Below are 143,279 nucleotides of genomic sequence, written 5' to 3'. Positions count from 1 at the left end.
GGATCATAATGGCTTCACAAAGAGCTTAGCTTGTTGTTTATCTTGTGAGTCTTGTATATGTGCGCAGTGCCAAAAGCGAAGGGCAGAGGATCGGCTGCGTACTCAGACTGCGCCGGATTCCAGGACGGACCGGTCCTCGGTCTAGTTCAGACCCACGACAGACCCAGGGCCAGATCCTGGTCAGGGCCGTCCCAGACTCAGGTCACTATCTGGGTAGGAGCGGGGTGGATGGTGGAGTTGGGATGAGGTGGGGTGTGAACGCAAGCCCTCACTGCCCGGAACCCCCAAGCTTCCTTATTATTATCACTTGACCCTGGTGTAGCTCTGATTCCCCCCTACCCCCCATTCCCCCAGGGGCTGCTGGGAAAGTATCTCTTTTATTTGAAAAATAAAAAATAAAGAAGAAAAAATAAAGAAAAAGAATAGATAAAAAAGAACAGAAACAAAAGAAAAAATTAAAGACAACAGCTTATTTAAGTGCTGACAGCCTTTTTAACCAACTACACAAAAATATGTACAGTACAAAAGAGAGTAAAGAAGTAAGAACCTTATTGTACAGATACATGTGACCAGCAGTCCTGAGAGCCAGTGACCACGCAATGAGGAGATATTCAACAACTCTGTACTATAACATTTTCTGTAATGATATGAAACTGATGAAAGAGACTATGATAATAAAATCCTTGATCATTATTTAAAAAATATATGTTTTGTGTCATCAGTAGCCTTTAAGGCATCCAATGTAGACTTTGACCACAAAAGTGCACTAGTGGGAGAAATCCATGACTGTATTGCTTGATCAGTAACTGAATATAAATCATAAAGCTGTTGCAATTATTATTATTTTATGTTTATTTTATTGTTTTCATTTTTCTATCTTGGTAGACTTTATGTGGGAGAATGTACTTATTCTGAAGGCTTCACATAATATTGGTGTTATATAAAGGAATAAACCAAGTAGGCCTATACATTCAGCTTACTACATCCCAGCCACTAGACTAGCGAACCCTCTGTTACATAGTTGGGTAATTGTTGTGATCATGATTCCTACTCTGTGTGGATGACCTACTCTAATGTCCTTAGCTCAAGAATATTAATTTCATCTGTTTTTATGAAAAGTTAATCATGACTAAAAACTTCCATACAGATTATATATTATGTTTTTTTTTTTTATTGTCAAAGGGGCGATGTCCTACTGCTGCCCTGTTTTGTGTGTCTCCTCGTTTACTAATGAACGATGGTACACAAGGAATGCGAGATGCTGTAGGTCCACTTGAACGTACTGTGCAGCCTACTATTGCCTTCCGACCAATCATCGGAGCGGCGGTGGTTCAGAGGGCGAGGAGCGTGTCTGCGTCCATGTAAAGATCACATGTTGAGTTGCCAAGGAGATGGCTTAAGCTGAGCTCCCATGCTGCCTCCCTAAGATTCTGCAATTTATAAAGGCTAGAGACTCCGTATGACCAACGGGGACGAAGACCACTAGGCCTACACTACAAAAAAACAATACAAAGAGTAACTTTTATCTCACCATTACGCACATCTCACCAGTCTCCTTCTGCATCTTGACTTCGTTTCCTGGAAATCATTTAAGGGCCAACCACCCATCTCAACTTTTACGGTAAGGTCGACTTGCAAGTTCTTACATAGCTTCTACGATTATTCGGCTTGTGTTGTTAGAATAGCCTTCATGTTATGCCTTCCCCGCCGCCGTCCCTTGTTGGAATGTTATTTACTTAGCCGTAGAGTACTAGTCTGACGTAGGCTACTTCACTAAACCCTGGGGACGGGATGAGAGGTCAGTGTCCTAACATGTATTGAAACTTCGTCGTTTGGGGTAGGCTAATGATAAATCTTTGTTGCAAAACAACGCAGATAAATGAGTTTACGATGTCGCAGACGTTACAGTGTTGCACAAAGAAGTTCCCCACCTAAGAACACACAAGTTGTGTTTAACAAGTGTAATCGAGCGGGGGCAACAGCGTATACGGACCCTAAATGCTTTGAGAACAATGTATATTTAGACCAGAGAGATTAGTTGGTGTTCTGCTGCCGCGGAGCTGTGTCCATATTCGGCGCTCTTACTTTCTAGGAGGTTACGAGGATTCTCTCAGGCTTCATAACCAGTGGTATGGTAACCTTTGTGGTAGGGCACGACCTCTGCCTTTCTTGGCAACTTGTCCTCTTGGTTCGGAGGTCCTTGGTGGCGTGGATCTTAAGTTTTGGCCTGTGAACGCAATGATACATTTGAAAAAATTGATAGTTTGTGCGTTTTAATAACGACACATGATCTGTATCCTCTGATGTTGTCCAGGTGCTTTGAAAACATCACATCAGCAGAAACACACGTGCCAATAGATGCATGCCTCTAGGAATCGATGTGAAACAACATTAATGCTGTCGTTTTAAGGTCTATGACCTGACCTTAATATCTTCCTGCATTTGAATGAAATCCAAATTAACCCTTTATAAATAGTTTGTTTATAATTCACTAAAATTATTCATTGAATTACATTTTGAATATTCCATTTCCACTTAAATGAACACATTTAATGATTCTACTTTATACTGTAGGCCTATGTACATTCTTTTTAATCTGGAGTTAGTGAGTTCAATTGGGAATATGCTAACTAATGGTGGAGTGCTGGGAGCTCAGGCAGGCCTTGAAAAGTCCCAGATTAAAAGTCATGGGTATGGCGCAGGTTGGTGTTGAGGTTACGCTCAGGGTCATCAGTTAACTTGATTAACTCAGTTTAGTGATTTTAGCATTGTAGGCTACATCAAATATCAATCACCCAGTGTTTGTAGAGAGAAAACATATTGTAAACGAACAGCAAAGGTTTACAGGAAAGCATGGAGTTCATGTTCATAGAAAGAGAGGACCATGTGAAACGTTGGCAAAATGTGTGTGTGTGTGTTGCGTCAAAGCCACAGGTGAACAGATGGTAGCAGAGTAGGGTGGTTCCCCTCCCATCAGCCATGTGGGGCTTTAAACTGAGCTAAATACCAGGAAGAGGTGGGGATAGCCAAGAGAACGAGGAAGAGACAGAGAGAGAAAAGAGGGACAAAGACCTGCTAGATAAAAGGCAGCGGCTGGGAGAGCGAGGGACAAGAGAGAGATGCACCGACATAAAGAGTTCACCAAGGAAGAGGAGAGAAAGGGAGAGAGAGTGAAGGATGGGGGAGGGGGAGGAGAGTGATGACCTGTCAGGCTTGATTAGACCTATCTCTGTGGGGGGTTAGTGTCCGGGAGCGACGTGCCCCTGAGCAGACACAGGAGGGTAGAAGCCTCTCTCACAGTCCATCTCTGACTCATTACATAGAGAGAATGGTTGTCTCCACTCTTCCACGTAATTTGGTTTTATTCACTCCAAATTCCTGCTTTTGCGGTGTTCAGCTCTGCTACTCATAAGGAAAAGGACTATTCTCCTAGTCAGAGAACCATGTGGAACCTTTCAGGTTTAACCAGCTGATATTAAAATATGGTTGTGCTAAGAGGGAGGGGGTTAGCTAAAACTATAAAGCAGAGGATTCTGGGTAGTGACAATGGAGGGGACTCAAATAAGGGCCCAGGAACAGAGTGACAGGGCTGGGGTGTCCTTCAAAGTCCACGCAAGACACCTTTGGTGCTGTAGGTAGTCCCATGCCCAAAGTTTCCTAATCCTGATTAATACCCACACTACACTTTAAATAGAAAGTAATCCACAGCAATCATGGGTCAGGTTACACAGTGGTTTAGTCCCCTTGCCGTCAGCCAAATGTAATGTAATGTAAACACAGATGCTCACACAATACACTCACCAATACACACACATCCTAACACACATATGCATCCGTGTTTGTGGAGTTGATCTTGTAACATACATTCTAAGGTTATTCTTCTAAGGTACACTTTCCTGACTTTCAGTGGGAAGTCAGAGACTGAAGAACTCTGAACACTATTTTAGACATATCTTGTTTGTTTGTTTATTTGTATGAATTTCCATGCCAAAAGAAAAGGTTTACCATAGGTTTTGGGTAATTGGTCAAGGGTGTCTCATTTATAACCTGGAAAAACACAAAGATGAAATGTTTAAACTACATGTATGTCATCATGAAATGTTGAAACTTTATCCATTGCTCCCCTCGTACAGCTCAGCTCAGCCATCTATCTATCTATCTATCTATCTATCTATCTCTTTATCTATCTCTTTACTTACCGGTACTCCTCTATTACAGTAAACTAAATATCTTTGGCATTTGGACAAAACAAGACATTTAAAGACATAATCTTGGACTTTGGGAAACACTGACATTTTACACTATTTTCGGACATCGATCAAGCAACTAATTGATTAATCAAGAAAATAATCAACAGATTAATCAATTATGAAAACAATTGTTAGTTGTAGCCTTACTGTTGCCATTGAATAAATAAGAACCTTCGAGAGGCTCTCCATATAAATACATTTTGTTTCTTTTTTAATGTCAAAGTTCAAGCTGTCTCTTGTACTAATGTGCTGAAAATGAATCTAATTGTAGTTCAACTATACCTTTGGATTGCAGATGGCAGCAAGATGGTGAACATGCAATGGATGCCTCTTTGACAAGAGTACTCGATAGCCTATTCCTGTGATCTCTTTATGCCAAAGCAAGACACACACACACACACATCCAAATATGATCACATCACACATGAATGGCTCCATTATGGGCGACTCCCAAACCGGATCTGCGGGCACAGCACACAACAAACCTGGGACCAATCACGGGGCGTTGGAGTGGGACGACATCACAGATGACACCACCACGCCCACCCACACCGAGCCCTCGCGCTGCTCGGCACAGATGAAGCGCATCCAGCACTACCAGGAGGAGCTGAGGAAGAAGCGGGAAGAGGAAGGACGTCAGCGGCAGGCCCAGACAACGACGACGACAACCAGCATCAACTCCTCGCTGCGGCTCAAGAAGCTCTCCCAGGACCCTTGTCCCAAGGTGGGCATCGACAACCCCACGTTTGAGCCAACTGAGTCGGACAGGAAGGAGTCAGTGCCAGCCTTTGACGGTGGAGATGCTGGACTCGGTGAGTGGATGCTGGAAGGGTTCATCATAGCTAGAGGAATGGAGCCAATGTTCTTCTCATGTTGAAAGGGTCCAGTGGTTCTCAACAGTTCTTTGTGTCTTCAGCATGTCTTTGCATTCATCATGTAGCACATGAGGTCGTCACAGTAGGGTCTTCTAGGGACTATTCAGAACGGTACAGAAGTTTTGTCTGGTATTTCAGACAATCTTTGGCTTTTTACAGTATAGAACCTACAGAGAACCTCTATACTTATATGTAGGAGACTAGCACTTGCCTCTAGTGTGACACTGCCAATGTGTCCCACATCTGGTCTGTATGTGAGACGGAGAATGCATTACCATTGTTAAGTTCACTGGTTCAGTGCCTTGGCTGTTTAGTAGCCTCTCAAATGAATGAATGAATAAATACACCATAAAGTTATACAATATCCACAAGCTATGCACTTAATGGCTGCAGAAAGAGGCTTGATTCTAGATGATTCTAGATGTGGTTTATGTGTAGGGTGCCTGTCCCTAAAGGGTTATAGTGTGACCGAAGCCAAGGAGGTTGGAGAGCTGGGAGGTGTAAACCTCTAGCTCTCTGTATCCTCAATAGACTGTAAATTCCCATGCCCGGATACTGAAGATTAAAGCTCATTAAGAGTGGCACTGGCATGAAGCAAGTTCCAGAAGCATGTTGTACGTAAGGGAACACTTCATCCTGAATCGAGATCACAGTCACATTCAAGCAGAGCACAGGAGATGATGTTGATTTGTATTATCAGTCTAACTGAAAAAAATATGTATAGTATAGCATAGTATAGTATAGTATAGTATAGTATAGTTGTAAAACATTTTGAAGATTCAGTTCTAGGGCTTCTGCCTAACTGTTACAGTTGCATATTGTATGGCCTCTATCATTTCATACTGTATATATCGCATTGTGCTAAACTGAGCTTAACACAGAATTACAATGGATAATCTGAGCAGGAGACCTAAGTTTGCTTGGTACTTACCACTTCCTGAGTAGATGAGTAGGCCTACATGTCCGTACTGGACATCAGGAATAGTGGTTCCGGCATAATATGTTTCTATGTAGCATGAAAATCTCTTGGACATGGTGTGTCTTTGGGCAGTTAAAAACAAGTTTATCTTGAAGAGCAATTTTCTGCAGTGCTTTCAGCTGGGAGAGAAAGAGATCTGTTTGTGTGGTTTGGAACGCTGTCAGTATTATGAGCAGGTCACAAGGAATGCATTCTTTTTTGTCCTGGAAGAACACAGAGAGAGAGAGAGAGAGAGAGAGAGAGAGAGAGATGACCACAAAGAGCGAAGAGAGAAATAATTGTTTACAGGAAGCAGTTGGAAGGCAATCACTCAGTAGTCTGGAATGAGTTTTTGTGATTCTGTCATGAATAGTGCCTGAAACTTAAAGATGATTTAAAGATGCTCAAAACCAAAACAGTGTAGTATGTGCATATTTCAAACAGCTGTATGATATGATCTCTAAATATGTACCCTGTCATTGTGTATAGCCTCATGCTATGTATAGATTGGACATGTGTATGGTTTGGAATGTGCTCTCTTGTCTCCTAACATAAAGCAAACATTTTCTTGAAAGTATTTCTTTTAACACGGAACAAAATGAAGCACTTATTAGACAGACAGTTTTGAAATATAGATTAAACTTTATTTTTGGTGTACAACAGTTGTGTGATACATAAATATTATAAATATGATTAAATATTAATATAATATTATAAAGACAATATTGCTAATAAAGGATAAACCCCTCCACCCTTGGGGATGCTACATTCACCCATTCAATCTCTTTTCTTGTCTGTCTGACTCCCTCCCTGCCTGTCTGCCCTCCTACCACTCTGACCGTCTGCCTGTCTCTCCCATTCTCTACGTTGCTGTGGTCCCCGCTCTCAGAAGACTACCCTCGTGATAATAGTCATCTGTCAGGTAAGCTGATATGTCTCTTTTTATGTGTCATTAGTGTCCTGGCGCCCCCCTTCCCTCCTCTTCCTCCTCCTCCAAAGGTAATTAATCACCTTCAGTCTCACCTCATTACCGCGTATGACCCCCGTGTCACACTCAATTAAACATCCGATTAACAAATGGCCTGTCTGAGGACGAGCGGAGTGTCCAGAGCTCTGTATGCCACATCAGTTTGAGGTGGACGACAGTACCAGGAATTCATTTATTATGATACCAGAGGTGCGTTCAAATTTGCAAACATAGGCAAACGTTTGCAAACAGTTTTCCGTTAACCTTAAGTTTTCAGCGAACGTTTACGAACAATCGCAAACAGTCTGAGGAGGTAGTTCTCCGCGAAGGCGAAGGGTTTGACGAAGGCAACAATGCAATTACCGTTACAATGGAATGTTAACACCAAATCGTTCAAATTTAACCGTTCAGAAAAAACATGTTCACCACAAATGTTCGCCATTGTTTGCTGAATTTGAACGCACCTCAAGTGTAACCAGTACAGCCACACCGGAGTCGAGCACATGGGGAGAGTGAAATCACATGGGAAGAGTGAATTCATTCTCCATGACTGATTTGTCTTTAAGTGCTGTGGCATTGAAGCACTTTAGATCTGTGCAAAGGTGTCAATATGTGGGTGTTTGTTTGTTTGTTTGCTCAAAAAGCAGAAGTTCCCTGAGGGGCAATATATTACACAGCTACCAGTTAAAATGCTTAAAAAATGCATTGAAAATGCTTAACACAAAACACAACACAGATCACAGAAAGTGACAGAGTATCACACACACTCACTCACTCACCCGCACACACACACTAGACTGGTGCCACTGTGTTTAAGTAGAATGTGTCACTACCGTACCAGACCCTTGCGGACACCTTTATACACAACATCTGTGTGTGTGTGTGTGTGTGTGTGTGTGTGTGTGTGTGTGTGTACCAGAGCTGGATGACCTGCTGGTGTCCCTGGAGCAGGTGCACCACTGCCTGGGCACGGACCAGCAGAGCCAGGAGGACTTGCAGCTAGTGGTGGAGCTGCTGCGGACCTCCGACTTCCAGACGGCCTTCCAGCTGCACTGCGCCATCGCCTTGGGCATGCAGCGCGTCTGCCCCCCCTTCCCCCTCACCGCCCAGGCACAGAGGCTCTGCCAGGAGGTAGGCACACCACGCACACACACACACACATGCACACACACACACACACACACACACACACACACACACACACACACATGCACACACGGCACACCAGCCAGCATGGAGCATGGCTAATGTCAGCTGGCTTGGCACTGTATTAACCTGACCATGCTTCATTTTATCCCTAGACCTCCTTGCATTGCAGATACTGTACTTGAGTATACGGTTGAATACGTACGTAAGTACTATGTATATGAATTTACATAGTACTTAAACTCTCAGAGGTGTATGTTATTACAATGTATTAATATGCTGTTTCTCACACATTTTACATTTTACATATTGCAATTTATATATTACATTTTATTGCACTATACCTAGTTGTGTTCCACTGTAATAAGTCCAGTGTCATGCAATGTAAATGGTGTGGGTATCAAATAATGAGGCTAATGCGTTACTTCAGTTGTAAGAAAGAAAACGTGTCGCTTGTATAACTCGTATATACTTGTAAAAATGACTGTCTGGTTATTATAGCCACACCCTGTATAGTTTGGCCTTATTAACAATAGCTTTTGGGTATGGCTATTGGTATACTGAGGTCTGTACTGGCACCAGTGGATATATGGGGAGGCTTAATGACACAGCAATACAGCCAGCTCATAGTCATAATACCGCTTAAGCTGTTGAGTAAGATTGATTCGAGTAGGGTGTGTGAGTGAGATGTCTTAGACCGGTGATAAGGAATTTAGCAGCTGTGATGTCTAAAGTAGATTATGCATTGTCATATCTGTGTGTGTGTCTAAAATGAATCCAGTAGAACAGTAGGGAACAGTAGGGAAAGGTAAGAGTGTAAGGGAGACAAACTGGTTCCCTTGTACATTGTGAGGTTCCTGAGACATCTGAAAGTGAGTGTGGAGAAGGAGTCTGTCCTCGTTGTGCTTGACAGTGCAGAGCAGAGTGTGTAGGGGGGAAGGAGATTGTGGGCCGGGGGGGGGGGGGGGGGGGGTGAAACACACACACACACACAAACACACACACATACATACACATACACCTGTGTACAGCTCCCAAGTGGTTAACAAGACAGAAATTGTTTGAGCGTCAGTGTGTCTAAACTATGTGGCTATGGCCTCCTGTACTCTGATTGGCTGGCACGACCGGTAATCCCCTTCCGACCTAAGGGTGAACGTGGCAGCAAGAGGGGAGGGGAGGAGAGAGAGAGAGAGAGAGAGATTGAGAGAGAGAGAAAGAGAGAGAGAGAGAAAGAGGGAAAAGAGAGAGGGAGAGTGATTGGCTGACTGACTGTGTATCTTATGTCATCTCGTACCTGTGACAGAGAAAGAGAAAGATCATCAGATTTGTCAGCATGACATCTTGATTTGAAATTACACATAGAAAAATATCTCATTATTTTAAGGTATATAAGTAAGTATAAGTATATTTAAGTATATATACTCTTTTGATCCTGTGAGGGAAATTTGGTCTCTGCATTTATCCCAATCCGTGAATTAGTGAAACACACACCGCACACAGTGAACACACAGTGAGGTGAAGCATACACTAACTTGGAGCAGTGAGCTGTCTGCTACAGCGGCGCTCAGGGAGCAGTGAGGGGTTAGGTGCCTTGCTCAAGGGCACTTCAGCCGTGGGTTTGGGCATGGGAGAGCAGTGCTCAACCACTTGCCTCACCCACATTTTTTCTACTGGGTCGGGGATCGAACCGGCAACCCTTCAGACAAGCCCGAAGCCCTAACCAGTAGGCCACGGCTACCCAGGTGATGAATGCTATGTGTGTTGGCATATAGGGAAAGTGTGTGAATTTTTGTATTTGTGTAGAGTACAGACTATTTTGCCCTAGACTTTTTTACAGTGGGTACTTGACATTTACATTCGATGGCATTTGTCAGAATCTATTCAGAACTTTTGATTTGATGTGTTGAGAAAGTGAACATGTTTTTCTCCTCTAATATATGATGTTTTAAATATTTGTGAATCATCATATTAAGACATTTCAGAAGTTAAAACATTCTTTAAAAAATAAGAATACCATGAAAAATATCAGTTAAGCTTTTGCGTGCTGGTCACTGTTAACTTAATAATATCAGTACTACAGTGTTTCGTGTTGTCTATCAGGCACTAAACTCCTTTAAAACACCACAACCACTCTGGGCCATGTAACTGATATCATGTGACACTTGTATTGTCACACACGTCACACACACACCTGTTAACTTAAGTTAATTAGAATCCCAGCTAAAGCTCCAAGTTGCAGGGGACAACTCAAGTGTAGCTCAATCCTTGGCTGCACTCTCAAAAAGTCCTTTGAGATGACCCTGGTCACCTCTGTGCATACCAGCATCACCCAGGTGCTAACTGGGCTGTCCTGGATAGACATCCGGATGTATGAGTCTTGCGAAGCTACATAATATATATATAAAATATGGCTGTACTTTTAGTTGCAAAAGTCTTTAAATCACTATCAAAAGTCTTTAAATCACTATGTTTTTTTAACTATTGAAAGATAAATGTTGCCCTCTGAAAAGGAGTAAGTTCTTTTCTAGATTTTGTGCACAAGCTTTAAAGGGTTCTCACTTCCAGTTGAATATTTATTTTGTGAAAACGTTGTGTTGTCTGAGATGCTGTTTAGAACCTTCAGGGTCCTTTTGGGGGGGGGGGGGGGGGGCTGTGGTGCAAGAGGTGTCAGGGTGCGCAGATGTGCGTTCAAATGTGGCAAACAGTGGTGATCGTTCGTGGTGAACATGTTTTCTTTGAACAGTTAAATTTGAACGATTTGGTGATAACATTCCATTGTAACGGTAATTGCATTATTACCTTCATCAAGATCACGTCCTTCATTAAGTTCCACTGTATGTTCGTGGAGAACTACCTTCGCAGACTGTTTGCAAACGTTCGCACATGTTTGCGAATTTGAACGCACATCAGCTACGTCCAAGTGCCCAGAGTTCTGGGTTCGAATGCAGCCTGATCTCTCTCTCCCACTTGCCTGTCACCATATATAAAAAAGAAAGAAAATAAATTTTTTGTTATGTTGCAACTGAATTTTCGAAACTTTCCTTATTTCCATCCTCCTCTTCACCTTGTTCTCTCTTCAGGTGGAGAGTGCCATCCAGTCCAGCCGGCACAAGGAGGGCCTGGAACTCAAAGCACTACTCACCTCTCCCCACGTCCAGGTAGGCAAGAAGTGTCAGCCTGGGGGTAAGACTTTCACGCACAAGTGCACTAAGACAACATAGGCATACAGACTAATAAACACACACAAATAAACAGACAAATCCAGACTCCAGACACAGATACAATTGGGCGACACATGGACACCTATTAACAAAGACACGCATTGAGACACACACCAGCTACTGTACTTAGACAAATCAGTCAGAGACACACACACACACACCTGCTGTGAATACACACAAACTTCGCACAAACTTCGCCACATACCAAACTGCCAATGAGCATAGAACTAGGTGAACTCACTTAGACTACGAAAATAGACCACTTACTCGGAATCTCAATGCCACTTTGACATACAAAGACTCATACAAGCTCATTTGACTTGCTAAGACCACACACACACAATAAGGTCCTATTTTTGAGGTCCCACAAAGTCCCAACAACACAAGGGAATGAAATCGGATCACAAGGTCAGACCAATACAGGCAAAGAAAATCTGTGCACGTAGACCTCTGCACCAGCTCTAAGAAAAAGCGATTCGCATGTAAGTGACAGCGTCCAGTCACAACAAAGAGCCATATCCAGCAAAGGCTCCCAGATCGCCTCAGACACAAGCGGGCGGGAGTGATTGAGCGAGTGAGTGAGCGGGCAGGCGGGTGGATTCTGGGCAGGGTTGCGTGCCATGGGTCAGGCAGACAAGAGAGAGAGGGAGAGAGGACAGGGCAGGGTGCCCACGACGAGGATTAGCCCTGATCGCGCCCCAGCCGTCTGTGCTCACGCCCCCGCGGGCATGGTGCCAGGGTCTTGGCTTGGGGAGAAGCGCCACAAGGGTGTGTTTCCCCAAGAGAGAGAGTTATTGTGTGTGTGTGTGTGTGTGTGTGCGTGTGTCTGTGTGTGTGTGTGTGTCTGTGTCTGTGTCTGTGTCTGTCTGTGTGTGTGTGTGTGTGTGTGTGTGTGTGTGTGTGTGTGTGTGTGTGTGTGTGTGTGTGTGTGTTTGTGTGTGTGTGCAGGCACGTGTGTCTCTGTCTGTGTGCTTGTTTCTTTATAGATGTGTGTGTGTTTTTTGTGTCTGTGGGGCCCCTTAGGCGACATCTACATGTGGGGTGTATGTCTGCCCACCTGTGTGGTATTTACAGACCAACAAACAACAGATTCATTGGTGAAACAGTGTGGAAAATGTGGACTGGTAAGACTAAAGGCTATGTGGCGTGCACTGTGTGAGGCTGAGGAACTGAGGAAGTGGAAGAGAGGATGAAAGACATGGAGAGACAGAAAGAGAAGAGAGATAAGGGGAAGATAAAGAGTCAGGATGTTGAGAGATGTGAAGTTCATTGTGTCAACATCAACATCACCATGTGGAGTCAGTGTTTCCCACAGAATTAAATTATATTTGTGGTGGTATATTTGCAGAATTAACTTGAATGCAACAGTTTTTAACAAATTAGCGCAGCGTGGTTATGATGCTAACCAGATTTAAGCACAATTTAGTACAACCTGGAAAATCATTGTGTGGTGGTCAATGTTGATATTGTGGTGGGCCGCCACAAATAAGTCAATGTATGGGAAACACTGGGAGTGATTACTAAGTGGTCATACTCATAGCTTTGTCTCCATAATTGTGTATGGAAGGCATCGGTATCCGAACACACTGTCTGTGTCTGTTGGTTGAAGGGTGTGCCTGTATGCATCTGTTTATGTATCTGTATTTATACATGCGTCTGTGTTGAAGTTGGTGAAGCATTGTGTGTGTGTGTGTGTGTGTATGTTGGTTGTTGGGTGTCGTGTCCATGTGTGGTGAGCTCTCTCTCTGGCACACCCCTGTGATGGCTATTGTGGCGGTGAGTGGGATGCTGGGAGATTAGCGCTGAGATTGCCAGTCCGTTCAGGGCTTAGCCCTAGCACAGGTTCCTGCTCTCTCTCTCTCCCTCCCTCTCTCCCTCTCTCTCTTCCCAGCCTCTGGCTTTAGCATGTGTGGGGAGCCTAATTCAGACTGACACCCATTAATCGTAGAGAGCGCTGAGCTTGTCACGTCAGATGAGCCAGAGGAAACAGCTGCTGGACAGCAATGCTTGCTAACGGCTAACAAGCAGAAGGCAGTTGACACAAGACTAGATGAGATGATGAGAGACATCTTGCTGTGGGCTGTGTGGAAGAGGGGCAAGCAGGAAACGGGGAAAATGTCTGTTTAGCAGATAGTTACGTTTTGTATGTGTATGTGTAAACCTGTATGGAAGAAATAGGTTAGAATTAGCATTACATTCCTTGTAGACCTGCTAGCATTAACAGACATCTACAAGGTTTATAAGGAATGAGGGATCATATTATCAAAAATATGAATAATATCACTGAAACAATCCAAATTTGGGAAGAATAAAATCAACTTAATGTCCCTTTAATCCTAATAATTGAAATACTAATGTAAATGATTACCTCAAAATGAGATGGTCCCGGTCAGCATAGATGTATATAAGTATAAGTATATACTTCTTTGATCCCGTGAGGGAAATTTGGTCTCTGCATTTAACCCAATCAGTAAATTAGTGAAACACAAACAGCACACAGTGTACACACAGTGAGGTGAAGCACACACTAATCCCGGTGCAGTGAGCTGCCTGCTACAACGGCGGCGCTCGGGGAGCAGTGAGGGGTTAGGTGCCTTGCTCAAGGGCACTTCAGCCGCAGCCCACTGGTCGGGGCTCGAACCGGCAACCCTCCGGTTAAAAGTCCAGAGTGCTAACCAGTGGGCCACGGCTCACTGTATTCACGCAACTGTTCTGATTCGATATTCTAAAACATCAACAGGTGTACTGGCCATCTAAACCAGAAATACTCAGCCATAGTGTTTACCGTTTATTTCACTCGTGTCTGGTAACACCCAATAGACATGTTCAAGAGGTTTAAACATTTATTTTTGCCGGAGGGGGTCTTCACATGTGGTTGCAGTTTGAGTAGGAAATTTCTCCGTATTTATTCTGTGGTCCATTTCTGCCAGCCATAGTTTCACTACTGCTCAGTCTGAGCTGCTATTATGAAAAGGCAACACTAATTAGAACTGCCCCCTCACAACTGGGGGTTCAGGATTCAGTGCCCCTGAATGACCCCTCATTAGCGTTCCCTGAACACCATGTCTGCTTTGGCTGTTTTCATGTCTATGGTCAACACTAGAGATGACACAACTTGACAAGCCCCACAGACACACATACACACACACACACACTTACACATACACACACATGCTATGACATTGGGCCTTGCTTCATCTTTTCCATTTGTATACTGAAGTGACAGGCTTTGGGTGATCTGCAGATGCTTCAGTCTGAAGGCTTGTTTCTTTTCCTTTGGTTAATACTGGCCCTCTCCTTACCTCTCCTCTCCTCTGCTTCCTCTCAATGTTCTTGTGTCATATCTCTCTTTTCTCCCTCTCCATCCCTTCATTTTTCTGACTCTGTACCATTCCATCTCCCCTCTTTCCAATCTCCCATTCCCCATCTCCCTCTCTCTCCCCCACTCCATCTCTCTCTTTCTCCTCCATCCTTCTCTGTCTCACCCTTTCTCCGATAGGCTCTGATGGAGGCCCATGACGGTGTGGCAGAGCAGGAACTGGACCCTGAGCCCAGTGAAATGGCCCTCTCTCAGTATGGAGACACAGTCAAACTCGTACGGCTGCAGAAGACTCGGGACATACCCCTGGTAGGATTTACTAAACACTAAACAAAGACTCTCTCACACACACACACACACACACACACACACACACACACACACACACACACACACTCACACATACTGTACACATACTGTACACACAGATCTATACATTTTAAAGCAACGCCATGTAAGTTTTGCTCTCGGGGTCCCCCTACAGTTGGGGAACAGTATTGTCTTCTACTACTGTCGTAAAATCTGTCAAGGTTACACCATACACGTGCATTTGTTGACAAGCCGATACCCCCGAACTCTGCAAAAGGAGTTCTCACGTCTTGGGCAGACTGCCTGCGTTGCGTGTGAAATGTCTTCATCACAGGTACAGAGGCATTTATTTCAGCATGTCATAACGCCAAAAGCTCGCGTAGCTTACGTTTGCAGGCCAGCATCATTAAAGTAGCCTATTGGCTACTGGTGGTGGGGAAAGTGAGGTAAAGCAGTCGAATTTTGTAGTTCTTTTTGTGCTCGGGTTACTACCAGAACCCCGAAGTTCCGTAGTGCCAGTAAAAGCGATACAGACCCCGTCAGGCTATGGCAGACATGTCATTCAACCCATTGTAAGTCGATGTACCATCACAAGGGTCTTGGAAATATATTATGAAGGTTGAAAAACTCCATGGTGTTGCTTTAATTATGTATGTGTGTACAATGCATCTTAGTAGTAGTAGGGTCTTAATTGTTAAGAGCATGTTAGTGTTAAGCTATTTAAAGACCACAAAAGACCACCTGTGAATCCAGGATCTGTGAAGATTAACCTACAATGTGTGTGTGTGTGTGTGTTTGCACGTGTCTGTGTGTGTGTGTGTGTGTGTGTGTGTGTGTGTGTGTGTGTGTTTGTGTGTGTGTGTGTGTGTGTGTGTGTGTGTGTGTGTGTGTGTGTGTGTGTGTGTGTGCGTGTATGTTTTGTGTCGTGTGTGTGTGTGTGCATGTGATATGTGCATGGTGTGTGTGTGTGTGTGTGTGTGCGTGTGTGTGTGTGTGTGTGTTATGTGCATGGTGTCTGTGTGTGTGTGTGTGTGTGTGTGTGTGTGTGTGTGTGTTAGGGAGCAACAGTGCGAAATGAGCAGCAGCGTGTGGTGGTGAGCCGTGTGGTGAAGGGGGGAGCAGCGGAGCGCAGCGGGCTGTTGAGGGAAGAGGACGAGATCCTGGAGATCAACGGCATCCCTGTCAGGGGCAAGAACATCAGCGAAGTACAGGAGATGATGGTAAGACATACACAATCACACACACGCACACACACAAATAAACAAACACTCACACACACTTAAACACACACATACACAAATAAACAAACACTCACACACATATAAACACACACATACACAAATAGACAAACACTCACACACACTTCAACACACATATACAAAAATAAAGAAACACATACATACACAAATAAACAAACACACACATATACCCAATGAACAACACACACCTAAACACATAAGCCACGTTTACATGGACTTTTTTTTTGTTTACATCTGTCTGTTTACGTGGGGTACGTTCTATTCCGATTAGGTGCTCTCAAGCGCTTTAGAATCTTTGATCGGAATAGCCGTTGTTGCCTAGCCTGGAAAATCCAGACCCTGATAATCTAGAAAGATTAAGGGTCTGGCAAAGAACAATGTAATGGCCCAACTCGAGGGGCGGCAACAAGCATGCATTTAAAAATCTCACTGCACGCAATTGGATAACACTAGACCATGTTTACTCTGAATTATTTCGGACTTCGACGCAGTCGGATAACACTACGACCAATGTGTACTGTCCTCCAACGTTGCAGGCGCTGTCTTCATCAGTTTAGCTGGTTCCCCGGAATGTTGGGGTAAAAGTAACGTGCATCATTGCTCTTTGCCAGAGTGTCTCACAGAGACAATTCCATTGTGCTCTCGCTAGAACTCCAGGGTAGCTGTTGCCTACTTTTCCTTGAGAAGATACAGCAGGCAATCCAATTTACTGTATACATGGCTGTTCAATCGTAATAGGAACGGTGTACACCACCTCTTTCATTCCTATTAAAATGTCTGATTGGATCAGGCATTTGTATTCCGATTTAGGTGTTTTTATGAGAATTTTTATTCCGATTGAGGTGTTATTCCGTTTCAAATCAGATTACAGTTTTTTTTCAACTGCTCACACACTAAATCTTTGCTTGTAACACAATTTTTTAAACATGTCTTCCAAAAGCCATAACCCCATACCAAATCTGCAAAACCATACACTGATTCTCAGTGTTTGACTCATAAAACACATTTTGCAAAATACCACACACAATTTTCTACCTAACACACAAAAATCTAACAGGAAGTAACTTGATATCGTTTTTCAACACAACCTATCAAAATGGCACACTAAATCACCAGTGCTTGACTCTCTCTCTTCACATGTGTAAACACTCATTACTTTAATGAACACTATCCAATCATTGCCTTAGTATAGGCCTATGAATAGATACACTACACTCTCTATATAGGTATAGACCCTATCAATCTGCTCCCAGAAGATTTCCGGTTGAAATGTTGAAATGAACCAATGCAGATACTTTGATAGGAAAATTACAGTAATCGGACTTTAGCTTATGTTCTACAAAAAGTCGACTTTATGTAAAACTTTTTTTATTCTATTTTTGTTTGTCCCCAAGTTACCATTAGCTCAATACATTGTTCTGTGCCTCCAGAAATGCCTTAGGAATGCTTAGGAATGTTTGTTTCTGCAGTTGAAAGGGCCTATAGGCCTATGAATACATTCTGGTGCACCAATGGCTGCCGTGGTGGGTGCTACACATTGGTGGTGGTTACTAGTGAGGTCCCCCCTTCCATGTGACGTGGTTTGAGTATCAAGAAAAGCGCTATAAAATAATGTGTGTGTTAAAAATGTGTGTGAACAGTTGTAAAAAACCTGTAAAAGTGTCCATGTAAACGTGGCTATAGATACATGTGCACTGCACACTGCTAATTTGTTTCTCTCTCTCTCTCTCTGTCCCCCCTTCTCTCCCTCCCTTCATTCTTCTCTCTCTGTGCAGTTGGCAATGAATGGCACACTTACCTTACTGCTCATCCCCAACTCCTGCGAGAACCCTACAAACCGGCAAAGTGTGGTGAGTTTATCTGTTTGTTTATGTGTCTGTTTCTGTTTGTGTGTGTGGATGGAAAATTAGGTAAAATCACTAGTCATATGCATCATTCAAGAGGTGTGTACAATGTGTGTGTGTGTGTGTGTGTGTGTGTGTGTGTGTGTGTGTGTGTGTGTCTGTGTATCTCTCTCTCTCTGTGTGTGTGTGTGTGTGCACGCTTACACATACGGTATGCATGCCTTTGCCATTATGTCCTTGCTGCTGATGTGGCTGACTTTCAGAATAGCACCCTGACCCCCCCGGCCATCTCTCCTCCTCCCTCAGATGCACGTGAAGGCCTACTTTGATTACGACCCCTCGGAGGACCCCTACTTGCCGTGCCGAGAGCTGGGCCTGTCCTTCCAGCGGGGGGACATCCTGCACATCATCAGCCAGGATGACCCCAACTGGTGGCAGGCCTACAGGGACGGTGAAGTGGACAACCAGCCCCTCGCAGGCCTCGTCCCTGGTAAGAGGCACCAAACACTGGGGGACTGGGTGGGAGAACACTGGGGCACTGGACATAGTAGAGCACACACACACACATTTTCATCTGGGACCCGTCCAGCACTAGCCCAGTTTCCTGACTCACTACATCATTTCACTTCGTGAAGAGAGTCTGGCATCTTTGTCTTTTTTTGATCAGCCGTGAATTCCTTTTTGTTTAATTTGCTACATCCATTCTCTCTTTCTCCCTCTCTCTCCCTCCCTCCCCCCTTTCTCTTTCTCTCTCACTTTAACAGGAAAGACCTTCCAGCAACAGAGGGAAACTCTGAAGAAGATAATTACAGATAAGAACCCAGAAAATGCAGGTAATAACACAGTCCCACAGGCATACGGACACAGCCCCATATATAGCTTTATGTGTACAAATATACACATACATATAAATATACATTTACAAATATATAAATCATCTCTTCTTTTTTTGGTTAACTTTGTTTTTTTTCTGAAAAAACAGAAAATAAGACATATGCCATTATTTTATGAAGGTGACAATATATTGTTGTAATATTCTGTGTACTCCCTTAGTCCTAACTGTAAAAAATGACCTTTAGTAAAACCTGAAAATAAATTGGCCTAATTCAATTTCAAACGGCAAATCTATTTTGCTTCAAGACATGACCTGTTATTCATTGCAAAAAAATATCTGTGGCCACTCAAGGAAAAGTCATACAATACCAAGTTGAAAAAATGAGTTTTGTCCTCCGTTAAACATAGTGGCTAATCATTTTTGATCCTCAAGACAACACAAGAAACTTAGCTTGCAGTTAGAATAGGGTTAAAACAGAGTTGACTCTTGCTGTGGAGGTGTATGTGCTTGTCTCTCTAATCTCCATCGCTCTGCTCTCAGGAAAGATCTGGTGTGCCAAGAACAAGGGCAAGAAACCTAGAAAGAGGAGTGTGCGCAAACTTGACAGAAGCACAGGTGAGCAACACAGAAGCACACACACACACACACACACACACACACACACACACACATACACACACACACACATACACACACACACACACATACACACACACACACACACACACACACACACATACACACACACACACACACACACATTCAAACCCAGCAAATCCATATCCGTGGATTGTTGAAGGACACTCACAAAGGTCAGTTGAGATCAGATATCCTAGGTTTAACTCACAGGTTTGTGTGCGTGTGTTGTGACTTCGTAGGCTTATGTACTGTTGTCCGTGTGTGTCTATGTGTGTGTGTCTGTGTCTGTGAGTGTGTCTGTGTCTGTGTGGAGTTAATTCCTAAATCTCCCATTTTCCTAGACACCCTGGTCACGGTAGCCACGAGTCTGGGCGCGCTCAGTAGGGAGCTAAGCACGTCACAGTGTCTGTGAGATTGGAGTCCACCTTAACCAGAGTCCCACTGTCCCCATACTGCTGCTGCTGTTTGGGTTCTTAAACCCTCCAGAGCCTTTACTGTCCTCCCACAGTTAGTTATACATGTGTGTAATTGTGCCATTGCTCGTCAGGATATTAATAGTAATAGTGATAGTGCAATGATGTGTCACAAGATGTCCCCAACACTAACACAGTCCAATGGTACTTTTCCACTATGGGGTAAAACCCTGGTGTCTGGGACTTTTTATATTCCATGATTGAGGCTGGACCGGGGCCTCAGATCGGCCCTAGGGTAGAGCAGGGCCGAATCAGGGCTGAACCGAGGACTTTTGGAATGGAATACGACGCAACAATAATACCGGAGAAATTTAAAAAATAGACCGGTAGCATTTGTTTAGGGTTGCCTAGCAACATAAGTGGCTAGAAACTAAACGACTCTCTTACTTGTCTCTCTTTCCTCCTCTCTCTCGTCACTCTCAAGGGTCTCAAGGTGGGCTTTGGTCTGTAGTCTCCCCAAGGTGACGTAATGCAATGCATTGTGGGGGAAAGGACAATCATTGCAAACCGCTGTAAAATAGTACATACTTTTTCGTATTATATTCCGTTTTGTGATGCCCAACAATATCAAATACAATGGATAACAGTTTAAATGTTTATTACCAACAAGCAAATTGCGCAAATTCGTTGGAAAATTAACCCTGCAACACGGCCTTTAAGATGTATGTCTTATCTATATCTAGAGAGTATAACCGTCAAGTCTACAAGAATGTTAAGGAATTTTGATCATGCATTACAAAATCTAATTGATTTAATGCAGCAGTTTTTTTACTCTTTTTTACATTTATTGCTACTTTCTACAGCTGTTACTCTCCATCTGAACAAAGCAAGAGGATGAGCGCAAAGTTTTCATAAAAAAGCTTATTAGCTTCATATGTATTAGTTTACTATGCTTATTTAAATATTTATCTATTTACATGTTTATTTACATATTTATTCATTATTGTTATGCAATGCAAACGGACACTGTAAACCCTCCCAGTGGTCTTACCTTACCTCACTGTCTAATTCAGACAGTGATGAGTGTGCAAGAATTAGGAAAGTACCCTAGGAACTGAGTACATTTTGTTCAAGTTGTTTGTAAAGATCCAGTCACACCACCCTTCCACTTACCTCTCTCTTCACCTCAGAGCACCACAATGAAGAGATTTTAACCTACGAGGAGATGGCTCTGTTCCACCAACCGGCCAATCGCAAGCGACCCATTGCTCTGATAGGCCCGCCCAACAAGCGACAGGACGAACTGAAGAGGAGGCTATTGGCAGCTGAGCCGAATCGGTTTGCCAGTGCTGTGCCACGTAAGACACACACACACACATAGCACACACACACAGCACACACAAACACACATAACACACACACACACACACCACACAGACACAGTGTTAGATATATAGATATATATATAGATAGATAGATAGATCTTTATTGTCATTGTATGCGATACAACGGAATTCTGTTGGAGCCATCCGAAGCATAGAGTAAGATAAAAAAAATATATATATACACACACACACACATACACCAGCACATTCTCACCCAAGCACATCTCGCACATACACATTAATCTTGCACATACACATTCATTCCATGTTCACACAGCAGTTATTGCACAGAGTCTGATTGCACTGACGGGGTAAGGGGTGTGTGTATGTGTTTATGATTGTATATGGGGATGTGTGTATGATTTCTGTAATATGTTCACGCCGTGAAGTGCCCTTAAGCAAGCCACCTAACCCCTCACTGCTCCCCGAGTGCCGCTGTAGCAGGCTGCTCACTGCTCCGGGTTAGTGTGTGCTTCACCTCACTGTGTGTACACTGTGTGTTTCACTAATTCACGGATTGGGATAAGTGCAGAGACCAAATTTCCCTCACGGGATCAAAAGAGTATATATACTTATACTTAGAGAGGAACACTCAGGCCATGCACTTCATGTAGTACTATAAGCAACACTAAGAGTTTGCCTCTTGAATGAACTTTTGCTCCCAATGCTACACTCTCTATAAGGCTTATTGACACACAGGTGCAACAGACTGTTAGGCCTTCCTGCACAAACATAAAGAGATCTTTAGTCAAGAAACAGAGAGAATGTTAAAGTACTCTTGGCATTTAAATCATGGCGTTCATCCCCCTTCACCCCTCCTCATCCTCAGACACCACCAGACAGCCCCGCCCTCATGAAGTAAATGGGCGCGAGTACCACTTTGTGACGCGGCTGAACTTCGAGACGGATATGTCTACCGGAAAGTTTTTGGAGTCGGGTGAGTTTGAGAAGAACCTCTACGGAACCACTACCGACTCTGTCCGACAGGTTATCAACTCGGGACGCATCTGCCTGCTCTGTCTGCAGACCAGGGTAAGCGCGTATGTGTGTGTGTGTGTGTGTGTGTGTGTGTGTGTGTGTGTGTATGTGTGTGTGTGTATGTGTGTGTGTGTGTGTGTATGTGTGTGTGTGCGCGCGCGTGCGCATGGGTGTGTGTGTGTGTGCGTGTGTGTGGTTTTTTTTCCACACATGTTAATGAAAAGGTTTAATATTATCTGGATTCACCCCAACATTTCTTGTGTGTGTGTGTGTGTGTGTGTGTGTGTGTGTGTGTGTGTGTGTGTGTGTAAGCATGTGTGTGAGCCATGAACCAATCTTTGTTCATGTCTTTGTGTTGTTGAAGGTCAGTTTAAGTGGAGATGCCCATTAATTTCACCAAGTGTCTTTGTTAGCACACATTCCGCTGTTTCCAGCCTCTTGTAGTTCAGTGCATGCTGTACTCTGTCATTATCACGGCTTGTGTGCTCTGGCAGAGACTTGTGTAGGGGTTAACGGGTTTAAATTTTGAGTGAGCTGAGATGACCCTGTTACACAAACACCTTCTCCACAAATAGCAAAAGACTCGAGAAAGTGTTGTCTATACCAGGAGAACTATATCCTTTCCCAGAACCTGATAGCAGGATTTTTTTTTTTGCAATTTGAAGAATTATGTGAATTATCATAACAGGATGACTGTGGCTTTGTAAATGAATGGTAGGTCTGACAACCTCAAGAGCAGTTGTGAGATCAGGATTAGTTGTGTTTATTATCAGTGTTCAATGAACATCTACTTTTTATTCTCAGTTGGTTTATAGTTTCAGTTTCATTGGTCACAAGAGTGTGCTCTTGTCTTTGTTTTCTTTGCAATAGTTTGTATTGTAGCACTGTTATCACAAATGTTGCTTTCCCTGTTCTCATTCCTCCTCTCCTCCGCTTTCTTTCCCCTGTAGTCCCTGCGAGTGCTGCGCTCCTCCAACCTGAAGCCCTACATAATCTTCATGGCACCTCCCTCCCTGGAGAGATTGCGCACCCTGCTGTCCAAAGATGGAAGCACACCCAAGGTAAGTGTAGAAATGTGCAATGACTCAAGTCATTATCTTTGTGCAGATATGCTTGATGTGGCTCTAACTCCCAAGACAAAACAATGTGGCTCTAACTAGCTAAGACAATGAGGAATTGAAACTGAAGTGGATGTTTGGAAGACTGCTTGTATACATTTCATTCACAGTTTTATACAGTATACAGTATCTAATTGAGGATAACTCATTTGACATCTTTACCACATATTGCTTGCCCATTCACTACAAGGGGACTATCACCTTGTCTGGCTGTCAGCATAGGTCTCCATGTCCTCTTTCCTCTTCCCCTCTCCAGGTGGAGGAACTGAAGGATGTGGTGGACCAGGCCCAGGAGATGGAGCAGAACTTTGGCCACCTATTTGATGCTGTCGTCATTAACGATGACCAGGATAGAGCCTATCAGGATCTGAAGCGCCTCATAGACAAACTGGACGTGGAGCCCCAGTGGGTGCCCTCCTCGTGGCTCTGCTGAGGAGCCTACAACGCCTTCAGCACTGGCAGTGCTGCCCCAGTTCAGTCAACTGACCTGGGAACAGACAACTAGTGGCTCTGGGTAGCTGTAAAAGACCTGAACTGTTAAATCATTTAGACCTGGAGAGATTAGCGAATAATATGATTCCAGGTCAGTTGTGGTGCTGCAGTGGGGACAGGAAGTGGAGTGAGGACTAATTTCCCATCAGCTTCTGTCAAAAGGGGAGGGATTTTCTGCCCAGGGTAAGGAAGAATGGTCCATTGGTAGATTGCAAGCAAATGGTTGCCATAGAGATTCCCATTTAGTACGAAGGTCAAAACAGTAGACTGTTAAGTCTGCCTTTTAACAGAAAGGGATCTTAGGAGGGTATTTACAGTTTTTTTCAACTGTTTACACACTAAATCTTTGCTTGTCACACAATTTTCTAAACATGTCTTTCAAACATCATAACCCCACACCAAATCTGCAAAGCCATACACTAATTCTCAGTGTTTGACTAAGTTTTCAATTGACTAAAACACATTTTGCAAAACACCACACACAATTTTCTACCTAACACACAAAAATCGAACAGGAAGTAACTTGATTTTGTTTTTCAAACACAACCCATCAAAATGCCACACTAAATCACCAGTGCTTCACTCTTTCTCCTCACATGTGTAAACACTCTTTACTTTACTGAACACCATCCAATCATTGCCTTAGTATAGGCATATGAATATATATACTCTCTATATAGGTATAGACCCTTTCAATCTGCTCCTAGAGGATTTCCGGAGAGGATTATTCAGAACCAATGCAGATACTTTGAAAGGACAGTTACAGTAATCAGAGTTTAGCTTGCAGTAATGTTCTACAAAAAGTTGACTTTATGTAAAATTTGTCTTTTTACTCTATTTTTGTTTGTCCCCATGTTACCATTAGCTCAATACATTTTTCTGTGCCTCCAGAAACACACACACACACACACACACTTATCTTTGGAAAAAGCAAATCAATTTGATAGTAATCAGTCATTTCCGTCTTAGGCAAAATCAGTATTTTCAAAACTTGCTTTTTTTCTTGTTAGCTGTAAAATACTGTATTCGCAACAGCAAATTATTTGGGGAAAATCACTATTTTTGGTTTTGAAAGTAATTGTGGTGAATAATTACTTAATATTAACTTAGACTGGCAAACATCAGGAACACTCAGGAATCAGGTTTGTTCTGTTACAAGCAGAGAGGGTAAAAAATTGTCTATGGTCTATGTAGGCCATGGCCTCTGCTGGATCAACCTCTCTCTTCTCCAGTACTCCATCTTCTAGTTCTAGTTCTTCTGATTCTTCTCTTTTGTATGGGTTAAACAAAGAAAGAATTGGCGGCAAAACAAGCCCACGTGATTGGTTCTCCAGATGGCATCAGACACACCTACTTCGCACCTATGCATTCTTATCTGAATCAGCATGAGGAGAAATATCCTATACATCAGAAATATCACTTATAGAATGTTCCAAACATTCTTACAATTAAATCATTACAATCCTTGTACTGAGACTATTACAATGATATCAAACATGAATACATTCACATTTCATGACATGGATACAGTATAGCACGGTAACATCCTTTGTCTTGTGGATCTGATAGCCCTGGGAACCAGTACATTAGCATTTCATTGGGGGAGGGGAGGGTATCTGTTTAATGCCAAGAGGGGCCACATGGCTAACTAAACCAGTCTTGAAACTCCAAAATAATTCCCATCAGTTTCAATATTGCTTGCATTTTTACTGTGTATTTCAACTTCTCTTTGTAGACACCGTAACTTTCACTCTTGTATGGAAATACATATAGAAAGCCTAAGACAGAAGAGCTTTAGGTTTTGAGCTACAGTGTGTACATGATGTATCCAAAATGTCATATTATGAAAAAAGTGTTTGTAATGTGAGGCGAATGTTTGGTTTAAAGATGTGTTCGCGACATTTTGATTGTTGTGTGTCATTTTGCTGGAGATTTAAGGCATTTTGCCTTGTGAGCAATTATGGGTTTTGTGTGTGGAGTTTTGAAAAATAGAGACAGTTTTGAAAACGTGTGTAAACAGTTGTAAAAAACTGTAATGGAATGGACACCTTCTCTTTTGGTTTATAATGTGTTTTTTGTTTCTTTTTGCTGTTAATTTGTAATTGACAGATCAATGTGTAAATTTATAAACTTCCTTAGGAGACATATTTCTACTATACCATGTGTAATATGTATATAATACCTGTAAATGTTTTGTGGATCACTTACTAAACATCAATAATTACAAACATCCTGTTTATATTAGTCAACATATTTATATTTATGACCTCTTTAGAAGGTACATATTCAAGTAAAGCAATAATTCAAAAACACTGTTTTGGGGACCTGAAATCATTGGGACACAATTTTTGCTCCTTTGTCTTTGACACAAATTTTGCAAACCCATCTCTTTAGCAGTTGTGTTTTTATCATAGATTTTTTTCTTTTGTGATCAGTATTCCTTCTTATTTGTATCTCTGTGCTTTTAAAAGGCTTTACGAACAAAACATGCAAAGGAGATTGCGAAAAATGTCTGGTTTTACATTTTTCATATTCTGTGTCATTTATTAACTTCACCTACGTACATATTGTTAATCAGTATCTGAATGTATTTCAATTCTAAGTTCTTGTCATCATTATTCAAATGAAATTCCATTCCCAAAAAGTATTAAAAACTGTCAATAAAAAACATGCTTGAACTGGACCAGAAACAATTTTTTTAGAGAAACAATTTTGTCAAATCTTAACATTGTAAGAATGAAAATAAACACAGAAGCTGAGAGAGGAGGGACGCGCTCATTGGTGATCATATCCTGGTGTAAAATGGCCAACATTCCACAGTGCTATGTGAGAGCTGTGTGTCAGTGCAATGCTAACAGAGTGCAGATCATTTACACCTTACATTAACATGCAATCTGGATAATCCTATTTGCATAAAGAGAAGTTCTCTCATTTCATCGTACAATAGACCAGAGTGCCCAAAAGCCAGGGATGTGTCTGATCATTTTTTGCATCGAAAAGTACATGTGAGATCCTCTGCAGGACTGAGAGTGAGACCCTATAGATGTAAGACATAATAACATGATTCAGGTTTCAGTCACAAAGTTACTGATAAAAGTGGGATCCTTATAATAATGCAATTCAGTGTCTGTATCTCAAAGACAGAAATGTAGCTTTGCTTCCAGAACCCTAAGGGAATGGGTTTCAACCCGGATAGGACTGATATGGAGTACAGTGCCATTGTATAGACTTTCACAGTGTAGAGGAGATAGGGGGCATCCGTGGCCTTCTGGTTAGAGAACAGACTTGTGACCGAAGGGTGGCCGATTCGATCCCTGACTGGTAGAAAAAATGTGGGTGAGGGGAGTGATTGAACAGCGCTCTCCCACATCCACGGATGAGGTGTCCTTGAGGAAGGCACCTAACCCCCAACTGCTCCCCGGGCGCCAGGATTAAGGCTGCCCACTGTTCCGGGTGTGTGCTCTTAGTGTGCTCACTGCTCTGAGGGTGTGTGTGTGTGTGTTTGAATGTATACTGTGTGTGTGGGTGTGTTGTACACTACACCCAGATGGGTAAAATGCAGAGAACAAATTCCTTGTATATGCAAGTATACTTGGCCAATAAACCTGATTTACTGGTACATTTATATTTTTCTTAGGAAGTTCTGAAGGGGAGGGAGCTTCTAGTGTGTTTTGTTTGGTCTTTGTTTCAAATATGATGTAAATTGCTTGGACAAGAAATATAAACAAATGCAACATCATCCAGCATTGAATACCAGCATTAAAACATTAACCACATAGTTCTCAGTAAAAATTTCAAGCTTTCGTAGGAAGCAGTCACAATAACTGTGTGATGTACTGACAAAGACCTACAGAAGCTAGAATATAGTTTTTTCTTTCTGCCGGATTACAAGCATCTCTGAACTGACCACATTTCAGCCCTCTAGGTCACTTGATATCCCTTAGAAACACAACTGAGCCCTAGCACCAGGTCTTGTGAAGCTGTGTGCAAAAGTTGATCAATATAGAATGAAAATATGAGTGCTTTAGACTATTATTTGCCAAGGTATGCCCATGCGTTTTGTAAAAAGCCTATGGATACTCCCCATAGGACTTTTTGTTATCCAAAATGCATACTGACAATCAAATGCTTACTGCACATGAACCCCTTTGTGTAGAAGCATAATCCTGGTCTCAAATGAAAGGTAACTTGAGGTTTCTTGTGGACTATTTAGATTGTATGTCAGGTGTTCTGATATAGACTGACTACACAAAATATGGAATAATTACAAAAAAGTCTCTATTTTTGTATTTACTTTGTTGGTTCAATGAGTGTGTATAAGATAGACTATACATCTGTACAACTAATATTGGATAATACAACATGTAGATTCAATTTCTATGGATTCTTGTAAATTTCAGTACCCAATATGATGCATCTACTTATTGTGCTGCAGCTACACTGCAGCCAGAAGTCAGGGTATCACCAAAAGCGGAGGAGGGGCAGGGGGGCATTTTGGATCAAATTTAATTGAGACATAATAAAATTAATCTGAGAATGTAAAGCACTATACAGATTGTACATGAAAAAAGTTGTCATTTTTGGATTCCCAAGAGTCAAAGCTTTGAAATGGTGTATAACATTACTATGCTACATTGCAATATGGTGCATACAATTGATTTAGAATGTTGGGGGAGGTGGGTAACTGTCCCGCCGGCAGGACACTTTAATATGACAACACAAGGTAAACTTTGCATCAAGGAAAACACTTTCCAACAAAATGGACCTAATGACTTAAAGCAGACTAGGCTGACACATGGCCTGTGATCGGTATAGGATCAAACGACGAATGTGGAATGGAAGGCAGGTGACGAGAGAAGAGAACATTTGTTATCTAAATGCACACCTGCAGACAGCTTGGTGGAGGAGTTTGTCCCAACATTTTTCAATGGTGAAGTTGATATTTGCATCTGTTCAGTTTTTACATTATTATTTTTTTAAATATACTCCCTTTAATTCCAATTATGCCATATATGTTATGAAATAGGCACAACCATCATACTCTGGTACAGTTGTTAATACTTGATATTAGTTATTACCTATGATGATCGACTGCCTAATACACGTACAAAACTGTAGCAACCACACAACAGTGCAGTGTTACATGGAACAGAAGAATGAACAGTAATCTGTTGTCTGATCCCAGTTTTATTGTCAATATCTCTTTTCACAGGGAATGGGGGTGGAGACACTCCAGATACCATGGCAGGGTGAGAGGTCAAACATCAACTGTTGTCCAATCATGGACCCGAGAGAACCGACGGACAAGTGATTTGAACCAATGGCCTGCCGTTCTAACAGTACTACATCAATTACACCACTTTACTACACAGTGAAATAACATGCAATGTTGTCTGTGTTTGTAGCAGTAGCCGAAATGGTGAGCCCAGCAATATAAAGTAGACACAAGTATTTGCATGGAATGTTTCTACCCTGGTAGTTCCCGTCTGAACCATTCCCTTTAACCATTTAACACAGGTATATTTATACAGATATTTGAGAACGACAAATGTAGTATGCTTTCTTGGATAGGTCTCAATAGGTGGGAGTGCTGTAGGTAGCAACGGCAAGTGCTACTGTGACCAACATGGAAACTCAGTTCATCCCACTCCACTCCACTCCCCCAAAATGCACACTGTAAACAATACAGCAAAACAATTAAAGAAAACAAACATCACAGACTTGAATTTACACACAACATGAAAAGAGAAAATACTTTTTCTCATTTTTGATTCTTTTTGTTTTTTTACACAACACGTTCTCTGTTTGGCCTCGGAGGCACAGAAATAAATAAGACCACAGGACTTAAGCTTAAGCCCTGTCAGGAAGTGAGGATGACTGTGGAGGCAAAACAACAGAGGGCTACTCAAAGAGCATGTCCTCATCGGCCTCGTCGGTCAGCATGTTAGAAGGCTCTGCGACGGGCCCCAGCTTTGCTAGCCGTGCGGCGATCTCCTTCTCCGTTCTCTCGCGCTGCTGCTTCTTCTTCTCCTGGATCTTTTTCAGCCTGATGACCAAACCGGAACAGGCCAGAGCAGTTGAGCACAGAATGACTCACACACAAAAACACCATTCCTGAATAGTTCCTTAAAAAATGACACAATAATGACTTCTGTCTTTGAGTCATCTACATATGATGTACACCAAGTCACCAAAAAAAGCTACCATGAAGCACAACTGAGGCATAGGAACACAATGGTATTGTCATTGTGTTGAATGTAGGACACAGTAACTACACAGGAAAGTCCCGGAAAAGGAAGTCTGTAACAAAAACTTGGCCACCGCCTACACAAGAGGATGTAGCGATCATCAGCACTGTGACATGCCCCCTCACCTGTAGAACTCCTCTCGTTCCCTCTCATCCAGCTCAGTGACGATGTAGGTCAGGGTGCGCTCAATCCTGGGAATGATCACTGTGGGTAGGCAGACAGACAGGAAATTGTGGGACATGTCTGGACCGAGCACTAGAAACACACAGGTGTGTTTTCTGTCACAGTATTACATAACATTCTACAACAGTTATAAAGTTGTTGTCAGCTACATTGATTAATGACTGCAAGCAGTAAGTGCAGATTGTGTACTGATTGATGGGAGGGAGTTTTACCATGCTCAATGGCATTGACACGGCGGTTGGTGATCTTAATGGCTTCATCCAGTGTGACAAATGATGTCTGTGGACAAAGAAATCTTCACATGTTAACAGCCACTCACAATGGAGTACCGAAGCCATGATGTAGCGTTGTTAAGGCTGTAATTTCACTGGATCTAAACTAATTAATCTAACCAGAGTGGTGACCAAAGTGGTGGCTTTCTTAATCTATTTAAATAATTTCACAATGTTTCCAAGACGTTAGTATATATTTTTTACACTGTAGGAATCACATACTACAACATATATTCGTACCAAATCAAATTCATACCGATCAAATTTGTGACTACAGAGTTTTATTTTAGCATGGGTTTCCTCCGTAAAAGAGACCTGCATATACAGTAATTTCACAGCATGCAGTTAAAATCCTTAAATTCAGGGATGTCAGGGCTCGAGATTAATGGTTGCCCTTGGCTACCAAATTCTTACAAGTGGCAACCAGATTTGGTTGGCTTTGGCAACCAAAACCTCATGCGTGGTTGCCAAGCTGGCAACCACCTTTAACGACTTTTGAAAGTTAACGTTGAGCCCTGACGGACGTGTCATGGCTTTATTTCTGAGGCAAAAAACGTCACTCCAAACAGCCGTCAGCATTTGATAAGACGTGAAATATCCACTGGGATTTTGTTTCTACTATTACACCTGACAGGAAATCTGTGTTATGTGGTTGTCAGGTAAAACACTTGGCTATAGCCTACATTTATAAACCATTTATGAGGTAGAAACGATGCCACATGTCTAAATGCAATATTGTCGATGCCACTTCAGAAGTTTGTTTAGATCCAGTGACACTGCAATCATGGAAACGGAACATCACACTTCGGTACTCTATTACCTGGAATTACCTGATTTACTAAACAGTGATGGGACAGGAAATGTATTGTGAGAGATAGGCACCCTCTACCTGCAGGGAGGCCAACTCTACAAGCAGCTCCACAGCTTTGGCATAGTTCCTCTTCAGACGAGACAGCTGCTCTCCTCCCCTGGCCAGACCGGTCAGCTCATAGCCTGGGATACAAGTGAGACGATGAGGTTGATAGAGTCTACACTCTACAAAGTGAATTAGTTGGTTTGCTGAACTAAAAAATATCAAGTTTTGTTGTATTCAAACCAGCAGACCTAGTATGGGTCTTTCTTTAAAGGATAATCCTAATGGCACCTGTCATTTGTAAGTATTACAATAAAGCACAATTTGATGATCCACAATCAGTGGATATCTTGTTATGATCTTGTAGTCTTTGTGAGAGATTAAACCCCTTACTGTCTCCTCCTTCCTGGTAATGCTCAAACACTGGGAGGGTTACACCTGAGAAAAGAAATGGATAGTACTTTAACACACAACAGTTACGAGTTAGTTAAGGAGATGGGTCTTTGGATTATTTTGAAGAATGTCATTCTGTTAAATTATTTGCTGGAGGGACTAGCACGTCTTCAAGCTGGACACCTCCAAACCACATTGTTTCTGTCACAGTTATTATGTGGGTGATGTGATTTCAAAACCAACCGGCAACATTGTCCTTCTTTGCTCGAACCTTCACCTGGGCTTTATTGACATTCTGAATGACTGTAGTGCTGTGGAGACAGTGGATCTCATGAGCATATTAGAGAAACGCACTGTCAAAGACATTTTCTTATTTAGGGGTCTGCTCCTTACCTGAAATCCCCAGCAGCAAATTTGGCCTCTGCTAAGGAGAAGGCAGCCTCTCTCATGACCTCTCCCATCAAAGTCTTAGTCTTAAGAGAAAGAAAATTAAATTACAATTAAATGTATTACGCATGGAGGTGCAGATGCCATTTAAGAGAGAAAAACAACTGTTTACAAATTAACTTAAGCTCCACCTGCTTCTCTGACTAAAAACACATATACAAAAAAACACTGCCTTAAAATACAGGGTTAATTGTCACGATTGTAGGATTTAATAATATAGAGGTCATAGATAGATATATAGATAGACAGATAGATAGATACTCATTGATCCCCTAAGGGAAATTCAAGAACTCATTTCAGTCTGCTTCCAAATGAGGGGCCAGTTAGAGCACATTCTCTGGCAGTTTTGTAGTAGTGCAGTGCACATTTGCAGTTTTCTGTTATGTTACCTCAATAATTTTCCTAAGGATCTGTCTAAAGCGCATGGCGAGGGCATCGGCCTTTTTCTTGAGCAGGTTCCTGCCGGTTTGGGCTCCTTTCAGTCGGGCCTTCATGATGGTCTGAGCCCTGTAAATCAGAGAAAGATGTCATAACAACAGTGCACGCGTTTGAACAACTACCACGTACCATGCCAGTTCTATTACCATTAGTCTATACAGAATAAATGTTGTCTGCGTCATTCATCATTTGGTCACATGTAATGTCACAGAGGATCGTAGCCTGGTAGTCTAGGAACGACTTGACAGTAGCATATTACACATGCAGATAGGCACAGCCAAAAACTCACATGACTAAAACGTCTTCCGTTTTTCGAAGAGACTTTAGGCCAGATGATATTTATGTACACTGACTGTCTCGTATTAGTATGATGACTAACTGATGACTGAATTAAAACAACACAAACCATACCATACAATTATTCGGTTATTTTCGATATATTCAAGTGACACATTGCGACTGATTGACAAGCTAGCAAATGATTTACTGTGTCTTTATGGAAACTAACAAGTCCTTTACAGTGAACATGTGCTTTACTTGCTATTTGCAGTACAGTGTATAAAGACAATCGCCATACTTTTACATTTACAATGTAATATGATTAACGCGAATGAAAAATAACACTAGTTAACCTTGCATCAAACTAGCAGGCTAACGTTAATGTAGTCAACGATACTTACATTCTCGATGGGAAAACATCGATACGGTCTTTACTCGACATCTTTTCTTCGGATTACCTACAGTAAACTAATCCGATGGGCTCCAAAAGTATGATATCCTGATATTCAGAGATACTATATCGCAGATTGATATTATTTGAAATGCTCTTTCTCTGTCGTGATCCTCAGTCAAGCAGTAGGGCAAATAAGATCAGCTGATACCTAGTCATGTGACACAAACCCGTGGGTTCCCTGACAGCAGGATGTGAATGTATCTGGAAGAAGTTAATTCACAGCACACATTTTTTTTATCTGCCTGTGTATGATACAAAATCAACAAATTTGTTTTGTATACCAAAGACGTCCTGGCAAGGAGAGGAGCATTTTGAATGCCGTAGGCATACTAAGCCTTGTGTAATATGTCTGATATTATTATTTAAAATACTTTTCCTCATTTGACTATTCCACACAAATGTATAATATAAGAAGATATGAGCATCTTCGTGTCAATGATGAAAAGAATGGCAGAGCCCATTTACCCCTAGGACACCTATCAGAAACATTTCTTTGGTTTATGGATTGCAGATTGCATCAGCGGATGGAGTTAGATGATGGACTCAGGTCATGTGGTATGGAATTGCTTCCGGGTGAACTCTAATGTGGTTCGGTGTGGATTGGTGACTTGGATAAATTTGAGCAAAGTTGAAACCAATTACTGCATTTCAGTGGATACACATCACAGGAACAATCCACCGAATTAAAAAGACTTCCTTGTTTAGTAACTATAAAGTAAAGGTGAGTTCATCGGTAGAAAACTTAATACAAAACACAGCATTCTGTCGACGAATGAAAGGTGCGAGGCTAACACTAGCTAACGTTAGTCTGCATGTGCCGCATGACAGTGGGAAGTAATATAGTGAAGCAGATGGTCCGAAAATCCGAAGTAAATTGTACACGATCTGTATGAATTACCAGTGAGGTTGGACCTTACTGTTTGTAAACATATTGTTGAGATGATATTAGGGATCATACACTTTGTAGATATAATAGTTTGTGAATTATCTGAAAGCTAGCTAGCATACTTGGGTGGAGTGGCTAATATGTTACTCCACCAAGCTGTACTTAGCTGAAAGGCTAGCTGGGCAGCTATTTTTACATTGATAAACGTCACTTAATTGTGTGGGGAAACTGTCGGATATATAGTAATTCTCATAACAGGGGTCATTGGTTGCGTCTTGGGCTGTATTGTTATGAGTTGCATCAGCGGATTGACTTAGAAGATGGACTCATTAGTCAATAGGGGTCATAGGTTGTTTTGGGCTATTAACTACATACATGTCTATGTCGCTTGTGTCTCCATGCAGCGATGCCGGGGCTTAGTTGCAGGTTTTACCAGCACCGGTTCCCTGAGGTGGAGGATGTCGTGATGGTGAACGTGCGTTCCATCGCTGAGATGGGTGCCTATGTCAGCTTACTAGAGTACAACAATATTGAGGGCATGATTCTGCTCAGTGAACTGTCCCGTCGACGTATCCGTTCCATCAACAAACTCATCCGCATCGGTCGCAATGAGTGCGTGGTGGTCATCCGAGTGGACAAGGAGAAAGGTGAGCTCACTTCTTTCACCTAAGGCTGTGGACTGTTTGACGTGGTTAGTAGTCTCTAAGTGATGTTTTCCTGTCTTAAGGCTACATTGACTTGTCCAAGAGAAGAGTGTCACCAGAGGAAGCAATCAAGTGTGAGGACAAGTTTACCAAATCTAAGACAGTAAGTCAAGCAGTCAATGTACCAGTTCATGTTGTCCATCCAACTCGAGCATGGTTTTCTGTTTGGCTGAGCATGGTGTAATCAAAATATTTCCTTAGAACATCCTTGTAGTTCAGAAAAGATGTAGATGAACCTCTAAGTTCAAACTCATGATTGGTGCCTCAGCATTCCATCAGATACACCTACACACATCAGATTCATAACTTTTTGTGACACATGACATAGGAATAAATTGATACATTACTGGTATATGTTGCATGAATTACATACAACAATCAGTTTGTGTTGCATGCATGTGTTATTATTCCTTTGAAAGATGTAGTGAATAACAGGATGTGGTACTGCTTTGTTAGTGCAACACTAAGTGCTACTCGCATAGAATAGAATAACAGGTCAAGCCAGGTCAAGGGAGGGAGAAGAGGGGTAGTTGGGATGGGGAAGAAGGTAGTGGGAAGCACTGGATAAAGCATGTCCAGCTGTTAGTAGTGCCAAGAGAGGTGGTACTCTCATAAGAGATGGGTCTTCGGGACATTTCTGAAAATAGTGGGATGCCCCTCCTCTGGTAGGAACTGGTAGCACCTGGTAGCACATTCCAGGATGTGGTATACAGGTTTAGACAAACTTGATCTAACCTTAGCTCTCAGCTCAGTCCAATTGTATTGGATATGAGTAAATGACAAATCCCAAAATGAAATCATGATGTACTAGGCCAAAGGATTGTGAGTTTGTAGAGGTACAGTCGACAATTCTGGCCAAAGGCTTTTGTTATCTGAGCTCAACAGGCTGTGAAATTATACCCCTCCCTTCTGTGCAACTGCAGTAACATGTTGATGGGCTGTAATTGTGTATGGGTCTTAAAAGCACGATTTTGCATTGAACAAGCTAGACGTTCACCTGTGTTTCAGGCTTTGGTAGGCCATCTTTTTTATGAAAGTGTCTTGCTGAGCGTGGGCTCTACTCTGCTGTGTTGTGTGTTTGTGTCCATCCCACGGGGTGCTCCATGGTCTGACCACTGGTACAAGTGTGTGTGTGTGTGTTAGGACTGTATAGGTGGGAATGTGTGTTTGTTTGTTTGTTTGTGGTCCATAAAATGATGAACTGCGTGCTCATTCTGTGCAGGTGTACAGCATCCTGCGGCACGTGGCGGAGGTTCTGGAGTACAGCAAGGACGAGCAGCTGGAGAGCCTGTACCAGAGAACCGCCTGGGTCTTTGACGAGAAGTACAAAAAACCTGGCTATGGTGCCTACGATGTCTTCAAGCAGGCTGTGTCGTAAGTATTACACCTGATCCACACTAGATGAATTTGGGTAGTGTTGATGGTTATAATAATAATAATACTAATAATAATAATATTTTTGATTTGTGAAGCACCTTTCTCAAACCCAATGTCACTCTGCAGGGGAGCAAATATTCTTATCTATATTCCATGCAGTTATATCCATAAATGAGTACTCCTGCCGTTCTCCAGACAGTATATGTTCATGATGTTGGATGCTTATTGAAATTCATTTCAGGGACCCCGCAATCCTTGATGGACTGGACTTGACGGAAGAAGAGAGGAAAGTTCTCATTGATAACATCAACAGGCGACTCACTCCCCAGGCTGTCAAAATCAGAGCAGGTAACACCAAACATCACCATCCAAAAATGTCACAAGCATCTAGTGGCAGTGTGGTTCTCAACCTGTGTGCTATGGAATTTTGATGAACCCAATGCACTTTTACACAGGCTTATAAAATGAGCCAGAGCGTTGTTTTAAATGAATCAATGACAGCTTCTAAATCAAAACAGTTTTAAGTAGTCATAAAGTGGTTGTTATAAAGTAGCTTAATGGACTATAGATTTATTACGCAGCTCAGTCAACATCATATGAGCATATGCCTTTCACTGTGGTCTCAGCCTCACTCTGAATAGAAAAAATGTGGGCATAATAATGATAATAAGATACTTTAAAAAGGAGAGGGCACAATGTGCTCCTCATGGATAAGGATTGCATTGGCCGTCCAAGGTTTACACGTGTATGAACAATGGGACAGACTAGTGAAACAATGGTAATAATGAGACACCATGATTAATGTTGTGTGTGATATCTTGAGCTACTGGGACCCTTGGGGATCAATAAAGTATCTATCTATCTAATCTGGCTATAAAATTAAGAACTTTACCTCGAATAAATCAACTATAGCAGAGTATTGGCATGGCATACGAGATGAGAATTAAACCAGTAAACCATAAAGGTAAATGTGACCATTATTTATTTCTTAATGAGATATTCCTTTTTCTCATAATACATTTGCTTTCCTTCAAGGTTGGATTTTTCCTCATTGTTTTCATTGTGAGATTACAATAAATCACCAAAAGATTATTTTTTAAACCAGTTTTTAGTCAACTTTGCCAAAGGTGCCATTAATTCTGGAGGGTACTGTAAGTACTGATCGGTGTGCCCTGGCATTTTGGTTTGACCTTTGGTGTGCCTTAGCCTCCAAAAAGTTGAGAACCTCTGGAAACATCTAGGGAACTTGTAGCCTAGAAATAGATAGATAGATAGATAGATACTTTATTGATCCCCAAGGGGAAATATAGCCGCAAGCGGCAATGGCGGGCCCGAGCACCTGCGGGCCGCAACCCATGACATTTCAGAATCCAACAAAGCACCGACGTGGTGCATTTGTAAAATGTACATATTTGATATGTGTGTTATTTGTTTTTGCATGTTATTTTCTGGCACATTTACTTGCTTGGCCAGGTGGGGCAATATGCAAGGCAGGCCCATTGTGTGTCATCATAATCATAATATATATTAACCTGAGAAATTTCAGATTATTCATTTTAAGCAAAGAACATTTTTGATACACTTTTTGGCCAGATGGTGGCGCTATATTAGGCATGTGAATTACACATGTGAATATCATCACAATAATGATATCCAATATTTTGTAAAGTTTCAGATCAACCAATAAAGGCATTACCAATTTCTGGCACATTTTCCTGCTTGGCCAGGTGGTGGCGCTATGCCAGGCAGGCCCATAGGGTGTCTGGATATCATCATAATTATAATATCTATTAACCTGAGAAGTTTCAGACCATTCATTCAAAGCATAGAGCATTTCTGGCATATTTCCTGTTTGGCCAGATGGTGGCGCTATGCTAGGCATGTGAATTATATGTGTGAATATCATCACAATAATGATATCCAATATTTTATAAAGTTTCAGATCAATCACTTAAGGCATTGTCCATTTCTGGCACATTTCCTACTTGGCCAGGGGGTGGCGCTATGTCAGGCAGGCCCATTGGGTGTCTGGATATCATCATAATCATAATATCTATTAACCTGAGAAGTTTCAGACCATTCATTCAATGCACTGTGATTATATGACACATTTCCAGTTTATATGGTGAGATATTAAAATCATGACATATTACAACATATCAAAAATCCCTTCGCAATTTAACATCAGCAACATCTTGGCATAATGTTAGCCAAATTTCACATGAATCCGGCAAACCGTCTAGGAGGAGTATGTTAAAATTGATCATGTAACATCAATGTAATTGCCATTCTTTCTGTTGCCAGGTGGTGGCGCTATGCCAAATATACATCATGGGCATGTGAATATCATCACTACCATGGTATTCAAAGACCTGTGAAATTTAAAACATTTCAAGCCATGCATGGTGAATTAAGACACATTTATTGTTAACGTGGAAGGGTATTAAAATTCATAGTTTCGCCATTTCATCAAATTACAACATATCAAAAAAAGCTTCACAATTTAGAATCAGAAGCATATTGGCATCATGTATACCAACTTTCACATGAATCGGATCAATCGTCTAGGAGGAGTACATTAAAATTGATCATGTCCACAATGCACAAAATCCCAATTACCTCACTTCCTGTGGGCGTGGCTAATGGCATGTTAATGCAAAAGTTGATTGTTTTTGGGAGTTACACACACCCACCAAATTTGGTGTGTGTATCTAAAACTATATTCCAACCACAAGTCACAGTGACATAAGGGGGCGCTATGGAGTTCCTGGGCCAAGCCCAGTGCCAAGGCTTTTCCCCTGTGTATTCATGGTACCTCTTGACGTGTGTGCCAAATTTCATGCGTTTTCACCGATGGGAAGAACGTCTTCTGGCATCACAATTCATCACATTTTAGTCCGCACAAAATCCCAAATACCTCACTTCCTGTTGGGCGTGGCTAATGCATTGTACATACGAAAGTTGTTCATCTTGGGGAGATACACATACCTACCGAATTTGATGCGTCTAGCTGAAAGTATGTGCCAACCACTGCCTCAATCACCTAAGGGGGCGCTACTGAGTCCCTGGGCCACGCCCAGGGCCAAGCTCTTGTACCTAACTGCTTTGCGTCACACCTGATATGTGTGCCAAATTTCAAGCGTTTTCGACCATGTTAACCACCTCAAAAAAGGAAAACGCTCTGAGACAAAGTTAATAATAATAATAATAATAATAATAATAATAATAATAATAATCCTTACAAAAACAATAGGGCCTTGCGCCCTTCGGGTGCTCGGGCCCTAAATATGACCTGCTTGAAATCCACAATCAAGAGAGAAATCCTTAGCATCATAAAAAAAGTCTGCTGATCTGTATGCATGTTGCTCGCTGAGCTGGTGTGCCAGTCCTTGTCCTTGGAATGCCTGAACTTGTCACGGCTGCTCTTGCTTGACCAAATGCACCCAATTCATCTCATTAAAGGTATTATAATTACAGAGTGAGTTTAATCAGGTGTGCTGATGCAAAGAGAGAAAAGGTAAACATGTAGAGCACTGGTCCTTCAGGCATCGGATTATTAAACCCTGCGCTAATCAATATCTGTGGTTTCCTGTGTTGGTTGAACTGAAGGTGTACTCCCTCAAGCTTTTATAAGATATTTACCCCCCAACCTTGCTCCGACTGTTTCAGATATTGAAGTGGCATGTTACGGGTATGAGGGCATTGATGCAGTGAAGGAGGCTTTGAGAGCAGGACTCAACTGCTCCACAGAAGCCATGCCAATCAAGGTAGGAGGCATCAATCTCCTGCATGTCTGTCCTTTAGGTGGAAGTCTTGTTCTTGAACAAACATGCTTTATTTCTGTGTAATGTTACTGTGGTAACTTCAGTATGTGTGTACTTAGTCCTTGAGCTAGACCTCATAAATTTGATCAATCTAATGTCACCAAAATGAAAAACAAAAAGAATTTTGAACTTGACTTTATCTAGCATTAGGGTTTCTGTACTTGAGATGTATGAAAATTACTGCATATTTCAGTAGATAATGGATCATTTACATATTAACAAAAAATATGGACTTAATATAAGTATAAATATTGACTTCACCTGTAATATATCTTTGCATAGACATGGATAGGGTGATAAATCACTAGCTTATTTTCTAAGTCTAGGGTGGTATACCTTGCCAGAAATCACTGAGACTTATTCCCCTCAGATAGCACCAACCAACCCCTCTGGCTCAATGATTATATCATGACTGTGGAGTTCTTTCATGATGTACTTTGCAGACTGCTTCCATGACTCATGATTCTATTTATCAATGCTTAACCTCCAGATTAACCTGATTGCACCACCGCGGTATGTGATGACCACAACTACGCTGGAGCGCACGGAAGGTCTGTCTGTGCTCAACCAGGCCATGGCTGCCATCAAGGAGAGGATCGAGGAAAAGAGGGGCGTCTTTAACATTCAGATGGAGGTAGATGACTAGAATATTCTGTCCAGTTTTGTGAGTGTCTACTCTGGCACCAAATGATCTAGCTGAACTTTTAAGCAAGTAACATTAAAGTGGGTGATAGTGGGAGGTATTAAAATAAGGGTGATGGGATCTTTAAAAACAGTTTGTTTGTACTCATTGTTTCCACTTCATGTTATGATGCCAAGGCAAAAAACGTTGAATGCCATCTCTACTGCACAGATCATTTTGCCTCACATTTGCTTGTTTTTGCATGCCCATAGCCCAAGGTTGTGACTGATACAGACGAGACCGAGCTTCAGAGACAGCTGGAACGTCTGGAGAGGGAGAATGCAGAGGTGGACGGTGACGACGATGCAGAGGAGATGGAGGCGAAGGCTGAAGACTGACCAAAGCGAACCGAAACAAACGCGATGCAAGAAACATTTGGAGAGAAGGGGGACCTGCCCACCGCCCAACACACTCATCGACCTTTCAAAAATAAGAACTGAGTTTTTTTTATTCTATTACCCATTCTAGACCGACGTGAGATTCACCTCATAAACCACTTCAGGACATCAGCAAAATCCAGACATACATATGCTATTTGGAGAGATTTGATAGGATAATTTACTGCCCTTAGATACAAGATACAAGTAAACATTACTCTACTCAACAGCAGTGGCCTTCAGTGTTGTGTGTGCAAAAGTGATCCTCGCATCCTCACCTTCCTATACATGTGACCGTGAGATGGGGAGGATGTGAAGGGGTTTAAACTTCTGTTTAGACCAGCCTTCCGGCCCTATAACGCATTGTAAAATCTGTGCATGTATATAGGGTGGTTTGCTCTTTTTTGCTCATATGAATTCAATAAATAAAACATTCGATATGACTGTCATTTGTTAGCAAAGGGTATTACGGCTAGTGATGGGCAAATTAAGCTTTGGTGAACCACTAAACCACAGCAGTGTGAAGCTAGCGACACTAATGAAAAAATCCAATATGGCTGCCACATGTAGATTTTTCAACATAAAAGTCCTTACCCAAACCAGTATATGTAACCAAAAATATTGGTCTGCTAAGGACTTTTATGTTGAAAAATGACAGTGTGGCAGCCATCTTTTTGCTTTTCACCTAGTGTCGCTAGGTTCACACTGCTGTGGTTCAGTGGTTCACCAAAGCTTCATTTGCCCATCACTAATTACGGCTCCTACACACAGTTGCGTGCATTGCCGTGCTGGAGACGCATCCCATTCACTTTACATGGGCTCACGTCATCCGTTGCCGAACTGAATTGTGGGTCCGTCGCGTCGAGTTTCTCCCGTCGCTCGCGTTGAGAAGTTCAGCTGTTGCTGCACCGACAGACGGCACCGGTCAATCAAGCCAATCGACGGACGGCACCAACCAATCAAATTACGGTTATACTTCAAGTCATTTGCATAGCTACCGTCAGGGAACACCCACTGGCATGCGTTGACGGAACGCAACTGTGTGTAGAAGCCGTTACCAAGAAGAATGTCTTGAGGACAAGGTTCTAAAAAAATTCTTTATTCAAAACATTTTCCATTAGTAGGTACAAAAACAAAAAAGGACAACAATGTTCATATGCTTTTGCAAATCAAGATCATTTCAGCATGACTTCAAAGGCTGTCAATCAAACGTAGAGAAGGACATCATAAAATGTACCACCTGGTCTTCAGTGTTTAAAAAAAAAAAAAAAATCAAATGAGCAGCTATGACTGTGTGGAACAACAGTCCATAGGTTAACCTGCTCCGCATCTCACAAACGTCATCTATACAGCTTAAACAAATGCACATACAAAACGGTGGTCCTCTATGAAAACTGATTTTTAGGGTGGGATGGGGGTGGGGGGGGGTAGTAGAAGCAGTTGAGTTTGCTCAGTGGCAGCCTCATTAGACGGACCAAAAGACAACACCGTTGAGTTGGTAACACAAGCTTCCCTTTAAGGGTGAACTGTTCACATTTTTGTTTTCTCTGCGTTTAGATGACAATAAGACGAGGGATTTCTGGCTTGGGATCCGACAGAAGTCAATGAGCTTCAGTGCTTGGGTCTATTTCACCAGCCCGATCTTCTTGGCCTCGGTCTCGTAGATCAATAACCGCCACATTTTCACAACGAACACCTCAGCTTCTTCATCGAGCACCTGAGGTGGTTGAACAAAGAGAAGCAGAACATTTGAGAAATTTGTGAGGACAGAACTAAAAACTAGTAACACACTAGAAGACAATAAAAAGAAAAGGTACAATGGCAAACATGGCCACATTTTTTTCTTGTAAATGGCCACATTTTAAACAAGGAAAATGGACATAGAACATTATAAGCGTCTGCATGTATGTGTGTATGTCAGCATGCGCTATTGGTTTTCATCTGGAAATACCCACCATGGCAACATCATCCAGGATGCCTTGTGGAGTGCTGTGAGCCATGACCTGTAAATAACAGAATGGGTGGCCGTCAAAAGGAGCTGGACAAGAAAACCAACTCAAGGGTCCACACGAGAGACACTTGACCAAACAAAACAGTCTAGCCCTGTACACATAAACATTTAAACATGATAAACAGATTCATCTACTGCGACGGTTTGATTTGTGGTTGAAGTGTCATTTCAAACACAGCTGCATACCTTTGAGCACACAAAGTCAACAAGCGTAGCCTCCTCCTCGCCAATGTACTCAATGATTTTCTTGTTTATCCATGGCCGAATGCGTCTCTCCATCAAAGACTGAGGAAGAAATAGCATGCATTTTAAATTACTAATCTTGAATAGATATCTAAGCACATATTCAGAATATTTAATCTTCTCCATAGCAATCCATAACCCTCTTGCTAATTTTGGAGGAAATGTGCAGCAACAGTCTGAGAAAATGACTTGTACATTACTCATCAACAAAGAAATTCTGGGTCACAAAGATCCCCGTACTGAGTGATGAATAACATTGCTAGTGTGAAAACACGCCACAAAGCAACTGTGGCTGACTCAATGCCTCCTTATTAATTGCTGTAACAGATCAGACTGTAAAGGCGCCTAGTTTTAGAACTGCAAACAAATATATTTTCCTAGTACTTTAAAAGGTTTTTTATAGGGTCTTTGATCTTGAGTAAACCTTACTAAAGTTTACATTATCATAGTTTGAGATGTTAGGTTATTAGGTTAAGAGTAGTTATGGTGCGTTCATGCGCATGGGAAAAACATTTTTCCCAGTGAAATCATCATCCTTCACGTCACTTCATGTGGGACTAAGAGGTGGGAAACTGGGGGAAGATTTTGCTAACCGAGTTGCCCAGTTGGGGGCTCGTCACTTTTGTCATCATGTTGTAGTTCATTTGCAGTCCTTGTGGACTTTCATGTCCAACCATTTTAATGTGAACTTGGAAATTTGCCGTTTTTGTCACTTGAAAGCTGCACATCCTTCTTTCACAAGCGTCTTGCAACATATCTTTAAGCAAATACAGTTTTTTATTTAAGAATAGTAAGTATGTTTTAACCTTTGTTGTGGCATCCATGTTTTTCACACAATCCGACGCAAACCACATGAACACTCGCAGTGGGAAAAACAACATGATCACGAGTGCGGCCCCTGATATTCCCAGGTGGCATGAACGGACCTTTAGAGAAAAAGTAGAACTCACCGTGTCGACGATGGACCAGTCGAGCTCGTAGTTGAAGAGCTCGGGCTTGCCCGTGGGGATCTTCTCGATCAGGCTCTTGATGTGCTTCCGTTTCTCCTCGGTGTTGGCGCCCTTTCCGCCGCCCAGCCCTAGGCCGTCCAGGCCCTGGCTTTTGTCGTCGTCATAGTCGAGCGGCACCAGCTTCCTCTTCTTGGGGCCCTCGTCGGCCTCCTCGTCGTCAAAGCGGTTGAAGACGCTGTCCTGGAGCTTCTTGCGCTTGACCACGTTGGGCTGACTGGGGCTGCCAGTGGCACCTGAGACAGGGAGAGGGAGATTAAGAAAAGGAGGGAGAGAGGAAGATGAAGAGGGCAAGGGAGTTCAATTATAAGTAATAGGGTAGAGAGAGAAGACAAGAACACCTTCATACAGGGCTTAAAGCAAGGACAATTTCTGTGAAAATATGTTGTCGACCTCCAATAAAAACCCCTTCAGGTGATGTGTAAAAGTGAGGATGTGGAGGTACCTAGTTTGAGGCTGAGGCCAATCTTGGGCCGGTGCTCCTCCTGAGGGGGGCCTTCGGGTGGCGAGTTCTCGTGCGGGATGATGATGCCGCAGGGTGACTCGTCGCCGGGCGTGTTGGGCGTGGCACCCCCGCTGGCTGACGACACTGACGGCGCCGCCGTGATCGGCCGCAGCGTGGGCTTCAGATAGGGCTTGGCCTCAGAGCGGTCATCTCCACCCTCGTCGTCCAGCTCCTCTCCTTCCTCCACGTCGTCGTCATCGGACATGGGCATGGGGATGTCCCCGCCTCCTCTGTGGCGCTCGTGGCGGTCATGACGATCTCGTTCCCGTTCCCGTTCCCGATCTCGCTCCCGGTCTCGTTCCCGGTCTCGTTCCCGTTCGCGGTCTCGTTCACGTTCGCGTTCACGTTCGCGTTCACGTTCGCGTTCACGTTCCCGTTCCCGTGGTGGCTCCTCAACCTCAAGTTTGGGTGGTGGCTGACGCAGACGCTCTGCCTCCTCCTCCATCTTAAGAGTTATGATAAACACAAACAAAAACACACAACAAACATGATTAAAAACCCCTATACTCTACATAAAACATTCTATGACCGTTTCTAAAACGGACTTGTGTGTTACATGTACTTGCATTTGAAGAGTTTGGTTCCAAAACACTATATCCTCCATTTCAATGAATTTTCATAAATCATTGTTTTTTATTTTGTTCTTTGAAGTAATTTCAGTGGAAATGTAATTGGGTATTTTTATTTGATTTATCTTTACTCAAATCAAAACAACATAACTGCATTTTTTTTATATTACCTGAAATGCTTAATTAAATAACATGACTTATTAATGTTTTCAAAAATGGATTTATAGCATTTTGGAACCAAACTCTTCATTTACATCCAAACATAAGAGACATAGGAAACAGGACCGGTGTAGCGCTGGCATTACAACGAATACAGCTCCTACACTTATTCCCAGAGAGACAAACGCTTAATTACACAGAATCTCACAGACAGGGGCATTAACACGAGAAAACATATAGATCATTCAAAATAAATATGATTCATTAATCCTTTCATTCATTCATTCATTCATTCATTTTAAACTGATTAATTTCATTCAAAATAACATTTTTACTGATAAGCATGCACATTTTACAAAAATTACTGAATACTAAATAGCTACTAATCACCTCTACAACAGAGAGAGTAAATGCAGGAAAAGGAACAGCATGAAATAGTCAACCAAAGAGAGAGCCACATTATCGGACCAGCACAGGCTGACACGGATGCAGAATCAAAGATCAGAAATAATTTAAGACGGAAATCATGTAATGCATCCATAATTTGAGTAAAATCAAAGACAGCACTCATGCACAGACAATCAAACGAGTGTCACAGAATAAAACTGCAGAGAATGAGTGACTGAAACAGGGCCATGTTATGAGGCCATGCAGCCCATAGACCTTGTGATAATTATACAGGCTGCTGCTTTATCATCCATCCATGTGAAAAAATATGCCCTCTCCATCTTGTACCCACACACACGAACACAGCCATGCTCACTCGTTGGCTCACCCTGCGCAGTTCGGCGTCGGGGTCTGGATGGCCCTCTGCCAGCAGTCTCTGTCGGATCTCCTCCAGCTCCTCCTTCTCCCTTTTCCTGTCTCGCTCGTCCAATTCCACCTCCTTCTCGCGGTCACGCAGACGCTTCTGCAGCGCACTGCCCCTGTAGGTCACAAGCGGAATTGCACTGTTTTTAAGGACGGTTTGTTCTGGAGCACCACACTGCTGCAGTGTACTGCCCCCGGAGGGTAAGACAGGATACAACACCAAGCTACAAAGAGGTGCTGAGGCTGAGGCTTTGGTGATGCGCTGCCCCTAGTGGTCAGCAACTCAATAACACTATCTACAATGCACCCTAGTGGTAAAAACAGACTCTTTCTGAAGCCAAATGGCTTCCAGTCATGCTGTAAAAAAAAAAACAGTGGTAATGAAAGATTTGTGCCTCACACATTCTCTCTGTAGTATCACAGCAGTAAAAACTCAACTCATCTATTCATTTGTTTTCATTTATTTTTCCAACCAGGCAGTGTCTCAAAATCTGAATTATATTCTGAGCACACATAGTCAAGGTCCAACACGCTAAAGAGAGAACACGTTGCTTTTCGCCTGACTAATACACTTGTCCTTCACCTTCACCCCAACCAACACTCTGCTCCAACCCAATAACCATTTTGCAATCAGGGAAAGATGTCACATCTATTGCAGCACACCCTCCACATACTTGCATGAGGCACCGACTCTCCGTAGCCGAGTGAACAAGAGAGTCAACGGAACAGAACTTAAAGAAAGAAATACCAACATGACCTCGGTGGTAGACACGGCTATACTCGCAGTTTATAAATGGTCAGTACTAGTGGGAACCGGATAATCCGAGGTTTCCTCTAGCCTAGTCTTTGCTGCCTTTATGATTTCCTTTAAAAAAAAGTTTTTTATATCAAAAAGGAGATATCAATTATCAACAAATGACAAGGCAGCTGGAACCTGCCATTCTTTCTCTCGGGCCCTATCCAGATCAGTCAAACGCGGCATGCCGATTCTTGGAGTAGACACTTACTGACTGTAGCTGTACTTACAGTAGTAGGGCCCATGCTCACAGGTGCTGCCAATCAGGTACCCATCAGGCACCTGATTGGCAGCATCTGGGGATACCAGAAGCTTAAAAACAAGTGTCAATAGAAACAGCAAAATAACCTGTTTGGCAATGGCAGAGAAGATTTGACAAATTTTTCATGGGCGCAACCCACATACTCACCACTGCTGCTCATCCCATTTAATGCATGTTCCTTACAAATGGGGCTCCACTAAACAGGCTTTCCAATGGTATAAGATTTATTGCCAAAAAGCATTGTTACCACAGAGAAATAATGTACCAAACACAAATTTCCTTTAAGTTTATTACCACATGAATCAATCAATACAATATCAGTTCAACTTAATTTGACTGATGCCTGATAAAAGCCTTCATGATGAATCATGATGTGTACAAGGCTTGTACAAGGCTTGTAAGGCTTGTAGCGTGATGTTTTTTTGTCTGGGAAAGAGACAACTCTGTGTCGGCTTACCTGAAGTACTTGGGGTCATCTCGCTCATCATCATAGTCCTCTAGGAATTCCTTCAACCGCTTGCCTTCTTTAGCCTGTAACGCACATTCAGTTCAGGTGAGGAAACCATGAAGACCTGCATCTTTTAGCGTTGCACAATACACTAATACTAGAAAGAAAGATATCGATCATTATTTAAAAAAAAAAGATTTCTTTATTGTGTTGTCTTTTTGTTTTACTTCTATTATTGATATTTCAGGAATTTGCCGTGGTATCGCTTCAGTATTGGTATCGCAATATTTAGACATGGTATTGTATTAAAGATGTGATTTTGTTATTGTGACCAAAATCATCATGATACAGCATTAACAACTGCGTATGATGAGCCATGTGCTCAGTCTGCACCATGGTTTCGTTTCACAGAATCTTATGGAGGTGTCTTATTGAAATTCTTTACACATCCATACTGCACGTGGTTTACGAACAGCACAGTTTCCTGTTTCAAGCAAACTCCAAGCTGTGATTGGCCGGACCGACTCACCATTTCCCTGCGGCGTTCCTCCTCCCTCTCCACCTCCTTGGCGTGATCGCGGGCCTTCTTCCGCTCCCTGATCTCCCAGTTCTTCAGCCGCTGTCAGGACAAAGGGGTTAGACAGGTCAGACAGGTCATACCAGGAAAAGGCACTCACAGAGCACTCAATCAATCTGTGTGTGTACGCGTGTGTCTGAATGCATGTGTATATGTGTGACTGTTAAGTACTGTTTTGTATGTGCGTGTGTGCAAGTGATTGAGTGAGTTCATCTTTGGCTGGGTACCTCCTGATAGGCGGCCTCCTTCTCCCTGAGCTTCCTCTCCAGCTTGCGGCGCTCGTACGCCTCTTCTTCATCCTCCTTGGGGTCTCGCTTCTTCTCCCGGTCGCGGTCGCGGCTCTGTTCTCTGGAAGAGCAAAACAAAAACATAACAAAACATGAGACCTCCCAATGGCAAAGCTGCGAGGCTCCGTAAACACCCCGCACCTTCTAATGCCCTGCTCATAGGCTCCGTAAGCACCCCGCACCCTCTAATGCCCTGCTCATAGGCTCCGTAAACACCCCGCACCCTCTAATGCCCTGCTCATAGGCTCCGTAAGAACCCCGTACCTTCTAATGCCCTGCTCATAGGCTTTGGTATTCTGATATAGCTTCTGGGCCCGTATTCACAAAGAATTTTAAGGCGGTACTTGTGTAGCGCACACATTCTCACCAGCAAAGACCGGTCACCGTCATAGGGGAGGTTTTTGGCATCATTCCCGCGTTAAATTCATCAGCCAATCAAGGTGGTCACTTCAATCAAGCTCGTGCATGAGTAATGACGTCAACCATAGCAACAAAGACTCACTCTTAGTTTAAGAGTTGTCATTTTTCCTTACTAAGAGTAGGTCTGTACTCCTAGTGGTAATATAAAATGCTTTGTGAATACGGGCCCTGATCAGTAGACTGCCGTTTTTGATCCTGAATTCATGCAAAAATGACACACCCACCTGGAATGACTGCGGTCGAGGCTCCGGTCACGGCTCCTCTCCTTGTCCCAGTCGCGTTCCCGCTCACGTTCTCGCTCCCGATCACGGTCTCTGTCGCGGTCGCGCTCTTTGTCTCTGTCGCGCTCCCTCTCTCTCTCCCGGTCTCTCTCGCGCTCTCTCGCAGTCTCCCTCTCCCTCTCCCGCTCGCGCTCTCTCTCCTTCTCGCGCTCCCAGCGCTCGCGTTCCCGCTCCCGCTCCTTCTCCCGTTCCCTCCGATCGCGCTCCAGCTCCTGCCGCTCCTTCTCCCGCTTGCCTTTCTCCTCCTCGAGTTTCTGCGGAGAGAGGGACCAGGGCTTAGCAAGGGCTCTCGGAAGAGGGCAGTGAAGGGGGTGCACAAGACAATGGTGCAAAATCACAGGGATGCAGGGGAGGGAAGCGGTTTCCAGACTTGGGGTTTCTACATGATGGGGGAGATTTATCATCAGTTTAAGACTACAAGCCTACACAAAATGAGCTTCTACAGGAAATTATCTTCAGTGCAGAATATATTCAACTCAGATGTACGGTAGCACATGTTTACTGTGCACAAAGTCTACTCAACTCCTGCCGCAACACTGACTTAAGAGAAATACTAAACTGAAACTAATGTCTGATACTGTATTTTTTGTTTATTTGGTGCATAAATCAGATTTGTATGCTTGATCAAACTCTACATTTCAACATACAAGATCTACATTTTCCATGCACTGTCTCCAATGGAATTCTACACATTGGCTTCAACTAATATTCTGGAAACCACTTCCATGACCTATGATCCATATATCAAACAGGTCAAGCATTCAAACTTCTGGTAAAGACGCTGCAATTTCAAAGATAACTTCATTTTTTCCACAAAGTCAAAATAGGAAAAAAAAGAACTAAAAAAAAAAAGAAACAAGGGAAAAAACCTGTCATTACAGTAGCAAGAGCGTCAATCCGTGTGAAACTAGTTGGTGACTTACAGATGTTGAACTACGGCTTTCTGTGCCTCGCTGTAGCCCTACAAGCCTACGAGTTAGGCCTGGGAGGAAAAGCAGGTCAAACGGTTCACAGAGAATAATAAATATGGAGCTTTTTGAAAGTGATGTGATGCTTTGGTGCTGCTTTTTTTGATGTTCAAAGGAAAAGCAAAAAAAGTCAGACATCCTAAAATCAAACCTAAAGATTATGGCATATCATCAGTTCATTTCAAACATTACAAAACCGGCAATGCAATAACAGCACAATTCATTATTTTGGGAGACCATGGGGAGGGTATGAGAAGAAAGGGACAGCAATAAATGAAATGGTAGAGACTGTCTTACCCCACTGTTGTCTTCTGCGTTCTGTCCAAGCGACTGAGTTTCTCAGTAAAGAATGAGTGTATGGTCTTTCAGCCTGTACCACTCTCATTGTTAGGCACAATCTCGCAGTCTCAAAGGCCCATACTGAAGTCCCTCTGGACACGGTCAGAACCATGTGATTTTAACACTGTGACTGGGACCTAATCTGGCTTTAAAAAGTGTGGGAGTACAAACGCTTCCTTGACAAATTGCCAATGCTTGTGAAAATGCCTTTGCAACTGAAGACAAATGCTTCACAGTTTTTCTTGCAGAAATGTCCTTTTTGTGCCCAAACATGAGAAGTGCATTACTTTGGGAGTGATACAGCTGGAAGAAGTTGGGGTGACAGAAAGAAACAGGACGAAAAGAGAAAGTAGAGAAAACGTACGCGGATACAGAAAAGATTTTGAGGAAATGATGTGTGTATGCAGCTGTACTTAAACTAGACATTGGCTAAAGTGACTGCTGGTTAATTTGTTTCTGTGCTAGAAGGATCTTTATTTTAAGACTTACCTCTCTGGTTGACAATGGACTGTCTAAGAGTAAAAAGATAAGGAATTTTGACACGACCACTCCAATTTTCTATAATGTTTATGGTACAAACATACCACAGATGTAGAATTAAAAGTAACCTTAGTGTTACATCTGATCTCAAATCAGCCCCTTCCAAGCTACCTGTATTGGCTAGAATAAACAACCATAAGATAAGTGGCTTTGCTGGTTCTTTTTGTTGCAAAAATTGCAATAAACAAGAAAGGCTCCCGGGAGACCTCCACCAAGGCCAACTGCAACATCTCGTAATGTAAGCGAAATTGAAATAAAATTTGTGGATCCATCCCGTGATTCAGACTCAGTCCAAAATTAAACAGGTTTAATTTTTGGGCTATTCGTTGAGCCATGCTACACCGTTCCACTACGTTTCATGAAAACTGGGTTGGTACTTTTTGCATACTCCTGCTAACAGACAAACAGACAATCTGCACCGAAAACAGAACCTGAGTTAGCGGAGGTAACGATCATTCGTAACTTAACTTTGCTGCATCCACTGTTCAGGCTTATTTTGATGGCCATGTTTACTGCCGATCTCTAGGTTTACAAACAGCTCTAGTAACATTCTAATGTATTGTATTGTAGCTCAAGGAGGTACGGATTGTTAGGACTGAGGGGGAACATCCTAGTGTCATGGACATTCTTAACGTCACCTTGCCATGTCACATTGTGTAAACATGTGACAGAGTGTAAACATGATGCCAAATTTGTCTAAAAATTATAGTTCTCTGAATATTAATGTTCCATACATCTACATTTCATTTTATGATCTGTAAAGTTCTGGCAGGTACTGCAGCCTTTCCTATAATAAAGAGCCTCAGCTTTGCCATCAGCCTCATCCAACACAAGCAGTTTTGCTGATTGCTTTATTCCCATATGGGAACCATAAAGATGTAATGGATCACCTCCTCTGGCATCACAAACAAACTAATAACCTTTTTCTGCCGCAGCCCTCCGAGAGCTATATTATCATTACATTTTGAAACAGGGTTTTACTGCAGTTTACCATTTGAAAAGGGGAGCAGTCCCATCCCCTGTGGCTACATTCATTATAAGGACCTGAGAAAATGTGCATTTAAATGGGACCCACAATTTAATTCCTCTCATTGTGAAACCTGTGGCAAAAAACATCGTCTCCTCTGCGGAAATGTCATTGCTAAACGTCTTGGGAGTGCCACAGCCTGCCTATAAGTATTTGATGATGGACACTCAAGTGAAATCAATCTCATCACTTCCGGTAAAAGAAGATGGAGATGATTAGACTGCAAGTGCAAACAGAGAGACGGAGAGGAGCGAGTATGAAAATATGGACACAGCTATGCATCCATGTATATGTAAATGCATACGCAGGTAAGCATGTATACGTGGGTCAAATGAGATTGAGAGAGGTAAGTTGGAGAGGGTGAAAGTGTACCAACACACACACACACACACACACACACACACACAGGCTGTCTCTCACCTGGCTAGTCTTCAGGTCTTCAACGTGCTGTGGGTGGGGGGCGCCCCCTGCTTTTTAATGCGGACCTTTTGGCCCAAATCATTGTTGGGTTACCATGTCTCTCTTAGTGTCATCAATATACACCACTTTTACATCAACATCGTCAACACAGTGGAGGACTCGCCCAGGTTCACAGACTTTCCCCCCGGCAACAGGAACCAAGGATGATGAGTAAGTACAAGCATCCTGGAAGCTCCCTTAGACCTTAAGCAGGTCTTAACAGCAGGTGCCATCTTGAATGTATGGGCACGTCTGAAGGTTCTACAGATTGGAAAACCTTCTGAGGATCTTTAAACTGGGAGTAGTTTTCACACTCTGCCCCACGGATGTTCAGTTCGCCTGTTCTTAGAACTAAGAACATTCTAGAATGAAAGCTGAGAGTGGTTCTCCCACTCTACCCCAATGATAAAGATGGCCTGGAGGGCTGGCTCAGTTGCCCCCGAGCAAGTCCTCAAGGAGGGGACGCCCAGTCAATGTAGAGAAGAAAAGGAAGCTCATACTTACATCCTATCCTTGCAACTTTTTCCAAAGCTCTGAGATTCATCTTGCTTTAGTCACCATATGATCTCTATCATAATGGTGGGGTTCAATCAATAGATTAGCTTCCAGGGAAGGTTACATTTACGTCCATGCATTTTCTTTTTTGGCTGTTTTTTCTGTCTGTATGCATGTGCGTGTGGATGTGTGAGTGTGTGTATGGTTTTGGGTGTCTTCTATAACTAGATGATGCTGATTCCATTTCTATTGAGTTCTAATAAATCTTTTTTTGCTTCTTCTGTCCAATCACTACAACTAAATGGCAGATTTAACCTCGATTTCGTTTAATTTAATCTCGTAAAGGTTGTGGAACAGCATCTTCAAGGCAAGCACTAATGTGAATGCACTTTTGTAGTCTAGTCCAAGATAATATGGTAGTCAGTTTGGGGCTATTTTGCTTATGCTGATAATCTAATGTAGTGCACAACGACTTTTAAAATGCAGCACAGAATGGCTGGTAGAGACGGTTACCTTGTGTGTGTCGCGGAATTTGTTGATCTCCCTGGAAATCAGGTCTCTCTTATCTTCCTCGATGTCAATGGTATTGATGTCCTCCTGATGATAGACAGAATGCCAGCATTAATTTACAGTCATTTGGCTACCACATCAGTATCTACTTTCAATTTAGTCACATACAGTGCAGTCCCATACAGATTGTCATTAAATACACATCTATTTGCCTCTATAGGACACAATCAGCCAGATAGTAAAAATGGAATCAGTTTGACTGACCGCTTGAAAACCACAAAATGGACTAACAAACTAAACATTGGACTTGCTGGACACACAATCAAGAGCATAGAAAAACACCTAAACGTCACGGCTTTCTGCTTGTTATCCTACACATATAATCTAAAAAACTGAGACATGACATGATGGCCTCTAAGTAACGATGGTCACTTACTTCTTCCTTCTTCTCTTTCTTTTTCTTGCGCCGAAGAGACTCTTCATCTTGTGACGGGGCATTGAGGTCTTTGGCGTACTCCCGAATGAGGCCATCAATGGCTACCTTGACGATCTGATCCCTTCGCTTGGTTTCCTCGTCCAGTACCTCCTCTTCATCGTCTCCTGTGTCGCCAGTCTTAGCCGTCTGCAGGTATCATTCATTTCATTCATACTATTTTACGATACCTACAACTAGACACTTCATTACAACTAGTTTGCAGAGCTATAGAGCTCAAATTTACAAATCCATAGCTTGATTGTAGCCAGTGAGAGCCAAAAGGTGAACACTGCAAAAACTGCTTATCTAACCACGTGTTATTAATCTTATATTAAGATCAAACATCTAGTTCAGTGTTTCTCAAAGTGTGGTCCGGGGACCACTGGTGGTCTGCAAGATATCCCAAGTGGTCCGCGAGCAGACGTGGTAAAATATAATATAGATGAGTTGTTTGCAATATTGAACCAACTTGTATGTAGGCTAAATCCAAACAGTTCTGCAACACTGTCTATGTAAGATATGCCAGTTTAAATAGGACTCCTCTGACACAATACAGTAAGCAAAGTGCAAAGACAATAAGCAAGGTGGTTCAGTGAGTAGGCCTTGTGTAGGCTAATATACTGTTGAAGTAGGTCTAGACAATAAGCAAGTTGGTTCAGTGAGTAGGCCTTGTGTAGGCTAATATACTGTTGTAGTAGGTCTGATCTTTTTTTTTTTAGATAAGGTGGTCCGTGCGTTTCTTTTTTATTGGTTAAGTGGTCCTTCTAGTTGGTATTGCTTTTAATATAAAGAGACTTACCTAACGCTTTCTCAGTAAGATCATTTTGACTTAATCTAATGGGCAGCCGGTCTTATTTAAAGATGTCTTATTAAGACAAATGTGCTTGATGCACTGCGGCCAAATTTGCTTGTTTTAAGTACAAGTATGCTCGGATGTCATAATCTCTCATATGTGGAGGGCCATTTTTGCAGTGAATTCAGTCCATATAGCCAACTCAGCACCTTTAGTCATGTCTGGGAGTATTTAACAACCATTCGTCTCCACTTGATTCTGTTATACATAGCATTTTCATGTTTTGACTTTTTAGATTTTCAGAAGGTCCAAGATGCTGGTTTCAGTCAATCTACGCTACTCACCCCATTGGTGCTCTTCTTCTTGGCCTTAAACTCGTCCAGCTGAGCTTTGGTCTTGGCGTCCACCTTTACCAGCAACTTCTTGTCTCCAATCTGCAGGTCATGCAGGAGTCGTAGGGCCCGGAGTGTGGACTCCGGCTCCTTATACTCACAGAAGCCAAAAGCTGAAACAGCCAAAAGTAGAAAAGTCAACAATTGTGATAATTGCTGTAGTTATTATTACACTGCTGCAAATGTATTTTATTGTGGTTTGCGGTTAGCATGTGATTGAAATCAGCCATTTTATTTGCAGCTTTTTGCGTGTGGGAGTGTAACATGTATGTCATTGTTTTTAGACTTAAAACATGCTAGTTTGATGTAATGTAACATGAAGTATGAATGAAAGTTGGACAAAAGGTGAAGCAAATAACTCAATACTGTGGTAAAAAGAGCATTTACATTTGTCAGACTTAAGCTAATGTGGTATTAAAACAGGGATAAAAGTGGGCCCTGTGTTTATATTTATATTTTACAGTAATTTTAAGGATGTAATAATCCACTCAAATGTGGTCACAACTTAATGACAATGGGAAATTAAGGACCCAAGGCCAGACTGGTTTAACACTGCAACATGACTGGGTTAAAACATAACTTCCATCGCTGTTGTAACATATAAACCCCCTGTACTTAGACACCAGCCATATTAATCTTATCGTTCCATTCATACAAGAGGATGAAATGTTTGTTTTTCTTGTGCGTAATGTCTGAACCCACAGATCACAGACCCAGAGATCTTTTCTAAATATGTTTTTGTGACATTTTAAGTGATGTTTTTCCCTAAAAAATAAAGCCAAGACACGTCTGTGAATTTAAGGATTTGAACCGCATGCTGTATTCTGTAATTCAACACTCCCTGCAATTCTTCTGCACCTTCTGTGATGGTTGCTATGATACAAGGAGCAGTGGGAATGAAGAACGGCAGCCTTTAAATCCGATATACTTCTCATCAATGGAAACTGACAGAGGTCTCTGGTTTGCTGTTCTTACCTTGAAGTTTCCCAGAGGCTCCTTGTACCCGTTTCCAGCTGAGGACCAGGCCACATTTCTGGAGGGGTGGAGAGGGAAAAGGGTGAGACCTTACATGCACTTGATCTTCCCAGATGTCAAATCTTTTTACATGTACTTGATGCTTACGGTGAAAAGTTATATATTGTATGGCACACAGTGTCTATTTAGCAATGACATAATTCATTTGACGTTACTACTGCTCCACCATGTCTGCATTTATTTAAAAGGACTAAAAGCACTGATTGAGTGACTCACTGAGAGGAGCTGTCGGATGAGCATATCGGAAGCCCTCTCCGAGATGTTTCCCACAAACACAGTGGTGGTGGGGCCGCCCATCTCCTCTGGCTCTTTTGGGCGCGGCAAGGGCAGGTCCTTCTTGGGAACAGGAGGCTTACTGACCACAGAAACCGAGGTGGGCACCAGCACCTGTTTAGTAAGTAAGTATTTATTTGTACAGCACATTCTAGAGCAATGGTCACTCAAAGTGCTTCACACAGACATATAGACGGCAACATAAACATAAACACTCAATATTAAGTCCACGGGCACTGGGCAGTAATGATTCTCCTGGCGTGAAAAACAGCCAAAATGGTGCTCTTGAACATGCCCAAGAATTACAAGAATTACAACTAGCAGTTATCAAAACATTAATTTTGTTTAGGACTGTAGGGTTTTACTGTAGTGAATCTTTTCAAGGCTGATTATTACTGTATGTTGTTCTCTTCTAGTCCTTCCATACAAGTATGTAGTGTGGGTATGGGTAGAGTGCTAGCATCCCTGGAACATTGCATGACTCAGCACAGTTTTCTTTTCCACTGTTCAAGTTCTAGCATACATTGCAAACCATGCCTTGTTACACGGTAAACCAAGCCTGGGTGAACCTAGACAAACATGTTAGCAAATTTAAATTTGCTCTGCAGGTCTGTCTGGAAAGAATCCCATTGACGTCTGAATCACCAAAAACCCAGGAACGTGTTCTTTGGAATTGAGTAAACTGCCGCACCTTTGTTTACTAGAAAGATGTGTTTGCTGCACTTCCAACATGACTTGGAGTTAAATGCACCAACTTAAGTTTAATTTCACTGCTGATTACGCTTGTGGAATTCATAAATCATATCAGCTCCACTATCTACTTTGAATTATCACTGGGAATCCCCCAAAATAAGCCACTCTCTTCAATGGCAGGAAACTTACTGTAGGGGTTTGTGTCATGATGCCCATGTGCACCGGTATCATTGGGGTCACTGCAAAACAAGATCATGGCAGAAGGTGAAAACCATCATCGTTCAAGTGTCAAACCTTATCTACCTTATTTAACCTTATCTGCAGGTTGACGGCAAGGCAATATGATTCTTTAAAATGTAAGAAAGGAGAAAAGGGGAGAGTTACAAGTTTAAAGGCAAAGGAACAGAGGCAGGAGCTGCAGAACACTAAGGTCTGAAATTAGAGGTAGACACATTGACCAAATGCAATGCATCATGCATGGAACAGAGAACTCTACACATAAAATACTGTGGTATCACACTGGAATGGCAATAGTCTATACTATAGCAATTGTCTTCATTTATGGGAAAATAAAAACACCCATTCATTGAAACATTCTGTTTACTTAAACTAGACGGCAACTTACTGCTTGTAATTGAAACTTGACAAACCATTTGTTTTACTGTATGCAAAAGGCCTCCATGTGTGAAAGGTGTGATAGTGGGTGCTGGACAATAGAAAGACTCACAAAGGTGCAAAACCTCTCTAAATCATGCCTTACCAGGGGGCCCAGCTGGAGGGAACCCTGCAAACTGTGGCGGTGGAATGCCAGGGGGCAGAGGGGGAATGCCGATTTGGGGCCGATTGAGGTGTGGGGGGAAGGACATGTTGGAAGGAAGGTCCACACCTGACAGACAAATATAAGACAGCACATAAGCCAACAAGTCAACACACAAACATTGAAATACTCTTCTCTTCTTCATCCCCACATCAAAACCATGCCCCCAATTCTCACTTATTGTTCTCCTGTTGCTAGTACACTTTTGCATTTATGACTTGTCTTACTCTTGTATGAAAGGCGCTATATAAATCAAATCTGACTGATTGCTTTATTGAATATCCTCACAGCCTTGTATCAACAGATGAAAGCAAGACAAACATCTCTGCAGAGCTAAGTCTAAATGATAATCATAAAATGAAGCTATTTAGATCTGAAGAAAATGTGTGTTAACCTTTAAGACCTGTCAGACGTACTTACAAGGTAAACAAATACCAGTTACCTGACATTTATGTCAAAGAGTAGCCTACATGGTCATGTTTGTATACTATTAGGACAACAGTGTTTAAAAACAGTGTTTGTAAATAAGCATGTATTTAATACATGCTTATTTTACACAATTATCTTAAGCTTACGGCACAGTTCCACCGACATCATACAAGAGGCTAAACAATAACAAAGCTCAGTATAATAGTCATATTTATTTCGCTGTGTGGAAGGTTGTGGCCTAAACGATGTGTGATCCAATGTCAACATTTATTTGTTAATCATTAAATATTGGAAAAAAATAATTAAACCCCAACGTAACTGTGACCAAATCTAGGTTTTCTAAATACATGTTGCTAATACACAGTGAGTAACGTTAACGCACGTTTCTGATGACTTCTTCGGTTTTAAAACTAGCATTTAAGTTAATAGCTCAGGTCAGACTTTTGCACACAAAGGTTACGCATGGATTCCGATAGTCAATCTTCACTCTATCTGTTAACTTCTTAATATATCTGCATATCATATAAATTGCGCTCACATCTGAAAACGACATTAGGTTTGCGCAGTGCAACTTATGCGACCACCCGCAGGACACTTTGCGTGGGCTCACATGACCCATTAACTAGCTATCGCTAGGTAGTTACCGAAGCCCTAAGGACACATGCTTTGCTAAACTAGCTAGCTATCAATGCCGAATTAGCCAGCATGCTACATGGGTTATTTAACAGGGTGTAACTAGTTATCTAGACAATTAATGTATGAAAATTAACCACCTGACGAGTGATGTTCTACATTAGAACAGCAAAATCTGTTTTAGAACAACAGAAGAAGTAAAGTTATTTCATCTGGACTACTCCAAAAGTAGCTAGCATAGCTAATGGGCTTATTAGCTCTGACGTTTCCTGGTTGTTCTCTGTTAGCTCTAGTGCTACAACTAGCTCCCACCTGATAGCTAACGTTAGCTATGAGACATATTGTTTGTGTAGTAAACCTGGGTTAGCTATGTAAGCAGTTACTCGGTGATTACACACCAACATCTTAAACAATAACAAAAACATAGCAGAAATGAAAACTCACCCAGACCAGATGAAAATATATTTTTGTCACAGTTATTACGAAATTGCGTTACCGGATATTGCCAGCTTGACTCTAGCAGGACATTTGTCACGTGACTAGCGCAATGCAATGTGGGAAAGTTACAATAAAATGACTTTGCATTCAACCAGACGGGCTCAACCCCTTTTGCTGATTCAACCACACATTAAAGTCGTTCTGTACTTGACGCAAATCATTTTAATTTAAAGGGCTGACAGCAATTTTGGGAGAAAAAGTGTGAATAGAGATGTGACAGCGGTCGTTCTATTTGGGCAGAATTTAAAGAGTGAGCATAAAGAGTTTTTTTTTTTTTAATTGCTAATAATTTCACTTGAAAGTTCGTATGTTTCCATACATCCCACTATTATGTAACCTTAACATTAACAGAACGCGCCAGAACAGTTATCAACTATCAACACGTTTACTTCTCTTTCTAGTGTCCAATACTGCAAATGTAGCTAAAATGTACAAATTTCGTGACTCCTTTGCATGTCCCCGCAAATGATGCACTTCTTTGGCACATGTTAGTTCTTCAAAGTGCGTGATCGTTGTTTATTTGAACGACCTTGAGGCATGCCGTTCTCAAAAAGTTAATGTTAAAGAGTTACCATGCCAATCAACGTTCGCGCGGAGTTCATGCTGTAACTTTTACCGGCGAAGCATCTGTTGCCGCGAAAACGGCATTTGACAGACATGTGGCGTCACAGCCATGGGCGGGGTTTCGATGGAAAGTGCTGGAAAAAATCAAAGCACACCCGCTCTAACTGGATGATAATCTTCCGAGAGATGAAAAAGTTCCTTTCCTAAATGAAGTTAGTGATGATTCTAAATCGTTTTCCTCGTTTTAATTGTTTACACAATGCGTTATGGTTCCACGTGTATACACATAAAATAAAAGTTTTCGAAAATACTCGATGAAAAGATCACTCTTTCCCTAATCAAACGCTTGACATGTACATATTGTAACGTTCATACATTAGTTCAGTTTAGAGATGCAATAAGCAATCACAATATTTGAGATAATTTGACAAATACATTTCCATTGTCAAGCTTATAGCGTCCATTTATCATATGTTCAAATGTGAGTCATAACTGCACAAAAGTCATTTGAGACTACCCTTAATTAAGGAAGTACATATAATGAAAACAGTTGATATAACATAGTTTAGTTATAAACGCAAAATAGTTAGTGTAGTACGTTTATTTGTTTTTGTTTGAGAGTGCAATATGATCTTATTCTATGAATGCAGCCCTTGATGCAACTGCTGCAGTACTTTCTGTCTGTGTCGCAAAGGGGATGCTTAAGAGCCGCGGATGAATACGCCCGCACTTTCAAACACTGAGGCTATATAGACATTGGTCTTTTAAAACGACTTCCCTTTCTATTTCCCTGCGTCAGAGTGCGGAGGGGGACATATAGAATTGGTCGCATTTATTCAAGAATTGTCAACAAAATTAACCAAGGTATGTTCAAGAACTATACAGAATGGGTGTCATCTTTATTTTTTGCTATGTAGTTTGAACTCAACCGGCATACATTACCTCACGGCTGGCTAACGTTAACGTTAACTTGTGCGTCCACAGGGTGGGTCGTTCTAACGTAAACCTCCAATAATCTAATGTTAGCCAATTTCTTCAGTGATCCATTTGATCACAATGGATTACTGGGTGTTGGTCCTATCTATCTTGTTTTAAATAATATTTGAAGGGACATCTGAGTGCATGGATATCGTTAGAAATTGACAGAGTCGGATAACCCATTGTGAGCAGGTGCGATGGCTTGCGTTTGTTTGACACCAACGTTAACTGTTAACGTTACCTCATGACATCGTGTTGTACGTTAATGTGAGTTGTCTACCTTGACCTTTGAATAAGAAACGTAACATCAATGTGAAGTATTTTACCGCGAATAACATATTTAACCTTATACTATTTCCCCCCTGTGTTTGCCTAAGAGTCACGTTAATTGTGCTTCCCTGGCAGTGTCGTTATGCTATCCAGCTAGCTAGCATAGTCGCCATCGTTTGTAAAAAAAAATAAAAAATGGGAGTTGAATTTAGCCTAGTCAGTGGTGTAATGTTGAAATTGTCAAATGCTCTGCATTGGTCAGATGTAAACTACACACTTTGAATTTATTTGTGGTGGGGAACTAATGGCGTTGACTTGGTTTGGTTCATAACTCCTGACATTCACGTTAACCGTGCTTAGGTGAATGTGCCAAGCGGTTTCATTTTGCTCTGTGTGGATCGCATCCATTTTGGTTGCCCGTGCCGGTAATATGGATTGGCCCTTATAGCAAACTAACGTTAACTGGTCGTCAGTGATGTCAGATTTATGATAATAAAATCATAAAAGTATCTCCATCACAGACTGACTAAATGGTCCGTTCAATTTAGCCAGTAAACTAATGTTAACTAGCTACCGCGTCGTCGGACACGTGCGGCTCCCATTGTGTGCTCTGTGGATGTCGCCATGTTGTTCTCCGGGACGGTAACATCCGGCTGTAGGTTAACAAGGAAATGAAAGACGAGCGTGGGTGATGAATGAAATCGAAAGTTCACTTCTACATAAGCATCAAGCACGCCGTGCCTTTTTTAGTTTAAATATACAATGACCTTTATATCTAACGTTACTCAGCAAACTTGAACAAATGAACGCGCATCATAGTTCTCACTCGTAGCATATTCAGTGAGCGCATGTATGGAAGGGTCCTGAAATACTAGTTGTCCTAAAGCTGTTGATATGGCCCAATGAATGGGAAGTCTGAGACATTAAATTTAACATGCTGTAAAGTTGGTTCAAATATTTTTTCCAGTTTTAGATAATATGTGGATTTAGTAATTTATTGGTGTAATCTGTTGTCAGTAAGTGGTTTTTTTGAAAGCATTTTAATGACTTTGTTCTTCCCTATCAAAACCTTAGATGCCTGAAGAAATGCGCCAAGAGGAGGAGGCTGAGACCTTTGCCTTTCAGGCAGAGATCGCTCAGCTGATGTCCCTGATTATCAACACTTTCTACTCCAACAAGGAGATCTTCCTCAGGGAGCTCATCTCCAATGCCTCTGATGTAAGTATTCTTAGTCACAATGTTGATAGAATGTGTTTGACTTAGTTAAGCTGTACTGTTCAGCAAATGTCTCATATCTCCATTTTTTTTATTTTTCCAGGCTCTTGACAAAATCAGATATGAAAGTTTGACAGAGCCCACCAAACTGGACAGTGGGAAGGACCTGAAGATTGAAGTCATCCCCAACAAACATGAACGCACCCTTACCCTTATTGACACTGGAATTGGCATGACCAAAGCTGATCTAATTAACAACCTGGGTACTATTGCCAAGTCGGGAACAAAGGCCTTCATGGAGGCTCTGCAGGTATAATCCAAAGCACTTGAGTGTCTTTTACCCTAAGTGAAGGTGGCCATACAGCGTCAATCTGAGTTTCTAGTTGAGGTCTTTCTGTTAGTGCTGACTCAACATATGAAAGTTGATCAAGAGGGCTATGATCAATGTCTCACTGTTCCAGTCAAAGCTTTCTACAGAACATGTACTTTAGGACTGGCTTTCATTGTTGGCAAGACTCCCTCTAACCCATTCCTTTGTTCTCCCAGGCTGGTGCAGATATCTCTATGATTGGGCAGTTCGGTGTAGGTTTCTACTCCGCCTACCTGGTGGCAGAGAAGGTGACTGTCATCACCAAACACAATGATGATGAGCAGTATGTCTGGGAGTCCTCTGCTGGTGGCTCCTTCACAGTCAAGGTTGATCCCGGTGAGTGCTAACACTTCGAGATGAATATAAATGTGTGACCATGGAATGGGCTATGTCACTGGTACTACCATAGTATTTTAATAGCCTTTATTGTTTAACATGGTCCAGATGCAATGTTTGTCTCCTAACTGTAAAAGAAACACTAGCTGAATGGAAAGCAGTTGGCTTCTGATGTAGTCAAGTAGAGTGCTGAGTTAACTTGTTTATACACGACTTTTGAAACCACACATAGTAATTGTCTATGGTATTGGACTATGTTGAAACAGGTGAGCCCATGGGCCGTGGCACCAAGATCATTCTTCACCTGAAGGATGACCAGACTGAGTACATTGAGGAGAAGAGGGTGAAGGAGATTGTCAAGAAGCACTCTCAGTTCATCGGCTACCCAATCACCCTCTTTGTAAGTAGCAGATGACAAAAAAAAATCCAGAACTTGATGAGATTGCCAGCTTCTATAATACATAGTCCTAGCAGCCATGTTGAAGGCCAGTGGCGATCACACCAAAGACCCTCTCCCTCCAGCTGTTGAGTGCTGTACTGGGAATCATTTACTTTGGTAGAGAATTCCATCTGCTCTCCACCGTGACTGGGCTTCAGCATCCCTCCTCACAACTTAAAAGCAGCTGACACCACTTGATAGGACTTTAAAGTGGCGAGTCCTGAATGTTGCTAAGAGACATTTCTGCAACTCGTTACTTTTGATAATTGTAGAAGCTCTTTGGCTATATTGGTTATTTTGCTCAATTTTAGGGAGTAATTGACATTAAACATAATTTCACTTGCAGGTTGAGAAGGAGCGTGACAAGGAGATCAGCGACGACGAAGCAGAGGAGGAGAAGGCCGACAAAGAGGAGGAGAAAGAGGAAGCTGAGGACAAGCCCAAGATCGAGGATGTGGGTTCGGACGAGGATGAGGATGATAAGGACAAGGACAAGAAGAAGAAGAAGAAGAAGATCAAGGAGAAGTACATCGACCAGGAGGAGCTGAACAAGACCAAGCCCCTCTGGACCCGTAACCCAGATGACATCACCACCGAGGAGTACGGCGAGTTCTACAAGAGCTTGACTAACGACTGGGAAGATCATTTGGCTGTGAAGGTAACACTCCTTATATTCGCACGCCTTACTTTTCACTCTGGGAAAGACTTTTAATGCCCATTTCAGATTTGACAATACCAACGACTTGGGTCATAGTAAATATTCTGATCACAATAATTTCGGAAAAATTAGTGGCACTGGAATAACATTAGACAGAACAGTGCTCTTCAGACATCTTTGTGCATCAGTTTAAAGTCAGCGCTTCACGAACATGGGTGTTTGCATGTGGCATCAGATTGTTAGTGCAGTTTGTTTGATGGTGTCTTGGGTCTGCTCTACAGCACTTCTCTGTGGAGGGTCAGCTGGAGTTCCGCGCCCTGCTCTTCATCCCCCGCCGTGCACCCTTTGACCTTTTTGAGAACAAGAAGAAGAAGAATAACATCAAGCTGTACGTCCGCAGGGTCTTCATCATGGACAACTGCGAGGAACTCATCCCAGAGTACCTGAGTAAGTTTACTGCAGGATTGGATGAACATAAGGCTGTCTAAATCTTTTTTACTGTTCTTGAAAAAGCTGAAATTGTATTGATTTTTACATTTGAAAGCTGATTGTTCATGGGGGTTTTTTTATTGTATGAATGTGTGGTTAATCTCTAAACCCCCTCTCCCTCCAGACTTCATCCGTGGTGTGGTGGACTCTGAGGACCTGCCCCTGAACATCTCCAGAGAGATGCTTCAGCAGAGCAAGATTCTCAAGGTCATCCGCAAGAACCTGGTCAAGAAGTGCCTTGAGCTCTTCACCGAAATGGCTGAGGACAAGGAGAACTACAAGAAGTTCTACGAGCAGTTCTCCAAGAACATGAAGGTAATTCATTCATTCTAGTTTCTTGTCACTTTCCAAATTTCCCATTGATTTATGTTTTTGTTCTTGGCGTAGATTTATCAGCCAATCCCAACGTCCTAGTCCTAATGCCATCACTTGACGTAATTTCAGTTTATACAATACATAGTCCACAGTACTGCATGTTGAAGACCATTAAACATCACGCCAAAGACCCTCTCCCTCCAGCTGTTGAGTGCTGTACTGGGAATCATTTACTTTGGTAGAGAATTCCATCTGCTCTCCACCGTGACTGGGCTTCAGCATCCCTCCTCACAACTTAAAAGCGGATTACACTTCCTGATGGCCTTTCCCATCTTGCTCAGCCACACCCTTTTCTGTAACTCTCCATCATGGACTGATTGATGCTAGACATAATGGCGCTGTGCTTGTGTAGAGTTCTCCCTCCCCTCTTTCTCTGTAACCAGAGCTGTCCTCTGCTGTATCCCTTGTGTGCAAGTGAGGTGCTCCATTACATACGTTGGCTGCACTGGGGGAAATTTATTTTAGAACCCAAAGCTATATTTGCAAATAATACTGTACTCAAGTTTGTACATGGTTCATGTAGTGGACAGCATAATTTCAGTGTAGTTACTGACTAGTTTTTCTTGAGACCAGAGGCTCTGTGTTGGCACGGTGCATTGGCCTGACAGTAAATGAGTTTGGCTTGGATGTCCAACTCTGAAGATGTGTCTGCTACAAATTATACCTAGGTGCTATTGCATTAACCCACCCCCCATGGGCTTTTTCATGATGTATTGTCTTTTTGCATTTGCAGCTTGGTATCCATGAGGACTCTCAGAATCGCAAGAGGCTCTCTGAGCTGCTGCGGTACCACAGCTCCCAGTCAGGCGACGAGACTACCTCCCTGTCGGAGTACGTGACCCGCATGAAGGAGAACCAGAAATCCATCTACTACATCACTGGTAAGAACTCCTTCTGGGGAATTCCCAGTCATCTTGAAATTTAGAGATCCCGCCAAAGACCCTCTCCCTCCAGCTGTTGAGTGCTGTACTGGGAATCATTTACTTTGGTAGAGAATTCCATCTGCTCTCCACCGTGACTGGGCTTCAGCATCCCTCCTCACAACTTAAAAGCGGATTACACTTCCTGATGGCTTTAGGTTAAAGCAACCCATAAACGTTTCGCTTCTTTTCCCTCCTGCAAAACCTGCTCCTAGAGTGGCTAATTTGAGTGTGAGGACCCAACTTTATATTGACAAATAAATTAGGTTATCTACATCTTATCAGATAGATAGATTGATACTTTATTGATCCCCAGGGGAAATTCAAGTCAATTCAAATATCTGTAAGCAGCTGAGATTTTCACCTTTACCGTAACCTCTCTTGCCTTCTGTTTAGGTGAGAGCAAGGATCAGGTTGCCAACTCTGCCTTTGTGGAGCGCGTACGCAAGCGTGGCTTTGAGGTGATCTACATGACCGAGCCCATCGACGAGTATTGCGTCCAGCAGCTGAAGGAGTTTGATGGCAAGACCCTGGTGTCAGTCACCAAGGAGGGCCTGGAGCTGCCAGAGGATGAGGAGGAGAAGAAGAAAATGGAGGAGGACAAGGCCAGGTTTGAGAACCTCTGCAAACTCATGAAGGACATCCTAGACAAGAAAGTGGAGAAGGTGACTAATATTCTATAACTTACTGTGAAAATGTGATTGATTATTGAAGACTCAGTGGGTATGGAAGTCAGACCGTTTGAAAACTATTTGTGTGTCGCACCGATATATGACTGTTTCCTCTCCGACCATGAACAGGTTCCATAATTGATTTTAGACCTATTCTTTTGGTGAGTTCAAATGCTAGGTTTATTTGTGTTTAGTTTGTTTTCCCTTGCACCTTGGACAGTGTTAATACTTGGCATCAGAATGAAGATCTCCAGTTTTGTTGTAGTCATGGTGACGATGATGTGTGACTTAACTCTGCTGCTTGTGTTTGACCTAACACATCTCTTGTTCGAAAATCAGTTGCTTGGATTTTTTTTGCTTGTTGAGTGGTGTTAGAAGTTGTGTAATTTTAAACCTAACCGTATTCCTGCATGACGTAACAGCTTGAGTTTTTCAAACATTGATGTAAAGCAGATATTCCAACCCTGGTTCCAAGGGGATGTATTGGTGTGGTTGGATCTCCCAGTTTCCCATGTGAGGTTGGATCCCTAGCAACAACCTTCCCCTTTTTGTCTCCTAGGTTACAGTTTCCAACCGCCTGGTGTCCTCGCCCTGCTGTATCGTCACCAGCACGTACGGCTGGACGGCCAACATGGAGAGGATCATGAAGGCCCAGGCTCTGAGGGACAACTCCACCATGGGCTACATGGCCGCCAAGAAGCACCTGGAGATCAACCCCGACCACCCCATCGTCGAGACGCTCAGGCAGAAGGCCGAGGCTGATAAGAACGACAAGGCGGTGAAGGACCTGGTCATCCTCCTCTTCGAGACCTCACTTCTGTCCTCAGGCTTCACCCTGGATGACCCCCAGACGCACTCCAACCGCATCTACAGGATGATCAAGCTCGGCCTGGGTACGCAGCCCTTATTGACCACCTCCCATAAACTATCAATTATGGCTATGTTTAGTTTTGTAGATGAAGAGGTGAAGGTGAAACCTGTATATTTGAAAGCAGCTTGGTCACAAGACTCTGTTGGGTTTATCACATGACCGTTGCTCTAGTCAGTCTGGTTGAGGGCATGTGATGACCTTGTGCAGGAACAGAAAATGTCATGAGCAATTAGGATTTGTTTGAGTGTTTGTTGATACTTGGCTTCAGACATCTGTAAAGCACGTTGAGTAATGTAAATTTGCCTGTGTGTGCAGATGTACTTGTTTAACTGATGGGGAAACGCTACCTCACAGGACCTGACGTTGTTCTTTCTCCACACAGGTATTGATGATGACGACGTTGCCACAGAAGAGCCAGCCTCCGCAGCCCCCACCACAGACGAGATCCCACCCCTTGAGGGTGACGACGATGCCAGTCGCATGGAGGAGGTTGACTAAACCCTCCACCCAACCTACCCAAAACGAGCTCCATCTTTGATTAACCTCACATTTTCTTCCAACTGTATCTTATTGGTCATTTTCGTCCCTCGTGTGGAGAGCCTGGTCGATGTCCTTACAATGGTTAAAGGAAAAAAAACACTTTAAAAAATTGTCCATTTACGCTGTACAGTGAATCAACATGGCTCGTTCCTGAGCTTTAGTTTTATTGTGAGGGATGCCAGTAGAGTGTGGCTATGATTGTTGTATGAGAAGGTGTGTCACCCGGGCCTCCCAAATTTAAGTACCCTGTTGCACTGAGTTTTTGAAGTTTAGGGCACTGTCATAATGGCAGGGGATTTTGGAACATTCCATTTGACTGTAAAGCAGAGGGGGGTGTTTGGGGGAGAGAAAGGCTGGCTCTACTGCTCATGTGTGATGTGCACGCTGCATGGAGGGTGGGCTGCAGGTTCCTCTGCCCAAGTCCAGACCTGTCTGTATCAGTCTGACATTTTGATTTTTGCAGAAATTAAAAAGTTATACTGGAAATGAAATGTGCCTGCCTTGTCCCATCCTTGCATTTGTTCAATTTGCAGACTTCAAAAATAAGGGGGAAGGGATGAAATGTAGTGATTTGAGAACAAATTTGGGTCATTGTAATATTAATGGTTTGACAAATGCATGTGCTCCTGCATATTGGATGTTCACCTATGACTAATATTGAAACAACATTTTAATTTACAATATAAAACCATATAGGCTACATGTAAAATATATTTGTTAAAAAAGGGTGTAGTGTTCCTGTAACCTTTTTATTCATTTCAATGGCAGTGGACTTGATGAAGCATGTGAACAAATGAAGCAAGACCAGCTTTACTCATGTTTCTTAATATGAAATATTTACAATGAACCTGGATGTCAGTCACAACTGAAATGGGGTAGCAATTCTACTGTAAGTCTTGCCCATCCCAATTATACAAGTGCTGGTCATGTAATTAGAATATCAAAGTTGATTTGTCAGTAATTCCATTCAAAAGTGAAACATGTATATTGTATTCATTACACAGTGACATTTCAAATGTTACATTTTTTAATTTAGATTATAACAGTCCCAAATTCAGTATCTCAAAATTAGAATATTAAGACCAATACAAAAAAGGATTTTTAGAAATGGCCAACTGAAAAGTATGAACATGAAAAGCATGAGCATGTACAGCACTCAATACTTAGGGCTCCTGCCTGAATTACTGCAGCAATGCGGTGTGGCATGGAGTCGATCAGTCTGGCACTGCTCAGGTGTTATGAGAGCCCAGGTTGCTCTGATGGTGGCCTTCAGCTCTTCTGCATTGTTGGGCCTGGCATATCGCACCTTCCTCTTCACAATACGCTAGAAAGGGTCAAGCGAGTTTGCTGGCCAATTAAGAACAGGGATACCATGGTCCTTAAACCAGGTACTGGTAGCTTTGGCACTGTGTGCAGGTGCCAAGTCCTGTTGGAAAATGAAATCTGCATCTCCATAAAGTTGGTCAGCAGCAAGCATGAAGTGCTCTAAAACTTCCTGGTAGACGGCTGCGTTGACCCTGGACCTCAGAAAACACAGTGGACCAACACCAGCAGATGACATGGCACCCCACACCATCACTGACTGGAAACTTTACACTGGACTTCAAGCAACATGGATTCTGTGCCTCTCCTCTCTTCCTCCAGACTCTGGGACCTTGATTTCCAAAGGAAATACAAAATTTACTTTAATTAGAAAACATAATGTTGGACCACTCAGAAGTCCAGTCCTTTTTGTCTTTAGCCCAGGCGAGACGCTTCTGATGCTGTCTTTTGTTCAAGAGTGGCTTGACACAAAGAATGCAACAGCTGAAATCCATGTCTTGCATATGTCTGACTCCAGCTGCAGTCCACTCTTTGTGAATCTCCCCCACATTTTTGAATGGGTTTTGTTTCACAATCCTCTCCAGGGTACGGTTATCCCTATTGCTTGTACACTTTTTTCTACCACATCTTTTCCTTCCCTTCGCCTCTCTTAATGTGCTTGGACACAGAGCTCTGTGAACAGCCAACCTCTTTAGCAATGACCTTATGTGTCTTGCCCTCCTTGTGCAAGGTGTCAGGTCGTCTTTTGGACAACTGTCAAGTCAGCAGTCTTCCCCATGATTGTGTAGCCTACAGAACTAGACTGAGAGAACATTTAAAGGCCTTTGCAGGTTTTTGAGTTAATTAGCTGATTAGAGTGTGGTACCAGGTGTCTTCAATATTGAACCTTTTCACAATATTCTAATTTTCTGAGATACTGAATTTGGGGTTTTCATTAGTTGTCAGTTATAATCAGTGTTGGGGAGTAACGGAATACATGTACCGGCGTTACGTATTCAGAATACAAATTATGAGTAACTGTATTCCGATACAGTTACAAGTTAAATAGTTGGTATTTAGAATACAGTTACATTGTTGAAATCAATGGATTACATGACGATACTTCTCTGTTTCATAAGTTTATTCACTCTCTAAATAAATTAAGGCAACTCCATTTCCCAGAAGCTCCTGAAAGCAATCTATGATGAAATTGTTTACATGTTTAAATCCAAGCCCCGCCGTCTTGCACTAGCATCAAAACGCAGTCAGCACGCATTATGGACGCGTCATCGGAGACCCTGAAATGACTGCACAGCAAATTAGGAGTAGCCTAAAGTAAGTGGAGGTAACTCCTGTTCCTCACTGATCGTGGTTCCTGATGTCTGTTCAAAGGATATTTTCCCAAGTATTAACAGCTCAAGCTACTTCGGCCAATCGGTTACACAGTTTGCTAATCAATAAATAAAGCCTAGTTCACGTGTTGATTTAGACCTAGGCCTACAATAAAACCAATCTCTAAAATAGGAACTGCATTCTAAGTTTTTTATTCTAACTTAAAATAGATTTATGGATTATTTTTTTTCTAATTAGATCTACATTTACGTTTTAAAAAGAATTATATGGTGCAGCCTCTGAATAATTATTCTTGCGAGTAAGCCTAGCATATTAACTTGCGGTTTTTGATTGTCATTATGCGATCACGTTCATTTTGAGAGCCCTGATATACAGTAGCCTATAGTGTTTACATTTACAGGTCATTTGCGTTCCACCTGTCATATGCGCCCCTCACTTGTACTGGGTTGATGCCACCGGCACATCTTAATTATAATTTCTGGCTACGCCCTTAAAGTAGCCTATTTATTTTGTTTGTTTTAATTAGCCTAGTCGCCTGCTGTAGTTTTAGTGGTCACCTTGCTATTTTAAAGTTGTATCAGGTAGCTATGTGGGCCTAACACTTCAGCCATTTGGAACAGACAAACACACCAGAATAGGCCTGTTTAGTAGGCCTAAGCAGGATTTGATGGCCGCATTCCTACACTTATAAAAGGCAATTCAATGCGGAAGTAATCTAAGTATTCAGAATACGTTACTCAGATTGAGTAACGTAACGGAATACGTTACAAATTACATTTTTGGGAATGTATTCTGTATTCTGTAACGGAATACGTTTTGAAAGTAACCCTCCCAACACTGGTTATAATCATCAAAATTAAAAGAAATAAACACTTGAAATATATCAGTCTGTGTGGAATGAATGTATTATACAAGTTTCACTTTTTGAATGGAATTACTGAAATAAATCAACTTTTTCATGATATTCTATTACATGACCAGCACCTGTAGTTCATGACTTGTGTCTCCCCAAGCCTTGTATCTGTTCTGAGGCAAGATCATTGTCGGGGCAACAGAGTTGTGACCGGTGCTGTAACACAAGGATTTGAGGGATTATGTCCTTGTAGTTTTTCAGCAGCAACAAATGGATGTGGATTGCCATGGCCTGGCCGCTGCGTTTAAACACCTGCTTCACAACACAACAGCTGCCAGGCAGTCACTCTGAGGCTTTGTCTCACGTTAACCTTTAGCCTTAGCCCTACTTCCTAAATTGGCCAGTGTTATTGCAAGGCATCACAATAAGATTTTAAGCCCTGTTCTCTTTGGACAGACATGTATGCCAAAATTGACATCTTCACATGGTATATGTATACTTTATAATGATTCGTAGGCTACATGTATTATTCTATCAAGGATATATTCTGGAAATTACAAATATTTTGGATATTTGCTACGGCTCTGTGTGTAATATGAATCATGTGGCTGGCTTAGGCTAAATCTTATAACCAGAGGCGGACAGAGTACACAGCTTCATTACTTGAGTAAAAGTACAGACACCCTTTGCTAAATTTTACTCAAGTACAAGTAAAAGTACAACAGTCAGATGTCTACTTAAGTAAAAGTACTGAAGTACTTGTTTTTAAAAGTACTTGAGTATCAAGAGTACAAGAGTACATTTTCTAAATATTGCATTACTACTGCCACAGTTCTCAAATTTATGTACAGAAACGTCCTACATGGAGTTATGAAAAATTTTAATGTTAATACCTTGGAGAATGTAAAAGGAATTGAAAGTAAAATCAAGTCATTTCAATCTTTTTACCATGTTGCCAGGGATGGGCAGTATTTCTAATACATGTATTTAAAATACGTATTTCAAATACAAAATACTATTTTGTAATTGAAACACTTGAAGCGAAAACTCAATCAATAAATTGTCCAGCAAATTGAAATTGTCTGGCGAGGTGGGGCCACGGGTTGGCACATTCCCAGGATGGACCAGCTGCGTCTTCATCCATTGTTTCATCCATGGTTTCGTCTCTTATCTAAATCTGCCATGGAGTTGACTTTGGCGGAAAGCTGAAGGTGATTGCTGATAGGCTGTCCCAATCAGTGGCGCCTGCACAATCCAATCACGTTTGAGAGAGAAACAACAAATTGAGGGTTTCCGAGATTTTTCTTTTTTCCTTTTTTTTAGAAGAAGTAACGGGTACTCATGGTTATGGATAGAAATGTAGTGGAGTAAAGAGTACAATATTTGCATCTCAAATGTACTTGAGTAAAGTCATGAGTACTCCCCAAAAATGATACTTGAGTACAGTACAGATCCCTCAAAATTTTACTCAAGTACTGTACTCAAGTAAATGTACTCCGTTACTGTCCAGCTCTGCTTATAACCACAAAGATCTGTGTTTTATACATCAAGAGAATCAGGATATGCATTAATCGATCTAAGGAAAGGGTTCAATTCTAGTCCTTCATCCTCAACTGCCCCACACTGTATCACACCTACCAGTGACAGCAGAGGTGTCAGATATTTCCTACATATGCTGAAGAAGCCACAGGGTCTTTTCCCTGTCATAACCTTGGCACAACATAACATGTGATCTGCTCCTGTTGCAATATATGACTACTACTTTTGCAAATAGCACTCAGATCCTGACAAGGTGGTGTGATTAGCAAAACACTAAATTATTTTAAGAAGAAATGACCAATGACTCAAAAATAACCACTATGAGCTGACTGGCTATTGCTGCCATATCGCACGCTGGAGCACATACAGGCTATCCCCCCCCTGGATATTTTCCCCTTTTATTGCTTTATGAAGGGAATCATGGTCCATATAATTCAGCTTTTTTGACGAGAATTTACAAAAAAACCTCTTTAATGTCAAAGTGACATGAGGAAAATGAGTGAAAACCAGCGGGTGGTTTGTGGGTCAGTGGCATAGACAGTAAGGGTCAGTGGTGTTAGCAATGGAGGATTTGTCATAGGGCTAGTCTGATTTCCTTCTGGCTCTTGAATTGGGGATTATTACAATCCACATTCCGATTGGCTTGACTTGACATTGAATAATCTACAAACTCCGATGTTTTTTTGTAGTGCTTTATGAATGAAGTGGGAAACAGCCAGACAGCCATACTCATCAAACCTCGGTAAGCATGGCCAACTGGAGTAGGAAGGCTGTGATGAGGAGGACCAGGTCCTTTTTGGCACAGGGTTGCTGTGAAGAGATCAGACAGTGAGGTCATGATCGTTTCCACCCCTGCAAACTAAGGAATGCAGACTTGGGATCAGGTGACTGACTTGCTCAGTGTGTGGGTTGTAAACTCTGGTTAAACATCAGACATTTCAAATTCAAAGGAGCTTTATTAGCATGACTGTTTGTATACAGTGTTGCCAAAGCCAGTGTTACAGATAACACAGTAGAATAACAAAAGAAAGAAAATAGACATACAGCAATGCGGGTATAACATGTGAACATAGAATAAATAATAGCATATGAGTGTGTGTGTGTGTGACATTTCCCTGTCCTGTCCATATTACTGAATTTAATTTATGATAAAGATTAGCTGACATTAATGTTTAACAGTTAAGATGGTGTTGCCAAACCAAAACTCACTGTTTTTTAGGGTTAACTTAAAAAACAGTGTCAATCTACACTGATCACTGATCTACTACTACTGGAAGGATAACACCTTGAGTATAAAAGCTTTACTACTCTGTGAATATTCTGTGAAAGCTCACCACTGTGTCAATTCCCAGCAAAGACAAAACAAGCAGCCTTGACGTGAGGGAGAGGCATGGCTATGAAGGCCAAGCCAAGACCTGGGAGAATTCCACAGATAGTCACTGACTGGTAGATGTGTGTGATAAGCTGTCTATTACTCCCCTTTGATTCGCTTAGTGTTGTGTCAAATATGGTGCAATGATTCTACTATTGCACAATTGTTTGTCTGCATGCAGGTTTCTATTTCAACAGGCTGATCAATAGCTGCCACCATGTCTACTGGCACTCCTTGCTTTTCTGCCATGAACCACAGAGAAGTTAAGCACACGGGTAGAACCAATACATGGCAGGACTTTTACTTTCTGAAGCCGGACTTTTACATCTCTGCTGTTGTTCGATGTGTTCCTTCTAGGATTTTACGGTTGCTCTGATTATGTGTTTTCATTTCATTTCAGCATTTGTTTTCAATCAAAAATTATTTGTGCATTACATTTCCTTTAGTTTTTCTTGAACTTGTATCTTCCGAGAACCGTTTGCGTGCTGATGCCCAAGATGTAGGCGAACAGCACTCCAATCCACAGGCCTGAGAAGGTTAGTCATCGTTGACATTGTTTTTCAATCTTCAATCTGTGTGAGTCAGCATGAAAACAAAACACTAAGGAACTAGCTGGACCTTATCCTAATCCTGCTTTGGCCTTGATGTGGTCCTGATCTGGAGCAGAACCAGTTCATTAGCTCCATGTGCTTCACCTGGCTGTCCATGAGGTGGCTGAAATCCGGATAGTGGTAACACTGAATCCCCTTGTGAAGTTCCAGGCAGACAGGACCCTCAGTAGCAACAGCAGAAGCCTGACATACGGGGAGGTGGCTCCTTCATTCTTTTAACATTGTCGGTCATATCTTCTGAAGTATCTTGGTTGTCCATCTGTTTCTACCTTATCTTGAGATTTACACAAGCTTGTTTCCTAAATATTTGACTTTACTCTGTTTGAACAGCCTATTAAACAGTGACGGGCAAATTAAATCATAAAAGAGATACATTTCTTAGTATGAAAATACTAGTATTGAGAATATATAAATATATAAATTATGTATCAGCAAGGGAAAACACTAATAATTCTAAAAAACACAACACTCATCATGTTTTAATAAATAAACTGCTGGATACCTTTATTGCAATATTTTTAAATCAGAAAAACAGCTAGACGTCACAGATTTCATTCCATGCCAATTTCAATGTCATTCGTACACCTTGCAATAACTAAAACACAAACATAAAACCCAGTCTGGCAAAAGTATGTTTTTTACAATTCATTGAAAAACAGAAAACAATGTAAATCCACACAAATATTTTAACCGTCATATTATTTTAGTACAAACACACACACACACACACATACACACCTACCACCATTCATAGATAACATTCATGACACCATGATGTATATAAAATATACTGGTCCACTCTTCCCAATGCAAAATATTGATCATTAAAAAAAATACTTGTATTTGTACTTGTGCAAACATGTATGTATTCTTGATTGATGACTGTAGATCTTTAGATTTAGATTTTTACATTTTACATTCTGAAGGGTGTGGGTATGTATTTGGTCATTCCAAAAGAATACCACAAAATGCATCAGTAGAGAAGTCTAACTGCAAAGGCCCACAATGTTCAATAAAGTTCACTAGCCATCACTTCCTGAGACTGTTTTCAGACAGACAGCAATCTTAAAGGCACTTCTGAGAGATTACAATATAAAATACATATTTTGATTAAAAGCAAATCTCCATCCCTATTTGGTGTTTAATCATGAAGGTAAACAGAATTGGCAATGATAAGCATTTGGCTAGCGCTTCCTTTGACTCATCTAGGACATAATGGAGATTATGAGGTTTGAAATTGCTGGTGATCCAATTAACAGTATTGGCAATGTAGTGCTTCATAAACACACGTGCATCTTCTAGTTATTCCAGATTTCATTGGCACACACAGCAGTCCAGAAAATCCACTCCAGAGTCATTCCAGAAAGTTCTCTAATTAGCTGTTCCAGGATTTTCTGTTCTCACCCCGACGGGCTCCACCAGCCCCTTCCCTCTTTGCCATGGCAGTGAGAGCTGCCAGGTTGGTGTTGGAGGCAGAAAGCCTGGTACTGGAACCCGACAAATTGGTGCTGGAGATGGATAGGTTGGCTGTGGACTGGGATAAGTTGTTACTGGAGCCTGAGAGGTTGATGGTGGATGTTGAGAGGTTGGTGCTGTGGCGCTTCTTCCTCTTCCGCTTCGCCGTGCCCTCTGCCCGGGTGACCCTGTCTGGGCGCACCAGCACACCGTAGCCGGGGTTGCACTGGAAGTATTGTCGACCATTCACAGAGCCGTCATTCTTCCCTGTAGGAAGGATGATATCAAAGAAGATGATATATAGATGGAACAATGAATATTACACCAACAGAATGACATACAGAACAAGATCATCCACGTATTATATTATTAAGGTGTTTCATATACAGTATAGGTCAGATAGTCATAGTCATAAACTATAATTGTAATATAATTGATGTGAATCCTTAAAATAAGAATCGACAAAACAATGTGTTACATCAAATAAAACATATTCAGCACAACCCTCAAGTTCAGTTAAAACCCTACTAGTTCTGTGCCCATCAGTAAAACCCCCAGGACCAAGCTGCATACCTGCTGGAACATCCAGCTCCACACCGACCCAGGTGCCCTCAGCAAACTCCGTCGGTCCTACATAGCGCACAGTGCCATGCTTATTGGTGCCCACAGTCACATACACATCTTCCTTCAACCAGTCTGGCAAGGGGCACTCTGGTCCTTCCTTTTCCTCCGTGCCTTCCTCCGTGTCCGAGATGATCTCCAGCCTCTCCAGGGGATCTGAGATGTCCAGCAGACTGCCACTCTCCCCCTGATCTCCGGACTTGTCTACGATGCCCTTGAAGGACTTGATGTCCGAGGTCTTGATCTTCTGGATTTTGAAAGGGTTACCAATGGCCGCAGCTTTGGTTGGAGCCTGCTTGGTGGTGGACGGAGGCTGCGTTGGTGCCTCCGATTGCTGGGTCAAAGAGGAAGCTTGCGAGGGGCTTGGAGAGATGCCTGCTTCTGCATTTTGAGGGCTTTGGGAGTCAGTTGCAGTAGGTGTATCTTTGGAAAGGGCTGGGGGCTGTGATTGTGCTGGAGATGTTGGAGGACTAGGTTCCTGTGCCACTTCTAAGGGAGTGTCAGGGACTGTGGGAGGATCTGGCTGGAGGGTACCAGAGTGGGGCACCTCGGGGGGAGAGGAGGGTGGGGAGCTGGGGGAGGGTTGAGTTTCTGCTGGGGCAGGAACAAGGCTGGAGGGGTGCTCTTCTTCGGGGGAAGGGTCCAGGTTAGTGGTGTGGGATTCCTCTTGAGACGCTAAAGAGGATGTAACATCAGTCTCAGCTTCAGAAGGAAGAGGAGAGGGAACTGGGGGAACATCAGTGGGTTCCTCCTGTGTGGGAGAACTCTGCAGTGGGATTGTTTTGGTCTGGTCCTCTGAAACTGATAATGACTCTGGCTGCTCATCTTTGTCACCATGGCCAACCTGAGGCTCTTCAACCTCATCTTTGTCAGTATCATCATCAGCAGTTTTGATTGGAGGGGAGAGAGGAGTGCCCATCTCTAGGTCATCCTGATTGGTTGGCGTGGCAAAGCTCTCGGACCATACTGCGTCTGCTACGCTGGACTTTGAGTCAGAGGTTGAAATGGGTGCTTCAGACAGGGTTCCCACGGAGATGCTTGTGGACATGTAGCCACTAGACACGTCACTCACAGGGCTGGGGGTGGGTTCCTCCGGCTCCAGGCCAGATGACAGCGGGGGAAGGGCCTCCAGAGATTCTGATTGGTCTTCTGCTGCTGAGGCCTCTGCTTTGACCTGAGAAAATGTTCCGGAAAGCTATATCATAAATAAGAACTTATAAATCCAAATACAGTTCCTTGGGGTGCATGGAACTACAACAGTTGACACAAGTCCTGCACTATAGCATACTGTGTTATCTAGATCTCCACTATCTTTTTATCTAGAGCTGACATTTACCACAATCTTTAATCTAGTTAGCAAACATAATAGGTTTCATTGGCTCACACCAGGCATTACAAGAACAAGACATTGCAAAACCTTTATTTTTCGGAATTTCAAGTCTAAAACTGAAGAGACGGACACAGAGTGACGGAACACAACAGAACACAGAACACAACAAGGCTGAGAGATATACCGTTGTCATGGAGATGTCAGTGACAGCTGCCTCTGAGATGCTCGGCTCCATGTCGAGTGAGCTGAAGGCGGCATCATCCATCTGTGGAGGGGAGGAGACTGGAACGCTGGGGGCTTCATGTGGAGGTTCCGAGGGATCCTCTGGGATCTTCTCCTCCTCCGGAGTCTGGGGGACCTGCAAACAAAGACATCACACTGGAGATCCGAGGTGCTACACCATGACTTGACTCATGATAATACATTTAGTTTCAATTGATTGAAGAGTACCAACACTGGGAAAGCAGTTTGAAAACCAAACATTTCAGAAAAGGTGTGAATTTAGCTTTTAGACAGAGAAGGAAATTATGCACGTTGAATACACAAAAAGTGAGAAATATAAGTAGAACTCTGCAATCACACAGTGAGCAAGAGAAAACACACTTACTATTTTTACAGTCCCAAGGTTCTCATCAAGGCTCGCAGACTGTACTATAATGCGAGGAACATTCTTTAGAGAGAAAGTAGAGAAAATAATCAGGCTTGAATACCAAACTTAGATTAGATACATGTAGAGGAATCGACCATTTTTATCATTTGAAATTACTTGATGTGAATGAGGAGAGGGATCACCAATGATTAATGCGGCATTTATTTTTCCAACCCTTCAGAATAAATGCTTGAGACTGAATTTAAAAAACAAGCAACAAAATAAATAAATAGCGTGCAAAATCAAATGTTTATCATTCATTAGGAAACATGGTCGAATTTTAGGTCAGATCAGAGTCAAGATCAGATCATGGATCCTAAAATACAAAATGAATGTTTGCCACACAACTTATTCCATTGTTCAATTTCAAGACTCCACACTCAGAAAGTACTGGTCACCTTTTGCACCTTTTGTGTGTAACAGCAAAGCTGTGAATGCCCAGTATAAGGTATGGTTAGACTACAAAACTTTCTGAGTCTGGAGTGTCCTTGAAAGGACACGTGGCATTTGGCCTTTTGTGTGTTACACCTACTGGCCCCCCGGTAAAGAGGTCAAACACAAATACTCTTGCTTCCTCAGGGTCCCTGAACTCCGGCCTATCAGGCTCCACCTGCAAACGAAACCACCAGTGTCCTCATGACCCTCTTAAACGCTTAAAACATGCTTTAAAAATGCTTAAGAATGCACATGCACTCAACACTTATCACAAATACTCACAGCAACAGTCATAAGCAGCACCCATACCTCATGAACTCACTGGCCACTCAAACAGATAAAGAGGGCAAAGGCCATATACAGCACTGAACTCATTCACTCTTTATGCATTACCTTAACCAGTAGTTGTGACCACCACTTACTATGGACACTACATGACACGTATAATCTCCATCCCCTATAGACCATGTCCACACATAGCATATACAGTATGTATGTAGCCCAAAATGCCCCTTCTCCCTGAGAACACTAATATGTTGCCCTCTCTTCCTTATGAACCACACTATGCAGTAAATATAAGCCTCATTAGTTAGCTCAAAGAAGTATGTCATTTGTATATTAGTCATGTATGTAAGTTTGTCATTCAGGAAATGTTAGTCATAAACAAGCATGTTATTTGAAAAATTGCAGTCTTGTTATGTAAGTATGTCATTTGGAAACCCGGTATGTTAGTCTTACATATGTTAGGCTACATATGTCATTTTGTGGTATGATAAGTTTTATGATAGTTTTATGGCTGCAGCAGGGCACTGAGGGCCTGTGGTGGGTCCCTACCTGCTGGCTGCAGCAGGGCACTGAGGGCCTGTGGTGGGTCCCTACCTGCTGGGAGAGCGAGGCGGGGCGCAGGTCTTTCTTCTCGTCTCGGCGGGGGAACAGGGACTTGAGCATCTTGGGCACAGGGGGGACCAGGGCTTTGACTGGGGAGAGATAAAAGGCAGCCATGCCTGAGAGACCTGCATGGGATGGGGGGGTTGGAGGAGGAGGAGGAGGAGGAGGAGAGGAGAGGAAGAAGACGAAATATGACCAAGACCAGAACCATGGGCCAGGAGAAGCAGAGGAAGTTTCCATTGGAGAAAAAGAGGAGTCAGGAAATGGACGACAAGAAGGAGGAGAAGGAGGGAGGGGACAGAGAGACAAGTGTCATGTTGACAAGCCACCCAACACCAGCTGCAAGCATTGTCATGACAACTGCACAGAACAAAGGGAGAGTATGGGCGGTGACATCTATGGATATTGACTGTCGGTGAGGATCATTAGACAAGCTATTGTGGGGTTCATCAGCATTTTTTACTTTTGTACCAATTCCAATTTCGTTTGAAGACACTAAATCCAATCCACAATTCAGGACAGATGAACATTCTCAATCTGCTGTTAAATCAACATATGGAGACATTACTTAAAAATTAGAATTTAAATGAGAAGGATTTAGTAAAAGAGCCAATAAAATTATCATAACAGATGTCATCTGAACAACAACAACAACAACAAAAAAAAACAACAGTTGCCTTTTTATGTGTATTGGCATTTGTTTTACAACTTAGCAGGAAGCAAAACACATAATGCCCCAAAAGTGCACCCAGGCCATTCAGGACAGATGGGCGAGCCAAAGCATGGATGAGTTCACAGCAAATACAAGATGGAAGGCAACATGTGGGAAACACTATACTGCACTGAAAGCGGTTTCCCATGAGAGCAATGTGATCTTAATCAGCATTTTAAAATACCACCACCATGTAACTCTTAGAGACCCCCCCCCCTCTCTCTCAGTATCATACAATCCATTGTATTATGCTAGCTATATAAAATAAAGTTGACCAATTGATTATTTATCATCTATTTCGTCGAAAACTAACAAATTAACCACTGAAAAGGCAAGCAAGAACTTGCAATCACCAACAACAGCACAGTTGGCACTGACAGAAAGCTTACTAATAAACTCATGTATTTTGGTAATATAATCATATGGGCTGTGAAAGGTTTTTTTATTTACAGTTCTGGAAAAAAATAGGAGACCACTGCACATTTTTCTGATGTCATCCTACGGTTGCTGAGTGACATTAAAATTTTTAATATGACCGCCAACTCATTCGAATGTCACTCAGCAACCGCAGAATGACATCAGAAATGAGCAGTGATCTCTTAATTATTTCCAGAGCTATATATATATATATATTTGCGGAAATGTATAGTGCATATCCTAAAGTAGTTAGTTGGAACAACAGGTGTGTATACCTGTCCTTCATATGACCAAAACTATGAACATCTATGGAGGATAATACAAGTACTAGTACTAGTGCTTATAAAAACATGCTTTAAAGTTTTCTGTTGCATATTGTCTATTCAAGGTCAAACTGCAACACAACTGAAATTCTGTTCTTTACTGGCAGCCATTTTAGGTACAAGCAACCTCCTAACTGATGAAGTACAAACATGTAAACATCTCTGGCTAGAGAACATATGCGTCTCCACAGACAAATGTCAGTTGTGAAGACACACATGTGTCACACCTGAGAGGGAGAAGAGGAGGGGAGGAGGAGAGGAGGAGAAGAGGAGGAGGGAGAGGGTGGTGGGAGTTTTTGGAGGTTACCTGGGTCAGTGACCGGGCTGCTCTGCAGGCTTGTGTTTGGGGGCGTGGGGCTCTTGAGTTGAGGGGACGGGAGTGCAGACACGTCCTGCTGGCTCTCCCAGGGATTCTGGGAAGGATCAGGAGAGAGGAAGAGAGCGAGTGTCAGCTCAAAACCTGAGAACATTTACACTTCAAAGAGACCCATAGACATAGGTCCTCAGAATCAGTGTTTCAACAACCTGACCTGTTTAACCAAAGGCCATGCTTGTGCTTTTGGTTAAACTTCTAACTGGCTACTGACTACTGGCAAAATATGTCAATCCTCTATATTCTGGGTCACAATGAATGAATGTAAGTATGTAAGAGACACAATTCAATAAAACAGTCATAGGGAGGATTGCAAGAATGCGAGTACACCTCAAGATAAGCTTATTTGAGCCTCACTTTGATGATGTGTGGGTCATGGTTGAAGGAGGAGAGATCCTGGCGACTCCCTGAGAGCTGTAAGGGGAGGAAGAGAAAGAGGAAGAAAGGTTAGGAGTGAGGAAGAGGTGGGTGAGGAGGAAGGGCAGGTGGAGGTGGGGTAGGGGGTGCATCATGAACTCACCCTGTTAACACTGGGAGAACTAAGACAGCGCCTTCGGATTTTCCCTTTGGCAGCCAAGTGCTCCTTCACAGCAACTTCCTACAGGTGTACAAACACACACACACACACACAGTCAAACAGAGATCCACGCAAAGACGAGAGAGAGAGAGAAAGAGAAAGAGAAACCAGAGCAAGAAATGAATGAGGAGAGTACATAGTTGAACACTGCATTAAAATCATTGAAGCTTTAGTGCATTAATTGTTGTGACATCCTACAACCATTCTAAATCAAATGAGCACAGTTGAAAGAGCAATGCTATCTCTTCAGGTGGTGACCTTTGCCCTCTGACCTGTCTGAGGCGGTCCAGGGTGAGGATGTTCTCCACGGCCAGCACGCTACGCAGGTACTTCTCGATGGCCGCCTCGCTGTCCGAGGACTGGGGGTTGTCAGCGCTGGCGGCCATACGCACCAGCATGTCCCTGTCCTCTGGACCCTGGGAGTCCTGAACACAACACAACACAATATACACACACACACACACGCACGCACACACACACACGTCCATGTTCTTAGCCTTTTCATGGATAACATACTGCATTTCAATTAGTGTAAATATGTATGTATGTGTGTGTGTGTGTGTGTGTGTGTGTGTGTATATGTGTTAAGGTCTGAGTATGCATGGACTCCTGTAGGTCCAAACTTTAGTCCCTTAATCTTCTACACTCATATTATCTAACTTATAATTGAACTTTTATCACCATACCAGAACACATAGCTTAGCATTCTGATGTTAAATGAACATTGAATCTCCGTCTGAATAGAAGCAGAGTTTCTGAGGTGTCACGCACTTTTATTCCATTCAGTGATAACATGACTCATGTTTCAGTGGAAAGTCTGACTCTTCATGTCCCAAGGACACGAACATTATTGGGAGGAAAAGCAGACTGTTGCTGTGAGAGGACTGGAGCCTAACCACCTAATCCCTCATTTGTGAAATGTCACAAACTCGAACGTCAAACAAACATGACACAATGGATTTTGTGCGAACAACATCCTGCATTATATGTTATTATGTGCACATAAGGGGCTATGTGGAGTTTTTCTCGTTAAAAACGTTCAAAAATGACCTAGAAATAAATAGCAGAATGAGAAGAAACAGGCGTTTTCACATAATGTCAAAAACACCTGTGCTCTGTGTTATCCAGATATCCACTAGAGTTAGCATTCAAACCAACACCTAACCAGCTCTCTTGTAATACCACATACTGCCACATGTGTCCCTGTAAAAGGTGTGTGTTTTTGAACATTCTAACATAACAACAATTGAAGGTTCTAAAATTCTATGTTGAATTCAATGAACTCAGATATTCTTTAGAAAGATCATTGTCCAACATTCCCGTCACACCGGTGTGATGGTACACCTTTAACTGTACGTACACACCGCCGCCGACTTGAGCTGCAAAAGAACCTCTGGGCGCCCTGTCAAAGACGCTTGTCGAAAAATATGGGAAGCTTTTGACGCTTTGGTCGCTCTGACGTGGCAGCATTCTACGTTGTTTGTCGTTTGCCGCTGAACCGCGTCATAGCTCATTAGCATAAAGTTGACCAGCTTTCAACTTTCTGCTTGACACTTAAGTCGCTCAAGACGCCCAAAACGCGACGCAGACGGATTTGCCGCCATTTGCAGCTGAGAGAAGCCGGCTTCCATTGAAAATGAATGACATCCTATATCTTTCGCAGCTCAAGTCTGCGGCGGTGTGTACGTACGGTAAGGGTTAAAAACAGTGGAAGACAATGGAGGAGTGCTGTGTGACTGAGCTGAAGAAAACTTGAATTCCACATATCTCCATTAAAACATAATCATTTTCTATAACACCTCCAGTCCATGTCTTACCCCTGGTACATTGGAGACAATCTCAAAGGTGACACCACATCCTGGAATGGTGCTACGCTGGGACATCTTCTTCAGGAAGCTTTGAGCAAAACCCTGCAGCCACACAGACACACACACACAAACACACACAAACAAACACACACACACACAGAAAAGTGAGAAATGTAAAAACATAATGCAATGTAGCACTGTGTATTACATAAAGTGTGTATTTTGTGTGCAGTGTGTGTTTGTAAATGTTTGTTTGATTTAACACCTGTCATCCTGTAAGACATGTTTTCATTTCACCAGCCATAAGTGAGAAAGCAAACGTGTGTCACCATGTGAGTATGCGTTTGTGAGTGTGTGTGTGTGTTTAAGAATGAGAGAGTGTGGCGAGACCGTGTGTGAGGGGCGTGCATGCGTGCGTGAATGAGAGAGAGTGTGTGTGTTCACTGTGAGGGTTGATCTGTTTTATGTACAGTAGTTGAGAGATTTGTATTGTATTTATCTATTTGTTTGTGTCTGTGTATGCATATGCACGTGTGTTTGTCTGTGTTTATATAGGTGTCTGCTTGTGTGTGTGCATGTGTGTGTGTGTGTGTGTGTGTACCTGTCGTCCAGTGAGGCTGACGCAGATGCGTTTGCGCAGCACCAGCTGCATCTGGGCAGGATGACTCAGCAGAACGGCTACGCGCACCGTCAGGTACACCCTCTGGCCCGCACCGCCCCCGCGGCTCAGCTCCACGCACTCGTGCACCGTCGGGTCCCACGAGGCCGCCGCCTTCACCTGGGGTCACCCAGAGGTCACAGGGAAGGTCACATACAGACAAACACACCATTCATGCTGTCAACAATGATACACTGTAGAGGCCACTATGGGATTATTTTGTTTAGTTCATAAGATATCACTGTTTGCTTCTTGTGGAGGCCTATCAGTCTGGCCACACACTGACTCTTGTCTCTAGTAGACTGAGGCAATCACCTCTACGTCATGGTGCTTAACGATCTGAAGATCGAAGAACTCATCCTCGTCTTCCTCGCTCAGAAAGGCATCCAGGCCTCCAGCCAGAGACGGAGTCAGGTGGTCGTAGAAGTCATCCGCTGACCAAGAGAAATGACAGAAGGGAGAAAGAGAAAGAGAGCAAAGAAAAAAGGATAGAAAAAATGAAGGAAAGGCAGAAAGGAAGAGAGGGCAAAAAAAGGAGATGGGAAGAGTTACGATGATGTCAGAGGCCTTGCTAAGCAGTTTTTGAAAACAAACAGATCAATACTGCGCTACTGTATCAGATCTCTGAGGACATCAGCCATGACATATAATACAAAGGCTGACTGAGTCAGACGCTGATGATAAACTGCACTGCTTGAAACTTGGTACGTCGCACGTTGATGACATACCACTCAGATCCAGGAAGAGGACGGGGATATGGGTCTCCATTCCAGGAGGAGGGCTCCTGAAAAGACAAGAGCCAATCAGAGGTTAGCCTGAGAAAGAGTCACCAGCCCCACACTTAACATCATCTATATTGTACTGCCATTGATATAATCCACATCACCATATAATAATTCACAATGAATCAACAATCCTCCATTCACAAGGACCACTTTTGCTATAATGTATGGAAAATATAGACATACACACACAAACACAAACACACACTTTGAAGACAAAAGCAAAACATACCGACACACACACTCACACAGACAGTAACACACATACACACACACACACCACTCAGCGGGAGCCCCAGGGATGCCACTGCCAGCTGATGGCACTAATACAGCGTTCCGCTCCTCAGTCAGCGTCAGACGCCACTCCAGCAGCTGAGCCTCCCGCTCCACATCATCTTCCGACTTATCTATGGACAGAGAGAGGGAGAGAGAGAGAGGGAAAGAGTAGGGCAGAGAGAGGGAGGAAAAGATGGGGAGAAAGGGAAAACGTCAGGGAGGTTGAGAAATAGGGAATCAAGATATAATGAAGAGATAATTCAGAAGATAGACAAAAAAAGCACAGAGGGTGGCCCGACAAATGAAGTATGGATTGACAAGGAAGGAAGGAACAAACAAATTAATACAGCCGCCCCGTATGGATTCAGTCCGTAATGGATTCATTCCTCCAACACAGACTTCCTTCCTGAGGCTATTTGTTCCAGGGTCCCTCCATGAACAGTCTGTTCACACACTCTTATTCCAATTCCATGCACAACACACCAGGGGCGCCGCTAGGGTTGTATTCCACCATGCACCATGGCTCAGGGCGCTAATCCCCCCCCCCCACCAAAGATGAACGGTGGCTACCCTACACATAGAGGTGTTTCAAGCTTTTTAAAAGTTCTAGGAGGGAGATTTCACCCCCGGGAATTTTTTTGAAATTCTGACTGCTAAACACACCATTTTAACGCAATTTGGGTGGGACAGAAATACCTTTACAGAGCAAGCAGCTCTGGCCATATCGGCGCTGGCTCACATGACGTGAACATTGCTTTTAATGCATTATCGCTTCACAACACGCGAACAAGGGAAAGAAAAGAAAAAAAAAACCAATGAGCTTATGTCACGATTTGCGATAGGCCTAGAGAAAAGACAGCTATGGTAACCTAACAATAAGGATTTGCTTACACTGCTGTTTAGTTGTCCCAAACTTTGAGATGATCCACACTCTAGACATTAACTGAATCTTATCAATCTTGAAACCCGAACTTCGATGTTCCAAACCGCATCGTTGGATGCAATGCCTAATTTCACTGCCTTCAGCGTAACTGCTAAGAACAGTGCGCCTTTCACTGTTAAACACCTGAAAAATATCAAGCTGCTGTTTTCATGACGAGCACTACGCTTGAATATCATGACAAAGTCTTGTCATGTCATGACAAAGTTTACACCAATCATCACCTTCTAATGTATCCTTATGTTGAGATGATCCATTCTCGTTGCCCTAAACATAGGCCATTATTTGTGCGCAAAGCATGTTTCAATTTAAGACAGTACACAAGCTATTTTTATTGTTGTAATATTCAATGATTTCATGATTAAAGCGTTGAAAATTGTACACACAGTGTGTACAGGATTACGGCTAGCGGCGCCAATGCAACACACAGTCATTGCTTTAGGCTGTTGAAATGTGAGTGGAAATGCTGGCGAGACTGATATCTCTGTTCTACTCTATATTTAGCATGGTGGTGGTAGGGGGGGGTTATGTTGATTATTAATGCCCAGTGAGTGCCTTCTCTCTCTGTCTCTCTCGCTCTGTCTACCTCTCACCCCTCTCTGCCAGTATGACCCCCCAGGGGTCTTTGGTCACTCACCTGGTTTGCCCACCAGCTTCTGTAGGTGCTGGTCTAGATATTCCTGCCTCTGGGTCAAAGCAGCCAGCCACTGACCTCTCAGGCGCTCCAGGTCCGCCTCCTAACACACACACATACACACATACACATATACACACACACACACGCACAGTCACACACAAGGTGCACACACAAATAAACAAGGTGCTATGGGATAAACAAATCCATCAAAAGAAAGGTCTGGTTGTAACCAACAATCAAGTCATGAATTCATCATTGAAAGATTTTATGTTAGAGTGCTCGCAGACAGTCGCATACAATTGCACACACATTTTCTTTGTTTGAACTGTGATCATGTAAACCTTTAAACATAAACATTTCTGACGATGCGTTCTCAATACGAGGACGCTTCTTTTACGTTACCTGGTAACTGTCCAGCTCTTCTCCTTTCTGTTGAAAAGACAATGAGGCAATGAGGACATAAGGTCAGAAAAAACACAAATATAGCAAAAATAAACAAATACAACCTCACTGTTTTGATTGATCAGACAGAAGAAGAAACACTGCTTTCCCACCTGTGATTCGCCGCCTTTGGAAGGGCGGGTCTGACGGACCACAACGTTGCCCACGGCAACGGACATGATGGTCTCGGCGATGAGAGGCAGTGTTCCAGACTCCTGCACGGAGCGCACCTCCACCTGAATACGCCGCGACTGACCCTGGCAACGTAAACCGAGTAAAGCAAGTTCACACTGTCAGTTTGCATGACACTCCAGTGGGCAGCTTCCTAATCCCTGTTTGTGTGCTGGACACTAGGCATCAACACAGACATCTGGACAGAGCACCTTGAAACAGCACAGTGCTTCCTCTCATAGAGCAACTATAACACACTATAGCAGTCCAACGCCCGTGGCAACAATCGAGAATCAGAAACACACAAAGTCCTTTTCAAATCTTCAAAAATGGCCTGGCCCATGGCTGAATTCAGGCATAGTGCCCACACGAACATTACATTACATTACAAAAAAAAACCTGGGACCATCACCCTGACACACTGAAATACTGAACAGCACTAAAAGACTCTCTCTCTCTCAGACGGATGTGGGATGAGTGGTGAGTGGAGGTGGGAGGTACCTGTCGGAGCTGGAAGATGCCCCCAGTGCGCACGTCCTTGGCGGGCACCACCTCCACAGGGGTGAACTCGCCCCCCTCGTTCAGCTCCAGCACCTGCACCCACAGTTCCAGCCTGCGCAACACCTCGCTCCATCTGAAACAAACACAGAATAAAAGGTTGCTTGGCGTGCCAGACCCTTTGCGCACATTCCAGCAGCTTAGTGCAAATGAGCCTCTATACTACTGATTCCTATGAGCTCCTGCAGTCATAGCCTAATCACACAGCTGTGTCACCACCACACATAAGAAAGAAAAGAATACAATCAGTGGATATGTGAATGTGTGTTGGTGAGAGAGGGAGAGAAAGAGGGAGTTGTATGGGATTTTGCACTCATCTTTGTTCATCTCATTTTGGCCTGTATGTGTGTGTGAATGTGCTATATTAAAATAGTCCTCCCTATGAGTCTTTTGACCCCGTTATGTGAGTATGTGAGTATACTGTGTGTGTGTGTGTGTGTGTGTGTGTGTGAGGGTGTCTTGGCCTGGGTGAGTGGATGTAGGATGTAGGGTGTGTGTGTGTGTACCTCTCCCGTAGTGAGCGAGTCTTGGCCTGGATGACCCCCAGGTCCCAAAGTGCCAGGTTCCTGCGGGGGTGGGCCAGCTTGTGGCCGTACACCTCGATGGCCACCGCCCCCTCCGACAGGAACTCCAAAAAGTAATCTGTCACCGCCACCTCAAGCTCCTGAGGACACCATGCACACATCACACACACACACACACACACACACACACACACACACACACACACACACACACACACACACACACGCACACACACACACACACAATCAAACAGATCACACACACACAGCCATACACATCCACAAACACATCACATCATTAAGCACACCATCACAATGCATAACCTTTATACAAATAAACAACATCTTGCACATAATACACACACACACACACACACACACTAAACGCAGGCTGCTGCTGACCTTGCTGCTATCGAACACCACCAGGCACTGGGGCTCCTTGCTGCTGGGTGTGTGGGGGGTGGACGGGTCCACCTCGGGGGCGATGAACACAGGCTCCTCCTGCTCCCAGAAGTGGTACTGGCAGAACACAAAGTTGGACAGGTGCTGGGGCAGCCCGGTGGCCTGCACGACCCTTACCTGGGGACAGGGGTGAGGGAAGAGTCATGGAGTCAGTGTTAACGCTGCTGCTGCTGCTGCTACTGCTGCTACTGTCATAGTGACTGGCACTGCCACGGCCATGTTTATGGGGAGATATGCTACAGTAATATTCATGGTTAACCACCACGCTTGACTGGCACGGTTAAGACAAGCCATGTTTATGGGGAATTATGCACCATAATATTCATGGTTAACCACTGTAAACATGACTAACATGACATAAGCCGTGTTTATATGGAAATATGAATGAGTAATTGTTGTGACCAATGCAAAATTAGTCATGCCGTAACATTAATGTGTATTTGTTATTCAACAGAAATAATAGGCAACGAAATGGTTCCTGCAATGGAATTTTATTGCTACGGCATAGTTCATCTGTAGAATGATAACCATAATGATAACTACAATGTGGGTGGTGAAAAGATGCCATTATTAAGTTCATAACCAGAGTTTGACTCCTGCTCTTGTACAAACTCACGTTTGCATGATTTAGAAGATATGTTATTCAAGGGTCATCCACACCAAGAATAATAACTATAACGATAATGGCAAAATAATAAAATAAAATAAAATAAATAATCGCTCTAGCTAATATGAATGACGACTTCTACACATAAGCTATAACGATAACAACGCTAATATCGCTATAGTTACAGTTATCTTCATAGCTAGCATTCCAGGTGTGAATGGGCCTTTACTGATATGCTATCAATAATACAAAACTCAGGTACAGATGGTGTGTGGCGACAGAGAAGGGATCACATATTTTGTAACATTGTGAGGATGGGTCCCAGTCTCCTCCCCCGACCGCTGTGACCTTTAACATGTCTCACCGTGCAGACCAGCTGTCTCTCCTGGCCCTCCCCCGTGAGGCCTCTGTCGGGCTCCTCCGAGCCGACCTCACTCTCGTCCAGATCCCCGCTCACGCGCTCCACCTCCACATGCAGGCGTCCCGCCACCTGACACACACACATGCACACACACACACACACATACACACATATAAACACACACACAAACAAACACACAAACAAACAAACACACACACAAACAAACAAACAAACACACACACACACACACACACACACACACACCTTGAGTTCAAGCTCTGTTTCAGAGGAGCTGAGAGTCATCCAAACTGTTCAACAAAATAAGTGTGGCAAACTGAGTTTGGTCTTCATTCAGCAATTCAGATAGAGACATGCTTAAGTCTCAGATAAGACATACAATCCTGTCACCATGACTACCTTCCAGCCTACCCTGACCTTGTAAAACAGCACAGAGCCAGGACATCCTTGGAAAACAGGCTCATATCTGCCCTTGGCGCCTTGTTTTTGCTAAAGTAATGTGAAAACCCATAGCAAACTATTACACTGTCAATGCCACAAAGCTACAATACTGTTGAGCCTGGTAAGACTGGCAATTCCTCCAGAACAACACTACATTATGAACACGCAGTATGACCTGAGCTGAAAATAATGTATGATAAATCCTCATCCTGATTCATATCTTGCTAAGTTGCTATGCCAGTCAAAATGAACAACTAACATACTCATAGACAGAAACGGGAAGATACTGAACAGTGACGCATCTTTCCAAAGGCCGTCTCTGCAAAATGTCTGCTAATGCTACAGTCAGCTCTGAGCACACTCCCAAAACAAGGTCACTTCAGCAGAGCAGCAAGGACGCAGACTGGTAGTGGACACATACCTCCCCCTTCTGGTTGATGATGGGTACAGCATACTGCAGCTTGACGTCAAAGAAAAGGCAGGAGAGGAAGACGTTGGCTACACCAATCAGGCTGTGGTTCTCCTGCTCCTCAAAAAAGGGGTCGGCCCGCTTGAAGTAGCTACGCATCACCTGTGAGGAGAGGGGGGCATGTGTGTGTGTGAGAATATGAGTAATATTCAAATGTACTTAATAAAGAATTGTGATTGTCTCTTTATTAGTTTTAGATTGGGGACCTCCTTTTCTTACAGGTCCAAACAGATACATTCCAACATCTACTGATTTACTGATTGGTAGCCATCTGAGCTAGAAACAGCCTCAATGCTTCCTGTTGTGCTGTGTGTGCTGTGTGTGTGTGTGTGTGTGTGTGTGCGTGCAGGTGTGTGTGTGCATGTGTGTGTGTGCTCACAGGGTTGTCCTCATCAAAGTCCTTCCACTCCTGGTAGAGCTCCCTCATGTCCACCAGGCGGTTCTCCATCTTCTCCATGGCCCAGATCTGCTTGCCCTTGCCCTTCCTCCGCACCTGCACGGCCGGCTCACTCAACACCGCGTCACGCTGGGAAAGAGAGGAGAGGAGAGGAGAGGCAGGGAGAGAGAGAGAGGAGGCTTTAGGACTGACTGAGGGAGGGAGGGAGGGAGTGACTGAGTGTGAAAGAAGTGATAGACTGGGACAAGAAGAGCAACTGAGGGAATGTGCAATGTTTAAGTGAGTGAGAGTGAGTATGTGAGTGAATAATAATTCATTTTATTTATTTCATGGTGCCTTTCAGAACACCCAAGGTTTCCTTATAAGGTGTGTGAATGAGTGAGTGAGTGAGTGAGTGAGTGAGTGAGTGGATAATAATTATTTTATTTATTTCATGGTGCCTTTCAGAGCACCCAAGGTTTCCTTATAATGTGTGTGAATGAATGAGTGAGTGAGTGAGTGAGTGTGAGTGAGTGAGTGAGTAAATTTGGGTTCTGCTTACATTATGTGCGCGTAAAAAGGTGAGTGATACACACCTTCCTGTTTGCGTTGAGGTTAGCTGCGGGGATCTGTAGGGTCACTCTGTACTCTGTCCTCTTGTTGAGCTCCTCAGCGATGAAACTGGCCTCCTGGACCAGCAGGTTAGCCCGAACTATCTGCTCTCTCAGCTTCCGCAGGCTGCGCGTCATCACTGCCTCTCTGCAGGAGAGACAGACACAACAAGACGGACGCACGGATGCAAGACACAAACAATGAGTCAACAAAACAAAAAAAGATTCTCTAGACAGGAAAATGAAACAGTGAAACAAAACATAAAACAGCATTCTTTTATCAAACCCTACTGCTTTAACTTCCTTCTAAAGGAGTTACTTAAGCTGTATGTATTGTCAACACATTGGATAGAATAAAATAGCTAACAAAATTAATACATGTATGAAGTATGAAAACAAGTTATTTTAATTGTACATGCGGTCTCTGGTGGTAACTCAGATGGTACCAGGTACCAGACAAACAAAGAGTAGATTAAATTACGTAGGTTAGATTCTATTTCATTTTATTGTCATTTGTACAAGCACAGATGGGGCTAACCCAGGTAACTTCGGGAGTAACCGCTGATCTCAAAACAACATGTTACTTCAGAAACAAAACAATCGTACCTGGGTAAGCCAGTAACCTCACTTCATCGTGCACCCCTCTGTACTTGTACCAACGACAATAAAGTTGAATTGAGTTTAACCCACGTAATCTACTCTACTAATCTTTGTAGTGAATTACCACCTGAGACAGCAAATTAATGAAACTGTCTTCATACTTTACCCTCTGGTAAGCAGAGCAAACGGAGGAACTCAACCCCCCCCCCCCCCCCCCCCTCCTCCCCCCTCCCCCTCACCTTTCTTCACTCCACTGCCTCAGGCGGCTCTGTGCACCTGGAGACAGCACAGACGCAGACGCAGACGCAGACGCAGACGGTCCGCTCAGGCTGAGGCGCTCGGTGCTGCGGTGGTGTGGCGGCTGTGTCGTCTGCGCCGGCTGCTTCTCGGGGGTGAGGCGCCTGCGCAGCTGCTGCAGCTCCTGCTCGTACATCTGCCGCTGGCGCTCCAGAGCCGAGCGCTTCTCCTCCTCGTGGCGCCGCTCCAGCGTCTGCAGCACCGCCTGCATGGGGTCTGGCCCAGCAGACAAACGAGGAGTTCAGCCAGTCATCCATCATTAATGGATTCGTGACAGAAAGAATGAAAGAAATTAGGGGGATGGAATGAAACAAAGTGTTGTATGTGACAGAAAGAAAGCCAGCATATGGACTAGTGAGGGGAGAAACGAATGAATGAATGAATGAATGAATGAATGAATGAATGAATGAATGAATGAATGAATGAATGAATGAATGAATGAATGAATGAATGAATGAATGAATGAATGAATGAATGAATGAATGAATGAATGAATGAAATTGGGGAATGGAAAGAGGAAATGTGAATGTGACAGAATGAATGTAGAGAAGAATGATGAAATTGGGGAATGAAAAGAGGAAATGTGAATGTGACAGAAAGGCAGAATATGGACTCGGGCTTTGTGAGGAGAGAAACAATGAATGTATGAATTAGATAATGAGAGAAAAAAAGGACATAGGGGAATGGAATGAGAGAAAGTGCATATGAGACATTGAGTGATATGGGACTTTGGATGTGTTAAGGAAATAGCTAGATAATCTACAAAGATCTAGGTAATCTACAAATGGGATAGGATTTATTATCAGAATTCATCACATAATCAGGATTTATCAGTTATCAGGAGCCATTGAGCTGAGAGATTCCACTTAGAGAACAGATAAGTCTCTGGGGCTGGTCTTCTTACCATTGTTCCCCAGAGCCTTCATCATGACCTCGGTCTGGGCATACTCGTAGTTGAAGCTGATGTCACTGGAGCCCTGGCTGACCGTGTCCACGTCCACGTCCAGTCCCTCCGTGCTCAGTCCGGCCTTCATCACTCCAGCCTCCTCCTCCTCAGTGCCACGGGACAGCAGCTTGGGCATGTTGATCCTGCGTGAGGAGGAGGAGGAGGAAGAGGAAGAGGAGGCTGCTCTCTCAGTTTTTCAGCACTTTTTATTGGTTTTAAACAAGTAACAACAACCCCTCTCTCAGGTGTCCTTCACACACACGCACACATAAAAACATAATATGTGGTAGGTGGGTGCTGACCTGAAGAAGTGGTTGTTGCCCCAGAGTATGCGGTCTCCATGGTGAATCTGGACCGGGACAGTGATAGGAGCCCCATTGACACAGGTGCTGCATAGACACACAACAAAGAGATGCTAAAACATCTGATCATAACTATCCCCACACACACACACACACAACACAACAATATCGGGCTAGACATTCCTATGTATGGAAGTGCTTTACAGAAGACCTGTTCCACAGTGACATGCAAGCGCTTGCTAGCTGTGTACTGTTGTATTAGAGTACAATAATAAACATCTGCTATGAATAACCATCTAAAAATTAAAACACCCACTGCCACCAGCTAGCACTAGCAGTATCAGTAATGCTAGCAACAGCACTGTGCCATTCCATAATGACTAGTCGACAAAGTAAAAACCATACCAGTAGCAATCCTAACGAACGCTGCCTGGCTCTACCATCTGTACACTCACAGCAAACTTTTCTCATCTGTTGTTCCCCATTGATGGAATGCACTACCAGTTCCCACCAGAGGAGGGGCATCCCTCTCTACAGTATCTTCAAAAACCACCTCTCTTGGCACTACTAACAGCTGGACATGCTTTATCTAGTACCTCCCACTACCTTCTTCCCCATCCCAACTACCCCTCTTCTCCCTCCCTTGACCTGGCTTGACCTGTTATTCTATTCTATGTGAGTAGCACTTATTGTGGCACCAACAATATCCTAGTGGCGCTGCACCTTTATAACCGTGATTGTTGTAAGTCACTTTGGGTAAAAGCTTTAGCTAAATGACTAAATGTAAAGTACATGTATCTGTGCACTTGTGTCACGTGTGTACAGTATCTCTTCTGGACTGTTAACAACCGAGTGCAACTGTGTGCACTCATCAAGTGCTGGGTGGATCAGGTAGATCTGACTAGACGAAGCGGTCAAATGACACAGAAAGAGGTGATGAATTACACACAGCGTGTGGTGGTGGTGGTGAACAAAACGTTCAGCAGATTGCAGTCACCAAAGGAGTGACTAAAACAAACAGATAGTTATGCTTTGTTTGCATCCAAGTTTATGGATTTAGTTGTGGTAATATAAACATGGTTTGTGTTCCTTGTGTGTGTGTGTGTGTGTGTGTGTTTTTCTGTGTGTGTGAGTGTGTGTTAGTGTGTTTTGTGTGTTCATGTGTGTGTGTTAGTGTGTGTGTGTGTGTGTGTGTGTGTGTGTGTGTGTGTGTGTGTGTTCACGTGTGTGTGTTAATGTGTTTTTGTGTGTGTTAGTGTGTTTTTGTGTGTGTGTGTGTGTTCATGTGTGTGTGTTAGTGTGTTTTTGTCTGTGTGTGTGTGTGTGTGTGTTAGTGTGTTTTTGTGTGTGTGTGGATTTGGGCCCCTACCGTGCGTTCTTGTGCGGACTGAGCACCACTCCAGCGTCGTGGGTGATGTTGATGACACAGTGCTCCGCCTGGATGGCCATTCCACACAACTGGATGTCCTGGGAGTTAGCCGATCCCACACGAGTGTGATCCTACACACACACACACACACACACACACACACACACACACACACACACACACACACACACACACACACACACACACACACACACACACACACACACACACACACACACACACACACACACACACACACACACACACACACACACACACACACACACACAGTAAGGTCGGATCGGACATGGCATTCATCCAGGGACTATCATGTCACATCCAGCGATTTATTCTGCAGTACCTTCAAGTAGTAGACCAGCAGCTCATTGAGGGCAGGGTCAGCATTCAGGTTGACCAGGAAGCACTTGTCCTCCATCACTCTGATACCGGAGGACTGGAGAGAGATGCCCAGACTCTCCAACTGCTTCTGCCTTTCCTGCAAACCCACACAGACACACACACACACACAGACACACACACACCACTGTTTGCATCCCCACTCAATAACTGGACATGTGAGTGTGCTTACAGATCCATGATGGCTGTAGTCGTTATCTAGTTGTTTCTGAAGTCTGATCAATATACATTTATAACCCGTGTTTATCGACTGCCTGTGAATGGGGTTTTGTGTCCTTGTATTGTACATGGGTTTATGTATGTTTCAGTATTCGTCTGCATGAACGGATGCCAGTGGGAAAGAGATTTGTGAGTTCCGGAGCGTGGTTGTAGTGTATGTTGTTTCTTCGTACCTGTGCAATTGCTTCAGTCTTTCTGAGCTTATCCTCCCAGGTGACGGTCATCTCCTGAATCAGCTTCTCAGATTCCTCTAACCTCTCCTTCAGTTCTGGAGCCTTCATAGACTACACACACACACACACACACACACACACACACACACACACACACACACACACACACACACACACACACACACACACACACACACACACACACACACACACACACACACACACACACACACACACACACACACACACACACACACACACACACACACACACACACTTTTATTTGGATCCGAAAGCAAGCAAGGAAAACAAGATCCAAATACTTTGGGAAGAGTCATTGACAAGGTGACAGGTCAACATACTGTTACAGGTCCTTCCATTCACCACACTAAACACTAAGGGATAAACATCTCTGTCTCCATATTTGCATGCTCCCTATGGTGGCTGAATTTTGTCTTTTATCTCCTTTTTTTGCAGCCCCCTGACCACATTCGTATGGACATGGCCTAGACTTCAAATATCAAAGTTATTAGCTTACAGTGGCATCCAAGTTGGTGAACAAGATCTACCACACACACACAGACAGAGACACATTCATTTCCATGGCTGAGGGACAGTACCGTGTTGAATGATGTGTCACCATAAATAGCAGCTGCCCTAGTGTCAAACAGATTTAAAGCCTCATAAATAAATAATTGGTCTTAAAAACACATCGTCGCATGTGGGACATGCACTCTATTAGAACACAATGTTTCCCTACCAGCCATCCACTACAAGAAAGTATGTGTGTGTGTGTGTGTGTGTGTGTGTGTGTGTGTGTGTGTGTGTCTTTATGGGCTCTAATTTGTATGCCATGCAATGGGGCAGGCAATGCATTCATAGCTCTGGACACCAATCATTCTACTAATTTAGTCCTACCCACAAGGGAGGGTCACTGGTTCATGCACAGACAAGGACAAGTAAGAAGTGTGTGTGTGTGTGTGTGTGTGTGTGTGTGTGTGTGTGTGTGTGTGTGTGTGTGTGTGTGTGCACGCCAAGTAAATTAATTTCCTAAAAGGTCAGCACATTTCAGTAAAACTTATAACAAACTTTAAATGACGTCAAACTGTGATTTTAAGTGAAGCGCGAAATGTTAAAAGCGTTACTAATTACTCAAAAGAATTATGCTTGATTGTGCCCTGCTGTGATTTAGTAAATATTGGCATCACCAGTTGTTGTGTGTGTGTGTGTATGTGTGTGTGTGTGTTGTGGGGGGGGGGGGGGTGGGAGAGTTGTGTATGTGTTTGGATAGAGAGAGAGAGAGAGAGAGAGAGAGAGAGAGAGAGATAGAGAGAGAGCGAGTACGTCCATTCAACTCACTATGTGTGTGTGTTTGTGTGCCACTATACCTCAGCCTCTGTCAGCTGGTCTCTCAGCTTCTCCACCTCCTCTCGGAGCTCTCTGATGATGCGGGCGTTGGGGTCCTCGTTCACCACAGCGTGGTTGACGATGCTCTTAGCGCGGTCAGCGTAGCGAAGGGTGGACAGCGTTTCCTCGTAGTTGTCTGCTGCGGGGCTTACCGTGGCGACCATTGCCGTGCGACTGTTGCCGCCCAGGCTGTCCTGTCAGATGGACAAACAAGGCAAATACGATCAGAGAGCAGCACATTATGAGTCTTTGAGAGCCTACCTAATTTCCAGATACAATTTGAACATCATAATAACTGTTGTAAGACTTAATCACCAGAAGTTTTCTGTTAAACAGTTTTTGTCCAGTCCAAAATCTATTACTTTATTGTGAAACTACCCATATAAACCAGCTGTGATAATGTTGTGAAACTGACAACCACCATATTATACCAACAAACTGTTTTGATTTAGATTTTTCCACAGGCTTCAGTACAAAGCCCTTTACTTCTTTCTGTTGTGTTCTAGACTCTTGCAACAACCTGCATCTATATAGGGCTTTATGAAGGCATCCAAAGCACTTTATAGTGAAGGGGAAACCTCACTAACCACCACCAATGTGTAGCACCCACCTGGGTGTACAGCAGCAAATATGCGCTAGAACACTCACCGCACACCAGCATGAGGTGATGAGTGAGGGAATGACTGAGTAAGCCAACTACACTAGAGGGGAATTAGGGGGACAGATTGAATAAGTCAGGGGCCGGATTCATGAACATGTTTTAAGATTAAAAAAAAAAAAACTTAGGGAGAGTTAGGATGTTCTCAAGAATGTTTCTCAAGTGCAATTGGCAAACATTTTTTGTAAGCACTATCCCATTTCGTATGGACTAGTATGGACAGGGTGTTCGTATGAGCTTTGGAATGTACCTTCAGCAGCCAGGTGAGCACGGAGTCTCTGTAGGGAACAAACTTGTTCTTCCCAGCGCCCTGGTCAGCCAGCGCTGAGATCACCAGGCCAAGTGTGGTCAGAGACCTGGACACAAGCAGCACAATTAGGGGCTAAGGGCTTACATCAGAGAGGGCTTTGCAGCAGATCTCTCAAGAGATGAAAGGGTTGTGTGTGTGTGTGTGTGTGTGTGGGGGGGGGGGGGTGGTAGAGGAACAATGGAGAGAGTTAGGAGAACTGGATAAGACCGGAGGAAAGGAGAGCTGGGCACTTGTAACACTGTCAAGAACTACGCAATGAAGCTGAAAGCGAGAGAGAGTGAGAGAAAGAAAGAGTTTGTCTTTTCAAGGAAGAGAGGTGTTTAGAGAGGGAGAGGGAGAGAGAGAGAGAGATTTTTCTTTTCAACTCAAGGAACTTGTGTAATGTGTGTGTGTGTGTGTGTGTGTGTGTGTGTGTGTGTGTGTGTGTGTGTGTGTAAGTGAGTGTGTGAGTGTGTGTGTGATAGTGTAAGTGAGTGAGTGAGTGTGTGCATGTTCACCCACTTGTTGATGTTGCTCCCCTCTTTGAGTCGCTCTCCGGCGGCCCCTGTTTTAGCTGCGCGCTCACTTCCTGCCAGGTCAACTAGGCTCAGTTTACTGACCTTCTCCCCACTCGTCTAAAGCAAACACAAGGGTCAATCCACTGTGCTCTGCTGAGTAAGTAAGTACGTGTATAGGTGCAGATGAGTGCATATGTGCATGTGTGTGTGCCTGCCTGCATGTGAGTGAGAGTGAGAATGAGTGTGTGTGTGTGTGTGTGTGTGTGTGTGTGTGTGTGTGTGTGTGTGTGTGTGTGTGTGTGTGTGTGTGTGTGTGTGTGTGTGTGTAAAATCTTACCCCAGACTGAAGGTCCTTGAGAGTGTGTGTGAGGATGATGTTGAAGACGGCGTGGGAGCGGCTACTCTCCTCGTTCATGTTGGTGGCGGCTACCGTACGAGACTTGTTGCCCTCCGACATCAGAGACTGAATGTCCTGCACAAGAAAGACGCTTCATTCTTATTTATCGTGCGGCAACACACCTCTCCAACCATCTCCAGTTCAAAACTAGGTGAGGAAGAAGAGTTAACTACTGATGATGGTCAGAATTATCATGCCACGTGTGGCCAAGAAGACTGTGGTGAATGGTACTATTGTCACATCTTTATGTATATTGCTATTGCAAGAAATACCATGAAGTAACATGATGTTTTAAGTCTATATTGCTCATTCCTAGTAAACTAATCTATAGAGCTTTATCTTTGGGCATAACGTGAGCTCCCCCGGATGGGAATATGAGTGCTTGTGATGGAGGTGCTGTATGATACCTTGTAGCTGGCTACGGCCAGTCGAGAGAGGCCGTCCACGTAAGGCCCCAGGACGTTGTGCTCCCTCACCCTCAGTGCCTGGCGGCTCCTGAGGAAGGACGACGCACACAAAGGACCACAGTTAAATTTGTGAGGGGAAAACAAGTCAAAGTCAACTTCATACTCTTTTGATCCCGTGAGGGAAATTTGGTCTCTGCATTTATCCCAATCCGTGAATTAGTGAAACACACTCAGCACACAGTGAACACACAGTGAGGTGAAGCACACACTAATCCAGGCACAGTGAGCTGCCTGCAACAACAGCGGCACTCGGGGAGCAGTGAGGGGTTAGGTGCCTTTCTCAAGGGCACTTCAGCCGTGCCTACTGGTCGGGGTTCGAACCGGCAACCGGTTACAAGTCCGAAGCGCTAACCAGTAGGCCACGGCTGCCCCCAATGTATTGAAATCCTCTCTCCGGCCCAATGAATGCAACGTTCCACATTTCCACCAAAGCAATCAAGGCCAAGTTGTGTCAGGCAGGTGGCGTTCTGCTCGAGCTTTCTTTCTGCTAGAGGGTTTTTCCAGTTGCTGCCATTTCTGGGCTAGCTTGAGTAGCTAATGTTTATGTTTTTGTTTATGTTTATGGTATTTTGCAGCCTCTTTTGTCCTAAGCGTGTTCAGGCCTTATGTGTACTAAACAGCCTTTAGATGACATTCGCTAATAATTATGTTATAGAAATTGATATTTTACACGGCATTTCATTTATTAAAAATGAACATTCTGTGCCATCTTACTCCATCTTTGTCCAGTTGCAAAGTCCTATATCTGCTCTCTGCTAAATAATTCTCAGGAGAGGCCAAGGTCTTTCATGTAAGCCTACCTCCTCCAACCCCTGTGAAGCCTGCCAACATACTTGTTCTTTCATCACTCATGACACAGTCTGATCTTCAAAGGTATACAGCACACTAGAGTGGCATGCCCACTCCCTAGACTCCCGTTTTTTATCTCGGAGTACCAGAGTAAGAGGCAAGCTCTCTGAAGTTAGAACAGGGAGTAGGACTATCTATCTTATCGCAATGTAGAAAGTAGTCCATCATGTACTTTTCAGTAAAATCTCAGCAATTCAGCTGTCAACACATTCTCTCTGGACAACACAGTAACAGAAGTATTTCCTCTGATGACACAAATACAGCTGCTGAACAAATGATGAACAGCTCTCATGTTCCAGTGTACTTCCTATTGTGTTTTGTATAGGGGATGTTATACACAAGAGTTAAATAATATGCATAAACAGGAGATGATGATAAGACCGACTTTATTAGCTGTGTAATGCTAGATAACACCAGCTGTGAAATGCTAGTTGACTCGTTTTGTTATGGCGACAGTTGATAGGTAGAGAAAACTCTTGCTTTTAGCCTGCTTCTTTCTGAATGGTAGAATGTCACGCCCAATCCGGTTCGCAGACAAAAACAACAATTTTTTGGTTCCAGCTCTGAACCAAAGTGCCATGTTCTGAACCGCTTTTTGTTTGTTTGGTGGAAATACCCCGAACGGTTCATAAGTTGGTTTCACGAATGGGAACGGAACCAGTTCTCTGTCAGTGGGCTATGAGTGAGTGAAATTTCAGTATGGTTGTGCATGTCTCTGTGTGTGTGTATGGGTTTGTGCGAGTGGAGGTCAGGAAAGTCAGTAGAGAATGGTGTTACAGAGGGGTGAGGTCTCTCTCTCTCTCTCACCCTTTGGGGTCCAGCAGGTCGCGGACCTTCTCGTTGTAGATTTCCATGAAGGACACCTCTACCGTGAAGCTCTCTCCTTCCCGCTGCTCCAGCGCCGAACGCTCAAACAGAGAGCTGCACAGGCGGGGGATCAGGCCCGGCTGGTCAGCAGAGCCCATCATGGTGTAGGACTTCCCCGAGCCTGCAACCAGCCAATCATGTTACAGCAATCTCAATGTCGTCCAGTCAGAGTAGAATGTGATGAAGAGGCTAAGAAAAGTTCTCTAGAATAATTATGTTGCAGTGCTGTTGCCATTTGGTCTAAGTATGGTGTAGTCCATTGTGGTGTGGAGTTTACCTGTTTGTCCATAGGCAAAGATGCAGGCATTGTAGCCCTGGAAAGCATTATCCAGAAGACTTTCCCCGAGACACTGAAACACTACATCCTGACCTGAAACACACACAGACACACACATAAACAAACACAAACACCCACACAACTTGTGATGATGACAAAACAGAACTTGTTCATGGAATGATATTTCTGGGTAGCCTACAGAGAGGATGTGTGAGTGGAGTGTTGGTTTACTTCATCAAAAACTGTACATTTGTCAAGCTAGTCAAACAGGTCTGTCCCTTTTGGATTACTGGAATAGAAGAGTCATTATGAGATTTCAGTAGTGTGTTTTGACTGTGTTCACTCCACACTCTTCCCCACCTGCGAACTTTGTTGTGTCTGCTTCGTCCATCGACCAAAAACAGTAGTCATACGCAAAAACCTTACAGGGGAACAAACAACGAAAACATGTGTTATGCAGGAAATAAAGGTTCCTTCCCATCACTAAAGAAACACAGACAATAGTCTGTTCTAACACTAGAACAGCCATGTGTGACCCATGCTGTTACAATTTGAAATAGAAAATAAACCAGTCAGAAGCTTAATCCACTGTTGGCCTTCCATGTATTCAGAAAGGCTTAATCGGTGTACAGGACTCTCACCTTTGGCTGACTCCTGGATAGGGAGAAAAAAAAACAAGAAATGAACATCATGAGTTTGGATACTGGGAAACTTTTTTGCAACTCTATTAGACTAATTCAGATCAAATGAAAGGGTTGCCGTAATTTCACTCCCATTAAGCAAGGTTTATATATTGATTTAGCTAAATTTAGGTAAATACACAGGGGGGGGGGGGGGCTATACATGGGAATGCTTTTCATTTCTTCATTCTTACTAAAGTATGATCTGATTCTGATTCTTCACTGCTGTGAATACATGGATGTGTTTAATACCTTTCAATATTTGTTTAGTTTTTCTTCTTATTTATACTGTCATGCGGTTTATAAATGGTGCGGCTAATGCATGGGAAATGACAGATCAGATTACAGGTTAAGAAGGGGTTATTGAACGTTTCTCATTGATGCTTGAAAAAAAGCGTTACAGGCGTCAGAGGGGAACACATCTAACTAACACTTTTTATCCTCCACCAGGATGATAATGACTGCAGCACCAACACTATGACCTGATAATAGTTATCTGGTATGGACGTTGAGAGAACAGAGAGCCAGCTAATATGGCTGCACTGGGAGGGCATTTGGTGAGCTTTACTGAGTAGAATTCACCTGGAGCAAAGCTGGCAAGAACATGTGATTACCCTTAAGAATAAGTACCATTGGGTCTTAAAAATGACAATAGAGGAATGTTTAGAAAATACACCCCTCATTTAAAAGTCAAAGGTGGCAATGCGACTTGAGCTTTCTGTGTGAGGTCTTTGATCTTTGAATTTCTATTGAACATGTGCGGACATGACTATTGCCTTTCACAAAGTAGTATGCATCAAATAGGTCTGGTTTGGTAACAATGGTAACAAAATCTTCGAATTCCTGAAAGGCTTTTCTTTCCTCATGTACAAATCTGACGTTGCATTGCCAGAGTGGAGACATTTTGAGGAGATACTTAAAGATACTTTTAGAGTCTCAGACCCAATCAAGAGCTTGGTGCAAACATATGCAACCAGTTTCTGGTTTCTTTGCAGCTCAAGCTAAAACCCCTCAAAATTACAGTTAACAGGTTAAACTTTCATAGCTTTCATGGCAGTGCCTCACATGGAAAAGCATTGGAGAATGTGAGTACAGAAATTCCTTATTTGTCCACGACTGCTGGGTTGGGTTTCTCGCTGACAGAGGAGCACTGGAAGTTAATGACAAATAGATGAGAGCGAGCCAACCAATCAGCAGCCTGTCTGACCTGTTCTGTCGGAGCCCAGAGGCAATCACAGTTGCATGCTGGGACTCATAAAAAAAACAGCCCACTCATCCAAAACAGAGGGATTGGAGGAGGGGATGGGTCAGTCAGAGTGAGACCCTGAGTGATTGGAATCAGTGGTGAAGGAGCAGGGGCTGGGCAGGATATCAGTGGGCCTTTTGTAAGGGGAATACCTGGATAAGGCAATGCAGTCACCTGGGCAGTAGCCAATGAGAGAACAGTCCCACCCTTTGTAAAGAGTGTGAGCAATGTGTGTGTGTGTGTGTGTGTGAGAGAGAGAGAGACAGAAAGAGAAGAGAGAGAGAGAGAACGAGTGTATTTACATGCACATTGCAATTATGTGTGCAAGTGTAAATATAAGTGTGTGTGTGTGTGTGTGTGTGTGTGTGTGTGTGTGTGTGTGTGTGTGTGTGGGCAGTTTGGGGCTGTTCTACAAGCCTCCCACGCATTATGCATGTACATTATGCAAGTACACACACACACACACATACACACACACACACACACACAGACCGGTTTGGCCTTGCCTTCTCAACAGGCTGCTGCCTGCAGAATTATTACCACATCACTGACAGACAGGGCCCCATGGGACACCACAGGACTCCACAAACCGTCACAGCGGCAGAGAGCCCAACCAGAGATAAACTGAGAGAGAGTGAGAGAGAGAGTGAGAGAGAGAGTGAGTGACAGAGTGTGTGTGAGAGAGAGTGAGTGACAGTGTGTGTGAGAGAGTGAGATAGTAAGAGAGAGAGAGAGAGAGAGAGAGAGAGAGAGAGATGTGCAAAGGTCCTGCACCACAACTTCCCTTTCTGCTCTTTCACATGGTCAAACCCACAAACGACACAGCAACCTAATTTTCCCTTTCCCTTACCCCTCTTTCACTCATCTCGACCAAACTGGAATGGTACTTTTTTTTTTTACAATCACCACAACATCTACACAACGACAACATCAACGACACACAGTTCAAAATAAAGACAAACTTCTGCATGACGGCTGTCCGTCCCCCCACGCACGTCTAACAATGTGAGGTGATGAATGCCCATGTGAACACGGGCGAAAATGCAAACAGCTGGCCGACTGGGAGAGCGGCACAGGGGTAATAAAGAGAGGACTGTTTTGAATGTGAGGATGTAAGATAAGGGGCCGCATCGTCTGGTTCCTGAAGAGTAAAGCATCCTGTGAGAGTTCCGGCTCCCGAGGTTCCAACGTGAAAAACATTGAGGTCTGAGAACAACATGATGTCAGCAGCACTGGCTGGACCAAATGACTTAAAACCAATAACTTGGAACATGGAAACAGTGGACAGCGGCAATTAAACTGTGTGACTTCCTCACACACAATTAAATTGAGTTAACACCAAAAATGTACAAACCAAAACTATGCAAAAGCATGCTAGTATTACTTGCTCTAGAGAAGTGATATGCCAGAACATATCACAAGTTCTGATTTCTTTCAGTTGTTCACATCCACCCTTTGACAAAGAATTTGACTCGAGCACATTCTGTCCTGGTAGGAAAGATATAAAATGGTGGATGTTCCTGGCCACTGTATCTTCAAGCCAAGAGGAGAGCAATATAGGGAAATTATACCTGCTTTTCTGATCTCTTACACACACACACACACACACACACACACACACACACACACACACACACACACACACACACACACACACACACACACACACACACACACACACACACACACACACACACACACACACACACACACACACACACACACACACACACACACACACACACACTGCCACATTGTTTCCTTTGGCACTAAAAGAATCCAAGGTTACACTCCATTGGGCCCTATACCGGTTGCTATGATAACCGGACGACCAAAGTAGCCGAGGAATTTAGATTGGGTGGGAGTCGCCACCCAACCCAGCCCATGACAGATTAAAAAGAGGGAGAGAGAGAAAGAGAGGGAGGCAAGAAAGAAAGTCTAGCTTCTTTTCAAGAAGGCAGGCCATCCAGACCAGGCAATCAGTCAAGGGCCCTTTTGTTTCTCTCTGCTGCAGTTAACTAACCATGCCAGGCTGTAATGCCTACTCTGTGTGGTCCTTCTTAAAAATGACATCAGTGTCTTCAATGCCAGCATCTGTGGCCCTGCACTGTGTTCCTACAGCCACAGCTATCAGCCTGAGATGTGTCAGTGAAGCCTCCTGATGATGTGTCACTGATGGCCCACTTCCAAACTGGTGGTGGTGGATTCACAGAAGTCGGCATACACAGTCCACCGCCAGCGTTCTCAAAACCTACCTAGTGTCCCCTTTTCCCATGTTCCCCATGGCGGGGTGGAGGATGGTCTGGTTGCCTTCCATTTCCACAACACATTTTGTCTTCAGGTCCTTTTCTGTAAGGGAGGTGCACCAGAGAGACGGGGAAAGGCAGAAAAAACTTTAATTTCCTAGTGCCATTAGCAACAACACAAAAGTAGGACAGCAGCTCAGAGACACAAATATTTGTGAGTGTGTGGCAACAGTGTTTGAAAGAATGGAACAGACTTTTTTTAATATCTAAAATAACATGGGACGATTTCCAAAATATTACATGGATATGTGGGTTACAAATCTGGCATCAAAGACTAAATCTATGCCCCAAGGACAGCACATTATGCCTACCAAGGGAAATGAGAAATGGTGGATTCTTAGCTCATAATGTTTGTTTTTCATACGGAAAATTACATTTAAACTCCCATGAATAGAGAGCACACTTTTTCCGTGCGCATGGCCGAACAACCATGGACTGCCTCACAGTCAAGAAAGTCACTGACTGGACAGAGGGGCATTACTTAATGGAAATGCAATGACTGTCACAAGGTTTCGTTCATGTCTCACCTCTCCTGTTCATTGGTCGGAGCCGTACAGCAACCTTCACATTTGAGTCATTCAAACTTTCGTCCATAGTGCAGAGTCTAGGTTAGTGGTCTAAGATGCAGGGGGGAAAAACGTTCGTAAACACTTCGTATGCAGTCAAACCAATTACATTGTACAAGGCATTCTACTCAAACTCATTTACAAAGATAAAGTCTGGGCTTCAATGTCCCATGTGAAACAACACTCGCCCTCGGCTCCTAAAATCTACGTAGCGCTCATTACGCCATATGTTGTTGAACATTTGCATAGACATAGTTAACTGTAATAAACAACCTAGTTCATATATGGAAACAAACAGATATGGTTAAGTTTAAATATTCAGCATAGTCTAACATTTGTAACACACCTGCAGGTCAACTGCAGGTTAAAGAGATATGCAACATCAAATTATTCTTTTTGTCGAGAGTCATGTCATGTAGCAATGACCGTTCGCATTTCTCTGAAGGCGTTGTAAAAGGAAAAGTAAGCCTTACCGCCGATCTTAAGGAGAGCTCCAACGAGAATTAACATTAGCTTGCGATTAGCCTGTGAGGTTATAGGCTGGCTTTATTCCAATCATAAAACATTCCAAATAGATGAGCTCTCCCGAAGAATGTCGTCAATAGCTTTCGTTCAAAAAAGATCCTAGGAAAACTCCAGCTTTTCGAATCGATGACACTTCAAGAGCAATCTGACACATTTCCACCTGCTTCATTTCCTGATACTCCCGAGACTAGAGGGACCACTGAAGCCATTTTAACCTGAGACAGTAGGCTACAGGTTCTACTGTGGAGCAAGCAACAGGTTGCCTATGAGTGCCTATGCACAGATTTGCACTGAGGCGGATTTGCTCAGACGCATAGTGACAGTGACAGTCCAAGTGACCGGGAGGAATATAACTTGATAAATGTTGATCTTGTTTTGGTCAGCTTTAAACAGTTACCTGTTACTCACACCTTTTTTGTTTATTACAGTTTGTTTTCTTTACCAAGACAAAAATATCTCAGAAATGATTTCATGAAAACAAACTAAATTTGACAATATGAAAATATTCATTGACAATATGAAAATACTCATTTTATTTGTTAAATAAAATAAACCATTTATGACCAGGCCTAATAATGTAACAATATGGTGATACATAAATCAAAATGAACGACCATGCAGCATTCAAGATCTTTTTTTTTTTTTTTTAATTCAGACCACTAGAATTTCTTGTGACAGATGGGACAAGGAACTATACATGAATGTCTGTTGTCTTCCGAAAGAAAAATGTTGTTGCACCTTTCCGGAAGTCTTTTCGACAGTGCTAAACAAAATACGGCCTTAAGCATGTTGACATGTTGGGTGAATGTGCTTACTAAACATTATGTTTTAGATTGAATCAATATTTATTTCACTGTCATACAATTAGTGTATCGGTGAGATAGTTGTGGCTGCATTGTTGTCATGGGGAAGCCAAAGAAGAAGAGTAAGTGTTTTCTCTTACTGTTAAAGGTAGCTAGGTACGTATGTGTTTGCTAGCACAGCCAGTTCTAAACGTGTGTATGCAGCATAGCATAGCATAAGTATATCTGTGTCTTTTAAAGCTAACTGGATAGCTAACTGTTTGACTCACGTATATACAATGCCTGCCTTTAATTCTTCACTGTAAATTGTGTCTTTTTAAATATGGTAGCGTATGGTATCAGTTACCCTTATGACTCAAAGTTATCCATCCTAGATATTAGACAAGTAACCCCACCTAGAATGACCTATGTGGAACCAAAGCTCCGCTTAAACCCTCTCTCTCTCTATGGGTGGAACTGCAGTGAGAGATTGCCACACATTCTCTTGTGTAAAATCCATAGACACTAAAAAAAATAGGGTATAATCTGAGAATATCTTTAGGGGAGCACGAACTGGCATGTTGGATTTATTTATTTATTTGGAAACAGTACAATAGATAAATGTACATTACCAGTTATAGAGCATCGCATGCGTTATGAAATAATCACAGTTAAACATTATGAAAGAATGATATTAAAGAGTAAGCCTGGCCTACATAGGTCGAAGGTTTTGAGGGCTTTTGGATTTCATATAGGCCTATTGCATGCTTTCTCGTTCAAACACTGTAAATAAAGGTTTCAGCATCTTTGCATAAAAGTCTTGAAAAGGTAATATCAATGGATAATTTTAAGACACAGTCTTAACCTTATTCATAATCAGATATTTAGAAGATATGCACCATATGGTCAGAGAAAAGATTATTCTCATTCAATCTCAGGGACAGTGGGAATTTCTGTAAAATGATGAACAGTAGCCTGCTATCTTGCACGGGTCGTCGGTGATGTCTCCGTTGACATTGAGTTTCCTGATAGAATTGGATTTATTTCGAGATCTTTCTAATTGGAAGAAGTATGTGGTATTTTGCTCCCCTTCCTCCAGCCATTTGCTTCTTGATCTGACAAAGACTCCTTTAGCTTTCTTTCTGCATATTTCATTTAATTTATCTTGCTGTAAAATTAAAGCCTCCCTGCCATTTTCTGATAAATCTTCAGGTTTCATTTGAGTAAGGGCAGTTATTTTAGTAATAATCTTTGTTTCATCTTTTTTTCATTCTCTGGCTGAAACAGACCCATATTCTCGTACGAATTTTGATACCTCAAAGTTAAAGAGTTCCCAGTTTCAAGAGAAAATTTTATTAAGGCCCTGTTCCAGAATTATAGTTTCCATTATAGTTTCCAGTAAGAACCTCTAGAACTTATAAGGACATTTGGAGCGACACAGGTTTATAGTCTGTTAGTGGAGTTGCTATTATAGTGTGAAATGTGAAACCCACATTTCATTTCACCACTGAGATTTCTTAAAAGAAACATCATCTATCAGAATGTGACATTTGAAAAAAAGTTTATGCTGTTTTGCAAATAATAAGCTTTCCGTTTAACATTTTCTCTTAACCCCCTGAGAAACAACTGTCAAGCAGGGCAGTGTAAGAAGTGAGAGATGAGTTAAAATCAAAACCAAAGTGAACAGCTTTCATCCCCCAGCAAGAACAAATATTGGCTTTTTTACACACCTCGTTCATCATTCAGATCATTACAGTTCTGAATACATACATGCACAACACTACACCTACCTGCATACACACAGGTTCTAGCTGAAATGAAGCTTGAAGAATATGGTTATTCTATCAGTTGTTAATGTGCAGAATACATTAAGACTTGTATGATCAGGAGTTAAAGCCCTTGCCTCCCCCCAATTTGCCCAGGTGACCTCAGCCGTGCAGAGTTGATGATGATGACGATAGCCGACGTCATCAAGCAACTGGTTGAGGCTCACGAGGAGGGGAAAGACATCAACCTCAACAAGTTAGTACACTCCTACCTTGCATGTGTACTGTGTATAGAGTGACTGTGTGTGTGTGTGTTTGGGTGTTGTGATCCTTCTGTTGCTCCTCTACTGTTAAATTCATAAGCATATTTTCAGTCCAATCTCTGAAGTGAATCTTATGTTTTTCATTCTCTTGCACACACACACACACACACACACACACACACACACACACACACACACACACTATTTCCACTCCACACACTCTGCTACTGTAAAGAAACTTGAGCTGTTTTGAAACATAACTGCAACTCCATCTCCCTGACACCTTATTTGTCACACCAACCCATATCTGTACACACACACACACTCACTCACTTACTCTCACACACACGGACACTCCTACCTTCTTAACCTTTGTCTTTTGTACACATTCCTGAGGTTATATGGGGTGTCAACTAATGGGTAATTCTAAATATACTGGTGGAAATATTGTGAGTGCTGATGGTAATTTTCCTAGTACCACAGTTATCTGGAAACTCAGTCAGGATGATGGTCAATCCAGAAACTCTGAGGCCTGTCACGCGTCAGAACAGAATTTCTAGTAATAATGTAAACATTTCTTGTGATAGTGGTAACATTTCTAGTGATGATGGTAACAGCGTATTCATCACATTAAGTTGTAAAAAGAACAAAACATCTCATCCTCTATCCATTAAGTTGCTTGAGAAGCCCTCAATCCTCATTTAACAGGCTACCTAATCATGTGGCAGCTGCACCTGCGGCAACTTCAACAACCTTGTCTGCCAGATCAGTATCCTTTGCTTGATCAGTGCATCTTCAGATCCTTAAAGCAAAACAATTACAGGGCAATGTGGTTAGGTTCTGCCTGTAGACATCAAGTATTATCTAGTGGTTTGTGACCAATCTCAATTCATATACTTTCAAATGAAGTTGAAATACATCAGTAGTTAAGGCAAGCAAGCAAACAAACCAACAGAAATGAAAGCAATGAGAAAAAAAAACCCAGGAAAGAGGCAGCAGAGGCATTCCGTTCACTAGCACCTATAATGGAATTGGGAAATGTTACCGTAGAATTACAAATTTGTGACAACATGTCAAAAAAGATATGATGCTCTTGTATGAATCATCTGAACCACAAGTATTCCTTCTAGGCAGGATAAACTTAAAAGGAATTAAAAGGAAATAAACAGCAATATAAAGAAATAAAAGTGCAACAGAATAACAAAATAACTTAATCAGTTTAAGTTGATACAGAGGTTGGGTAATCAGACTAGTAAAACAAAATGGGGGGAAAGGAAGTGTGTAAGGGAACAGACACTTGGAATGTAGACATTAATAATAACAATAGATACATGCTCATCACAAATGTTTACAATTACATTCCCCATATAAACCATAGAATTGATAAATAGAATGCAATAACATAAAATAAGAGAAAAGTAATCTTGACCTGTCCTGGTCAGGATGTCTAAAACACAAGAAACAACAATTGGCATTTCTGATTACATTAAACATTGGCTCAACAGTACAGAAATCAAAAGCCAACCTGAAAATCAATTTGTCTTATAAGCATAAGAAGGCAGAGCAAAAGGCTTGATATCATGGCAATCATTTAGTATGGAAAGGTAACAAAGAAAACAACAAAACCACCCTGGCATGGTAGAAGATCATACAAACAATATTCAAAACATTTCTTAAAGCAGGCCCGTGAGTCCAGATCACCAAAGAAATAAAATCTATGTTACCCATACATTTGAAAGTGTACCCACAGTTACAGTAACAATTACAGTAGTTGTACTGAACATTTTACAATACATGTACATTTGTGGTACACATTACAATTGGATGTATGCTTCAAACAAAAAAGAGAGGGGGGGGGGGTGGCCTCGTGTTATTATTGTTATAACTCTGTTTGAAGATGTATAGGTAGAAGAGCTGACCCTCCTACACTCTAAATGTTAATGAGTTAAGTTGCTAATACCATCTGGACTGGTTACCTTTTATTGTTCTTTAATGAAACCCCCCCTTGCCTGGGATGGTTCTCAGAGGCCTGGTCCCATACCGATTCTACAAATGTAGTGTTTCACGTTGCTCCCTGGCTCCAGTGGTCTGAGTGCCAGAGCAAGGAACAATTGAGAAATGCACACAGGAACTCTTTCAGTGCATAGCTAACTATCAGATGTGATCCGATTACAATGTGCTCTCAATGATCTGTGGTCGGAACTCCCTCCCTCCATACCCTCCTTCCTCACTCCATCCCATCGAAACTGAAGCTCAGCGACTGGTCTCCTCCTTTTCCAGGGTGAAAACGAAGACGTCGGCCAAGTATGGCCTCTCCGCACAGCCGCGCCTCGTGGACATCATCGCTGCTGTTCCACCTCAGTACCGGCGCGCACTGGTGCCCAAACTGAAGGCCAAGCCCATCCGCACAGCCAGTGGGGTCAGTAGTGCCATCACTAGCTGTATGTGTGTATGTGAATAGTATACTCTGTGTCTTGAATGATGAATGAATAACCCATTCATCGGTTCGAAGTGGGCTACACTACTGAAATACATATTTATGTTTATAGTTCTTAGTTATAATGGCATCGATAAACATTACATTGACATTAAAGTGAACAGTTTAAAGTCATATAGCCTAAATAAATATGAATATTAGTAATAGACACAATAAAATGTAACAGAATTATAACAATTACCATAACCATATACACACTGCTACTCCGTAAGAATTATTTAGTTAGATTAACATGAAAGAATCTACCGGTCCTTAAATGACAATAACTAAAAGCTAATAACTAAATAACTAAAAGTGTCATAACTACTGTACTGTACTACTTAACCCTTAGAACCCGATTGACGCAAAGTGCGTCAAAAAACACACCCCTTCTTCTCTGTTACATTGCTCCGGAACGGTTCGTCGCAGCGAGATGAAACCTTTATTGCACGACAGAGCAGAAGTGGGGCTTTCCAACGAGACTACACACTTGTCTGTACGATCAAGTATGAAAATTAAAAAAAAATCATGAAATTAAATCAAATTGTATCATATTTACAGTCTATACTTCTCTGCGTTCACCTGCACACACATTACTCTAGTTTGAATTACTCGCGAACCCGTGATCGCATCGATATGGCAAGCATATCAGATGAAAGAGGAGGCACAGGGCTATCCATTGGTACCATGTTTATCGATCCTTCTGGCTTATAAAACCAGACGAAGTGACTGCAAAATAATAACGTCATGTACACAAACCAACGCTGCACACTCATTACTCTCGTTTGAATTACTCGCGGACCCGTGATCGCATAGATATGCCACGCATGTCAGATGAAAGAGGACACTCAGAGCTATCATTTGATACCAAGTACATCCTTCTGGGTTATAAAACAGACGAAGTGACAGCAAAATAATAACTTCATATAGCTGGAGTTTTTGTCTGTTCTTGTGGCAAAGCATGTTTATAATCCAATGCTATCATGTGTTTCTCTATGGCAAAGCATGTTCATATTCCGGTTTTGAGATCCTAGCAAATTCCTGCATGGCATCCAATTCAAGGCTCACATTGCATCCCAATTTGTTCAACAAATAAACACCTTTTTTGCCTTTACTTTGTTCATGGCAATGCAGTAAAAAGTTGAGAATTATTAGCATACACACAGGCACGCAGGCTAACACATAACCTCGGGTCAAGTCAGGTCAGATCAGTTCGTGTCACAGATATGGAGCTCAGAAAGGTCACTATAAAAAATGGCATTTATTTCCATAAATCACACAGCAAATATTTCTGTAAATTGCTCAGCCCCAGAGTATCCCTCCAACATGGCAATTATATTGCCCGATTCAGGACAGTCTGCCCTACAACCACATGAAATGCATGTAGAGCTGTGAGCTTGCTGTGGTGAGATACATGTCAAAATATAAGAATTTTTATAATACACTTTTTATATTTTAATTCTTTAAAAATCAAAATAAAATTAATGCTAGTATTAATACATGAAATGCAGATCTGAATAGCCTAGACTCTCCTGAAAAAAACAATATATAATATATGTGTGTGGCACTTACAATGACCAGAATAAATCCTTATGAATAAATGTAGTGAAAATGCCCTAAAAACAGCTTAGGGTTCTAAGGGTTAAAGCATAAAATAAACTTTATGACATGATGAACTCATGGAAGGATTATGTCTTCTGTTGCAGATCGCAGTGGTTGCCGTCATGTGCAAACCACACCGATGTCCTCACATCAGCTTCACAGGGAACATCTGTGTGTGAGTGATCAAGGATGCTGGGACAAGATGGGATATCTATACCAGTGATCTGTATATCTCTCGCAGTGTCAAATGATTTGGAAAAAATCTTATCTGGGCATTTGTTGATTAGCTAAGATATAAACAATCATTATACTTTAAGGCATATGAGTCTAGTGTAACTAATACTTATTCACAAGGACTGTGAGATAACTATGTTTTGTCCCTGGCAGATATTGTCCAGGAGGACCTGACTCGGATTTTGAGTATTCCACACAGTCTTATACAGGATATGAGGTATTCACCTTCCCTTCCCTCTATACAGAAATTTAAATCTGACATATGCTCAAGATCATATTTGGGTCTTTCCGTATCAGTTCAGATAAGGTTGTTGCTGCACAGTCTCAGATTTTGTTCAAACCTTGTCTATATCAAGAATGGGTCCAAAAACCAAGGCCTGTAAAATATTTCCCATGTCTTCATATTATTTTCATCCCTTGAAATTACTTCAGTTTTACAGCCTGAAAATCACATTGTCTGGTAAGCAATGTTTGGGCATTGATATAATGAAAAGTATTATTCATATGCAGCCCAAACTTTGTAGGGATAAACATGTTCTCAGTATGACTGAACCATTAAACGTTTGTACGGCATTCTCAAAAAGAGTTACATTTAGGTTAGTATAAACTTGTTTTTGCACGCATTTGGTATCAATCATTATTTTTCTCTTTACATACTATATTTTATTGATATACAGTAGTACTCCAATATTTCAGCTCTCCACATATAAAGGGAGGTCATTTTGTGGGGTAGCTAGTAGGCACTTGAAGATCTATGTGAAAGTAGCTCAATGTATGGGCATTTGGTGTACAACGTGCCAATGTTGTACCATACAGGTAGACTTTTGTCTTAGGGCCAAGAATGAAAACCCATAGGTATACAATGTAATCAAGCAAGTGTATTTATATATGAATGAAACATGATGAATCATTGGCACTTTACACACAAAATGACTATAAAGTGAGCTATTCTCATGTTAATTTTCTTGTTCCTACTACTAGCCATTGGTGGACGAAGTACACAAATCCTGTACTTGACTGAAAGTAGAGATACACATGGTCAAATGTTACTCCAGTAAAAGTAAAAGTCCTTCTTTTACATTTCCACTTGAGTGGAAGTACAAAAGTACTTGCCTTCAAATGTACTTAAGTATCGAAAGTAAAAGTCCTGAAATGTATTATGATTAATACAGTTGCATTTACTCTTGTTGAAATGATTCAGCACAGACATGCAGTCATTGAGCCTTTCTCCTCCATTCAAGGACAAAATCAGCTAATAATTGCTGTATGTGAGAAAGAACTAAAAACAAACTAATGTGATATCTTATCGTAGATACAAGTAACCACATTTTTCTTTGTTGTATGCTTTATACTTTCGGACCAAATGAAGATGTTCCCTTTTGTGTTTGAATATGTCAGATTGTCTATCAATGTCTATCATTTGCTCTATGGCGTCAAGAGGCTAGTTGTGGTAACATCAATATTGTGAAAAGGGGTCAACAAGGTACAGTAAATAGTGGATATGACAATAACATAGGTTAGGCAAGACTATTATTTAAAGCCTAGCTCTCTTAACCCATTTACGCCTAAAATGCCTGCTAAAAACGCCTATAGAATCCTATGGCATTCTAGACTAAATAACCTTATTTCCTGAGGGTTTTCTGAAAACATACAAAAAATTGTCAACGTCTACCAAAATTTTATATCTAAGCCTCTGTAGCACCTAGAAACATGAAATAAAAAGCATGCTGCGCTACGCAGCATCCAGCGGGAGGGTCAATGTTGCGCTACGCAGCATCCAGCGGGAGGGTCAATGTTGCGTCATGCAGCATCCAGCGCGAATGGGTTAATAGAAAATATACATGTAAGTACACATGTATTTGGACAGTCTTTTTTCCAAAAGGAACTTCAGCTGTACTTCAGCTATCACAAAATGTAGTGGAGTAAAAAGTAAGATATTTGGCCTTGAAATGTACTGGAGTAAAAGTAAAAAGTTTACCAAAACTGAAATACTGAAGTAAAGTACAGATACATGAAAAAGCGACTTAAGTACAGTAATTGAGTAAATGTACTCAAGTAATGTCCACCACTGCTACTAGCTACCCCATATACCATTTTAGTCCTATGAACATGACCAAAAATTGCAATCACTCCTTGTTTTATACTTAATATCTTCATGTGCATGTGTTGCAGAGACCTCAAATATTGCCTCAACATTAATAGAGTAAAGTACTGAATTTGCAGGCAAAAAAATGATTGGTGCTACGTGGATACAAAAAATGAGTTTACAAGACCCTCAATATCACCAGTTTTCCATATGTAGGGCCTTATATAAAACTAATGGGCATGCAGTACAAATGCGTAACGGTTCAATAATACCAAGAACATGTCTGTCTTCCACCCTGCAAAGTTTGGGCAGGCTAGGAATAATACTTTTCAAGATATTAATGCCCAAACATGGCCTCCAAGATAAGGCATTTCTGAGAGTGTAAAAATGATACAAAATCAAGGGTGAAAAAATTTATTTATGAAAACATTGGAATTTAACAAAAATATTGTGTGTGTGTGTGTGTCACGCTCAGCCCACGTCAATGAGGGCCATTCGGGCACGCTATGACCCCTACCTGCAGACCCGACACCGAGTGGAACAGGTGAGCTGCCCAGTTTGCTCACGCCGTCCTTCTGTTTTCTGCTCTCTAATAATCCCACCAAAGGTCAACCAGTGCACAGACCTGCTTGAGAAAATGGCAGTGCTGAAAGTCAGATTAGAAATGCAGAGCGTTTATATGCAGGTCGGAGCTCCGTGAAAGTGTATGATTCTAATTTCATTATGAGACAGGCGTCAGAATGTGCTCGTTGATTTTGATGGGAGACCTTGCTACTCAAACATCAAGGTCCTTTCACGCCTAAGGCACTTTCACTCTTCATATCATTCTTAGTGCTTGAATGATCAAATTGTTAGCATTATACAAGGGCTCTCTATACAGAGCCAATGGAATTATGTAGTGTATGACGAGCTTTCTGTTATCTGCATATTTATTGCTGAGGTGCAAGGCTTACAGCATAATGCAAAGTAACTTGTTATCTTTAAATGCTTTTTAAATGACCCTTTTATTTGAAAAGGCAGTGGACCAGTAAGGTACTTGAGTGCCTCTAGAATGCTGTAAATGTTGTTGGTCGTATATGGGGAGAGAGGTTTCTTCTTAAATTTTCTGACCGAAAGATAAGCAAAGACTACCCAGCCCATACATAATCTACATGTGTTCTATCTACCCAACCCATACATAATCTATGTGTGTTCTACCCAACCCATACACAATCTATATGTGTTCTACCTAACCCATACATAATCTATATGTGTTCTACCTCAGTGTTTCCCAAACTTTTTTTCTGGCGACCCACTTTTAAAAAATGACAGAAAGACGCGACCCATTTCACTTCAAATCTACCCTGCAACCACCAATATTGTTTTAGGCCACAGGTTATCCAACTTTTCTATGCCTCCCCCAACCATACATTGCTATAGGATCCCTGCTTTGAACACGGTTGTGTTGCATTTTGAGCACCATCAAAAGTTGGAAATGACTACTGAAAAGATAATTCTCTCTCTAAATTCTCGCATGTTGCGCAGTCGTCATTCGTCAGCATAGTAAGCTGTTCCTGTATTTCTAAAAAAAAATGTTGTAGGCTACGTTGCGTTGCAGACAAATGGGTCCATAACACTGTGGACATCAATTTCAATGTAAACAGCAAATAACTCAAGTCGTTATATTGTATTGTTGTATTATATTATATTGTATAGTCGTTATATCAGAACAAGAGGCGTTTGCGCAAGAGCCGGAAGAATGCGCCTTTACTTTGGAGTTAGCGAGGTAGAAAAAGAGAGGAATAGTGTTTAAAATGCCCATTTAAATTGTAGACTATAAATAATGCACGGTTGTGCATTTTAAATCAGAAATAAGAATGTGAGGAGGTTGCTATTAACTTTAAAGATTGCATCTGCAATCGAAACTGTATGCAAATTGAATGGCCTTATGTCCGGTCTATGGATGTCTGCTTTAGTTGACAGCACGATCACTAGATTTTAATCGGTAAAGTTGAGGAGCTGGTATCTATTAATGTTTGTGCAAATAGGCGGATTCATGTTCGTGCAAATAGGCGGATTCATGTCCCTTGCAGTTTGCAACTGCGAGGTACAGGCGCCCCACAGAACTGTTTCATTTTGAGAGGTAAATATCCATGCTGGCACCCCCTCTGCGATGCGTTCGTCCCCCAGTTTCATGCGCCAGTTTCATGAGCTGTGACTGTGGTAGTTAACAATCTACATCCTAATAGAAAACTGTTAGCTTTCCTGGTATCAAATGACAAATGGTATCAGTTAGGCCTATAACACAACATAAATTGTGCTGGCGACCCAAATAAAATCTCCTGCGACCCACCCGTGGGTCGCGACCCAGACTTTGGGAAACACTGTTCTACCTAACCCATACACAATCTATATGTGTTCTACCCAACCCATACACAATCTATATGTGTTCTACCCAACCCATACATAATCCATATGTGTTCTACCAAGCCCGTACATAATCTATCTGTGTTGTATCTTATGCTTTTCTCTCTCTTGCGTGCGCGCACACACACACACACACACACACACACACCTGTCCTTGTGCATACATTTCCACCCCACACACTCTGCTTCTGTAAAGACACTTGAGTTTTTCTGCAAACATAACTGCAACTCCATCCCCCTGACACCTTATCTGTCACACACCAACCTATTTCTGTACGTACACACACACACACACACACACACACACACACACACAATGTATCATATCTAACATTAACAATGGCAATTACAATGAGTGTGGTTGTTTAGATTTACGGAAACAACACTTTGGCATTCATCTGCATGTCACCTGCAACCTGCCACCATCATGGACAGGAAGTGATAGACACACACACACACACACACTGCTACTCCTACCTTCTGCACTTTGTCTTATGTACGCACTGCGGCGGTCATCCTCCCGTGCCTTCCCCGCAGCTGAAGCAGCTGGGACACAGTGTGGACAAGGTGGAGTTCATCGTGATGGGCGGCACCTTCATGGCCCTGGCGGAGGAGTACCGTGACTACTTCATCAGGAACCTGCACGATGCCCTGTCTGGCCACACCTCCAACAGCGTGGCAGAGGCCGTCAGGTATGCTCTCACACACACACACACACACACTTACACACACAAATACAAGCCTGCAAATAGTTAACAAGAGAGACAAGTGTGTGTACTTTCTCTTATGGTGGTGAAGTGGTAACGGTGCCGCCTGACATTTGGTCGGTCCTGGTTAGATTCCCAGATCCACTGCTGTGAGTCCATATCGCTTTGGATAAAAGCGTCAGCTAACTAAATACCAGTCAACTTTAACTCTTATTTAGTCTACCTCTTATACACAGACACAAAACACATACACACACCTATAACTATTATTTAGGCCACTTCTTATATACACACACACTCACAGACACATACACAGAGTAAGGAAGCCATGATTATCAATTATGTGTACGCGTTCGTTTGTCGCGTTCGAAGACATGTTCCAATTAAGTTTCAATAAGAGCAAACGCTTGAAAGTTTTTTTTCTACTTTATTTCAGTTTCTTATAAACCCTCCTCACACAGACACACACACATGTACAGTAGACTGTTCATGTACATGTTTGTGTGTGCACTCCCTAATCTCAACTCACCTGTGCTTGCCTTCAGCGTCCCAGTCCAGCTGGCTAATCTTACACTGATGTAGCTAGCCTACGCTTTACGGTACCTTTCATCAGTTGTGTCATTATTCTTTCTGTGCTGTTGTGTTTGGCACTTTAGGGCCACCATAGGAATGTGTTGTAAGACAAATTAAACTGACAACATGGAACACTGTGATTCTCCTGAAAAACTCCATGACCACTAGAGGGCGATATGCACTGAATATGCAGCTGACACATGAGTCAAACTAGTGTGATGCTCATTGTGTGTGTGTGTGTGTGTGTAGACATGACGCTTAGTGCATGGTGAGCTCAGATGACAGTGTATTAGTCACAAGTTGGCCATCATTGTCTGACTTTGTCCTCAGTGGAAATACTATCTCCTTTGACTACTCTTCTGGCTGGCTGACTCAAACTTCTGCACGATTATCCTCTGGTGGTTGTGTCGTGTGGTGTTTGTAAAAGCAGTACTTACTTTTTGTTATCTTATGGCCTCCTTCGTAGCTTGAATGTTCTTCGTAGCTTGAATGTCATTTGTAAGTCGCTTTGAATAAAAGCATCAGGTAAATGTAATGTAATGTAATGTAAATGTGTCTTCACTGATGTGGGACTATAAGTAGAGTATTAGTAGAATATCAGGCACTGGCTCTTCGGTTTTAACCCCACCCCCTTCCATATTTACTAAACAGACACCATGATACATGCTATATACGAATAGATGTAAATACATGTGCTTTGTTGCAGTACATATATATATATATATATATATACATATAATATATATATATATATATATATATACAGCGGGGAAAATAAGTATTGAACACGTCAACATTTTTTTCAGTAAGTATACTTCCAATGAGGCTATTTGCATGAAATTTTCACCAGACATTAGTATTAACTCAGATAATCCACCCATATAAAAAAAATCCAAACATTAAAGTCCATAGGTAGAGTTATGTGCAATAAAGTGGAATGACACAGGAAAAAAGTATTGAACACGCCTGCTGAAATTTCTTAAATACTTTGTGGAAAAGCCTTTATTCGTAATGACAGCTTCAAGGTATTTCCTGTATGATGAAACTAATCAGTCAGAGTATTCTGGTGTGAGTTTGGCCCATTCTTTTAAACAGATAGTCCTTTAATATTGAAGATTTCAGGGGTCCCTCTTGTAAATCCTGATCTTTAGTTAACTTCCAAAACTGTTCAATTGAATTGAAGTCAGGGCCTTGATTTCCTTTCTCTGAAACCAATTGAAAGTTTCCTTTGCTGAATGGTTAGGATCATTGTCCTGCTGGAAGGTCTAGCCATGTCTCATCCTCATCATCCTGGTGGATGTAAAGATTCTCCCAGAAAAAAATGACTCCATTCATCATTCCTTCAACTGTATGAAGTCTGCTAGTACCATGAGATGAAAAACAGCCCACACCATGATGTCACCACCTCCAAACCTCACTGTTGGTAGGGTATTTTTAGGGTGATGCACAGTGCCATTTCTCCTCCAAATATTGTGTGTAGTATGACATCCGAAAAGTTACATTTTTAACCAGAATACATTCTCTCAGTATTGCATAGGATTGTCCAAATGTTGTGTAGCAAACTTTCAACGAGGTTTGACATGTTTTTCTTCAGCAAAAGAGTCATGCGGGATGAGCGTGCGTAGAGGCCATGGTGGTGGAGTGCATTACCTATGATTTTCACTGTAAAAATTGTACCTGCTGCCTCCAAGTCTTTCTGGAGCTTTCTCTGAGTGGTCCTTGGATCTTCGGCTACACTTCTGACTATCCTTCTGACTTCCTGGTCAGAAATCTTGCAAGGAGATCCTGTGCATGGCCAGTTGATGATGCATTGATGTTCCTTCCACTTGCAGATAATGGCTCCAATACTGCTTGCTGGATGATTCAGAAGTTTTGAAGTGCATCTGTAACCAGTTCCATTGATATGTTTTGCAACAATAAGGTTGCAAAGGTCTTGGGAGGGCTCTTTGCTTTTGCCCATCATGAAATGTTTCTTGTGTGACACCTTGGTAACAAAAAACCTTTTTATAGCCCACCAGTATGTACTAACCCAGTTTATATCAATTTGCACAGATAGGAGGGATAATTTCTCTAAATACTTATAGATTCCAGTTTGTTCCTTGCCATTCCTTGCCTTTGTGTACTGCTTTTTCTTAGTGTGTTCAATACTTTTTCCCTGTGCCATTCCACTTTTTTACTCATAACTCTACTTTTAGACATTAATGTTTGGATTTTTATATATGTGTGGATTACTAGTTACTATTACTATTATTAGTTAATACTAATGTCTGGTGAAAATTTCATGCGAATAGCCTCACTGGAAGTATACTTACTGAAAAAAATGTTGACGTGTTCAATACTTATTTTCTCCGCTGTATATATATATATATATATACTGATTCATATAGCAGATTCTTCTGTGTAAAGTGGCCATCAGTGTGCACACGCACATTTTTCCCGGCATGTGCATTTCCTTGGGATTACCTGGTCGTTGTTGGCACCTTGCCGTAGGGAGCTCTCCACAAGAATGATGGCTGGACAAGCACCAACGGAGGTTCCAGTCAGCAAAGTGGCCCAACATAGCGACTGAGATGTTAGTCATGTCGTCAGTCACACACGCACACAGACAGACACACACACATACACACAGACAGACACATCGTCTGTGGAATGAAATCCTGAACCAATTAATTCTCAATTAGGCGTCAGATGGGCCCACTCTGATGGCCAGCCAGAGGCCTGTATCCTTTTCGGGGGTGGGCAGGGTGACGTGCAGCGTTTGATTGGCGCCCGTGCCCTCACCGTCGCCGTCTGTCAGAGCTGTCAGGGTGTAATTGAGATGCCACTTGGAAGGTTGGCAGCGTGACTGGCAGGGTGAGAGTACCAAAGTCTTGCAAGGACTTTTTTTTTTTTTTGGAAGTGGGAATGGGGGCAGTGGAGGACATGAGATTGAAAACAGCCTAAATGGTGGCAAAGACTTTTGAGGAGATTGACTTGAGGTTTGGAGGCACGAGGGGGGAGGGAGATAATGCAGGAGTGAGTGGAAACCTTTTGACGGCCCTCCCGGGGGCCTGATTGCCTTATTAGTTTGTTTGTTTCTCGCCTCATTTCTTGCTGTTACAAAATGCTGATAAGTCTGTGTGTGTATGTGCGGGTGCATGTGTGTTTATGTTTTCAAGGCCATCCCCAGGATTACTGGCCTCTCAAATCCTGTGTGTGTGTGTGTCATGGGGTTAGTTAAGATAACATGATTGTTGTAATTGTTCGGGCTGCTAATCAGCTGGAGACGTCAGAGTTCGATTTCTGACCCTTATCTCTGCGGCCGGCTGCGTGTGTGTCTGTTTGCCCATGTGTCTGTCTGTGTGTGTGCCTAAGTGTCTGTGTATGCACAGGGCAAAGAGAAAACAATAATAATATGGAAAGTGTCCCCCTATCTCTGGCCACAGGCTGGTAGGGCAAGCAGACATAGCTCAGACGGGTTGAAATGGCTCTGCCTTATTTTGGAGGCCATTAAAAAGGCAGATTTAGGATGCTCCCAAGGCACCACAGCCTCATTTGTTGAGCAGAATTGCAGTGACCAGACTGAGAAACGGGAATGTCTAATCCTCCTCCTTCGTCCCTGTGTTCTCTGCCAATTGTCGTTTCTAAGGCTAACACAGCGCATCTGCTACAAGCACCAGGTAGCATTAGCTTATTTTACACTTAATTGGATCACTCTAAATGAATTCGCAATTTAGTGACAGTAGGCAGCAATTGTTGTTTGTTGCACTTCATTGTTACAGAGGCAGACATGGTATGTTTAGATTACTGTCACTTAATATCACAGTCAGTGGCACTTGTCATTTGTCACAATGATAAGAGGTGTCAGGGTCGGTTGGCATCAGCGGTTCTGTGGTAGCTCGCTGGAGTCACCCTGCTGTTTGATAAAGCCAGCTAAGTACATCATTATTTATTTATTAGGGCCCGAGCACCGAAGGGCGCAAGGCCCTATTGTTTTTGTAAGGATTATTAGGGCCCGAGCACCGAAGGGCGCAAGGCCCTATTGTTTTTGTAAGGATTATTATTATTATTATTATTATTAGGGCCCGAGCACCGAAGGGCGCAAGGCCCTATTGTTTTTGTAAGGATTATTATTATTATTATTATTCATTATTCTACTTTTTTGCTTTCCTGTTTTTGAAGTGGTTAACATGGTCGAAAACTCTTGAAATGTGGCACACACGTCAAGTGTCACGCATCGCAGTTATGTAGAAGAGTTTGACTCCGGGCGTGGCCCAGGGTCTCGCTAGCGCCCCCTTAGGTGACTGATCCCGTGGTTGGCATATATTTTGAGGTGGTTAACATAAATGAAAAGTCTTGAAATTTGACACACACATCAGGTGTCACACAAAGCAGCTAGGTACAAAAGCTTGGCCCCTGGCATGGCCCAGGGACTCGCTAGCGCCCCCTTACGCCTCCTTAGGTGACTGATCCCGTGGTTGGCATATAATTTCAGCTACACACACCAAATTTGGTAGGTGTCTGTATCTCTCCAAGATGAACAACTTTCCTATGTACAATGCATTAGCCACGCCCAACAGGAAGTGAGATATTTGGGATTTTGTGCAGACTAATGTGATGAAATATGTGCTGAATTGTGATCCCAAAAGAGGTGCTTCCCATGGGTGAAAACGTATGCAATTTGGCACACACATCAAGTGGTACAGTGAATAGACAGGGATAAAAGCTTGGCACCGGGTATGGCCCAGAGACTCGCTAGCGCCCCCTTATGTCACTGTGACTTGTGGTTGGCATATAGTTTTAGATACACACACCAAATTTGGGGGGTGTATGTAACTCCCAAAAACAAACAACTTTTGTATTAACATGCCATTAGCCACGCCCACAGGAAGTGAGGTATTTGAGAATTTGTGCATTGTGGACATGATCAATTTTAATGTACTCCTCCTAGACGGTTGATCCGATTCATGTCAAAGTTGGTATACATGACGCCGAGATGTTCCTGATTCTAAATTGTGAAGCCTTTTTTTGATATGTTGTAATTTGACAAAATGGCAAAATTGTTAATTTTAATACCGTTCCACACAAACAATAAATGTGTCATAATTCACCATGCATGGCTTGAAATGTTTTACATTTCACAGGTCTTTGAATACCATGGGAGTGATGATATTCACATGCCCTTAATGCATATTTGGCATAGCGCCACCACCTGGCAACAGAAAGAATGGCAATTACAGTGATGTAACATGATCAATTTTAACATACTCCTCCTAGACGGTTTGTCAGATTCATGTGAAATTCGGCAAACATTATGCCAAGATGTCGCTGATGTTAAATTGTGAAGGGATTTTTTATATGTTGTAATATGTCATGATTTTAATATCACACCATATAAACAGGAAATGTGTCATAAAGTCACAGTGCATTGAATGAATGGTCTGAAACTTCTCAGGTTAATAGATATTATGATTATGATGATATTCAGACACCCAATGGGCCTGCCTGGCATAGCGCCACCACCTGGCCAAGTAGGAAATGTGCCAGAAATGGACAATGCCTTAAGTGATTGATCTGAAACTTTATAAAATATTGGATATCATTATTGTGATGATATTCACACATACTGTATAATTCACATGCCTAGCATAGCGCCACCATCTGGTCTAACAGGAAATATGCCAGAAATGCTCTATGCTTTGAATGAATGATCTGAAACTTCTCAGGTTAATAGAAATTATAATTATGATGATATCCAGAGACCCTATGGGCCTGCCTGGCATAGCGCCACCACCTGGCCAAGCAGGAAAATGTGCCAGAAATTGGTAATACCTATATTGGTTTATCTGAAACTTTGCAAAATATTGGATATCATTATTGTGATGATATTCACGTGTAATTCAAATGCCTAATATAGCGCCACCATCTGGCCAAAAAGTGTATCAGAAATGTTCTTTGCTTAAAATGAATAATCTGAAATTTCTCAGGTTAATTTAAATTATGATTATGATGACACACAATGGGCCTGCCTTGCATTGCGCCCCCACCTGGCCAAGCAAGTAAATGTGCCAGAAAATAACATGCAAAAACAAATAGCACACACATCAAATATGTACATTTTACAAATGCACCACGTCGGTGCTTTGTTGGAATCTGAAATGTCACGGGTTGCGGCCCACAGGTGCTCGGGCCCGCCATTGCCGCTTGCGGCTATATTTATTATTATTTTTCTATATTATTATTGTTATTCTACTTTTTTGCTTTCCTGTTTTTGAGGTGGTTAACATGGTCGAAAACTCTTGAAATTTGACACACACGTCAGGTGTCACGCATTGCAGTTAGGAACAAGAGCTTGACCCCGGGCGTGGCCCAGGGACTCGCTAGCGCCCCCTAAGGTGACTGATCCTGTGGTTGGCAAATATTTTGAGGTGGTTAACCTAATCGAAAAGTCTTGAAATTCGGCACACACATCAGGTGTCACACAAAGCAGCTAGGTAAAAAAGCTTGGCCCCGGGTATGGCCCAGAGACTCGCTAGCGCCCCCTTACGCCCCCTTAGATGACTGATCCCGTGGTGGGCATATACTTTTAGCTACACACACCAAATTTGGTAGGTGTCTGTATCTCCCCAAGATGAACGACTTTCGTATGTACAATGCATTAGCCACGCCCAACAGGAAGTGAGGTATTTGGGATTTTGTGCAGACTAATATGTGATGAAATATGTGATGAATTATGATGCCAAAAGAGGTGCTTCCCATGGGTGAAAACGCATGAAATTTGGCACACACATCAAGTGATACAGTGAATAGACAGGGATAAAAGCTTGGCACTGGGCGTTGCCCAGGAACTCCATAGCGCCCCCTTATGTCACTGTGACTTGTGGTTGGCATATAGTTTTAGATACACACACCAAATTTGGTGGGTGTATGTAACTCCAAAAAACAAACAACTTTTGTATTAACATGCCATTAGCCACGCCCACAGGAAGTGAGGTAATTGAGATTTTGTGCGTTGTGGACATGACCAATTTTAACGTACTCCTCCTAGACGGTTGATCCAATTCATGTCAAAGTTGGTATACATGACGCTGAGATGTTCCTGATTATAAATTGTGAAGCCTTTTTTTGATATGTTGTAATTTGACAAAATGGCGAAATTATTAATTTTAATACCCTTCCACACGAACAATAAATGTGTCATAATTCACCATGCATGGCTTGAAATGTTTTAAATTTCACAGGTCATTGAAGACCATGTTAATGATAATATTCACATGCCCATAATGCATGTTTGGCATAGCGCCACCATCTGGCAACAGAAAGAATGACAATTATAATGATGTCATATGATCAATTTTAACATACTCCTCCAAGACGGTTTGTCAGATTCATTTGAAATTTGGCAAATATTATGCCAAGATGTCGCTGATGTTAAATTGTGAAGGGATTTTTGATAACTTATATATTTGATATGATTTTAATATCTCACCACATAAACAGGAAATGTGTCATAAATCACAGTGCATTGAATGAATGGTCTGAAACTTCTCAGGTTAATAGATATCATGATTATGATGATATCCAGACACCCAATGGGCCTGCCTGACATAGCGCCACCACCTGGCCAAGCAAGATATGTGCCAGAAATGGAAAATGCCTTAAGTGATTGATCTGAAACTTTATAAAATATTGGATAGCATTATTGTGATGATATTCACAAGCGTAATTCACAGGCCTAGCATAGCGCCACCATCTGGCCAAGCAGGAAATGTGCCAGAAATGCTCAATGCTTTGAATAAATGGTCTGAAACTTCTCAGGTTAATAGATATTATGATTATGATGATATCCAGACACCCAATGGGCCTGTCTGCCATAGCGCCACCACCTGGTCAAGCAGGAAATGTGCCAGAAATGGACAATGCCTTTTAAGTGATTGATCTGAAAGTTTATTAAATATTGGATATCATTATTGTGATGATATTCACATGCGTAATTCACAGGCCTAGCATAGCGCCACCATCTGGCCAAGCAGATAATGTGCCAGAAATGCTCAATGCTTTAAATAAATGGTCTGAAACTTCTCAGGTTAATAGATATTATGATTATGATGATATCCAGACACCCAATGGGCCTGCCTGGCATAGCGCCACCACCTGGTCAAGCAGGATATGTGCCAGAAAATAAAATACGAAAACAAATAGCACACGCATAAAATATGTACATTTCACAGATGCACCACGTCGGTGCTTTGTTGGATTCCGACATGTCACGGGTTGCGACCCGCAGGTGCTCGGGCCCGCCATTGCCGCTTGCGGCTATATTTATTATTATTATCGAGTATTATTATTGTTATTCTACTTTTTTGCTTTCCTGTTTTTGAGGTGGTTAACATGGTCGAAAACTCTTGAAATTTGGCACATACGTCAGGTGTCACACATCGCAGTTAGGTACAAGAGCTTGACCCCGGGCGTGGCCCAGGGACTCGCTAGCGCCCCCTTAGGTGACTGATCCCGTTGTTGGCAAATATTTTGAGGTGGTTAACATAATCGAAAAGTCTTTAAATTTGGCACACACATCAGGTGTCACACAAAGCAGCTAGGTAAAAAAGCTTGGCCCCGGGGTATGGCCCAGAGACTCGCTAGCGCCCCCTTACGCCCCCTTAGATGACTGATCCCGTGGTGGGCATATACTTTCAGCTACACACACCAAATTTGGTAGGTGTCTGTATCTCCCCAAGATGAACGACTTTCGTATGTACAATGCATTAGCCATGCCCAACAGGAAGTGAGGTATTTGGGATTTTGTGCAGACTAATATGTTATGAAATATGTGATGAATCATGATGCCAAAAGAGGCTCTTCCCATGGGTGAAAACGCATGAAATTTGGAACACACATCAAGTGATACAGTGAATAGACAGGGATAAAAGCTTGGCACCGGGAGTTGCCCAGGAACTCCATAGCGCCCCCTTATGTCACTGTGACTTGTGGTTGGCATATAGTTTTAGATACACACAACAAATTTGGTGGGTGTATGTAACTCCCAAAAACAAACAACTTTTGTATTAACATGCCATTAGCCACGCCCACAGGAAGTGAGGTAATTGAGATTTTGTGCGTTGTGGACATGATCAATTTTAACGTACTCCTCCTAGACGGTTGATCCAATTCATGTCAAATTTGGTATACATGACGCCAAGATGTTCCTGATTATAAATTGTGAAGCTTTTTTTTATATGTTGTAATTTGATGAAATGGCGAAATTATTCATTTTAATACCCTTCCACATAAACAATAAATGTGTCATAATTCACCATGCATGGCTTGAAATGTTTTAAATTTCACAGGTCATTAAAGACCATGTTAATGATAATATTCACATGCCCATAATGCATGTTTGCCATAGCGCCACCAACTGGCAACAGAAAGAATGACAATTATACTGATGCCATATGATCAATTTGAACATACTCCTCCTAGACGGTTTGTCAGATTCATTTGAAATTTGGCAAATATTATGCCAAGATGTCGCTGATGTTAAATTGTGAAGGGATTTTTGAAAACTTATATATTTGATATGATTTTAATATCTCACCACATAAACAGGAAATGTGTCATAAATCACAGTGCATTGAATGAATGGTCTGAAACTTCTCAGGTTAAGGCGAGACACGGCAGGTGAAAACATCGTTTTTTCATGCACTGGTCAATTTCGAGATTTAGAGCTAGTCTGTTACCTTAGCATGTATTCTATCACACTACTTCAACAAAAAAGTCCGATTTACACATTTAGGTGTTTATTTCATTATATTGTGTCTACTCGCGCCTATATATTTATCCTAAATTCAGCAAAAGTTAGCATTCTAACCTTGCATGCACTCCCGCGACTGTGACCCAAAACATATTGTGTGTAGTACCGTTGGAAAGCTCTGTTTTTCCTGTATCACGCAGGATGTGCAGGATATGTGATCCATATATGGACACTTCCTTTGTATCAGCAACCAATCGCGAAAGTTCAAAGACGAGTCTAGGCTGAGAACGGAATCTCATTGGCTGTCTTTAAGGCTGTTTTCTCAAAACGAGTTTCCTCTCCCACTCTGAGCAAGGAAACTCCACTTCAGAAGCACTTACATACACCAAACTTTCTAGACTTATGCCTAACTATATTTCGAAGATATTTACAGAGGGGTTTGTTGATATATTCCTAGCCTGACTTACATGACATTTTATGCCTAAAAACATGGCAAAAATCGATTTTTTTAGGGCTATTGACATTATATTCTGATTTACAGGATAACTAAAGTAGATATTCATAAATCCCTCTGTAATTTTTTCAACATCTATTATCTGAACACAATGAAAACATAATTTTGAACCTGGCTGTATCCAATGCTCAGGTTTCTTGTTTTGAAATTAGCGCATATTTAATTAGATAATGCCTAATTTGCATATGTAAACATTAAATTACAGAAGACTTGTAATACATTTTTTTCTCATATTAATGTAAGTAATCAACTGGGTAAGTTTCATAGTGATATCTGCTTGTTAAAAATGTTACCCTATTCACCTGTAGTGTCTCGCCTTAATAGATATCATGATTATGATGATATCCAGACACCCAATGGGCCTGCCTGACATAGCGCCACCACCTGGCCAAGCAGGAAATGTGCCAGAAATGGACAATGCCTTAAGTGATTGATCTGAAACTTTATAAAATATCAGACATCATTATTGTGATGATACTCACATTCGTAATTCACAGGCCTAGCATAGCGCCACCATCTGGCCAAGCAGGAAATGTGCCAGAAATGCTCTATGCTTTGCATAAATGGTCTGAAACTTCTCATGTTAATAGATATTTTAATTATGGTGATATCCAGACACCCAATGGGCCTGCCTGGCATAGCGCCACCACCTGGTCAAGCAGGAAATGTGCCAGAAAATGGACAATGCCTTAACTGATTGATCTGAACGTTTACAAAAAATTTGGATATCATTATTGTGATGATATTCACATGTGTAATTTCCATGCCTAACATAGCGCCACCATCTGGCCAACCAAAAAGTGTATCAGAAATGTTCTTTGCTTAAAATTAATAATCTGAAATTTCTCAGGTTAATATATATTATGATGACACCCAATGGGCCTGCCTTGCATTGCGCCCCCACCTGGCCAAGCAAGTACATGTGGCAGAAAATAAAATACAAAAACAAATAGCACACGCATCAAATATGTACATTTCACAAACGCACCACGTCGGTGCTTTGTTGGATTCCGACATGTCACGGGTTGCGGCCCGCAGGTGCTCGGGCCCGCCATTGCTGCTTGCGGCTATATTTTCAGATTACATTTTAAGTCTGTTAAGAGTTGGCTTTGAGATTTTAGATGAGTGATGAGTTAAGGTCTGTCAGGCGTAGTTGTTGAGGTTTCTATCAGAGTTTGCATAAAGGAGAATAAGGTACAATAATAAGAAGTAAACAATATATCAGAATCGGCATCAGTTGTAGTTGCCATATATGATGAACCAATGACTGTACTGTATATACAGTATAGAGGTGGAACCATGTTGATATCTCAAAAGCTTTAAGAACAAGAATTTGCCCCAAAAAATAGCTGAACTAATAATAATAATAATAAAGAAAGCTTAAGAACAATAGTGTGCTTGCTATAAATACAGTCATTGATGTGAACTTGTTTGGATCAGTCCTCTTGTTGCCGAGTTGTGTGTGCTCACCTACTCTGCCCACTCCACAGGTACTCGGAGCGGAGTAACACTAAGTGTGTGGGCATCACCATAGAGACGCGGCCAGACTACTGCCTAAAGCGGCACCTCAGCGACATGCTAGGCTACGGCTGCACGCGCCTGGAGATCGGCGTCCAGAGCGTCTACGAGGACGTGGCGCGAGACACAAACAGGTGAAGGGGCCAGCACTTGGAGCTGAGGTCACTACACCCAGTCGTTGACTGAACACTATGGATCTGTCCTGCTACACGTGTGTGTGTGTGTGTATGTGTGTGTGTGCCCACTGTGTGTGTATTTGTGTCTTTCTTATCAGGGGCCACACGGTGCGTGCGGTGTGTGAATCCTTCCATCTGGCCAAAGATGCCGGGTTTAAGGTGGTGTCCCACATGATGCCCGACTTGCCCAACGTGGGGATGGAGCGGGACATAGAGCAGTTCATTGTAAGTAACACACACACACACACACACACACACACACACACACACACACACATTGAACCAGCCTCCTCTCTCTGTCTGATCTCCATGTGTACCCTTGCACCAGAGCTCTCTCTGTCACACTCACACATGTTCAGTTTCAAAATGAGTATGCAATGAGAACATTGACTTGTTGTGACCCCACAGAATTGCACACATTGCACACAAAGGGTACTGGGTGTCCCCAGAGTCTTGCACCTCTATGATTTCTTGTAGGCGGATTAGTTTTGGTTGGATCACTATGGCGGTATTATATTGCAGAATCATTTACCACATTGTTGGAATCAGAGGACCCGGTATTGGTGCAGGATGAAGCATGAGGGCTTATGGGAGACATTGTGACGTTGATTTTGTTCCTTGTCTCGCTTACTGGAAAATTTCAGTTCTCGAAGTATAACAGACTGTTGATTGGCAAGAAACTGATGTGATGATGATTGAATGGGAGAATAAGGCAGAAGTGTGTGTGTGTGTGTGTGTTGGCTGAGGAGGTTGGGTGATTTCAAAGGCAGTAACGTATCCTATACTTTTGTGTGTGTGTGTGTGTGTGTGTGTGTGTGTGTGTGTGTGTATGTATATGTATATGTATATATATATATATATATATATATATATATATATATATATATATATATATATATATATATATATATATGTGCGTGTGTGTGTAGGGAGTAGGGACTGAGATGGCCTTGAGTATATTGCCTTCTGTGCGTGGGCATAGTGTGTAATGATCTGGGTGTGTGTGTGCATAGGTGTGGATGATGATCTGTGTGTGCAGCACATCAGATCATCCTCCCCTGGATCCCCAGCTTTTCCCCTCTCGGAGACCTCCTCCCACACACACACACACACACACACACACACATCGCTATACTCCCCACACAGCAGTCACCATTATCAGGGATGAATTGTCCCTTTATTACCGAAGGGGCCTTTAATACAGAGAGCTCCATTAAAGTGAAGAGGCAATCCCAATCAGGGGTGTCTCCGCATGGGTGGGCCTATTCAGCCTTCTCTCCACCAGAGCACAGAGCCAGGAAGTCCTTTGTGTCGCTGCCGCTGCCGGGGCTTCGTGTGTGAGTGAGTTTCTGAAACTGTTAGCAGCGTGTCTGAGGCAGCCTGGTGCAGTGTGAGGAAAGAACATCTGTGGAAGAAATGTTTTGTTTATTTTATTTTATGTTTTTTGTCACTTCTACGGCTCCGTTTGAGAAAAGTTGTTATCTCACTGGCAATTTATTGTGTTTATTCAACAAGCACTGAAGGATCTAAATTTCTTTTGTGGTATGTGATTATTTCGTAATTTTTTGATTATTTGAGTTATTCGTTTTATGTAGTCATGGCACAGTGGGCCCAAGCCCCTAGGCCAGGTGGTCTCCGATAAGGATTAAGCTCATCATAGATTTAAATTAATGCTTGTCCATCAAACTTTAATCCTGTACCCTTGGTAATTCTTGTCTGGGAAAAAAATGACCCCTGGTGATTAATAGACCTAGATATCTAAAGAGATTTATATCTAAAATAGCTATGTTGATTTGTTTCTGAAACAAAACAAAAAAAATATTTTTTCAAAAGTAAGGTGTTCTCAGAAAGTATAAAGACTACTTCCATATCAATGCTTATTCTGAATATTCTCTGATGTGACATAATTGAAGTAAAACTTCTCACCCCACCATCCGATTCCATGAGCTGCGCTGAGAAGATTTAATAACTATTGTCGTGAATGTAGTTCACAACTACATCCCAATCATGTTTCAGTGTTCAGAATGTCGTCAAAGTAATACCCCCTTCCCCCCAACGTTGCATCATACCCTGCTTTGATATTCTCCTTGGCTGTAGACGTACTGTATCTTCCTCTCATTTGGGCTCATCTGATTGCGATCAGTAAGTAGTATTTGCCGGTGGCTTGGCTGGAGCAGGCCTCTCTGGAGATGTGTAGATACCAGAGGAGGGGTTTTGGGCTTGGAGAAGGGAAGATTAATGCTTGGCCCTGGCTACTCCACTGCCTCCTAATGTGACGAGTGCCGTGCTATCACACTCAGGCTCAGTTCCCAAAGAGCCCACCTACGTCACAGGGTGTTCTCTCTCTCTCTCTCTCTCTCTCTCTCTCTTTCTCCTGCCTCTGTGTTTGCTTCGCACTCGTCTTTTATCTCTAGCTCTGCTGCTCCTTTGTTCGCTCTCCATGTCTGTCAGTTTAGCTCCATTCCAGCTCCATTCCAGCTCACTTTTCTTTTTTTTTTTTCTTCATTTCTCTTCTCTGCTTGTTGTTGCTTTCAGCTCCGGCATTAGCTGCGCTCCACCTGCCTGTCACACTTTCCCTTCTCGCCTCTCTGTTTCACTCTCTCTCTTGCTGTCTCCTGCTCTCTTCCACTTCTCCTCCTCCGCCCGCTGTGTCTTGAGGAGCGAGGGGTCCCTGTCCCTGTCCCTGGTATCAGAGGGGGGAGATGGGGGTTGGCACAGGAGCGAGGAAACGGAGGCCGATAGCAGAATCCCATTAAACGGCGTCTCCAGCCCAGGCGCTCACTTATCTGGCCCCTCGCAGACATCTCACCGACCAACACACACACACACACACACACACTGCTCACTGACACACACACACACGCACATCTCACCGACCGACACACACACACGCACATCTCACCGACACACACACACACACACACACCTCACCGACACACACACACTTTGGTACACATCCAGTGTAAACCTCAGACAGACATACAATACTTTTAGACAAAATCGGTACTCCGATTCAACACAGACAGCAATGCCAACCAGACTTTTTAGATTTCTGTGTGTACATTATTTTTGTCAACTGCATTAATATGTAAAAGCCCCTTGAGTGGCGCTGTCTGCTGGAATGACACACTCATGTGTCCGTGTGCTCACTCACTGAGGCGTCCTAAGTTACTGTGCTGTCGCAGAGATTGTAACGGCTCTCACGGCCAAACTACGTCTGACGCAAAGCCTGTGACGTTGGAAGGAGTTGCCGGGGCCTCTTTTGGTAACCATGGCGACCCAGCAGAAGCAAAGTTTACTGCATGAGAACCAGCAGTGATGAACTGATGTAGGCCAAACCTACAATTTAGTTTGATGTCATACACCATATTCCACATAATTTTGCCGTTAGTTCTTCCTAAGCTTCCATCTCACAAGTTCCGTATTGTTTTGCTTTTGTGGTTTCTTCTGCACTTTCTTCAGGAGTTCTTTGAGAACCCTGCGTTCCGTCCAGATGGACTGAAGCTGTACCCAACGTTGGTGATCCGCGGGACGGGTCTGTACGAGCTGTGGAAGACAGGCCGCTACAAGAGCTACTCTCCTAGCGCCCTCGTGGACCTGGTGGCCCGCATCCTGGCTTTGGTGCCGCCCTGGACCCGAGTGTATCGTGTCCAGAGGTGAGGCACGCTCCGCGCGGCAGAACGCTAGAGGGCTTCTAGAACTCAAGGGCACTTTAGAAGGCTAGCAGTGTTTGACATGAATGTCTTCATTCATCGATATTGAAGGTCCATGCTTGGGTGGCTATTTACACACATTACCTTGTTGATCATGTCAATACAAGGAGCAACTTAAAGGTACACTATGCAAGATTTTCATGTTAATATAACCTCTACGAAGCCATTTTGATGGTAAACAAACTTGTAATAGGCAGATTGTTCACCTAGCATAGCTATACAGCATAGATGTAGCGAGTCGCTGCCGAGAAAACCAGCCATGCAACTTCCAGCAAATCTCCCGAGAATCGTAAAACATTACCTTGTCAGTCTATATAGCTCTTTGGAGATCCTTCACCTCCACAACAAAAGTATTTTCACAGGGGCATAAGTCACGAGAAGTTTGCTATGTACAACAGCAGAGTGAAATGTAAATATATCGCGACTCTAGAGGGAGCTCTACAGTCGCCAAAAATACCTAATACCTGCATAGTGTACCTTTAAGTTCATAGATTCACTTAACAAGAGTTAAATAAAAGTTTTTGATTATTGCTAGCTGCCTTTGGGTCATAAAATCTTCTGAACTGAACTTAACCCCAATCCTTACATGATAAGAAATACTTTTTATCAAATACTTACATGTGATTGGTCCTCTGTCTTGTCCCAGGGACATCCCCATGCCACTGGTGAGCTCTGGGGTGGAGCATGGTAACCTGAGGGAGCTGGCTTTGGCCCGCATGAAGGACATGGGCACTGAGGTAAAGACCTCTCACAGCAGCCCAAACATAAATAAAACAAAATACATATGTAATAACTATAAACTATTGCAGGGCGAAACATTTACACAATAAATTACTGCACGTCATGTTAAGTTTGTTCGAACTGAAAGTTGAACCGTAAAAAGGCATGGAATTCCCTATAGCCTAATGTTTGATAATTTCTCATTATGTCTGTGTAGTAAATTACATTTTGTTTTGTTTTGACCCCTGTACTGTAGTGTCGGGATGTAAGAACCAGAGAGGTGGGCATTCAGGAGATCCATCACAAAGTGCGACCCTATCAGGTATGGCCGCTCCGGCATTTAGTCTCCTAAATAAAGAGGCCACAAGGCATGTCAGGGCCATAACGATACATTGTGCAATTTCAGACTGTCCCAGACAAAAGATTATTGTCATGAAAGAAAAATTACAATAACTTTGTTCTGAACATAGGCTCAGAAATTGTGGTCCTACGTTACACTGTATGATAGGATGAATGATGGCAGTTGTCTCAGTCTTGCGACCAAAGATGGCCTGCGACAAACATCTGAAAGGGTCATTTAGGATGGCCAGTACACTATGTGAGAGCCGCCAGACCCTATGACTGGCAGGGGAATTGTATTGATGATGATGTTTTATTTTATATTGACTTGTGCCATAGCCTATGGTTCAGAACGCTTTATTAATCTTACAGTCTACATACATCAAATTTAATGTTATTAGACTTAATAACTTAGAATTAGAATTTATTCGATCTGTGCAGCACAGTATGGTTTGACATAAACTTTTAAGACGGCTGAAATCTCATAGTCTGTAGATGCCATTACACAGCAGTCACACAATCAATAATGCGGTCATAACGCTTGTTGTTAATTTCACTGTTGACTCTCAGGAGCGAATGAAGCAATTAAATAACAGTAGGCCAGGGCACCATTTTCATTTCATTAAAAAAAATCACAGAAACTTCAAACAGGTACATCCTTGTGCAAAGTAATAGAAACACAACAGGTTGCAGCTTTCTGAGAATAAAGGGAAAAAAAACTGATTTGTATTCTCCTTTAAATCTCCATTAAAATGCATCACTAGTCTTTTTTACTTTTTGTAGAGTAAAACACATCGCCTTCAGACTTTTTTCCCCTCTAAAGGCTATAGTTTCCTTTGTGTTGTGGGAAAATAGAGACTCTACACTTTTAGTTTGGAATTATTTTGCAGAAGGATCTCCATGTAATGTTGTCTGTGTGCGTGTGTGTGTGGGCATGCATGTATATGCGTGCGTGCATGTGTGGACAGGTGGAGCTGATCAGGCGTGACTATGTAGCGAACGGCGGCTGGGAGACATTTCTGTCGTATGAGGACCCGGAGCAGGACATTCTGATCGGACTTCTCCGGCTACGCCGCTGCTCGCCACAGTCCTTCCGGGCGGAGCTCAAGGGCGGCGTGTCCATCGTGCGCGAGCTCCATGTTTACGGCAGCGTGGTGCCCGTCAGCAGCAGAGATCCCAGCAAGTTCCAGCACCAGGTAACATGCACTGCTGCAGTCCCCCTCCATCGCTCTCACACACACACACACACACACACACACACACACACACATACACACACACACACACATACACACACACACACACACACACACACACTCTGGTAGATACAAGGTGACCAACACACTGACTCCAGCTCCAGTAACACACACTCTGACACAGTCTCTTTCTTTTTCTCCTTTTCTCTTTCTCTCTCTCTCTCTCTCTCACTCACACACACACACACACACACACATCCGGTCATACATTCATGCTCATGCACTGTGATCCCACCAGGTTCCAACAGCAGATAACACTCACAGACACACATACAAACACAATGTCCTTATGCTATTTCCAACACCTGTTGACGCGTATAGGATCAGATATAGGGTCATAAACACACCGGAAGATTCCAGTCAACACACTGATACAGTCACAACTTGACACACGCACTGTCGGAACCTTATCAGCGTCTCTCCTCAAATCTCTTATTGCATTCCTGTTTAACGGGTTTGATGTGTGCTCCTAACTGACAAATCACTGCATCTACAACCCCCCCATCCCCTTTCCACCTCGCAGGGATTTGGTATGATGCTGATGGAGGAGGCGGCGAGAATAGCCCGAGAGGAGCACGGCTCCAGCAAGCTTGCTGTCATCTCAGGTAAAAAAAATAAATAAATAAATAAATAAAAACATATCTACATCTTGCTCCCTGCCGGGTCCAGACCACTTTCCTCTGGCTTATCTGTCGGAGAGTGAGATTTTTGTGCCAATAACGTCTAATGTACCAGAAAATGTTGCCGTCTGGCTGTAGTCAGAGGGAGGGATAGTAGTCAAGGTACCTGACTCAGTTTTCAGTTTTTTTTTTTTACTGTGCTATGTCAGAGTGACAATTGGGGGGGGGGGGGGTACACTAGAGAAACCTGGGGGTAGTTTTATGGGATCTCAGCCGTTCGGGAACTTCTATGAGGCTGAAACAAGTACCTACCTTGGGGTAGATAGTTCAGTGCAGTTCAGTTATAGTAGCTAAATTAATTGTAGGTTAGTTAGTTAGTAAGTTAGTTATAATTAGTTATAGGCTACATTGTATTCATTTAACAAGTAATTACAAATGAAACCAACATAATGCAACATTTAATTTGGAACAGTTATTCATAGAGCTGTAGCAAAAATGTTGAAGCACGGTTTAAAACCAGTACGGATATTTTTAGCCCCCAAGGTGGATAGTTTATAGCCTGGCAAGTAACTGGTCACTAGCGATTGGGAATCGTTTATGACAGTAGCATGGTGACCGGCTTAAACATAGCGTTAACTTTGAAATCGTTGGTCCAACCTAAAAAAACACCTGACGTTACTGACGTTTTCCTGACGTTACTTCCTACTTGGCCTAAAGTTTACAAACTGTCAAAAAACAGCATTGGTAGCCAGGAAACTATCTATGTGAACCTACCTTTGCTGTAAATAAATTTACACATTCTTTCGACTGCAATTTTTTTATGTTTGCAGGCGTTACTCCTACCATTTACCATAGCCCCATTCGTTTTTTAATCTATAGCGCCATCCCCTCTCGTTGCTGATTGGGCAGGTAGTCTGCCGACCTGGGGAAACACTAGTGAACTATCGTGTTTCACACTAGTATCACCCTGAAAGGAGATCTAGTGGGCATGGCCAGGCTAGATAATTTAGGTAGTAAGAATGTTTACGTTACTGTAACTGAACATGTAAGCAAAATGCTAATAAACGATTTAGAAAATGTGTATCAGTAAGAGTATTTGCTGCAGCTGCTCTGCCTTTTAGGTAATCTAATTGGGGTCTTAATTGCGGAGCAAAGCCTCCATGGGGGTAGGTCCTGTAAGCAGTGAAGACACAACGGCTGAAAGGGCCAAATTGCAGGGCGTTCCTGTACTTGTCCCCTTTACCTGGATAGTGGGCATAGTACCTGTAATGAAAGCATTCCTTATATTGGTCCTAAACAAGTTTCACACTGTTCTTGGCCTACTGTCACCATCGTTATATGGATCTAAGCCACTGCTGAGTTAACAAATAAATACATCTGTTGGCTTCCTCTGATTAATCCCCATTGTGTTTCTCTTACAGGGGTAGGAACCAGGAACTACTACAGAAAGATGGGCTATGAGCTAGAGGGACCGTATATGGTGAAGCGTCTCGATTGATGATCCTGGGAGAGGCTGGACAAAACGCAGGATACTTTTTATAGACTCTTTTTTTATGCCCTTGAGATACCTTGAGATACCGAAGCAAAATGAGGAAAGGGATGGCCTTATATACACAGCAAACGCACATTTTGAGGCCTTTTAGTGAAAAGTATGCATGGCTGATTCCTTAGTGCAAAGGTCATGGACATTTCTGTCAATGGAATTGGGGACTGAGAAGGTAATGTTACCAAATTCTACAGAAGTTTGCCAGTCAACCGCAGCTTATGACCAATTCTAGTCATTTTTGCTGCCCATTATGTTATTTCCTGTATTTATTTAATGGGTTATTAGGCTACTTAGATAGTATGTCATAAAAATGTTGGTTAGTCCATGACTTCGAGTTGTTTGTATGCAATCTGCAGACTTCCCATTTACCGCAGTCATGTAACATTCTTTTTGGCAGCAGTATAGAGAGTTTACCTGCTGTTTGTTTAATGAGTCGGTGTGTAGGGTGAAATTGAATATCAGCAGTTGAGTACACCTAGCTGTTATGTAAATGCACAGAATCTTTCGGAAAGGAGGCAACTGCGTTGCTTAAGTAAATCCTTGTTAATCTTTGTCCAGTTCCCTTCTGAAATTACATATGCATCCTTTAAATGGAATGTACTAATTATGTTCAGTGTCGATGCTGGCAAAGAAAGACATTTTGGGTTGTCCAAGATCATTAGGGGGTTTTCAGTTTGTCTCAAATAAAGTCTATTAATCTAAAATCCGTGTTATGTGTATTGGTGGCGCTATGGTATCTGACAGCTACGACCAAAATGAAGCAAACTCATAAGGTTCCCTGTCAGGATTGTAGATGACATGTCACCAAATCCATAATGGGCCTCTGAACGAGTCCCTTTTTCAGTCGACTGAACATTTCACTCAAACTATAATATGGTTACCATGAGCTCTGCAGCATTGCCAGGGAGACAGCTAGAAAAACCTCCCGGCTTGATGGTGACTTTGATAAGTTTTTCCTGCTTCATTTGACACCTCAGTACAGCAATTACAGCTCTATCTCGAACTCAGGGCACAGTGAATGATGACCGAATGCTTTTAAAAGCTGAACCATGATG

General features: G+C 42.5%; 7 protein-coding genes and 1 long non-coding RNA gene across 14 annotated transcripts; 4 read left to right on the top strand and 4 right to left on the bottom strand.

Annotated features, from left to right (window-relative positions):
* Positions 1–1,831: 1,831 nt before the first annotated feature.
* Positions 1,832–4,612, bottom strand: LOC143109466 (uncharacterized). The gene is made up of 3 exons (XR_012983873.1): positions 4,533–4,612; positions 4,006–4,047; positions 1,832–2,227 (listed from the first exon to the last, which is right to left on the bottom strand). It is a non-coding gene; the product is annotated as an uncharacterized LOC143109466 (long non-coding RNA).
* Positions 4,613–4,659: 47 nt separating this feature from the next.
* pals1b (protein associated with LIN7 1, MAGUK p55 family member b) lies at positions 4,660–25,127 on the top strand. 2 transcript variants are annotated; one of them, XM_076272127.1, is made up of 14 exons: positions 4,660–5,062; positions 6,973–7,005; positions 7,970–8,181; positions 11,277–11,354; positions 14,917–15,045; positions 16,104–16,265; positions 18,080–18,154; positions 18,455–18,638; positions 18,913–18,981; positions 19,524–19,598; positions 21,226–21,393; positions 22,250–22,452; positions 23,349–23,459; positions 23,773–25,127. In XM_076272127.1, exons 1-14 carry the CDS (start codon positions 4,660–4,662, stop codon positions 23,947–23,949), a joined length of 2,079 nt encoding a protein of 692 aa, XP_076128242.1. In that variant the 3' UTR covers positions 23,950–25,127. The 2 variants fall into 2 exon arrangements, with proteins under 2 accessions (XP_076128242.1, XP_076128243.1); XM_076272128.1 differs by lacking the exon at positions 6,973–7,005.
* Positions 25,128–29,177: 4,050 nt separating this feature from the next.
* atp6v1d (ATPase H+ transporting V1 subunit D) lies at positions 29,178–33,740 on the bottom strand. Its single transcript, XM_076271791.1, has 9 exons — positions 33,523–33,740; positions 32,794–32,911; positions 32,351–32,430; positions 32,201–32,268; positions 31,958–32,002; positions 31,601–31,704; positions 30,652–30,718; positions 30,382–30,460; positions 29,178–30,054 (listed from the first exon to the last, which is right to left on the bottom strand). Exons 1-9 carry the CDS (start codon positions 33,561–33,563, stop codon positions 29,910–29,912), a joined length of 747 nt encoding a protein of 248 aa, XP_076127906.1. The 5' UTR covers positions 33,564–33,740; the 3' UTR covers positions 29,178–29,909.
* Positions 33,741–34,129: 389 nt separating this feature from the next.
* On the top strand, positions 34,130–41,863 carry eif2s1b (eukaryotic translation initiation factor 2, subunit 1 alpha b). Its single transcript, XM_076271790.1, has 8 exons — positions 34,130–34,296; positions 34,866–35,108; positions 35,189–35,268; positions 36,388–36,539; positions 36,784–36,890; positions 40,212–40,309; positions 40,857–41,000; positions 41,261–41,863. The coding sequence occupies exons 2-8, from the start codon at positions 34,868–34,870 to the stop codon at positions 41,384–41,386; spliced, it is 948 nt and encodes a 315-aa protein (XP_076127905.1). The 5' UTR covers positions 34,130–34,296; positions 34,866–34,867; the 3' UTR covers positions 41,387–41,863.
* A 645-nt stretch (positions 41,864–42,508) lies between these two features.
* Positions 42,509–60,217, bottom strand: rbm25b (RNA binding motif protein 25b). The gene is made up of 18 exons (XM_076273248.1): positions 60,123–60,217; positions 58,560–58,685; positions 57,989–58,038; positions 57,050–57,220; positions 56,774–56,831; positions 55,751–55,911; positions 54,575–54,760; positions 54,142–54,225; positions 49,744–50,054; positions 49,040–49,160; positions 48,765–48,854; positions 48,245–48,318; positions 46,695–46,845; positions 45,132–45,636; positions 44,630–44,922; positions 43,623–43,721; positions 43,381–43,428; positions 42,509–43,142 (listed from the first exon to the last, which is right to left on the bottom strand). The coding sequence occupies exons 2-18, from the start codon at positions 58,663–58,665 to the stop codon at positions 43,050–43,052; spliced, it is 2,601 nt and encodes an 866-aa protein (XP_076129363.1). The 5' UTR covers positions 58,666–58,685; positions 60,123–60,217; the 3' UTR covers positions 42,509–43,049.
* Positions 60,218–61,475: 1,258 nt separating this feature from the next.
* hsp90ab1 (heat shock protein 90, alpha (cytosolic), class B member 1) lies at positions 61,476–69,363 on the top strand. Its single transcript, XM_076272568.1, has 12 exons — positions 61,476–61,604; positions 63,063–63,206; positions 63,307–63,513; positions 63,750–63,909; positions 64,176–64,309; positions 64,695–65,006; positions 65,288–65,453; positions 65,620–65,810; positions 66,604–66,751; positions 67,187–67,455; positions 68,021–68,354; positions 68,715–69,363. Exons 2-12 carry the CDS (start codon positions 63,063–63,065, stop codon positions 68,828–68,830), a joined length of 2,181 nt encoding a protein of 726 aa, XP_076128683.1. The 5' UTR covers positions 61,476–61,604; the 3' UTR covers positions 68,831–69,363.
* Positions 69,364–76,379: 7,016 nt separating this feature from the next.
* Positions 76,380–111,885, bottom strand: LOC143109863 (kinesin-like protein KIF13B). Of its 6 annotated transcripts, none has more exons than XM_076272658.1 (42): positions 111,770–111,885; positions 108,634–108,723; positions 108,056–108,149; positions 104,516–104,528; positions 104,235–104,295; positions 103,875–103,967; positions 103,538–103,718; positions 101,822–101,909; positions 101,355–101,489; positions 101,022–101,134; positions 100,461–100,566; positions 99,534–99,746; positions 98,146–98,256; positions 97,698–97,832; positions 97,337–97,467; positions 95,968–96,054; positions 95,624–95,808; positions 94,662–94,935; positions 93,808–93,970; positions 93,215–93,361; positions 92,788–92,937; positions 91,911–92,036; positions 90,880–91,056; positions 90,460–90,617; positions 89,897–90,029; positions 89,338–89,481; positions 89,186–89,212; positions 88,784–88,883; positions 87,211–87,337; positions 86,877–86,932; positions 86,464–86,582; positions 86,092–86,268; positions 85,500–85,592; positions 83,955–84,107; positions 83,626–83,703; positions 83,463–83,519; positions 83,040–83,145; positions 81,227–81,405; positions 79,916–79,978; positions 79,493–79,666; positions 77,931–79,173; positions 76,380–77,624 (listed from the first exon to the last, which is right to left on the bottom strand). In XM_076272658.1, the coding sequence occupies exons 2-42, from the start codon at positions 108,698–108,700 to the stop codon at positions 77,278–77,280; spliced, it is 6,384 nt and encodes a 2,127-aa protein (XP_076128773.1). In that variant the 5' UTR covers positions 108,701–108,723; positions 111,770–111,885; the 3' UTR covers positions 76,380–77,277. The 6 variants fall into 6 exon arrangements, with proteins under 6 accessions (XP_076128773.1, XP_076128772.1, XP_076128774.1 ...); XM_076272657.1 differs by lacking the exon at positions 111,770–111,885 and adding an exon at positions 109,146–109,500; XM_076272659.1 differs by lacking the exon at positions 111,770–111,885 and adding an exon at positions 109,146–109,500 and having other exon boundaries at positions 77,931–79,152.
* Positions 109,945–142,928, top strand: elp3 (elongator acetyltransferase complex subunit 3). Its single transcript, XM_076272664.1, has 15 exons — positions 109,945–110,122; positions 111,902–112,001; positions 114,289–114,427; positions 116,191–116,261; positions 116,474–116,537; positions 118,882–118,950; positions 121,350–121,504; positions 133,827–133,988; positions 134,129–134,255; positions 137,493–137,686; positions 138,390–138,480; positions 138,720–138,785; positions 139,771–139,998; positions 140,582–140,663; positions 142,100–142,928. Exons 1-15 carry the CDS (start codon positions 110,101–110,103, stop codon positions 142,174–142,176), a joined length of 1,647 nt encoding a protein of 548 aa, XP_076128779.1. The 5' UTR covers positions 109,945–110,100; the 3' UTR covers positions 142,177–142,928.
* Positions 142,929–143,279: the final 351 nt, after the last annotated feature.

The sequence above is a fragment of the Alosa pseudoharengus genome, unplaced genomic scaffold, assembly GCF_046254945.1.
Source record: "Alosa pseudoharengus isolate Yale_2024_CS ecotype anadromous, Long Island Sound unplaced genomic scaffold, YU_APseudo_1.1 YU_APseudo_1.1_scf_7, whole genome shotgun sequence".
Lineage (NCBI taxonomy): Eukaryota > Metazoa > Chordata > Actinopteri > Clupeiformes > Clupeidae > Alosa > Alosa pseudoharengus.
Note: the sequence above shows the minus strand (reverse complement) of the source record. Positions and strands in the feature narration are given on the sequence as shown.

What these genes read in the sequence shown, in the direction of transcription:
- pals1b (XM_076272127.1), top strand. Translation starts at nt 4,660, where the DNA reads ATGATCACATCACACATGAATGGCTCCATTATGGGCGACTCCCAAACC. An exon ending in CTACAAACCGGCAAAGTGTG is followed by an intron (nt 18,155 to 18,454) that starts GTGAGTTTATCT and finishes CTCCTCCCTCAG; the next exon opens with ATGCACGTGAAGGCCTACTT. An exon ending in CAAACTTGACAGAAGCACAG is followed by an intron (nt 19,599 to 21,225) that starts GTGAGCAACACA and finishes TCTTCACCTCAG; the next exon opens with AGCACCACAATGAAGAGATT.
- atp6v1d (XM_076271791.1), bottom strand. Translation starts at nt 33,563, where the DNA reads ATGTCGAGTAAAGACCGTATCGATGTTTTCCCATCGAGAAT. An exon ending in TTTGCTGCTGGGGATTTCAG is followed by an intron (nt 32,269 to 32,350) that starts GTAAGGAGCAGA and finishes CTGTCTCCACAG; the next exon opens with CACTACAGTCATTCAGAATG. An exon ending in AAAGAAGGACAATGTTGCCG is followed by an intron (nt 32,003 to 32,200) that starts GTTGGTTTTGAA and finishes TTCTTTTCTCAG; the next exon opens with GTGTAACCCTCCCAGTGTTT.
- eif2s1b (XM_076271790.1), top strand. Translation starts at nt 34,868, where the DNA reads ATGCCGGGGCTTAGTTGCAGGTTTTACCAGCACCGGTTCCCTGAGGTG. An exon ending in GGCTGTCAAAATCAGAGCAG is followed by an intron (nt 36,891 to 40,211) that starts GTAACACCAAAC and finishes CGACTGTTTCAG; the next exon opens with ATATTGAAGTGGCATGTTAC. An exon ending in CAGAAGCCATGCCAATCAAG is followed by an intron (nt 40,310 to 40,856) that starts GTAGGAGGCATC and finishes CTTAACCTCCAG; the next exon opens with ATTAACCTGATTGCACCACC.
- rbm25b (XM_076273248.1), bottom strand. Translation starts at nt 58,665, where the DNA reads ATGTCCTTCCCCCCACACCTCAATCGGCCCCAAATCGGCATTCCCCCT. An exon ending in AGGAGGCCGCCTATCAGGAG is followed by an intron (nt 48,855 to 49,039) that starts GTACCCAGCCAA and finishes TTGTCCTGACAG; the next exon opens with CGGCTGAAGAACTGGGAGAT. An exon ending in TCCTGGATGATGTTGCCATG is followed by an intron (nt 43,143 to 43,380) that starts GTGGGTATTTCC and finishes CAACCACCTCAG; the next exon opens with GTGCTCGATGAAGAAGCTGA.
- hsp90ab1 (XM_076272568.1), top strand. Translation starts at nt 63,063, where the DNA reads ATGCCTGAAGAAATGCGCCAAGAGGAGGAGGCTGAGACCTTTGCCTTT. An exon ending in AAGATCATTTGGCTGTGAAG is followed by an intron (nt 65,007 to 65,287) that starts GTAACACTCCTT and finishes TCTGCTCTACAG; the next exon opens with CACTTCTCTGTGGAGGGTCA. An exon ending in TAGACAAGAAAGTGGAGAAG is followed by an intron (nt 67,456 to 68,020) that starts GTGACTAATATT and finishes TTTGTCTCCTAG; the next exon opens with GTTACAGTTTCCAACCGCCT.
- LOC143109863 (XM_076272658.1), bottom strand. Translation starts at nt 108,700, where the DNA reads ATGGACGAAAGTTTGAATGACTCAAATGTGAAGGTTGCTGTACGGCTC. An exon ending in TCAAGGACCTTCAGTCTGGG is followed by an intron (nt 101,135 to 101,354) that starts GTAAGATTTTAC and finishes TGTTTGCTTTAG; the next exon opens with ACGAGTGGGGAGAAGGTCAG. An exon ending in GGCAACAACCACTTCTTCAG is followed by an intron (nt 95,809 to 95,967) that starts GTCAGCACCCAC and finishes CTCCTCACGCAG; the next exon opens with GATCAACATGCCCAAGCTGC.
- elp3 (XM_076272664.1), top strand. Translation starts at nt 110,101, where the DNA reads ATGGGGAAGCCAAAGAAGAAGA. An exon ending in AAAGACATCAACCTCAACAA is followed by an intron (nt 112,002 to 114,288) that starts GTTAGTACACTC and finishes CTCCTTTTCCAG; the next exon opens with GGTGAAAACGAAGACGTCGG. An exon ending in GGGACATAGAGCAGTTCATT is followed by an intron (nt 134,256 to 137,492) that starts GTAAGTAACACA and finishes CACTTTCTTCAG; the next exon opens with GAGTTCTTTGAGAACCCTGC.